Below are 144,179 nucleotides of genomic sequence, written 5' to 3'. Positions count from 1 at the left end.
CCCTCCTCCTCCGTCTCCACATCCAGTCAGTGGCAATCTGCTCCCTTGCTGCTCCCTGAATATTTTTCCTGCTAGCGCCTTCTTTTCCACCCCTATTGGCACTGCCTCAGCTCTTTTGCTGGCATATGCATCTCCTTCTAACTGGTCTCCCTCTGGCCCCGTATTGCTTCTAGTGACCTGACAAGGACACCTGAACATGTGTGTCCCCCGCCTTAATGCCATCCACATCTGTGCATTGGCAATGTGCATACTTCACAGTGTTTCCTAGTGACACGTGCACCTGTATTTCTTGTGTATATATGTGTGCACCCGAGTAGGTGTGTTTTCCATTTCTGAGGCAGGCATAGACAGGGAAAAAGTGTGGTGCAGGCTTGTGTGAGCCGTAGATTTTTCAAAGGCTAAGATAATGTATCTTGAGATACACCTGGGTCTACACTCATTCATGAAAGCATCTTAATGAGTAAATTCAGCAATGATGAAAATCAATGGATAAGAACAATTAATTGACTATCTATTTGCCTACCTGTCCCTAACTCATAAGTTGTAGATTCTGAAAACGTTTAGTGAACAGTCTGAACTCGGTAGGGGACGATCATGGTGTGGCTTTGTTTTTTTAGTTCCTGCCACTAATTGTGCTTTGTCAAACCTTCCTTCAATATTTCACAGCAGTTCCTTTCAGTCTTCTTGACCATGACTACTAGCTTTTAAAAATCCATCCAGTTTTAAACCCCAATCTTATGTCCAGCCCAAAGTTTCTCTCTCCACCATAGATGGCCAGGGTGGTGTTTCGAGGGACCTGAAGTGGGGAAGGGTCTCGTCTGCTCATTCACTGCTTCTCTCTCTCTGCCTCCAGCACTGAGGAGTGGAGGAAGGGACCATGGCCCACTTCTGGGACATCACCTTTCCTTAATCTTTGCAGAGCCTAACTCCTCTGGGTAGGGGTTAAGAGGAGTAATAGATAGGAACTATCGGGTCCATCCTTATTTTACTGCCATGGTGCAATCCTGCCTCTGTTGGCATCGGTCGCTGCTGCCCCCCTGGATAACCCCTACCAGCCGTCCACATCCTCTGCGTGCTGGTGGTACATGTTTGGCTCTCTTGTGGAGTGCACAGGTGCGTTATCTTCGAGTCTAGAAGGTAGATGCCCGTAATGAGGTTAAGTGGGGATCTCAGAACGAATGCTGGGCACAAGCAGAGAGGACAGCTCATCCAGATTTTACAAAGTGTGAAAATCCGAGGGCAAGGCCATGTAGGTCTCGGTATCCACAGCTTCCTTTCTCTCCAGAGTGAACAGGTGGGTTCGGAGAAAGCCAGCAGAGCCATCCCTTTTATTGAGGAGCCTCATGGTGGTGGGGTACCGCTGAGGCTGATGGATGAAACAATCAAGAAGCCAACCTTCTAGCAAGAAGGTTGCACAGGCGAAATTACTCTCTTTTAACTGACATCTTGGCAAAAGCCTCTGAGCCTCCAAGATTGCAATGCAGAGTATCCACAAATGCACCTAAGAGGAGGTCTCCTGTGGGCACACACAGGCTTGTAAATGGATAGAACATCTCTGGGATGACACACCAAAGCTTGTGCCAATCATGAGGCTCCCCGAGGGTTAACCTGGGGCATGGGTCATGGAGAAGACTTAATTGTCACTATTTGCCCTTTTCCTTCATTGAAATTTTGTGCCACATGTGTGCATTGCCTAGTCAACATAAAATGGAAAACATGAGAGAGAGAGAGAGAGAAAACATCATGTAAAAATAGGAGAGATGCCATGTTAGCCAGCTGCTATAATTAAAAAGAAACAAACACTAGAGGATGACATTTGCATCAGAGAAGACATACACTGTGGTTACACGTGTGCAGAGAATCCACAAAGACAGTAATGTCTCAGTTACTGCTATTCTATTTTGCTTGCCTGCAAACATGACAAGTTAAAGGGTATTTAGTGCAAACCCTTTCAGATTATCCATTGAAAAAATTGTGAACAGGGGCTGGCCCAGTGGTGCAGCGGTTAAGTTCGCACATTCTGCTTTGGCGGCCCGGGGTTCACTGGTTCGGATCCCCGGTGTGGACCTACGCACCGCTTGTCAAGCCATACTGTGGCAGGCATCCCACATATGAAGTAGAGGAAGATGGGCACGGATGTTAGCTCAGGGCTAATCTTCCTCAAAAAAAAAAGGTCAACGCCATTCTTTTTCTTCCAATGCATTAAAAAAAAAGACTTTGATTTATGCATAAATAACACGCATTAAGGGAATTTTTTTCCTCTAAGCTTTCCAAATAAAAGTTATCTTTGGCTTGAAAACAGCTAGAGAAATTTTAGACTAATTTTTTTTCAAGAAGTTAAAGTGGCTAAGAGCAAGAGTTTAGCATGAAGTAATTCCTCAACCGTAGCTAATGGTATTCCACAAATCTTTCACGCAATTCAGAAATAAAATGCAGACAGAAAATTAGACTAAAGAACAGCCCAAGGGAGAAAATGGGCCATTTTTAGTACAAAAATGGCTTTCTCATTCTAACCCAATATTTCAGATTTATTTACTGATATATCTAAGTTCACATAAACCTCTTTTTTCCCCAGAAAAGAAATATACTTAAAAAAAAAAGGTGCTCCTAGTAAAAAATTCTAAATATCCCAGAAAAGGTTGTAGTCTCTAGTAAGCAACATTCCCAGATACTCACTTTTTCCCCCCATAATCTTAATAACATGCTTTTTCATGTAATGCTATCGCACAGCGATCTACCAGCTGCCTAATAGTGGGTTTCATTGTATAGACGCACAAAACTTTTCTTAATCAGTCTCTCATGTGAGGCCATTTAAGATGTTTCCAATTTTTGCTGTGATGCATTGCAATGAAACAATTGTATATGCATCTTTGGGCACACTTCTATTAAGGTAAGTGCATTTTTATGTTGGATTATTATTTATCTCCACCTGCTCTCCTGATAAAACTTTTTCCAGTTGTGTTTGCCAGTGTAAAGAACCATATCATACTTCAAGCATGTTACTCAGACTAAATATATTTAAGAGTATATAGACCATACAAATTTAAGAACATTTTAGACTGTACAAATTTAAGAGTACTTGATTTTTTTATTATTGCAAAATACTCCTCAGGCAGCCTATGCCAATTGCAGTTCCTTGCTAATGGATGAGTACTTCCAGAACCACACATTTGGATCCAAAGAAAAGCAAGTAAGCATATAATCCACATTACTTGGATTATGCTCTGTTGTATAAGTATATTGAGGTTTTTTGTACTATAGAAAAGGTGGGACTTACTTATTAATTGGTCTTTTCTTTTAACTAAGCATAACTACTGTTCAAGTCCACATGGTACTCTAAAGCTAAGTCTGTCGCTAGCCCTGCCAGCAGCACAAACCTCAAAACACCACGGAATTCAGACAAAGGTCCCTTTGTTTCAAGGAATAAACAAGATTAGGTGGAGAAGTCTTTCCCTGGGGCCTGATCGATGCTAGTTATGAAAAGAGATTTTTAGAGTTTTGGTCTTGCTGAACCAGCAATAAAAATGGGACCTTGAGTGAAAGAGGCGTCCATGTGTTCTTTGATAAATGTTTGTTTTTATATTATAGTGGACCCTCTAAAAGAGGGCCAGCAAACATTTTCTGTAAAGGGCCAGATAACAAATATTTTAGATTTTGTGGGCCAAGAGGAAAAAGTGAGGATGTTATGCAAGTACTTAATTGTGTTTCAATAAAACTATATTTATGAGCTTTGAAATTCATAAAATTTTCATGTCGTAAAATATTTTTCTCCTTTAGATTTTGAAAAACCATTTAAAATGTGAAAAAAATGCTTAGCTCATAGATTATACAAACACAGACCACAGGCCATATTGGGCCACAATTTGACCTACTCTGCTCTAAATGTGGAACCCAAGGCAAGTTTTCTCTTGATAGAAATATACTCCTGGGTTTGTTTAAAAATCCAGTGTTGGAGTTGTTCCACTCACAATAAACTATGAACAAATTGTTTCCTACAAATACAGTTCTAGTAGAATTTATTCCACCACGTATTTTACATATTTTATGCCTATTAACTTTGTGACTGTGTAGTAGAGAATGTTTTTTAAAATTAGTAACTTTATTTTCTAGAGCAGTTTTCGGTTTATAGAAAGTTTGGGTTTAGCAGAAAGTACCGAGAACTCTCAATACTTCCTCCTCACATCTCCCCGTCTCCAGTCCCATTTTTTCCTATTATTAATGTCTTGCATTAATGTGGTACATTTGTTACAATGAATGAATGAGTATTGATACATTGTTATTAACTAAAGTCCATTAGTTTATATTAAGGTTCAGATTTTCTGTTGTACAGTTTTATGGGTTTTGACAAATGTCATGTCAAAACTGCACCATTGCAGTATATCATACAGAATATTTCTACTACCCTAAACATCCTGAGTGCTCCACTTCTTCATCTCTCCTTCCTTCCTCCATCCCCTGCAAACCACTCATCTTTTTACCGTCTTCATCGTTTTGACTTTTCCAGAGCATCATATAGTCAGAATCATTCAGCACGTAGCTTTTCAGACTGTCTTCTTTCACTTATTAATATGAATTTAAGTTTCCTCCATTTCTTTTTATGGCTTGTTAATTTCTTTTTATTGCTGAATTATATTCCGTTGTGTGGATATACCACAGTTTCTTTATCCATTCACCTCCTGGAAGACATCTTGGTTGATTCCAAGTCTTGACGATTATGAATAAAGCTGCTATGAACGTCCATGTGCAGGTTTTGTGTGGACGTAAGTTTTCAGTTCGGGTAAATACCAAGGAGTGCAATTGCTAGATCCTGTGATAAGAGTATGTTTAGCTTTGTAAGAAACTGCCAAACTGCCTTCCGGAGTACCATCCCGTTTACATTCCCACCAGCAATGCAGGAGACCTCCTCTTGCTCCACATCCACACCGGCACTTGGTGGTGTCAGTATTATGGGTTGTGGTGTCAGTGTTATGGGTTGTGGTGTCAGTGTTATGCGTTTTGGCCATTCTAATTTGGTCACTCGCCCAGTCTGTGGCTTGTCTTTTCAATACCTTAACAGTGGCTTTCACAGAGCCAAAGTTTTTAATTTTAATGAAGTAACACTTTACTAATTATTTCTTTCATAGATCATGCTTTTGGTGCTGTATCTAAAATTCATCATCAAACTCAAGGCCACCCAGTTTTTCTCCTATGTTATCTCCTAAGAGTTTTATAATTTTGTGTTTTACAGTTAGGCCTATGATCCATTTTGAGCTAATTGTTGTGAAATTGTAAGGTCTGTGTCTAGATTCATTTTTTTGCTTGTGGATGTCCAGTTGTTCTAGCACCATTTGTTGAAAAGACTATTGCTTCTCCATTTAATATCCTTTGCTCTTTTTTCAAAGATCAGTTGACTATATTTGTGTGTCTATTTCTGGGCTCTCTATTCTCTTCCATCAATCTATTTGTCTTTTCTTTTACTAATATTCTCTTGCAAATTTTTGATCCATTTGTCTGTCTTAATTGTTGTGGCTTTTCAGTAAGTCTTAAAATTGGTGGTGTCACTTCTCCACCTGTTCTTCAACATGTTCTTGTTGTCAGAATTGTGTTGGCTGTTCTTGGTCTTTTCCCTTTCCCTATATACTTTTGGATTATTTTGTTGAGAACGTTTTTTAAATGAGAACACAAGCATACTAGCATTATGTGGGGAAAATTGATAGATTTGTCCACACTAAAGTTAACGTTTATTTTCAAAAAGGAAGATTATGAACAAAGCTAACAGATGTGTTACAGATATTATAACAGTATTTTCAAAAACTAAACCAATAATGTATTAATATGGAGGGTAGAAAAGCTATTTCTGTAAGAAAAAAATAGGGCAAAATCTCTAAGTAGACAATTCACAGAAGGGAAATCCTGAAGAAATTACTAGTAAATATATTTAGAGATTGTCGACCACACCAGTAATTAAGGAAGTACAAATTAAAACAGCTTTGCGAAAGCACTCTACACCTACAGATTGGGAAAAATGATAACACTTGTCAAGTTATGGTAAGAACATGGGACCTCAAACCTTAAACACAGTTGCTAGGATTGTGATGTCTCTATTTCACGTATGACGAAAATTCAGTTGGCAGCATTTAGTAAAATTACACGTGTGTATACACTAAGAGTAACGTTCTTAGTATACGCAGGTCCATGAGGAGGTGTAGTAGGAGAATCTTTGAAGCACTGCTTGTGCTTGTAGAATCGAGGAGTTAAAACTAACCGGGGTATCCATCTTTAGAGGAATGGACAAGAAACTGTGACATATGCGTCACATGGAATAGTATGCAGCGTTTAGAAAAAAATAAGAGATTTATGTCCAGAAACATATATCATATAAAAACATATAAAAATGTAGTGATAAGTAAACAGGGAGTATGAAAATTAAGTCATTTATCTAAATTAAAAATAAATACATAAAATACGATTCACTTTAAAGGATATATGGCATTCAAACAAGCATAGAGGGCAGACTGGTGGCTTAAAAGACCATGGACTGAATATCCTAGAGCGGGTGCTCACGGCTGGGAAAGGAGCAATTGCTTCTGATAACAGTAAATTGGGAACTTAGACAGTTCTTCTGCTAAGTAAAGTTTAAGAGTATTTTTGAAGTATAAAACCAATCTCCTTATAATTTCCAAATGCTAAGAAGATCACCACGAATTGCAAAGCCCAAATGTAGAAGAGGACTAGAATCCGGACAAGTAAGCCTAACATTCAAATAGTCCAAGTCGTATTTATCGTGACAGTATTTGCTTATGTAAAAGTAGGTACAAAACTGAATTGATTATTTTAATAAACATCTTATTCAAACTAATTTTAGATTTGCAGAAAAGTTGCAAAGATTGTACTGAGAATTTTCAGGTGTTCTCCTCACTCATTTCCCTAATGCTCTCCTCCTACATAACTCTGGTGCGTTTGTCAAATCTAAGAAACCATCTCTAAACTTATTTTGATTTCACCAGTTTTTCTATTAATGTCCTTTATTTATTTTTGTTCCAGGAAAGCATCTAGCACACCACATTACATACCTAATATAAAAAAGAAATTCTAGATTTGAAAAATCAGAGTTTTGTAGATGGTTGTCCATGGGTCTCTCACATTTCTGCACAATCTTTAGCGGGAGAACCAATTGCCTTTATTCTTGGTTATCATTTCAAGCATGTTTGCATGTTAGTAGCCTTGAAAGATAGAGATAGTGTCTTCTATGGAAGAGTGTAGGTTTGCTTACTCTCCAGCATAAAAAAGATAAAGTCTCCTTCTGGAGAAAATATCAGGTAGATTTGCTTATTTCTCATTGTAAAAGATTTGGGTAACTGAAACACAATGTTCTTTAGCTATTATGCAAACCCACTGTATGCAATGCATCCACCTGGGCCTATCTCTGTCATCCTTTTTGGAATTGGGGAGCACCTGGAGCCAATGTAAACATGATGTTCATGCTTCTTGCTGTAGGATGAGTAATAAAGTCCTGTGTCTCTTATCCGGCAGTCTCATGTTTCCTATCCATGGAACAGTATCTGGCTAACTTGTTAGTTTGAAAGTAAGGTAAATCCCAGACACTTCATATTTCTTGACATGAGGTAATCAAAGTTAAGGACTGAATACATAATTAGGTTTAATGGCAGATGAAACCCAGCTAAATAGACAATTGGTGAACCAAATATAGATCGCAGGATATCAAAAATGCAGCATAGAGAAAATAATGGAAAATTATGGATAGATGGCAAGCGATATAGAAAAAGAACATGAAAATATAATATATATTTAAGTAGAGTTCAAGGAGACAGAAATTGGGCAAAGGAACTATTTGAAGAGGTAGTTGAGAAGTTTAAAAATTACGTAAAACACTAACCTGGTTATCAAGTTATCAATAGCAAGTCATCCCATAACTTAGTGGCTGAAAACAACAGCTCTTTTGTTACTTCTCCTAGTCCTCATTTCAGCTCAGTAGTCTGTTCCATAATGTCCCTGGAATTATAGTTATCTGAGGGCTTGATCGTGCTAGAAAGTCCTGGTGGCTGAATCACGTGGTTGGAAGTTCTTTATGGGTATTGACTAGGAGCCCAGTTGGAGCTACAGAGTGGCACACCAGAGCACGGCCTTTCCATGTGCTCACGATTTCACAGCATGGCAGCTAGGTTCTGAGAGGGACGAGCCTGAGAGAGCATTCAAGAGGTTTAAGTGAAGCTTCTTATGTTCTGGCCTTGAAAGTTTCAGAATATTGCTCCAATAGTCTCTTGGTCAAACAGGTCACTAAAGCCAGTCCAGGTGGAAGGAGAAGGAAGGGCAGCACCCATGTGTGGGGGAAGGTATTGGTGGTGGCCTTTGCAGACTATATGCCAAACACACAATCCACAGATTCAAGAAATCTAGAGTATTACAAACAGGATAAATAAAAAGAATTCTACACATAGACACACCAGAGTAAAACTGTTGAAAGACAAAGACAAAAAGAAAACCTTAAACATAGTAAAAAATGAAAGAGGAATTACCTTAAAAGGACTGATATTTATTCTTACAGATGACATTTCTACAACAACGAGGGAAGTTGGAAGATGATGGCATGATGTTTGCAATAACTGGGAAAAAATTGCCAACCTAGAATTATATGTTCAGTGAAAATATCCTTCAAGAAAGAAGACAATATAAATATATTTTCAGATAAAGCAACATGGTGAGAGTTCACCAACATTAATTCTAACTAAAAAAGACAATATAAGAGTTTGCTACAGGAAGAGAGGAAACTTCCAGATGGAAGTTCAGAGATAATGAATAAAAATGTAGAATAAAGAAAGTGGTATATAAGTGCGTAAATAGAATGAAACTTTCACTATATAAAATAATATTTTTGACAACAATGTTTTTTAAGTTACAGACAACTAAATGGAGTTAAAATCCTGAAGATCTTTGCATTGTCTAAAAGGTTGGTAAAAAAAAAAAATTAGTAATAATGGGCAGCCAGCCCAGTGGCACAGTGGTTATGTTTGCACATTCTGCTTCTGCGGCCCAGGGTTTGCCTGTGTGGATCCTGGGTGCGGACCTACATACCACTTGTCAAGCCATCCTGTGGTAGGCATCCCACATATAAAGTAGAGGAAGATGGGCACAGATGTTAGCTCAGGGCCAGTCTTCCTCTGAAAAAAGAAGAGGATTGGTGGCAGATGTTAGCTCAGGGCTAATCTTCCAAAAAAAATTAATAATATAAATAATGTGAATATAATCTCATGATTATAATCTCATAATTCATGTAGCAATTTCTTAGTTATCATTAAAAGTATAGAAACAGAATCCTTAAGTACAGGATTACTTTGACATAATAAAAGATAAAGAAAAAATGGAAGTAAATGTGTTAAAAAGAACATAGAACAAGAGGTTCAAGTAGAAAGAAAAATATAAGACAGTAAAATTAAATGTAAATGCATCAGCAGTGCATTAAATATAAATAAGCTACATGTTTTTGTTAAAAGAAAAAGTTTATCAGTGAGGATAAAAAGACATAACTGTTTGCTCTTCACTAGAGACATAATAATATAAAGAAATAAGAGGGTGGAAAGAAAAAGAAAATATATGAAAATATATAAAACACTAACACCTAAATCCTCTCTTATCTATATTAATATCAGAAAACAGATCTAGGCAAGGAATATCAAGAGAAAAGGAAAACTTCAAATTATATAAGATCCCATTTACAAATTATAAAGTTGTATGTATCCTACAGCATGAACTCTGAATAAAGCAAAATGTGACAAACTACATGGGGAAATAGATAATTCTATAATCACAGTGAAATATTTTAAGATACATTTCTCAGTAAGCAACAGAACAAGCAGATAAAAAGTCAAGGTACAAAATATTTTAACATGACTAATGAAATGGTTTTAATAGAAAAATATAGAATGTTGCACTTAACACCTACAGAAATACACATTATTTTCTATAACACATGAAATTTATACAAAAATTGGCCACCTATTAGGTCATAAGTTAAGTCACGACAAATTTCAGAGAAGTCCTTCATACAGAATGTATTTTCTGATCTTGATTCAATTAGGCTACAGTTAGGAATGAAATGAGAGTGCGGATGAGGATTGAAGGGCAGAAATACGATACAGTGCAATCTAAAATGATCCGCTGATATAATATAGGGGATTTGAACGAACCAATGATGAAAAATCAAAGAGAATAATCAACTACATTTTGAACTTGAAGCCTATGAAAAAAGTGTGGAAGCAAGAGCATTACAGAGGGATCATATACACAAAAGCCTTGCTCATGAATAACGTTGATGCTTTGAACAGGGGTCAATAAGCTTTTTCTGTAAAGCTGCAAATAGTAAATATTTTAGGCTTTGTAAGACAGATGGTCTTCGTCACAACTACTCAACTCTGCTATTGCAGAGTGAAAGCAGCCACAGACAATACGTAAACAAAGGTATGCGGCTATGTCCCAGCTAAACTTTACAAAAACAGACTATAGGCTTGATTGACATTCCTTAACAGCAGCCAGATCATAATGAACCTTGTAGACCACACTAAAAGCTTTTATTTTATTGTCAGTGCAATGTAAAGCCATTTAAGTCCCACCATCTGGCCTTGATTTAAAAACAAAAAACAATTCTGGCTTCTCAGTGAAGAAGATATGCAGAAGAACGTAAACAAAGAGATCAGATAGAATGTCATCAAAACCCAGGGAGAGGGGCCAGCCCCATGGCCCAGTAGTTAAGTTCCCCCTCTCTGCTTCTGTGGCCTGGGGTTTCACTGGTTCGGATTCTGGGTGCGGACCTAGCACCACTCATCAAGCCATGTTGGGGTGGTGTCCCATATAGCAAAACTAAAAGGACCCACAACTAGAATATACAGCTATGTACTGGGGGGCTTTGGGGAGAAGAAGAAAAAAAAGATTGGCAACAGATGTTAGCTCAGGGCCAAACTTTAAAGAAACGAAAACCCCAGGGAGAGTCAATAATGGTTTATACCAGGGGTTGGCAAACAATGGCCCACAGACCAAATCCAGCCCAGTCCTGTTTTTGTATGGCCAGAGACTTACGAATGGTTTTTTACATTTTTTAAAGTTTATAAAACAGAAAAGACTAAGCAACAGAGACCACATGTGACCTGCAAAATCTAAAATATTTACTATCTGGCTCTTTAAAGAAAATGTTTGTGAACATCTGGTAGTGTAGAAGATATTTTGCAAGTAGAGATGACAAGACTCAAAAATATTCCAACTCTGGATATTCAGAGATGAAAGAAAGGGAAGAGCCAGGAGTGACTCCCAGTTTTCTGGCTTTAGCATCTTGTATGACATAGCTCACCACCTTGGTGACCTGCAATCTTGTGGCTTTCAAATCCTTCCTTACTCTGTCAACTCTTAAATGTATTTCTCCAGCCTGGACCTCTGACCTGGATTCCAGACCTACGTATTTACCTTTCTCCTCATCATCTACACTTGGATTTCAAATTTAGGAAGTTGAAAATGGACACTCTTGATATCCTCCCCCAACCGTTTTCTTCTCTGAGTCTCCCACATCTTAATAAATGACAGCTCCGTCCTTCCTTTGATTGGCTCCAAATCTGTGGGGTGACCTTTACTTGTCATCATCCAGTTTATAAGCAAAAGCTGTTGCTGCTATTCCAAAGCATTTCTATTATCTCACCACATCTCAACATCCCCCTCACTACACCCCTGTCCAAGTCAGCATTTATTATCCTCTCGATTAATGCAAAAGCCTCCTCATTGGTATTCCTACTTCTTCCCTTGTATCTTTCATCCCAAATTCTATTTTCAACACAGCAGCCAGATTGTCCTGTTAAGACACAATTCAGGATATGAACAGAAAGAGCAATTTTTAAGAAGAACCACAAAAACAGAGGACTTAAATTGTCAGATACGAAAATTTACTGTGAAGCTACGGTAATTAAAGCAAATAGACCAAAGGAACAGACCGCAAAGTACAGAAATAACTCACTTAAGTAAGGTCATGTGATTTATGACACTGCTTTGCAGTTAGAAAAAGTAGATATTTTGAAAAATATAGATTTGAGATATTTGGCTATCCATATGAATCTAGAAAGTGTGGACCATCTAGCTAAGACTATGTGCAAAAATTAATTTTGAATATATTACAGCCTTAAACAGAGAAGGCAAGACAATAAAGTTTTTAGAAGATAAAATAAGAGAATATCTTCAAGACATTGAAGTAGGAAAAATATCTTAGTTCGAAATAGAACACACACAGATAAAAATACTAACCATAAAGCGAAAAAAGAGAAATCGGACTATATTAAAATTATACGTTATCTTCATCAGAAGACATCATTTAGAGTGTCTATGCAAGGCACAAACTGAGAGGAGTTATTTTCACTGCATATGTTTGAAAAAGGGCTCAGAAATAGCATATTAAAAAGCAAAAGCAAAAAGGCAGAAGACAATAGAAAAATAGGCAAAAGGCTTGAACAGATATTTCACAAGAGAGAACATTGAAAGAGCCAAGAAACACATGAAAAGGTGTTCATCAGGAGAAACAAGTTTAAATACACCTACCGGAATAGGTAAAATGGAAAAGACACTATCTAGTGCTGGTAAGGCACAGAGCGAGTGAAACTTGCATGTTCTTGGTAGAAGTATAAATTGCTACAATTACCTTGAAATCTTTGGAAGACTGGTAGTATCTGCTAAAGTTGACCAAATGCATAGCACTCGGGAGCTACGATGCAGCAATCCACTTCTAGGAATGTTATATTCCAATAGAAATGAGTAAATGCACTCACCAGAAGACACGCATTAGAAAATCACAGTGGCATTGTTCTTAAGAGCCAAGTGGGAAAAAAACTGAAGCATCATCAGCAATGGATAGATATTTAAGTTGCTCTGTGTTCATACAATTGAAGAGTACACAGCAATGATAACGGACAAACCAAAACTACACATGTAGTCGCATGAACAAATCTCATAAAGCAAATGTTGAGCAGAAGAAATCAAGTAAAATTTAGTAGATACAATTGGATTCTATTTTGTAAACTTGAAAAAAAAACCCCAAAATACAGGCAAATGAAACTATGGAGTTAGATGTAAGCATAGGGGTACCCTTGAGTCGGCGGTATTGACTGGAGGGAAGTAAGTGGGTGCTGGTAATGTTCTGTTTCTTCATCTGGCATGGGTTATAAAAGCGTTGTTCATTATGTGAAAATTCATCAAGTTCTACACTTATGATTTAGGCATTTTGCAATGGGTGCATTTAATAATTCAATAAAAGTTTAACTAAAAGAACAAAAAGGTAAATCAGGGATGTCCACTTCCCATCAAGATGGAACTACAGGGTCCAGATTCACCTTCTCATCTGACACAACTAAAACACCAGATCAAACATGCCTTCATATATTTGTTCGGAAGAGGCATTGGCTTCCTAGTATCTGCCCGGGGTGGCTGTATGTGTGGAGGAGAGAGCAGTGAGCAGAACCCACCAGATCCCTCGCCTTAAGGAGCTTTCACTGTAGTGGATGGATAGAGTGAATGAAGGAAATATTTGATAGTGCTCAATCAAGTTCTATCAAGTCGCACCCTGTGTAATGTGACAGAGGATGATTAGTCAAAGTGGCCAGGGAAGGCTTCTCCTAGGAGGACATATTTGTGCTGAAGAACAATGATGAGAAAGATCTAGACACAAGAAAACAATAGGTAGAGAGGGAGCAGGTACATGGCGCTCCAAGAACACCAAGCAGGCCAGGTAGGCTGGAAACTCAGGCAGGATTTCTATGTTAACATCTCAAGGAGAATGTCTTCTTCTCGAAGAAACCTCAGTCTTTGTGATTAAAGCCTTCAACTGATTGGATGAGGCCCACCCATATTAAGCAGGGTAATCTGCTTTACTCAAAGTCAACTGAATGAAAATGTTAGTCACATCTGTAAAATATCTTAACAGCAACATCTAGACTAGTTTTTAACAAAGCTACTGAGCACCATAGCCTAGCCGAGTTGACACATAAAATCAACTGCCACATCCAGGAAAAGACACTTGAGAAGACCAGTGGTTCAGAGCAGTCAAATTAAAGGCCTCGTGCCCAAGCTGCAGATAAGATTTCCTGATTTTCTTCCACTTGGAAGATAAACTAAGCACTTTCCTGGAGCTCTTGTCTCTCCATAGACATTGCCATCATCTCCCTCCTGAGCTGTTCTTTTTTTATTGTATTTTTCTTGGTAACTTGACTGTCTTCTGTGTTGGACATCAATGCAATGATTCTAGAGGTGGAGAAAGTCTGCTTCTGGAGACCTTGGGGAAAGACTGGAGGGAGACCAGACCCTCGTCAGGGTTCTCCAGAGGGAGAGACGAGGTGGTGGATGAGCCGAGACTCTGGTGTCAGACCATCTTGATTTGAGTCCTGCCCTGTGTCAGCTCTTAGCTGAGTGAAGTGGGACAAGTGGCTTAGTCTCACAAAATCTCAGTTTCCCCTGTGGTCAGAGGCAGATAAAACTCGCTTCTCAGGACTGTGGGGAGGGTTAAAAGAAGAATCGTATTCAGAGAGTCCTCCACTTTCTGGAACGTGGCAGGAACTAATTTAATGATGGTTTCCCCTCTCCTTGTGGGGCAAACCCACCTCCTAGTTACTCCAGACTATGAAATGCCCGAGGCTTGATGACATCTCCTCCCCTGCCTGGTACAGTCATCACAACTGCAGCACAAAGGGCAGAGTCCCTCTCTTTGGAAGGCAGGCCCCTGGCACTCGTTGGGAGCTTGGAGTGGGCCCCATCGCATGGTCAGCTCTGACATCGCATCCTGGCCCTTCTGCGGTTCTTGGGTGGATCCCAGAGGTGCAGGCTTATCTTATGTCGTGTAAGACTGGAGTCCATGCCCGGTTGTTATGCACTTGCCTCTTTGCTAGTGGTTGCACAGACTCAACTGCAAAGAGTTACATTATGTGTGAGGAACTCTATGCTGGATTGTTAGCGCCATTGCAATCTGGGCTATTCTCTGCAGTCGGAAGACATGAGGGCATTAACTTCCTATCATGACCTCTTTGAAAGGATTTGGCATGTCCCTGGCTGGTTTCTTTGAAGGAAGTCCCAACACCAGAGCATGCAGCATCTGCCTCCTTGCCCCCACTGGGGCAAACTTGGCCTGATGACCACCCCCTGCCCCATCACTCTGATGAGATTAGGCCCAGTGCATCCTTCCTGCCATCTGTACTTAGGGTGGGTTGCTAAGAATTCTGATTCCAATCAGGACGCGGAAGCTGTCTTTTAAGTATTTTTTTGTCTGAGAAAGATTATCCCTGAGCTAACATCTATGGCAATCTTCCTCCACTTCATCCATAGGTTGCTGCCTCAGCATGGTTGAGTAGTGGTATAGGTCTGGGCCAGGGATCTCTACCTACTAACCTGGGCCACCAAAGTGGAGTGTGCAGGCTTAACCACTACTATGCCATGGGGCTGGTCCCCAAAGTTGTCTTTTTTTTTTTTTTTTTGGTGAGAAAGATTGGGCCTGAGCTAATATCTGTTGTCAATCTTCCTCTTTTTGCTTGAGGAAGAGTGGCCCTGAGCTAACATCCGTGTCAATCTTTCCCTATTTGTATGTGGGATGCTGCCACAGCATGGCTTGATGAGTGGTGTGTAGGTCCATGCCCTGGATCCAAACCCACAAACCCCAGGCCACCAAAGCAGAGTGCACAAACTTAACCGCTATGCCACTGGACTGGACCCTAAGCTGTCCCTTTTTTAGTGGTAGAAAATGGAACTTGAGCTGAATTCTCAAAGTTTTTCTTTTTGTTCTTATTTTTCATGACTTAATGATCAGGGATGGCAGTTTACAGACTGATTATTTGGATGTTTTCAATGTTTCTCGTCATGTGTGAATTATTTTTCACGCTGGTGTGAAACCTCTGCTTATTAAACCCCCTGCAAATTAGTCTGAAAATCATAGACTTCAGTATCAGTCACAACAATGGCTAAATAAGTCCCCATCAATGCTCTCAACAGAAGTTGTGAAATTACGAGTCTTCAGAGACTCAGCCGGCAGTTAGGGTTTGTGGCATTATCGCTTCATATTTTTTCTCTCTCTTTCCAAGTTGCCGGGCTAATGGTAGCTCCAGCAGCACCTGCTAAGAAGGGAAAACACACAGGGCTTCATCTGGGCCGGTCTAGATGCGGGCCTGCCGCTCTCCTGCTGGGGGAGCTCTGGGGGGCATGTTGGGACCCACAGGCTCCGGAACAAATGTTCAGTGTCAGAGGATGATTGAAGTGAAAATCAGTGATGAATTAGGGAGGAACTCATGCTTCACAGCCTCTGATTTTAGCATCCTGTACAGAACCACTGCAGCATGCAGCATTTCCAAATTAAACAGAAGAAACCCACCCGCCTCAACCCCCCGTATACACAAACAAATGGGACACATTTGCTGGAGTGGCATCTGTTCTCCAGTTTCTGAGCATGGTCCACAAGACATGCAAACATAACTTTCCAGATGCAGGAAAATATCTGCCAGCCACGGTCACAGGCTTTCCCTTCCACCGAAACCTCAACACTAACGAACTAAATAAACTGGGAGACTTTATTATTCTTTGTTCTCAAGTGAGCATGCCTCCTTCTTGTTGCTTACTAAACCAGACTATTACAGCAGAAAGAAAAGTTAGAAACGGGAAATAGTGAAGCTTTGACTCGTATTTAATATTTCCCAAGCACTAGCAACATAGACAAAAATTTTAAAGGAAAGTACAGTATAATTGTGGGAAAGGGATCTATTAAAAACTCAGGAAAAGGACTTTTGGAACCTCCCTAAAGCAATAGCATGAAAGTGATTTAACCGTGGCACAGATGAAATTCCCAGGGTCAGAAATTTCATTTCCCATCATTGCACAGAATTACCATCTGGAGGATTCACAGAAAAGCTAAAAGCCCTCTTCTGAATCACTAACAAAACTTTTTTGCCTGCAGACCAGAAAAACATGAAATTCCCAACCCTTTTAGTAATGATTTACTCAAATCCGTCCAAGTCCCCTTAATATGGTAGATATAGAAGGAGAGTGATTTCAGATTTATTTTAATGACAGAAGCAAAACTCTGGTTGAACTCCATGGCATCTTAATGTGCCACCTCCTGCTGCCCGCAATCCACATATTGTCCCTCTAGGAAACACAAGGGGCAGCCACTGTCTGGATGATGGCATCAGGAACACATGAACTTTTGAGACGAGAACTGAACTCTTCATTACCTTCTTCCTCCTCAAACTCCTTTTAGCTGTAGGGCGTAGCCATGTCCTCACGACATGTCTCCCTTTCGGAGAATCACAGACAGATCGGGCCTCGTACGGAAAGACACATCAGGCGAGAACATTCATGGTCCAAAATAGCGCTTTGCTTTCTCACTTCAGATGGGCGTCTACAATGGTGGATTTAAAATTTAAGCTGTAGGAGGTGGTATTTCCGCACACCATTTGTAGGATACTGCGCTAAACCATGGCGTGAGCTTAAATGACTCCCAGGAAGGTTGTGAGGATTAGCCAACTCTGAGACAGCTTCAGAATCCATTTAAACAGAGCTTGGAAGCCTGAGACTCATGTCAGAGACTGCACATTCTTAAGTAGGTGGGCTCCTGAGACGCCCAGACCTGGCCTCAAATCCCAGTCTTGTGCATTAGGTACTTAAATGATCTTGCATGAATCGCCACAGCTTATTCTTCTGTCAAAAAATGGAAATATATTAAAATTCAAGGTTGTTTGAGATTTAAATGTGATAAGGCATATGCAACGTTTCTCACGATGCATGGTAAATACCAAACTCCATAAATGCTATTAACTTTAGGATTCCTTTCGCTGTAGCAGCTCTGGGAGGAAAGGACAATAAGGCAGGCATCATTGTGGAATTAGACAAGCACTGCTGAAGTTCTACCGACTTCCTGCAATCAATATCAGGTAAAGATATTTTCATCAAAATAAGGAATTCCATTCCTTCAAAAGTTAAACTCTGGCTAATGGGGATTTGAAACTGTTTTCTGCCAAAGATGAATAAAATATATTTCTGGGGAGTTTAGAATCCTACGATAGCAAGCCCCCACAGTCTTTCTCTGTGACAAAGTTGGAAATAATTCATAGGCTATAAATATATTCAAAACATCAAAATTGGAGGCTATTTTAGAGCTCCGTCCTTTCAATATACTACTTCTCATCTGAAGAAGGCTTCCATAAACTCAGGCTGCTTAGCTCGAAGGGAAAACATGGTTAATTGCCTTCAGTAATAGATGAGCTGCCCTGTCACATGACAGAATGACACTAGGCTCTGCCAATGCCTCAGTCCCTGGGGACGTGTCCTAGCCACCCCCGGCCTCCTTGAGATGCACCCAGAGCCTATCAAGTGAGTCTCTTCTCTCTGTCTACATATGTATCACAGTTTCTTCATCCATTAGTCAGTTGACTGACACTTGGGTTGTTTCCATCTCTGGTCTATTGTGAATAATGCTGCAAATGCTACAGTGAACATGGGAGCGCAGCTATCTCTTCAAGGCACTGATTTCATGTCCTCTGGATATCTACCCAGAAGGGGAATTGCTAGGTCATGCAGTAGATCTCCTTTTAATTTTTTGAGGAAGCTGCATACCTCAATGGCTGCACCAATTTGCATTCCTGCCAACAGTGAACAAGGGTTCCCTTGTCTCCATATCCTTGTCAACATTTTTTTCTTTTTGTCTTTTTGATAATAGACATCCTAACAGGTATGAGGTGATATCTCGTAGTTTTGATTTGCATTTCAAGATTCTTAATCACATCTTTCCCCATGTAAATTAATATTCTCAGGCTCTGAGGATTAAGAAGTGGCTATGTCCTCTGGGGGTGGGGGGCAATTTCAGCCCAACACATCAACCTACAAAGAGGCTTTGTGCCCCATTGTAGTCACTCACTATTTCCATCCCCAGTCTCAGGCAACCACTCAACTATTTTGTCTCTATATAAATTTTTAGTTTTTAATGATTTAGTACAGAAGAGACATTTTATTGGTAATGATTCTGATATATTATTTAAACACTGAATTGTACCATCTGTATATTTCTGTCTATGGACTTTCATCCATTTAAATGAATTGGTTTGAAATAAGCAACATTACTAGATTGTGAAATTACTATGTGAAATACAAAATTAAAAATGTTTGACTATAATCTCCTAAATCTAAAAATCTCCTAAGGAATAAAAAGTTAGCACACTGCCTTGAAACATCATAAATGAATGAAGTCGAAGTTTCCTAGCTATTTTAAAAGTCTTCAAATATAGGAGTATTTGGGATATAAATGTCAATTTTCACTTAGACTTTAGGACAATATTAAATTGTCTTCTATATGATTATATGTGATTTTATATACTTCCTTTACATTTTCACCTAAAATGTCAAACAATACCAAGGAGATTTCAATCGCAACGACAACTTTGTGTCTTTAATTATGTAAGTAAAAACTTGCAAATTTTGAGTAAAAAACCAAAAAAGATCAAACTTTCAGAAGAGTTCAAGAAAAACATATATTAGACAGAGTGTTTCTACACAATTTATCCAGATTTATTCCATTTTCCAGTAGAATAATTTATATGGAAGAGACAGTCTCTAGTGAATAAAGCCTAAATTTTTACTGTTAATTAATGGATAGAAAGATCTTACATAATACTTTTTATAAGCATATTTATGTTTTCTTTCATGTTACATAATTTAGTCTTCCAAGAGCATTGTTAGCTAAGAATTAAGAGGGCAGGACTTAGATATTATTGCTCATTTTCCATAATTATTTATTTGTTCTTGTTCACTATGAAAAAGCAGAGATACCTCAGATATTGATGGAATTTTACCTACTCTATATTCATGAAGGCTTAGCGCCTAATTAAAATTCTTGGGCGTTGACAGAATGGGCATTGACAGATTACAAACACACAGCATCTAGTTCTATCCAAGTACATTTTTGTTTTCTTAGTAAATCCTGCTCATTTTAAAGTGCAGTCCTTTATTTAAATGTGAATAGCTCCAGTTTCAGGAATCCTACTGTTCAGTATTCTGGGGTGGCCGTAACAAAGCACCACAGACTGAACAGCTTAATCAACACAAGTTTGTTGTCTCGCAGTACTGGAGGCCGAACATGTGAGATCAAGATGTCGGCAGGGCTGGTTCCTTCTGAGGGCTGTGAGGGTCCATGCCTCTCTCCCAGCTTCTGGTGGTTTACTGGCAATCTTTGGTGTTCCTTGGCTTGTAGAAGCATCACTTTGATCTCTGCCTTCATCTTCACGTGGTTTCTCCCTGTGTGTGTGTCTGTCTCCAAATTTCCCATTTTGATAAGAACACCAGTCATATGGGACTAGGAGCCCACCAGTATGACCTCATCATAACTAATCACATCTGCAAAGACCCTATTTCCAAATTAGGTCACAATCTGAGGTACCAGAGAGAAGGGCTTTAACGTTAATTGTGGGGGGACATAATTCAATCCATAACAGCAAGTAACGATGATGCAGCATATCCTGAGAAGTCGCCTCCGTGACCTTCAGTCACAATTGGTCACAAGTGGGAAATCTACTCTACCTGGCAGTGCATGCCCGAAGGGAGGACCAACACTGTGGCAACACACAGCGTCACAGCCCTACGACCACGTCTGTACGTGCACAGAGAAACCTCAGCAGCACCTCATGCTCCCACTTGGAGGAATCCACATACATTCTATTATTTCTTTAGTCATTCCACAGAAACACAAAGTGCCAAGTTCGGTAAGTGCTTCCCCAATTTTCCCAACTTCTTATAAGCTCAGATTGTGCCTGAAACAAATATTCAGGAATTCTATATGCGGCACTTCCAAATGGCATTTGGAATTGAATTGCACAATTACATGCTTGAAAAACCCATGTACGAAAGGTTGCTTTGCGGAAATTAAATTATAACACCACTGTAAATCTCTAATTATATGAAAATATGCTGTTATTATCATCCAGTTTTATGAACTTTTAAATATACTCTGTCTAAAACTTTATGGTAATGCTGTCTGCATCATGAGCCCTTTGGTGACAAGCTTATTTTAGAATGGGAAAATTGTGTGAAAATATATGATCTACAAAATGTATTTGTCACAGGTATAACTACTGTCTCACACCAGTGCTGCGATTCTGGTTAAAGATGCTCAGACCTCAAACACATTGAGGAGAGTACAGATAATTCAGGCAGCTATGCAAAGTTGAGACTATCTCAATGAGAACAGAGATATATAATAATATGTAATAAAATGAATTGACCTGTAACCAGTAACGACAGTATGTGAATCTCTGTAACCATTTTTTTCTGCTATAAAAATCCATGTGATTTTCAAACTTAATAAATTAGAACACATTTTATAGGCAACTGGATAATGTTACTGGTGTGAATCTAGTTAGAATTTCAGGGAGGGAACAGGGAAAAGAATGTTCCTGAATTATTATGATGTGAATGTATATTCAGGGTTCCTTTGATCAGGTGCTTAGGTTGACAGTTCTCACTGTAGACACACTCTCTGCTTTTTTATTCATTCACTGAAATAAATGCAGCAGACATCATTAAGTGCAGGGGATAAAAATATCCGGCTTTGGAAAGTCCAGGCCAAAGGGAGTAAACATTAATTCGTTTAATATTCAGGCAAATTGCTTTGGTGATAAAAGTTATGTCACTTCCCTAGCTTAAGTCAACGGATCAAAATCTCCCGGCTAGCTGAGCTAACTAGAAGTGGGTTCAGAAAAGTGTTTGTTTATTTTCTCCTTGATGACAAACTATTTGAAACAGTACAAGCCAAGACTCTTTTTTTTAGCCAAAAGCACGGATACAAGGTACACATATTTGTAAAAATTTAAATAAATATTTCTTTGTGTGATCTAATGAAATGTAAAAGTGTCTACTCCAACTTCGTAAAATAAGCATGTTTTATCAAGGACTTCAAACCTTTTTCATCAATTTGTATGAGGACAAACTCTTGCAGGCTAATGGCCAGTGTGAATGATAGAAGACAAATGATGATTTATTGGTCCAGTACAAAAAAGCAATGAAAATAGGAGTGTTAGATAGCATTTTTTGTCCTGAGCAAAACTCCACCATATTCAAAGGTATAGAAGATAATGCTTTAGAGACGAAGAAAAATCTAAAGTGTCAAGCATATAATTATGTTGAGAAACTATTAGTTCATGTTGCGTACTGATCCCAGGATTGATTGTTTTTTATTAAATATCAAAGTGGATTTGAACTTTTATTTTTTAATGATTTATTTCCTAAGTGGTATTCATCAATATCACTGTCCCCTTTTCCATCATAAGGAATAGTCAATGGGAAGTAGCTTCTCACCAGGGACTATACCTTGTGGCTGGGTGGGGACGTGTTCCTGTTCCTGCCTGTTGGGAGTGAGTGGAAGTGATGTGGATCACTTCTAGTCCAAGGCAGCACTCTACTCTTCCAACCATCTGCTGAATGGATGCAGAGGACGCAGTGCCCTGCAGGGGACACCAGAGACATAAGATGGAAGGACCACAGACCCCTGAGCCACCGTGTGCGTTGGTGAGCCGCGCACCAACCAGGAGCCCTCACATTGCTGCACGGTTCTGAGTTTACATCCTCGTGTATTGTCGACTCAGCAACACCACTGCCCTTTCTAAGAACTCCTCCAGCAAGGCCAGGAGATACAATGTCCAGAGTCCCTTTCCTGTATGGCTCTGGGTTAGAATTTGCCAGAGAGAAGAATTCAGTTGCAGCTGGACTCCTGGGCAGACAAAAGCCTCCTGAGGCTTCCTGGTGGGCTCTTGGGAGCCGTGCACTTCACTGCCCCTGACCGCTGCAGGTGGAGGAGATCCCCAGAGAATCCCATGTCCTGAGGCAGCTTCCCTGTGGGATTTTGACAACCACCACTTCAGAGCCTTGGGCTAAGACACCAGGGGCAACTTGTCTAGAAATATCAGAGATTTCTAGATCTTCAACAATTGTATAAGACTCAATCCCTTATGAAACCCTTTATACCAGAAATGCTTAGAGTGACTTCTGCTAGCTTTATGTGAATAAATTTCTATGTGTCAAGCTGTTGAAATCTCAGATTTATTGGTAAATGCTCATTCTCACAATGCACAATATATCTTTTGGCTGTGTTCTCTCCTTTTCAAAACACAGCCTTCATTTATATTAACACATATTATTTGAATTTTTCTCTAAGCCATGTCCTTACACTTGCTGTAGTAATCCACATCGTTTATGGAAAACCTACGTCTCCATTCCATAGACACAGTGTTAGTTCTTGAAATACACAGGCCCACTTGGCGTTCTTAGTTTACAATCTCTTTTCATTTCTGAATATTAATGAGATAAAGCGCTATTCTAATCCTCAGTACTTAGGTGGAATCACTCTGTAGCAGACAAAACTAATTTAAGGGAATTATCCATTTAATTCTCACAATGCTCCTTTGAGGTAGACAAGAACAAGGGGAGAAGATAATAGGTTATCCAAGAGTTTCTCTCAAATTCCAATTTTTTAATTTATGTACCACAAAATAAGAGGTAGCCCCACAAACTAATGTATCTATAAAAATATTGGTTGATAGAAAACAAAGAAATTTATGTTGTATACATATCAGAAAGCACGCAAATAAATGATGAGTTTCAGGTTTGAGTATCTGGGGGAGGCAGGACTTCATGTCAATATAAGAGAATGGAGTAAAAACACTTTTAAAATCAATCTCAGAATTCAGGAAGTTGCTGAGTACAAAATAACATAAAAATCAAGTCTAAATAAACACAAATAACAGTTAGTAAATGTGTTAGACTGAATTATCCCATTTATTAGAATAATACTGTCAACAGCTAGATCTTCAGTTAACATGAGGGAAGACATCTCAGGGAAAAGAAGCAATATTGTAACTCTGACTGACTCACTAGTCTCTGTGAACACATTCTAGCCTGCACATGGCCTAGATGATTAAGCACCTCTCGCTTTTACAAAATACATGATCTGTTAGTTCTATGACTCTTGCTTACGTATATCTCCCAGCTGTGATATGACAACTTTGTTCTCCGAGTTCCCCAGGAACATGATGACCTCCAGAAAGAAAAATTCTGCCTTGGTACCCATTCACGAATGACAGAAGAAAAAGATAATGTGGTGCCTTGAAATGCATCACATCCGATGGTGGACTTCCCTAACTCCCCCCTTCCCCGCCCGTTTCCCCTATATAACCTCCTCAAGATTCTGAATGATTTTAAGACGGTTCTTCAGGACACTAGTCTGCCATCTTCCGATTATGCTAGCTAATTGTGTAAATTTTTCTTTCTCAACCACTGGCTTGTTTGCAATCAATTGGCACCAGATTGCAGTGAGCAGAAAGATCCCGTTTTTGCTTGGCTACAATACAAGTAGATAAAATAATTCAATATAAACTTTGCAAAGCAGGTACACAATGGAGAAAAATAAATCTTCAAAATGCTACTGAGGGACACAACAGAAGATAAACAGAAATGCATATCTTACTCTTGGATTGAAAAAAAAAGTTATTGTCAAGAAGCCAGTTTGCATAAATTAGCCGACACATAGTATTCAATGGACAGCAATCAATGCATAAGTAAGATTGGTTGGGCACATACATGAGCTAATTCTAAAGTTCTTTGGGGAAACAAGTGTGCAAGAATATGTAGGACACTTCCAAAAGGGAAGAGTAGTAACGTTGAACTAATTCTACCAGATATTAAAAATATAATAGTGAACATAGTCAACAGTATTGTTTTATATAATTCAAAGTTGCTAAGAAACTAGATCTTAAGTATTCTTATCACAAAAACAAATGATAATTATGTGAGGTGATACAGGTGTTAGCTGATGCTACAGCAGTAATCATGTTGCAATATATAAATGTATCAAATCAGCACACTGTAACCTTAGACTTACACAATGTTATATGTCAATTATATCTCTAGAAAAGAAATAGAAAGCAATACTAATTAAAATACTGTGACACCAGTGCCTGAGGAGAGTGAACAGTCAATAGAATATAACTCCGAATCTAGCAATAAACTGAAAAACATCTAGGTATTTAATAAAAAGAAATAAAAAACAGAGTTGCCCTCTCAAATCAGTGGGGAAAGTATGGATCATTAGATAAATGTGTTCAAAACAATTTCCCAGCTACCTGGAAATAAAAATTCTATCCTTACCTCACTACTTACACTAATATAAATTCTAGCTGTATCAAAACTCACTTGGAATTTAAACAAACATATGATGTAGTTGAAAAATATTTTTGAAATGGGAAAGGACTTTCTAATCATTGATCAGAAGCTTTAAATGAAAGACAGGTGGATTCACCCACATTTAAAAAATCTACACAACAAACAAAAACATAGTAAAAAAAAGGAAAAAAAAAAACAATTGGAGAAGAATGTTTAATATATGAATGCCCAAGAACGAGAGGGAGGTGCTGTCTCCATTTAGTCACTGGAGTAAGTGAATAAAAATAGATACAATCTTTGCAAGACTGAAGAATCCAGGGTAAAGAATGAGCAGTTTCAGATCTCAGTGTTGCAGTGCCAGGACCCAACAGGCCCACAGTGTGAGAAGAGGACTTGGCTGGCACAGGTAAGACCAAAGGGAGGTGGCAGGTACTCAGGAAGTGGAACTACCTACAACAGAACAGATTTGAGGATTCCTAACAATAAAAAATGCTGAAGAATTTGCAAGGGAAGAATTTTTCTCACAGGGTGGGACCAAGGAACATTGGGACTTGTTCATTTCAGGGTACATGTATGTAAACTGTGGAAGGACAACTAGGATCTCTGTCCGCTGGTCAGCGTGTCCTGGGCATGGATGCTTTTGTGGAACTTTATTCCGGGGCTACAGAGCACTTCTAAGAAAGTAGGTTGATGGAAGTGTCCCCATGGCTATCCCCAGCCCTTTGTCAAGATCTTAATTGTTCACTGATTAAGATGTCAGGGCTACCCTGTCTCAGGAGTTGCCCATCACTTCCCAGGTCTCTACTTTTGTTTTGCTGGAACTTTTTTCCCTTTTTAGGTCTTACTGTTTATTAACCTTGTGTGTAACAAGTAAAGTGGGAGGTTTCTTTGACTCTGGTGGTCGCTTGGAAGGAACACTGTCAGTTCGTGATAATATCTGCAAAGGCACTTTATTAGGTTGTTCCATAAAGTAAGATAAAATCTGACTAAGCTGCATTCATGAATACAATTAAACCACGTATTTCCAAAATGTGATTGCACATGAAAAATCAACCTTTCACCATCAGAGAAAAAAGCTAAGCAAAGCATCCCAAGCCAATTGCTTGGTCCCCAGTGAAACCACATCTCTTTGCTCAGCTGGAGGAGCTTCTATTCCAACCAGTCCCTGCAAGTAAACCAATGGAATGCCAGAGACTGAAGGATATCAGTGCTGCAAGAAGCCCAGCAATTGCTGCTCTCAATTCCAAGCGATAATGGCATAATTTTGGAATAATCATAACTAGTTATTAAAAGTATTGCCCCACCCTAATTTTACCTTTATAATGTATAATATAGCAGTTAAAGTAGCAATATACCACCCTTCATTAGACTATAATAACTAAAGTACTGTTACTACACTAATGACTATACTAATAATGACAATATATTAATATGAGAGAGGCATTATGGAATGCTTCTCCATCTGCCCAGAGCTGTAAGAAAGCCACAGCTTCCTAATGAGGCAGGAATGGTGCCTGAATAGCAATTGCTTTTGCATCACATGGATCTTCTCCAACCTCCACTTTCCCTATGTTACAAAAGTTGGAGCCAGTGTAGGAGAAAGGCGATGGAAATAATTAGCAAAGACCACTAGCTCCAAGCAATGCAAGAAATACCACCAGCTGAATTTTGGAGATAAATCATATTCTGACATATTTTGTTATGTCGATTAAAGAGGCAATGATGATGGCTCTTACGTGCATATGGAAATAATCAAATGTTGTGTCAGTTCTGACTGGAGAGGTGGAAAATTACACTAGCGAAAAAATACTGGGAAAAATTTCCACATCTGTAAGCAGAATTTTAATCCAACAGACAGGAAATGATTAAATCCCAATGAATCAGTAGGTAGTGTACACATGATAAGTGAGAAGATAATGTAAAAATTGAGAAAGTCTATGCCCTGATAATTATTGAAATAAGAAGGCGATTTTTTTGGTTTACTTTATTACAATGATATAAAGTGTGTGCACATCTGTACACATAAAAATATGCAAAAGTGAAATTTATTATGTAAGGAGTTTAGGACTTGAGGTATACTTTTTTAAGTCTTTCATGGTTACTTTTATGGTAGCATAATAAAAGATAACGCTAAAATTAGGTTTTCCCATTTTCAAAAGTGTGGTATGGTTTTTATAGGACTTTATTTTATTATCTTTGAAAAGTAGGAAAACTGATTTTAATACATATGCAACAAGCAAGCAGAGACAGAAATGAAAAGATTTTAGAGAGCTGAAAATGGTTCAGCGACTCCCTCAATCCTTTCCAGTGACCTTCCACCATCCACTGAGAAACACCACCAGCCATCAGCCCTGCCAGCCACTTGCCTCAGGCGAAGCACTGCCCTCTCCTCCTGCAAGGTGTGGTGCAAACCTCCCTGATTGCTACGGCATCGTCAACACTGAACAGATAACTTAAGTCCTCTGTGGAGTGGCAGAAAAGCTATCAAAGAACTTTTGGACAATTACAATTATTTGGTTTTTAGAAACTGCTTGTATCTGGATACGTTATCTATCTGACAATACAAAAAAAAATTTAAAAATTAAGCTGGTTTTGGCTTAATTTAGCAACTATCAAACAGTATTCTTGACAACTGAGTGTCATTAACCAACCTGCCCAAGGACACACAGCTGGTGACTAGGCCAGACCCTGGATCTGTAAGAAAAAGTAGCCCATGATCACATCAACACCTCCCACAGTTCTCAAGGTCGGGCAAAGTTATGGGAGTGGCGGCAATGAGGATGATGTCAGGGCACAGCTGGAGGAGCCTCATGTGATGGCAATCGCTTCTCATCAGCCCCGATGAGGCCAGAGGACAGAAAGTGGAAAGAGGAATGACTAAAACTGGATGATAAATTTGAAAATCTCATCACAGTTTAATGAGCTGCCCGTTTTTAATGCCCTCCTCTGTTGCACATTACATTCTGCACAAGGTGAGATTCAGTCGCACACATAACAACATCAGTTCAGGAAAATGTTTAGAAGACGGAGCATCAGGATGAGTGAGCAGAACGCAGGAGCTGGGACGGGCAATTGTGTGCCAGTGATGCGTTAAATGGGGGGACACGTCCTGGTGGGCTCCCTCCCTCCCAGCGTGCTCAAGAGAATTCATGTTATCAGGATGAGCTGAACATCCCAGCTAAATATCCTACAGTAACTCACTTTCGGATTAGAAAACTCCATTCCCAGCAGTGAAAGAGAGTCACCAGTGAGAAGCATTTCTGACTTCATTCTGCTTACATGGGTTATTTATTTACCCCAATTGACTCTATCCTGGGATAGAACTCCAAATTAATTGGGCCTTTTAAGCATCATTCTTCTGGCAAAGGCAAAAGTGCAAAGGAGATTTTACACATTTGGCCTCATTCTGTGTTGACTGGAGGTTGATGCTGCCTGTTGCTTATACATAAATGTTCTCTAGGTCAAGATTATCACGCTAAAGGCAACACACCTAATTTGATGCCACTCAATGCAATCAGGGGTGCACCTGTCTGCTGTTACATTGATTGGAATTTGGCTTGCTTTTTATTGTACTTCATATTTATTTATTTGCTTTTTGAGATTGTTCCCAGTAGGAATGGGACCTTCCTGAGCCTACAGTAAGCTAAAATGCAATGTCGCCATTCACAGAGACCTGAATGAATACAGTCAGAAAAGGTAACTTCAGGAGGAATCAAAGCTCAGATATCCTGGGCCTCAGTTCCTGGGGGGTGGGTGAACTCTCCTGTGGTGGCTCAAGGTAACTGAATTCCCAAGAGGCTGGTGGATAAAGGAGTTGCTGGTGAAGGAGACTCAGGTTTCTCGCCCTCCTCCAAGGCTGGGGCAGTTTTCAGGGCCAGAGCTTTGCACTGGGTCATGGGTCTATGGACATCATTTGATTCTTTCCTGAGATTCAGTTTCGTGGGATGGGCATTAATCTCTCCCCTAAATGGTGGCAGAGGACTTATGGAGGCCAGTCTAAAGGCGAAAGATGGAGGAAGCAGCTCAGCCTGCTCTGGGCTTGCCTCCATCAGGGCACATGGTCTGGTCCAGTTCCCCAGGGGATGGCATTAATAGTATAACCCGTGCTCCCTTACCAGATGTCTCCTCCGTGGGTCCACAACTCTCTGGATCTTCTCCAAGTTGTTGTGAAGAGAAGGTGATAGGATTCAGGAATTGAAGATCTCTGTGACCATCAGCACTCTGAACTTCTCCTTCCCACTTCAGAGCATTCACTGATGATAGGAGGTGCACCTGGACAAAGATGAGCTCAGATGTCCCCCACCTGGACACTCCTTCTAGGGTCAAGGAGCGTAAAAGTCCTACAGTATAATCACAAGGTTAAAACTAATCCCTAAGGATATTCTCAGCAATTACACCTTTATAATGTCAATAGTCCACTCTGAACAAGTTAAACCTTCCTGCCCATTAATTTTCAAGAGGCCTAAGAAATCAGGTGTATGTCTGTTTTCGTTCCATTTTGCTCTGTGCTATCTCAAGCCTCTGCTTCATCTAGGTGGAATTCAAAAGGAGAAAATGAACAGAAAGGCAAACAATGCTCCTTAGAGTCTTCCAGAGACTTTAGACTGAAACTCTATGTTCTATTAACCTGGTTTGAATGGATTGGGGATTTATTTTTTTTTCATAGAAAAGAAGTAAAAGGGAAATCTACTATTATATCAGAAATACATTGCTCTCTCAGCCCTTTTCATGTCTTTGTGATGATCAGATTTTTCTAATCTTTTCAGCAGTGTTCTTAATATATTACAGAATAAATCCAGCAATGGAAAGTTTAAATTTAAAAGCTGACACTAGGAAAGCTAAGCATTCACAAGACAGGTTACAATGAAACTGCCTTGCTGCAAACCTTGCCTGGAGTGGCCAGTCTCCTTTTCATCATGATCCGCTGGCTCAGAAATTGCTCTGCTTGTATGACTTTTCTTCGTATTTGTTACAACAGCTCTAATACAGCAAGCTATGAGAAACAGTGTTGGATCTTGACATTTTAATATCTCTAGGGTACTTCTCTAAAATGTATCTGAATTCAGATTTAATTAATTATGTGAATAACCTAAATGTGAAAGTAATTTCCTGCTCTTGATCTAGTAGGCTCAATGGAAAATCTCAGCAAGAGGCATGGAGGGACATTAGGTCCACATTATTATCTTCAAAAGGCTGGTTTACTTTGACCCTTTTTAGCTCCATCACTGGAATGGAGCTGATATTCACTGAATTGATGTGGCTTTATTCACAACAGCACCGTGCGCCTGGGAAAGGCCTCTTTGGCTAAATTTTCTGTAAATAAGAAAAACGTCTGTTTGTAATGGTTACACTGCTGACTAATTTAAATTTTACTATAATTACAGGTAGAACATATATGTAATATAGTGTGCATACATGTTAATATGTTATATTTATTATAATATATGATTGTAATTTTAAGAAAATTATATATAAGTATATTATATAGTATATTTATAATTATATTTAATGCATAAGTTAGTATATGATTTCACTAGTCAAATGTAAATCATTAATAATCTGATGCTTCTAAAGACAATTTTACCTAAAAAAGTAATTTTAAACCCACAAATAATTTTATATTGTTGGGTGACTATAAGAGAAAGAAATTAAGTAGAATATACTTTTATAAAATTTAACATTTCCAAGACAACAAATTATAAAATATAAATAAATGTAAGTAAATAAATTATATATTATGAATGGACAAAATAAAAATAAATTATTGATTAAATTATGATAACCCCTGTTTTTTGTACTGCAATGGAAAGATCTTTAAAAATACATAACATAAAAATGTTACACAATAAAGTAATAAATGCAGTTTGATAGTATTTATGATAAACAAATTAATGTGATATATTTTGTAATCAGAGGTGTGAATATGGGTGATTGTGGGTTATCCCATGTCTTAGCAGAAGCTTTAAATGTGTTGTCCTGTTTGACCTAGACTTTTGTCCATGTTCTACTTTGCCAGAAATCGGTATGGATCGGACAAAGCTAGAAATCTTACAATCCTGACATTTGCTGACATTATCACCTGTGATAACTGGGAAGCTATATATGTACTTAATGAACCTGAGGCTCTTGTGGGGTTGCCAGATTTAGCAAATAAAAATACAGGACCTTCAGTTAAATTTAAACTTCAAATAAATAATGAACAACGTTTTAGTCTAAGTATGTTCCATGCAGTATTTGGACATACTACTACGAAAAATAGTGGTTTATCTGAAATTCAAAGATAACTGGATATCCTCTGTTTCCTCTGTCAATCCAGGGTCTGGATGACATGCTTTGAAAACTGTAGGGGAGAAAGACTTTTCCTCTACCTAATGTGGGTTCATCTGGCCGGAGAACGAATTAAATTCACATGAGACAGAATAGCAAGAGAAAATTAAACAAAGCTTTATGAGGACCATGGCCTGGGGCCTTTCTCCCCAAAGGAAAAAAGGGCACCGAAGAAGTGGGGTGCACAGAGTGATTATATACCCCCAAATAGGATATTTCACATGATTGAAATGTCCCTCCCACAATAGTCACAAGATTGCCCTGTCGGCACAGCGCTTGATGGACACAGCAGGAGGCAAGTCTATTGTCTTGAGCTGGGTGGTCACAGGTGAGCATAGCAATCAGTTCCTAGCCTAAGGAAAGATGCTTAATCCTTAAAGAAATGCCAACGTTGGGAGGGGGAGTCCATCATGGGAGATTACCACAGAAGTACAGTAAACAAAACGCAGATTTAAGTCCTTGCCTTTGGCATTGATTAAGAGTTTCTAGAGAGAAGGTCATCCCCTTTCTTCTTCCTGGTACAAAGGGGAATATCTTTACAGATGGAGATTTCCTTTACAATGTAAGTGTCTCCTAACAAAGGGCAAGCAAGTTCCACCCCTCAGAGCCTCCTTCCCTGTGCCAGTTTATCAAAAGCAATCAGCCTCAAATAATCCTCATGCCAAAGAGACATATCTTGAGGTGGCCAATTCCAGTCCCCACAAAACTCACATTGCATGTGTTAGTTGGTTGCTCTCAGCTCATTTAATAAAATCCTATAAGAAAGAGATGAACTCAGAAGAACTGGCTGGTTTACAAGTAGAATTGAGAGGGAATAAGAAGAGCATAATATTTGCAAGGTTGGAAAATGAAACTGGTCATTAAAGCAGTCTTGGGGGAAAAGAGAAAATTAAGCCCGTAGCCAGCATGCCTTTTCTTAAAAATAATAATTAGATTAACACAGCTTCCAGTAAAACCTGTCAGTTGTACAAAATGGTTCAGGGAAAAGATAAAAGTGTGCAGTTATTTGAGGATAACTCATAAAGTAGGATGCATTCATTTTGTTAAGATACATTTAAAAGCAAAAATGGAGTTTATTAAATTCTTCTGAACTAATTATTCATATCTGACATTGCTTAAGGTGCAGAATTTGATAATGTCATTTATTGATATCTAAGTATGATATAGAAGTGTGACTTATAAGTGAGCATAATGTACAGAATCAGCTCTTTAATGTTAAAGAGGAGAATTCCTCAAATATTTGAAGACTCAGTGTAGTAGTCAGGGCTTTTCAGAGAAACAGAGCTAATACGATAGATATAGACACAAAGAAGGAGATTTCACAGGAAGGATTGGCTCACACGATTGTGGAGCTTGAGAAGTCCCATGATCTGTTATCTGCAAGCTGGAGGCCCAGGGAAGCCAGTGGTTTAGTTCCAGTCCAAATCTGAAGGCTCGAGAACTGGGGGACCCAATTGTGTGGGTTCCAGCTGGAGTCTGAAGGCCCTGGAACCAGAAGCTCACATGTCCAAGGGCAGGAGAAGACGAGATCTCAGCTCAAGCAGAGAGGGAATTCTCCCCTCCTCCACCTTTCTGTTCCGTTCGGTCCCTCAGTGGACTGGAAGATGCCCACCCACCTTGGTGAGGGTGATCTTTCTCAGTCTGCTGATTCAATTGCTAATTTCCTCTGGAAACGCCCTCACAGGCACACCCAGACGTAGTGTTTTATCAGCTGTTCAGGCTCTCCTTAGCCCAGTGAAGGTGACATATAAAATTAACCCTCACACTCAGATGTGGCTGTCAGTTCTAAGGGAAAGTTCTTAGAACTCGCATGGACTAAAGGAACAACAATACTTATGTTAGTTAAATCAATTTATACAGATTTGTGAGAATAATGTACCATATTTGAGACACACCTGATTCTTACCACGATTTCTCTCTCCTTTGTAGTGCGGACAGTGCTTTGTCACAATCTTGGCCAAATTATGATATGCATTGACTCCAAGATCATGTCTGTACATTCCTACCTCCTCGAATTCGTTCACTTTAGCTTCCCTGTGTAACCAAGAACAAGAATCACTTCGGTCTGCGTCGGTGCTCTCTGCCTCACCTTGTTCAGCCCAGACTTGGCTCAGGAAGTATGTGTTACAGCTGTGAAAGGAGGCATATTTTTCCATGTAATTCTGTGCAATCCTCTCAGGTCGGCTCTGACTCTATTTTACTGATGAGTCATCCAGAAATCATTCCTATTCTCAGGTATCTAAGTGTCCTGTGGCTTTTCATTCATTTTGACTCCAGAATACATGAATAAATTATCCAGTTTCCTACTGGCCCTGGATTTTAATTGAACTGCTGCTTTGCCATCTAACTCATAATCTTTTTTTCTGTTTTCTATTGCATCCCAAATTTCAGTGTATAGGTCAAGGACCAGTTCTTATTAGTTTTGTATCTTACATAATAATTTGTACATATTTAAAGTTCGTTAGTATTGGTTTACTGTGAAAACGTTACATAAGCAGTATCTGAGTAAATATGTTTGTGAATAAATATTTTCTAATTGGCTGATGGTTAAACATGTAGGGATGGGCTGCTGGGCCGCTGATTTCATAGACTATATTTGATTATCTGCAAGACAATCTGTAGTGATGTGACGTCGTTAGCACTAACATAAGAGAAAGTGAGTTGTGAAAAAATACTCAGTAAATATAGATTATGCAAATCCTTCACGGTTTTAAAAGATTCCAAGTTAAAGGCTTTAAGAACAGTAATTTTAGAAAAATGAACTTTTATATGAGTTCAACAATGGCTTATGTATCAATTTCAGAGAAAAAGATGCCATGCTTGCTGCGGTTGACCAACTATTAAGGTGGTCGCTCTTCTTCCTCATCTCCCAGTGGTCACTTCCTATGTGGTCCTCTCTCTTGGAGTTGGGCAAGACTTGTTTGCAACCAATATAATATGAAAAAGATGATGGAATATATATGGTTACATGCATATGATTGCAATTACACTACATAAGGTCGTAACACCTGTCTCCCTATGGCTTTGAAGAAGCAAGCTAGCATGTTGTGAGGTGCCTGTGGTGGAGGGCCCATGGCAAGTAACTGAGGTGGTCCCTAGCGGACAGCCTGAAAGAAACTGAGTGCTGTCAGCAAACAGATGAGCAACAAGCAGATGCTTCCCCAGGCAAGCTTTCAGATGAGAGCACAGTGCCAGCAGATGGACACCTTGATTACAGCCTCATGAGACACTGAAGCAGAGGATCCAGCACTGTCTTGTCCAGACTCTTGATGTACAGAAGCCATGAGATAATAAATGTGTGTTGTTTTGTATCAAAACTAGTATATACAACTTGTAGAGCAGGTCAACAGACCTGGAAATGCAGGCAGGAGCCGACACTGCAGTCTAGTATATACAACTTGTAGAGCAGGTCAACAGACCTGGAAATGCGGGCAGGAGCCGACACTGCAGTCTAGTATATACAACTTGTAGAGCAGGTCAACAGACCTGGAAATGCGGGCAGGAGCCGACACTGCAGTCTAGTATATACAACTTGTAGAGCAGGTCAACAGACCTGGAAATGCGGGCAGGAGCCGACACTGCAGTCTAGTATATACAACTTGTAGAGCAGGTCAGCAGACCTGGAAATGCGGGCAGGAGCCGACACTGCGTCTTGAGGCAGAATTCCTTCTTCCTCAGGAAAACCTCAGTTTTGCTCTTAATGCCTTCTACTGATTGGCTAAGACCCACTCTCATCATTGAGGATAATCTCTTTTACTTAAAGTCAACTGATTGTAGATGTTGACAGATGTACACTTGATGTGTTGTTCACAGCAACATCTAGATAAGTGTTTGATTAAGTACCGAGGTACAGGAGCCTACCCAAGTTGCCCCATAAAACTAACCATTGCATTGATCTTTGCATGGGTTCCTTTGACTACAATTAGGTGTGAGAAGTCCACATAGTGTGTGTGTGTGTGTGTGTGTGTGTGTCTATGTTCTTTAGGAAAGGGCGGGAAGAGTTATTTATTTTAAAATTATCTTTAGGGCCGGCTCAATGGCCGAGCGGTTAAGTTCACGCGCTCCACTGCGGCGGCCCAGGGTTCGGATCCTGGGCACGGACATGGCAATGCTCGTCAGGCCACGTTGAGGTGGTGTCCCACATCCCACAACTAGAAGGACCTGCAGCTAAGATATACAACTGTGTACAGGGTGGGGTTTGGGGAGATAAAGCAGGAAAAAAAAAAAAAAGATTTGTTAGCCCAGGTGCCAATCTTAAAAAAAAAAAAAATTATCTTTAAAACCTTAAAAATCCATGAAAATATAAAGCACCAATCCACTATGATTGCAAAATTCAAAAAAATGGCAGAGCCAGAACTACTTCTGTTACTTTAAGAGGTGAACTTACTTTAGTATTTGATATACATAGAGTAACAGTGATAATTACGTGTTAATGAGGATTCATAGCAGAACAATCAAAGCAAACGCCAGGCTTACATCTTCTGACTTAAGAAGGTCAAGTGACAGCTTTTCTAGAATTAGGAAATTTCAGGGACTACTAGAACTTTTAATAATTTACCTGTGATGAGAGTAGGGGAGGAGGGCACCACGCACGCTTAGCTCTCGCTCTTCCACCAGGAGACATTTATTTCTCTGAGTTTTAAAGGTTAGTCACTCAAAAACAGCATTTTGAATCAGATTTTGCAATTTAGCCACTAACTCAGTCATTTATCATTCATTGGTTCATTTATTTATTGCTTGTATTAAATAAGTTCCTTCTATTTAGTCACTCAAGGCACTGGGCCCAGAGGAGAGAGACAAAATTAGACACATCCCACTTCCACACACACGCTCTTGGGGTTTTAACAGCCCAGGGGGAAGGATGGTTGAAGAAGCATCTGGTACAAGCAGAGTCTGATCAGGGTGAGGCAGGGAGGAGCTTGGGAGGCCAGAAGATAGCAAAGGCACAGTGCTGCACCTCCACCAGGACTCTCGTGGGTGGGCAGAGGGACTTCCCTGGACAAAGCAACTTGTCTATCCGTGTAGCTCTGGCTGTCAGCCTTGCATTCTCCTCTGGAAACTTGTGGCATGAGCTTCAACGGAAGGTTGGGGAGAGTGAGTCATGCTATACATGAACAATCATTACTAGATGCTACGCATTTTTCATCTGCTACATTATTTCTTGGCCCCATAACTATATATTCCAGCCACCAGACAGAATGACAAATCTCTAAGTTCAGAGAGGTCTAAACAGTCTAACACAAATCCCAATTTCCAGTTGATTTGAGGAAATCCCATGAGATGACCATGGGCTTACTCCTATGATCCCAGCTCTGAGTGGTTCTGTCCAAGGCATCATTTAAGTAAAGGACTCTGCAACTCTAATTGCTGTGCATATGGCTATGCATTTCTGACAAAGACACTATTCATTGATATGTGACAATGCAAACAAGAAATTCAGGTTTTAGACAAATGTGCCAATTATGAACTCTCTCATGTTGATATTGTCTTAATCTCTGTGATTGATGTAACAGAAGTAATGCATGGTTCCAAACAAATCTTTTACTCAGTTTTGCTATTTATCTACCATCCAATATGTTTACAAATAAAAACCTGAAATGTATGCAGGACATCAAAAGATAATACTGCATGCTTCAACTGTCTCTCAGCGCTTCTTTCTCCAGGCTCTTTTCTACTTCTCTTCATCAGTTTTTGCTCTACCTGAAAGAATTGAGAGTGAAAAACATATGTCTTTTCTTTTCCTTCGAATGAGGTCAGCCCGGTGGTGTAGTGGTTAAGTTCGTGCACTCTGCTTCAGTAGCCTTGGGTTTGTGTGTTCAGGTTCTGGGCATGGACCTACACACTGCTTATCAAGCCATGCTGTGGCAGCATCCCATATACAAAGTAGAGGAAGATTGACATGGATGTCAGCTCAGTGACCATCTTCCTCAAGCGAAAAAAAAAAAAAAAAATGAGGAAGATTGGCAACAGATATTAGCTCAGGGCCAAACTTCCTCACAAAAAAAAGAGAAAAATAAGCAAGAATTCTAATTAGCAATTGCCCACAATGATAGACTAACAATTTTTCTTTCTCATTAAAATAAAAAGAATTCAATTCATTTGATATAGACAGACGTCTATGCACACATTCTTTTTTACTGTTTTATTTTTCATTATTTAACGCTATTAAACATCCTAGTTTATTTTTGTGCATAACTAAAAATACTGTCAGAAAGGTTTAATGAAACTTCCTGAATATCACTGTCTATGTTTGAGGACTACAACGAGTTATTTCCCCAAACTGGCAAGATGGAAAACAAAATTGTCTGCAGGTTAAATTATGAAAGGATAAAAAGAAAGGTTTGCAAAATGGATGAAAGCAAGGCTTTGTAGAATCATCCTGCAGAGGTAGAATAGTCAACCAGCCTTTGCTGTAGCTGACTGAAGGAAAGGAGGTAGCTAAATATAATATGCAACCATTAGAAAGGGGTTTTCTAAGAGGATGCATGACCACTTGAAGCCCTCTTGGTAGGTGTCCTTCTGGGCTGCCCATGGTGTTGATGAAAACATGAGAAAGTCAAGGATTGCCAGAATCTGATGCTGGTCTAGTGCCTGATCCTGCCCGGTCAGGCATTCCCACTGTCTGCTCTCCACCTGCACTGCAGTGAAGTCTACACGTAAAGGACAATGGAGAATGACAATATCATTTAATCGATATCAGGGCAGTGAATAATCCAATGCAGAACAGTGGCTTAAGCTTGCTGATGAGCTAGGGCATTCTGAATCTCCTTCCCCCACATCTAACTTTGGGAATGTACCACTCTCTGGTTGGCCATTGGGTAGAATTGAGGGGGTGGCTAGTCAATGTTCGTAGGGGTCTCTGGGCCCACTTGTCCCTCAGAGAGAGCAAAGTGCATGGGGCCTGAATGCATACTTTTAACGCTCAGTGATACTCCCATTGGGAATTGTGCCTTATTAAAATTTTGGAATCAAACTAATCAGATTATAGACAATATATCAAAATAAAAATCAAGTTGGAGACTATATGTCATCTGTTTTTGTAAAAATAATACTATCTATGTGGATGTATAACATAGACACAACCATAAGCTATCATATATAACTGCTCTGTACACAGAAAAAATTCTGATGTAAAAGCGTAAAATCTAAACTGTCACGATTTGTTTCCGAACAGAAGACAGTCTTGATGAGAGAATTCCTTTCTTCCTTATACCTCACTGCATTGTTTGATTACTTTAAGATTTATATCTATTAAATTAAGACAAGATAAATAACAAATTGCAACAAAGATCTATAATTTCAAAAAACTCATTACCTGCATTAAAGTGTTTAGAGTACTCTTTCAATTGGATACGTCTAAGGCCTTGGTGGTGATAGCTTCCTGGGTGTGTAGTTATTCCCAAACTCATCGAGCGTATACAGTGAACATGTACAGCTTTTTACATGTCAATTATAACTCAATAAAGTGGTTTTAAAAGTGCTCTCCTCATATCCTCTGATGATGGTAGATGTTTATTATATATATTCATTCACTTATTCATTAGAGAACTTTGTCCTCCAAGGTTTTTGGTAGCATAGAATCATAGATTGTTATGTCTGTGGGTTATGAACTGTCTCTTCAAGCCACAGTGAATTGTTCTACACCGGAAAATAAGCCATAAAGTTGAATACAGATTAATTTAACATTTTCAACTTATCTCTTGTTCTAAAGACAATATGGCAGTGAAAATTCAATAATACAAAACTCTGAAAAGTAAAAATTCCAGGACTTTGCATGACTGATTTCCAGGGTGAATGTATAGGAATTAAGTTAAAGTGCTCACAGGCATTTACCACTTTTTCAGGAATGTATTAATATCACAAATTTCCACTCTATCACTGTGGTCATTATTTATAAATTCTGCCTTATTCTCTGAGCTGTGTGGCTCTATGAAGTGTGGTAAACATCAGACAAGGAGACATCGTCTGTCTACTATATGGCATGTTACTAGAACATTCATTTTATAGCACTAAGAACAGTTGGGACCTTCTCAACAATTTGAAGATATGTCAAACCAAAAATAAACGTAAAAAGTGGTGGCATGGTGTATGGTAACACAGTCTGGACTTGGTATTTTTTTCAAGCAACGTTTACTTATTCTGTGACTTTGGTGAATTACCAAAGTTCTTTGAATTTTACTACTGCTCTAAAACTTGTATGAGCCAGACAAACCTGTGGTAACGGCGTTTAGGCACATTTCAAATCCTCAAGTGTGGGTCAAAAATCTATTGTTTTATTACTATTTACTTTTAAAATTTGTTATGAGTGTCTCTTCTGCTTTTCTTTTCTGAAAATTAATATTTTAACAACATATAATTATAGAAATATACCTAAAATGTAATATAAGAAGAATTGTTTTATATTTTGCTGCTCCAATGAGGCCATCTTAATCAGAAACAAAAATCTGGCCTCCCCTCCCTCCCTTCCTTCCTGTATATTTCTGAAATATTTCGTTCTTCCTACCATGTTTCTGAAACCCTGCATTTCCATGAGTCTCTAGCAGTGACACTAATGAATATTTTTCCTACTTTTCACGGGGTTTTCGTGATAATTGGTGAATGTGATATTTTTTCTTTAAATTGTGCACAGGTCGTTGAGCTGTTCTGTGATATATAAACAGCTTTAGGTGCAGCAATTAAATGGCTGCAATTTGCCATTGCTGACTCTCCAACCCCAACTGGGCGTGTAATGTCTTCTGCCATTGGGGTTAGTATTCTTTCAATTTGTCAACTATTTAGCATTTTTCAGTTTACCTGTGCAGTAATGGCCCTAATATAGCTGGTTTTAACAGCAGCACATTTAAATTTTATGAAATATACTAAAAGGGATAACAAGAGACATAGAGTAAAACTATCATATAAAGTCAAACACAACCAAAGAAACATTACTGGGAAATTTGAATGAAATTTTAAATTTCTTTCAATTCCTTTGAAAAGATAAGTGATCTTTACATATGAAATTAATTTACATGAGTGGAAAAGCTTATATTTTAAGATCAACTACATGTTAATTTAAGAATCTCATATCCTTTCCAGAGACACTCTATCAAATGTAGAGCTATTCTATTAAATACTATATTATATCGTAGAGCTATTCTATTGAATACTATACTGAATTAAATACTCAGAACTCCCTTCAAAACGAAAACAAACGAAATCAAGGGAATTAAAAATAGAGAGAATGTAATCCTGTTATCAATCAGGAGGCAAGATGAATGAAGAGCCTTAAGCTAGAAAAGAGAAGTTTTAAGAATTTTACCAAGAAATATAAAAAGTTGATGGGAATTACTCTTCCCATTGAAACATCTTTATGTTAGAGCTGAATGACAACTGATTATTTAAATGGAGTAGTATTAAAGTTTCTCTAATGAGTATTTAAATATTAATTGTGATTTTAAAGAAATATTGACTAACTTAATGAACATTAATGATATTTGCAGTGATGGGAAATAAGACCCATAAATCAAAGGATGTGGGCAGCAGACTGATTTTCTCAGCGTATTTTGAGTCTTCATTTCTCACTCTTGCGCTCCCGTGATGGCACTCTCTCATTGTGCTGATAGACCACCTGGACCACTCAAATGAATAACAGGTTTTTCTTGTTTATTTCCAAACAGCTTTAGATTCGGCCATGTTTATGCTATTAACTTGATGAACCACTAATGCCATTTATCCAATAAATCCTTTGTCCTTGTTTTCAATTTTATATATCATTTTCCAATGGTATTATCAGGGGAAGTAATCTTAGTAACACCAGAGTAGTGTTTCAGCTGTTAGATAAAGATCGCTGAATTCATGTTTCCCATCATAGACTAGATGTTATGTTAATTTTAAGTCCTCGTTTAATTTAAGAGGAAAAAATTTTAGTACAGTTTTAATTATAAGCATAATTTGAAAAGTTTTTGTCAATTTTCACTAAATATAAGTTTTGGGAACTGACAAGAAATGAGAAGTAGCTGAGTCAGTGAATGTCTTCTCTGAACTGGAAGTCATTTCAGGATTCTCCGTGCTGCTGTTTCTCTTGGCTCTGCCTCCACATAGAAAATTAATATTGAAATATAGTACTCAGCAGATTTATTTTAATTGCATAGGTCATGATTTTTCAGTGAAAATAACTAAAATGTATTGCATTGAGCCAAGGAAAAGCTCAGAAAATGAGCTACTTCTCAGTATAACAAAGTAGTAATAGTCAATTTAAATTATAATACCTGTAAGGGATTCATACAGAATTCTAATTTGATGAAAATTCTGACCCAAATAGAATAGGAAAACTGCATCAACTCTTACCCTACCTTCCCACAAGACTATATGCATCAGTTATTTTTTAAACCACAACTTCCAAAAGACGAGAGTATGATAATTTTCTAAGCTTTTCAACTAAATTCTAATGTGTCTACCAGTAATGATGAAAATAAAGAATTCTAATCAATTTTGGAAAACTTCTTCTATGTAAACAAATGTTTTTCAAAAATAACATAGATTTCCTTTAATATCTAATTCAAAGAAATTCTTCAAAACCTCACATGCACATTAAGTGAAATGAGTGCTGTTGGTTCACTGGATGATTCTGAGACTTACAGAAACAGACAGGATCATCACATTCGAAGATTTCTCTCTAGCCCTCTGACACTGGTCTTATAATCATCCTTAGAGGAGTCTCTAAGTTTCTTGGATGCTTCTGAAAGGTTGTGTGAGTGAAAGATTGCGAACACGAATGGTTGCAGTTTGCCCAAGCAATTAAAGTCAGCTAAAGAAATCAGGCCAAAGGATTCGACTTAAAGCATGCATTCAAGCGTTCAAAACAGTGGTCAAAGTACAAGCTCACACAAAGAATTCTTGTGAGGTTGCCGGACAACAGTAGTTTGTCGATGTTGATGATGACCGTTATAATAATTTGGCATTTACTGGGAGGCTGTTCTACTCCAAGGGCTATGACTTGTGATTTATAAACATTATCTCGTTGAATCCTTACTTTAACTCTTTACGAACAAAATTGATTTCCACACTGAAGAGCACATATCACTTGCTGGAAAACTGCCAAGTCAGTTGCCAACTTCAGATTCTGTGACTTTGCATTCCACAGTTCCCACCCTGGGAGATAACTTGCATTGCAGCTCTCCTTCAAACAGGTCACCCGGGCTGAAGGTTTTCACAAATGACTAATCTGAAAGTCAAAGTTCGTAGAAGCACAGATTTGGCACTGGTTCAATCCACAACTATTTTACTCATTATTTTTGATGGAAAAAAATTATTTTCTTTCATTACTCCCTGTATCACTAGATCAGACTAAGAGAACATACATTTTCTTTCCAAAAGTAAATACTCTCTGAGTTTAACTCTAGTGATTTCTATTAAAAGCATACAAAAATAATGGCAAAATATTTGAAACTACTCAAACTTCCAGTAATAGGGAACTGGCTGAATAAGATACAGTTCAGCCACAAAATAAAGTACTATGTTGCAATAAAAACATATAAAGAATAGCATTTATGTAATACCGTGGAATGATTTCCAGGTTGTATAGTAAAAATATATACAATCTGCTGCTATTTCCCTTTTTCTTAATGTATATTTATCTCATATATATTAATATATATAAACACATACACATATACTTATATACATACATATATAATATATACATATCCACATGCACAAATACATACATATATACACAGATATCCTTATGTCTTTTTTTTCCCCCTTTCTTTTCTTTTTCTTTAAGGTATGCTTTTTTTGGTAAGGAAGATTGGCCCTGAGCTAACATCTGTTGCCAATCTTCCTTTTTTTTTCCTTCTTCCCAAAGCCCCAATACATAGTTGTATATCCTAGTTGTAAATCATACTAGTTCTTCCATGTGGGACACTGCCACGGCATGGCTTCATGAGTGGTGTGTTGGTCCGCACCCAGGATCTAAACTGGTGAACCCCAGGTTGCCGAAGTGGAGTGCACAAACTTAACCACTTGGCCACAGGGCCAGCCCCCAGACACCCTTATTTCTTTATGTTAGAAAAAACAAAGGAAGTATATGCTGCAAAATTTAAAAAAGAATGGTCACCAATAGAAGGGTGGAGGGAACTACATATTAAATTACATATTAAATTACTTAGATTATACATAAATGTATAATTATATAATAACATCTATTGAGTGCCTAGGAGGGTGTCTGGCTCACAGCAGTCCCTCTATAAATAGAAGTCCCAATTCCCTTATTTATTCCTCCAATGAAGAAGCCAAGCAGCAATGGCCGCACATCTATCCAGTATGCACTTCAGCATGTGAGAAGAACTGGGATGTGCAAACACAAATCACCTTGGACGCATTAGGTCCTGAGGAAGGTCATGGTCTTCTGGGAGAGTACCAGGTCAGTTAAAGTTAATTATGAGATCCCACTTAACGACTCCTAAAATTTCCATTCCAGGAAAAGATCACCTCTCCACGTCAACTTATGTGCTTTAGATTTTATTTATACTACTACCTTACAATGATTGATTATTGTATCTCATTTAATCCTGCCCCAAATTATAAAAGGAATTACTTTATCCATTATGGAGTTGGAAAAATAACCTTTATCTGGTAAGGGATTCGATCAAAATTCATTCCTGTGATCCTGGTCCCATTCCTGGGTCCATGTTTCCCCCGTTGAGTCTGACTCATCCAGGAACGTGGAGTTGGTTCGGCTGAGCGGACATTAAGGCTTGTCTCTCATCCCCAGTGGTCCAGGGGCTGTGTCTCTACTGCCCATGGCTGGACTTTAATTGGTTGTGAGATTACATGATCTAACATATTTCTCAGGCCACTACCCCCTAAATTCAGCGTTCAGCTACATAGTCAATGTATTAGGTATCTTCAAGCGTTCGTCTCCTATTCCTTCTGTTCTTAATTGATTCTTACTGTTTTAAACCCTTTTTGCTCTTTTCTGATATGTTTAATTTCACAGAAATCTCAAATAAATTTTTTTAAGAATTGTGAGTATAAGTCTAAAAAAATCCCCTAGATATTTCTTTTCATATCCTGTATGTGTCCCTTTGAAGTGAGGAGAAATTATGGGATAAAAATGCCTATATTTGAAGAAAAAATAGCAATATAAAATCTTCATATTTATACTATATATATGCATATGTATGTATATATTTTAGTGATATCCTTTTCCATCTTTTCTACTGGCAAGAGTTTATACTCCCAAGTTCTTTAGTGAGAATTTAAATTTAAACTCATTTCAACTACTGAAATAGGGAATATTGGTTAACACCATGGCACTAATAAAATACGCATTTACCATGGATTCATGCTATTTAATTATAACACATCCTTGTTTTATAATTCCCTAGGTGTAATACAGTGAATGCATTAGTGTCTAGTGCCTAGGCTGGGCTGTAACTCTGGGTACACCAGGAGCCCACAGGATGGAGCATCTGAGAGGTTGTCCAGGCAGGCACAGGCAGAGCGCTGCTGCTGAACTCAGCCCTGGCACAATGCTGGGTGGGCGCCAGCCCTGCCAGGGCCAAGGACAGACTCTCCTCTCAGGTGAACCAGATGGCTGAGGGCTCGGGGACTTCAGAGTGCTAATGTCAATCCAGATCTGAGCTAAACAAATTTTAGATGTGACTGAATATTTATTCCCAGATAAGAGTGTTTTTACATCTGAATGCCTGGAAAAGTTAGTGGATCAGTCTTGTTTTATTACTCAATAAACTTTTGTTTCCCCATTGTGGGGTGGAAATAGAACCCTGTCAGAGAAAAGTATGTGAAGTTCTAACAATAAAGTGAACCTCGTGATTGATCGTATATGACTGGAGTCTGATAAATTATATCTGGGACATGTGTAACATGAGAAGAAGGCAGACATTAAACATACCTCTTGTTCTTTTTTTTCTTTTTAATCTTTTATCCAGAGGTTACGTGTCTTTCCATAGGGGGGCACTCCTTTCTTTGCAAAGTTTGCATTCCCACTTTCCCACAGTCCTATCTCCTCATATTACGCTGACTGTCACAGACGACTCTGTGGATCAATGCCATGTGACTGAAATTTCCTAGTAAGGGGTCTCCTCAGTTCCCCAGAAATCAAATTTAAAGCAGACAGCATAGTTTAATTCACACTTAATACCTCTTCTAATTGTTCATTTTCACTTTGATTAGCTGTCTTTCAGCATTTCAGGCTAGATGTGTTCTTTATGTTTTAGGAAATTTGAGTGGTTGCAAATAGATTTTTTCAGGTGTGTGACAGATTATCAAATCTCAGCATATAGAATGATATAGCAAAACACAGATTGTGTCATTTTTGAGACACCTCAGAGTTTCCTCAGCACAATTAATTTATATTCAAGCAATTCCACGCTTTATTATAAATACAAGAAGGGAATCTCTGCTTTCAGTAAACATAACTGTTATACTATGGCTCTTAAAAGCATAACAATAATAATATCTGACCACAGATAGAAACTATATGAAAGTTATTAATGGCCTAGCTCATCACTGGTCATCTCTGTCATAGGAGATAATTGACTTGTCACAGTCTTTATTTTGGGGTTGCTTTGTGCTGTGCTTATTTCTTGGAACTGTAAGGTCAATGTTGCTCATCGTATGTAAACACATACTGGAGCAGTGGACACCTTTTGATGCTGGTATTTTGTCATCCTTACAGGAGATAAAAGAATACCTCCAATCTCAAATTCCATTGACAAGCCCAAAGCCTTCGTAATTTCCTCAGACTCCCAGGCTCCTCCATTTCCATGGCCCCCTGGTTTGAGGTTCTGCTCTTGCACCTTTGAGGTCTGGAGGCTGCGCCACAGTGACTCAGACTTGCCTCAACACTCTCTGAGTAGGCCACCAAGAGCCCCCTCAAATAGACAGCTCTGCTAACCAGGTGGACCTCAGCCATGGCTGTGTGGGGAATCTGGAGGAGAGATTTTCCAACAAACTCCACAGAAAATGACCATCGGTCCCACCTGGACATTTCTGTACTGGATAAATCTATCATGAGTGTCCATGTGGAAGCATGTATGTTGAAATGTTATCCTGATGTACATGCATTTAAACCTTAAGATATTGTCATCTCTTCTTGGGAAAAGTGAAAAAATAGACTGGAAAATTCATTCCACCTTACATGTTAATGGTACGATTGCCTTTTCTGATGCTGACTGCACGGTTTAACCTAGAAACGTTTACGCTGATACAGAGTCAGGAGGTGTTCTATTCAGTCCTTGTCAGGCCTTTCAAATTCACTCAGGCCTTTTAATATGGCAAACAAAATGTCAGGCATTTGAAAAATCTGTTACTAAAACGGACTGTCCAATTGCTACTTTTTTACTTTTTATGTTATTCTAGAGAAGTTTAAAGAAAGATATTGAAAGAAATAAAGAGCTTACATATATAGTTATCTCAATAAAATATTATTTTTCTAAATACAAGCCTCTTTGGGCATAAGAAATTCATGTAAAATGTTGACTAAAATACGTATGATTTTAAAATAATCTGCCTTAGATACTATATGTTGTATATGGTTTTTGGCTTTTATGTGTTCTTTTAGATTTATTTTCTCTCTTAGCAAATGCAATAAGATGGAAGTTTCTGTGTGATTCCAATATATGAGCAATATATTACTGTTGAAACCCAATTTTGCATTTAAAATTTTTTCTTTAGATCACGTATGTTTTTCATGTTAGAAATCCAAGGGAAAGTACAAATTTGAGCATGAATTTACAGAAAGAAAGCATGTATCCACATTTGATTCACTTCTTGTTTGTTTTCTTTAACTTGCTTGCTCATATCACTGTCTAAGAAACTATACAATTATCACAAAACAAAATTCCCTCCAAGAATAGGGGAACAAATGGGCATAAAACACCATATATTTCATATATTATGAAAGGTCATTTTTATGTGGGCAGTGTAGAGAGTGACAGGCTAACTTCAGTAGACGCGTGTCAGAGCCAGTGCTGGAGAAAAGATGTGCCCGGCCAGCCTGGGGAAGCCTTGGGCAGGAGGTGGTAAACATCCGGCAATCTGTGCTGTCTGTGGGATAACGTGGAATGAAGGTGGGGCCTCATTTTAGAAGTTGTTAAATTCCAAGTTTAGGAATTTGAAATTAATCTGCTGATCTGTTGGAAAATTATTAGATATTTGGAGCAGGAAAGTGATATCATTAAGGCGAACTCTTGGAAAGACTAGGCAGAGTGTATGGTGTGTTGCAGCAGGAGCGGAGGTGGAGCAGAGGGCTGGCATGGGGGGATTGCAATGCTTAGTCTAGGCAACAGTTTCCAAGTGAGGTGCATGGGCCAATCCATCAAGGTGGGGAATGTTTTCCAACTTATCTGTACATTTATTTTCAAATCATGCTTTTAAGCGTCATCCTTTGTACCTGTTCCATAATGTACGTAATACATTTCCAGTAGCATTTGTGCATAATTACAGGTAAATCAATATAGATGCATTGTGAGGGGTTCCCAACAACTGTTTACTAGTGAGGAGCATGATCTGAAGGCCCAGATTAGGTCAGTGGTAGAGACAATGCAGAAGAAAGCATAGATGCAAGGATCACTCTCCAGGTGGAGGGAGAAGCTTGCCTAATGATGATTTTGACAACTAGCTGTGGAATGAGATGAGAACAATGAAGTCTGGAATTAATAGCTTCTTAATGTGCAGGTTATTAGGACTCCTTGATCAAGAAATCAGATAGTTTTTCTATTTCCTTCTTTTAACAAATTGTTACCATGAGTCTAGTGAATGAATACAAATGGGCACACCTTTATTTGCACAAGACAATTAGGACACATTAATTAGCTTCATCTAGTGCCTAAAGCTGAATTTAAGTATTTTTCTGGTACATTCCAAAACTAAGTCAGATGCGTTAAACTCTAGGAAAATTCAGTTAGTCTGAACTTGTTCCTTACAGGACAACAAACACCAAAGGTAGTTTAAAAACAGCCAATTCTTCACTTTAAGAAAAGTTTTTACTTTGACTTCATTCACATAGTGAACTTCCCTACTACATTACAATATGATTCAACTTAAAATATTGTAATTTGCATGAAACTCTTCAGAGGCAGATTCTGACAGATCCTTCACTATAGAATCTCAAGGTATGAATAAATTTAGGATTCTAGTTTAACTGGAATCAGAGGATACCAAAAACTATGCTCACTAGGGACACCAGTTGAAGTCACCTGTTTCTCTTCCAAGGTATGACATACATATATTGCAAAACATGGCTTATAAAAGAAAAGCTAACAGAATATTTAAACTGTCAGTTGAAAGAACTAGGTGGCCATGGTACCAGAAAATAAAGTGCATTAATTCTAGGAACAACATAGAATGTTTTTGACAACAGGAGAAAAAGCCTATGTATGTACAAAGCCTGCTTCAATGGTTTTTCACTGAATATCAGAATAAAATTTAAGAAATCTGCCTTGTTTCTTACTTCCTCCATAATCTGAGTCTGATTCCATCCAAAACATGAAATGTTACGTTAAAATTAACACATAGCCCTAAATATCTGCTTCTTAGTACCTCATACTCCTCACCCCATGCAATTATGGGTTTTCGTCACCAGTGCCTGAGAGTACTGCCTTGGGCTCAAACAGTTGCATGGTTTCAGCACATGAAACAGCTTAGACTCTTGGAAGCCTGCACGTGACCTCTTTGCATGGAGACACATCAATTCCCTGCAGCTAACACTGCAAGTCCATCCATAAGATGCTTCATAGGACGCTCCTCCAGAGCTATTTTGAGGATTTTCCAATTAGGCTTTAAAGTCACTGTTGCTCAAGGTACTGGAGTCCACCTCTTCTGTCTTTCTTATCACAACGTCAAAGAAGAGTTTGTAATGTTGTCATATTTTAGAATGACTCTTCTCTCCAGGCTTTTAAAAATCAATTACAAAAGGCTCTAATGAAGTGTCATTGCAAAGGAAAAGTAAGAGATCAAGACACATTCACCCTTAATTTTGTCCAAGAATTATGCCTGTAGCAACAATATTAACATTGTTTTCTACCTGATGTCTTTGACTTTCTTTGAGAAAGCTGGGATCGAAGCTGGGGTTAGTCTACTTTTGAGGCTCAATGGAAAGGGAAGAGTACAAAACAGTGGAAAAAACCTTAATGTGATAGCAATTTGCCCTCTTGTAGTCTATTTATTGAGTTCTCATATGGCTGTGCCGCACCACATCTGAAATGAATCTGGAAAGGGAAAGAGAGGGTATTTCTTATCCCTCCAGACTTTCTTATCCTTGAAACAGGTAGGAAAAGAGGGAATTTTCTTCTGTCTTTCTTAGAGATATAATATCTTGACCACTGGTAAACAAACACAATCTGGTTAACACTCCCTTCTTTTTATTTTAGGAAACAAATAACAAAGCGTAGGAAGAAAAACTAGATGGATCCATTCCAGTACCGCTATTCCTAGAGCACTGAGTAGAAGCCAATCTCCTCTACATGAGAAAAGAGGAAGAAATTTCCCCCTCAATATATTACATGAGCAAAATTATATCAAATCATACATTGAAGAAAATAATATATCATGATTAAACTGGGATAAATTCCAGGAATGTGTGAGTGGGTCAATATGAAGAAATCTATTAATATAACTGATCATATTAATAAAGATAAAGAGAAAACCCTTGATCATCTTCATAGATGCAGAAAATGTATTTGATGATTTTCAACTTTTAACACATATTTATATCAAAACACTCAGCAAAACACATACCAACACACATATAAAGTTAAACAGAAAAAGTAATTAAAGGCATGAGATTTAGAATAAAATAGGTAAAACTATATATATTTGCAGTTAATATGAGTTTACATTTAAAACATTTACAAGAATTAATTGAACATTGCTAAAAATAATAAAATAATTTAGTAAAATAGCAAGTTACATAATCAATAATCAATAACTATACATATACATATGAAGCAAATGGAAAATATAATAGACCTATTTATAATCTCACAAATTAATATAATACATAAGAAAGTAAAACAACTAGGCATAAAATTGAACTTTAAAATCTAAGATCTCTTGAAATATGTGAATTAGACCTAAACACAAATGAAGATATTGCACGTCTATTTTCCCACTAGACTACTTTTGAGAATATGGCCCACTTCTCATACACCTCTACCCACTGGGTCTGGACACAGCCGGCTTGAGAACACCATAAGTGCTTCATAAATGTTGTTGGATAAATGAATGACTGGATGTTTACGTGTAAATACTTCAGCATTGAATTATGTGAAAAATGTCAAGTGATTAAAGTTTTATATACCATAGGAAAGCCTGACCTGTGTCATTGGGTTTTCCTCGAGACACGGAATTAGTTCTTTCCAATCTGCACAAATATATCACACTTGGAAAAAAAAATGGAGTTTTACAAATTATACATATTTTGCATAATTATATATTAATTGAGCATGTTACTCAATAAGTTCTCCCCTTATATAAAGGTTTTACTGTAAATTTCTTTCAAATAGTGAGTAGCTCTAGTAACCCACTCTAGTAACTTTTAAATAGTGAGTACCTCTAGTAAGAATAAAATATTTCTCAATTGAATAATAAAATTAAACCTGGTTTACACCCACCTTTCTGGTTCGATGATAGAAGGATGCACGCTCACTGAGACAGATGCAACTCTAAGACATCGAGACCTAATTTTTCAGGTTGCCCTGGTCAAAACTTCATAAGAGAATTGTGATCTGGCTGTGGTTCATTGTCAATGAATTTCAAGCTTCTTTAGTGGTTATTTAAGGAGGTAATTAAGGTTAAATGAGGTCACAAGGATGGGCCCTAATTAGATAGGCCTGGTGTTCTTAAAAGAAGAGACAGCAGGGATCTCTCCCTGGCATGCACAAAGAAATGTGAGGATACAGCAAGCAGGCAGCACCTGCAAGCCAAGAAGAGGACTCTCACCAGAAACAAACATTGTAGACACCTTGATCTTGGACTTCCAGCCTCCAGAACTGTGAGCTGTTTAAGCCACCCAGTCTGTGGTATTTTGTTATGGCAAGCCAAGCAGAATAATACAGATTTTGTCCCCATATTACCAGAAAACCCCTCTTACTATAAGATTAATTTTGATCTTTTTCATATTTCACAAATATTTGTGATCAAAGCTTTAGTTTCACATTCCAGAAATACAAAGCTGAATGATGTCTCTGCCTTAGAGTGTATACCTAGACCAAAGATAACAGATACAGGGATCTTAGCAGCTTCCACCTGCTCCCATGTCCTAACTGCTATTGATGACAATGATATCTCCCAATGAAACTTAAACATCAGAATCCTACTAAACACAGAATAACTACCAAAGAATCAGCTTTAAGAATGCTCCAGGAGAAACTTGTTAGGTAGCCTTGGTCCAGTGCTGTAAGCAGAGAAGCCTGGAAAGTGAAATGGCTTGCTACACTAACCACACACTCAAACTGAAAGGAAAAAAAATCACGAAAATCATAAAAGAAAATCTGTATGTGCATTTGTGTGCACAGAACAATAAAGAAGCTAGGTAGCTCTTGAGAATAGAATTCTAACTTTTTGTATATTTATAGTTACCATATAATTTCTAAAATTTCAACAGCTGTCAGATTTTACTTTGTTTTCAAACTGTGAGACAGTTTCAGAGGCTTATTTCATGAGCTTGCTGATTTCACAGTCACTCAACATTTACCTTCATTTATCCACGTTTAACTCAACAGGGCAAATTCAAATGTGGCCAGATAACATGCATTAAATTTAACTTTCACCACTCACTCACCCATCTATTCTTTTCCCAGAAAGTTGCTGAAAATCCAAGAGAACAGAAAACATTCAGCCTTATGTTTATTTAACTCAATTCAGAATATTTGTAATTCTTTCACTAATTACTCTTGCTTCTCATTTCTAAGTGGCTAAAAATGGCTTCTTTGTCATTTCTTCTGTGTTTTTCAAAAAGAAATTTCTGGCTTTTTCTCAACGAGAAAAATTTTACCTTATGAAACATGCATGAGATCAACAAAAGACAATTAAAAATATAAAGACTATTCCCATCTTTTTTACTACTATCAATAGCAATATGTCATAGATCTACCTGAACCCAACAATGGATATAAATTATTACATTTTTCTGGCATCTTGCTTTGAACAATGAAAGCTAATATGAAAATATTATAATAAATTGCTTTATCTGGATTTAGTGTAAACCCTGACAATTTTTTTTTTCTTTTTTGTAATGCAAGTGCCTGACTTAAGCTTTGATTGCAGAGACATCCATTTCAAAGAGGCATTCACTTCAAAGAGGGCTTTCTCAAATGAACACTTCGGCAGCCAAACTGGATAGAGACCCAGGCTGCCTCCCACACTGAGGCTCCTTTGTTTTGGAGATCTTGGTTGACTTCAGTAACTGACCATTCAGGCTACTTTTTTTCCTCTTCCCTCACTTTAAATTCATGCTCTTCTGTTTTAAATTCACCAATAAAGAGTAAGCCCTCAAAATCCTAGGCCCCCACCCCCATAAAAGCAGGACCCAGGCCTGTGCACTCTCTCTCTATCCTCACGGCCTTGCTATGTGGCCCCCGGTGTGCTGTGCAACTTCCAGGTCTGGTGAGTAATAAACTTTTACATCTTCTAAGTTTCCTGATGGTTATTGCTGAAGGGCATCTTGCAATCGTAATAAGAACAGCAAGAGCTGGTCCAACCGCAATATGGGTTATTGATAGGCTGAGACTGGCACAAAACACTGGACAATTAGGAGTTATTTTTCTTTCTCATCAGACTATTATAAATAACTCCACAGGACTGGCTAGGATGCTTCTACAGCAAAAAAGGAATGAAAACAAAATCTTGAATACATTGCTTCACTTTATTTCACAGGTTCATTTTTTTAAATTTTCAATTTATGTTGGCAATTATTGATTTATGTTTACTATTTTATATTGATGAAAATAGTAGAATGACAAAATTCTACATATGCTACGTAAACAAAGGACAAAAATAAAGGATCAACAAGAAGCAAATAACAAGTGAAAGAAAACAAATCTAGTAATGTTAATATCAGGCAGACTCTAATTCAAAATCTAAAAGAAAAAGCATAACATTTTATATTGATTAAAATAGCAATATTCCAAGAAGTTACAGTAGTCCCTCCTTATCTGGGAGGATGTGGTCCAAGGCCCCCAGTAGATGCCTGAAACCGTGCATAGCACTGAGCCCTATACATACCATGTTTTCTCCTATACATCCATAACTATGATTGTTTAATTTATAGACTATGCTCAATAAGAGATTAACAACAATAACTATTAATAAAAGAGAACAATTATACAATGTGCTGTAATAAAAGTTACCATCTATCTTAGCAACCTCAGGATATGAGTTTTTTTCTTTTCTTATTAAGTCGAGAACTTTCACCTTTTCACTTAAAGGAAGCACTTTACGGTCTCTCTTTGGCACATCCAAATTGCCAGCATCATGACTCTTGCACTTTGGAGCCATGATTAAGTAAAACAAGGATGGCTTGAACACAAGCACTGCGATACCCTGACAGTCCATCTGATAACCTAGTGCCTTACGGGTGGGTAGTGTACACAGTGTGGATCCACAGGACAAAGGGATGATTCATGTACCCAGTGGGATGGAGCAGGATGGCTCTAGATGTCATCGTGCTACTCAGAACAGTGTGCACCTTAAAACATATGAATTGTTTATTTCTGTCTTTCTGGAATTTTCCATTTAGTATTTTTGGACCGAAGTTGACTGTGGGTAACTGAAACTGCAGAAAGTGAAACAGTGGTTAAGGGAGGACCACTGTATATTGGTTATAACCTTTAATCAGTTAACAATGTAAGATTAAAATATTGAAGACAAAATTTGAGAGAAATGCAAGGAGAATTTGAAAAAAGCACAACATTCTATCTTGGAAACTTAGGAATAAACTAAGCAAATATGTGTGAGAATATTGAGGATTTGAAAAATGCTTCTACATAGGTAAGTAAATATCACATATATCATTTTATATTCAGTAACTTGAGAACAAAGTCCACTCATATACACACAGATTATTGAGAAAATGATCACTTATCGTTCCTGAAACCCAAAAAAAGCAGAAAATTACACAGGCTGCCATCGCTGGGTCATATGCAATAAAGCTTGAATATAATAAAAAAGCAGGAAAATAATATTCCAAAATTTATAAACACACATTTCTAAATAGCTTTTTTTAACAAATTCAATTGAGATATTAAAAGTTATTTATAAATAAACGAAAAGTAGAACACTACATCTCCAAATCCACAGAATGTTGTCAAAGCAGCGCCTAGTGGAAGCATTATAATTACAGATGCTCTTATTACAAAACAAAAAGAATGAAAGGAACTAAGACAACATAAAAAGCTAGAACATAACATTAATAAACAAAAGAAATAGTATTTTTTTGTAGAAATTGATTTTAATTTTATGTGGAAATTCCATGGGCCTGGGAAACCTAAGATGTCTTTGAACAAACAAAAATAAAATTGCAATACTTAGCAAATATCAAGACTTATTAAAAGGCAAGTCCAAATAAAACAATATGGCCTTGATTCAAACATAGACAAATAGTTAACAGAATAGAATAGAAATCAAGATATCGCATACACACACAGGATTTATGACAAAGGTGACACTTGAGTGCAATCAGTGAAGGATGATCTTTTCAATACACCGATCCTTTCCATTGCATGTCCATATGGGTAAGACAAAGAAACAAAAAAGAATCTTGGTCTCTATCCCAAATCATAAAAAAAAATCGATTCCAAGTGAATTACAGATCTGAAAGTGAAACGTAAAACAATGAGTCTTCCAGAAGATAACACAGGAGAATATCTTCGTGATTTGGGGCAGCCAAAACTTCCTTAAAGAGGTCGTGAAAACCAGTAACCATAGAATAAAAAGATGGATAACATTCAAATTAAGAAGGTCTATTATTAAAATACACCATTAAGAGTGTAAAACAGCAAGTACAGGCTAGAGAAGAGATTTGTCATGCGCATGACCGAAAAAGACATAGTACCCAAAATGTATACTGTGGATCTCACACACATCAATTAGGGAATATATTGCAATGCATCTACAACATTTGGAAAACCACTCTTCCATTTCATTTTGCATATTAAGATCACAAAAGCAAATCAAAACTCATAACCAGGAGGTGTGTCCTTGGGTCATCATTGGCTAAAAAGCCAATAGCTCTCCCAGATGCTTTTTTGTAAAAATTTCACATGAGAGCTGTAAGTCACCAGTTGACTTAAAGAAGACATTGTTTGCAAGTTTGCAGATAAAATCTAATTTATGTTCTTTAAAGCTTGCTCTGTCTAGCTGCTCTGTAGGGAGAGGATCTCAGGGGTCAAGGGCAGGAGCAGGGAGAGCAGGTGGGGCCATGCAGTGAGAGATGATGGTTCCCGGAGAGGGAGTAGTGGAGGGGGAGGTGGGGAGCAGTGGTCAGATTTGGTCAATACATTTAGGAAGAGTGGACAGGATTGATGAGATGCTGGATGTCGGGGAAAACAAGGCTATTTAACACAGCACAGGCATTAGGGACACGTTGGCTGTCTCCTCCCTGCATTTTATTTTGAAAATTTTCAAATTGTCATCAAAGTTGAATTAATTTTCCAGTGAATCCCCATAGAATCTAAACCTAGCTTCTGCCATTAACATTTTGCTATATTTGTTTATTAAATACTCATACACATATCCACCTGTATGCTTCCATCAAACCATTTTTATGCATTTCAAAGCAAATTGCAGACGTTAGTACATATCTTACTAAATACTTGTGTATGAATACCATTAACTGGATTTCAATATTTGTTTATAGTTTTATATGCAATCTACATGCAATGAAATGCATAAATTGTAAGTGCATATTTGCTGAATTTTGGCAAATACTTACATCTGGGAAAACATTAATTTTATCCAAAAGGATGTTGAGATGCTGCATTCACTATGAGGGCAACAACTCATATTAAGTCTCAAAGCTTGTATTAACTGCTCAAAGCCATGTTGTCGACACGCCGACAGGGCCAGCTGGAATCAATGTGTGAGGAAAGCGTATCTAAAATTCAGTAGTTTAAACAGCCATCTGACGGCGCTGTTTTTATTAGAACAACAGATGCAATGGCTTTTTTAAAAGTAGGATTCCATATGGAAAAGATAAGTTTGTTAATTTGTTTTACCTATTGTTTCTCAATATGCTTAGCCTGTACAAGTATTATTAAAACACAGGTTAATGAGACATGCCTTAAGACTTTAAAGAAAGTCAGTAGTTTTGGCTAAACTTAATTCCGTAAATCATAATGTTATAATATTTGCACAATAAAATCATTGCCTGCATATAGGTAACATATAACTACACTATGCCAAAAGATATAAATAAATCTCAGAATGCTAACACGGTTAAAGGATTAGTCAATTATATTATACAATATAGGTTTATTTTTTGGGTGCCCCACTTAATTTTGAAAGTATACCTAATTAAAGTAGCACTATAAAAAAAGCCCAATGCAGTTTCTCCTCAATAAGCAAGCACCTTAAAAATTATTTATGTAACTTAAATGCAATCGCTGGTAACTCTCTTTGCAGCAGGCCGCAATACACAGCTCATTGTTTTTACACATGCTAGTAAATAGATATCTAAGAACAAAAGCCTCTTTTAAAAAAATTAAAAATAATTTGGTCTCCATTTGCCATCAAATCACAGAGAAAGAGAGACTTCATGTTACTTCTTGAAAAAATAATTTTTTTGGCCTCAGCTCTAATAGAAGCAGTTTGTTATAAATGGGGTTATTGATTCCAAGTTCAGAGGCTCATCTGAGAAGTTTGTCATCAGCAAGTATTTAAAAAACAAACAAACAAACAAACAAAATAAGTTTTTACTTTTCCTCCTGTTTGGTGCAGAGAACTGTTTGATTTGACCCAGCTACCCTTAAAGTTCTCCTTTCTGCATCTGTTCAGGCCTAATGGGCTGAGTCCACCCAGTTACAACTAGATAAAGGGGATCCAGGGGTAATCTGACTGTAATTCACCCGTGCATTACTACTGCTAAATCTTTAGTGTTCTGCTTCCTGTTTCTTTTTGTGGATATTTTTAATCTATTTTACTGTCTAGACTTGAGATTTATAAAAAGCATGGTTTTAAATTTTGTAGGACTGCCATGGTGTTGTGATCCTGTAATAGAAAGTATTAACTCAATTAGCTGCCACTAGTGGTATTTTTTGGATGGCTAGGTTATTTACTTATTTTTTTAAGATTTTATTTTTTTCCTTTTTCTCCCCAAAGCCCCCCGGTACATAGTTGCATATTCTTCGTTGTGGGTCCTTCCAGTTGTAGCATGTGGGACGCCACCTCAGTGTGGCTCAATGAGCAGCACCATGTCCATGCCCAGGATTCGAACCAATGAAACACTGGGCCGCCTGCAGCGGAGCACGTGAACTCAACCACTCAGCCACCGGCCCAGCCCTGATGGCTAGGCTATTTTTGATTCTATATTTTAGATGTATAAAATGATGTTTAATATTATGGCAAGAAAATCCATATCCTTTTGTTAGGAAAAATGATGCTGGAAATTTTCAGCGGAGACAGCATTCCCTTCCCAAAGCTGAGAAGCAGAGATTGTTACAACTTTCCCACAATGTTTTACTTAAACGTATAAACACACACAACTTGAGTAAAGAACAATCCCAGGAGGCTTGTGGAAAGGAGGTCAAAGTTAAGTTTTTCGTATTTCAACAGCCCAGAACAAACAAAACACCCACATCATCATCTTCATCCTAATCGCTAAAATTCAGAGCCGTTAATTATGTTTGGGATTTGGAGAGAAGTCCTGGGGGTTTTGTCATGAGGTCATTTTAAATGTCATCCTGGAAGAATTAAGAGTCTGTCTTATCAGCATCTGCAAGCATGAGACAATCAGGAAAGGATGAGGAAAGATAAAAGCCAAGAACTGAAGACATACAGACACAGCGTGCAAGCATCTTCTGAAAGAGGAAGGGACATACACGATGTGAAGAAGTACGAACAAGATTCCCACAGACCATCCAGCAATTATATCGTCTAGTTAGATTTCAAGATTGTAATTTAGTTTCCCGCTTTTTTGTTCCCACACTTTTTCCTGCACATTCTTTTCACAGCTTAGAATAGCTATTTTTTTCAACTTTACTGAAGTATAGCTGATAAATAAAACCGTAAGATATTTAAACTGTGCATGATGGTGATACGATCTATGTATACGTTGTGAAGGTGTTCCCCCATCTAGTTCATTAACACATCCATCGCCTCACATATTTACCTTTTTTTTTTGGTGAGAACATTTAAGTAAGTTCTCTTGTCTTAATAAATTTCAATTATATAATACAGTGTTATTAATTATAGTCACCATGTTTTACATGAGATGCTCAGAACTTATTCATCTCATAGCTCAAAATTTGTACCCTTTACCAACCTCTCCTTATTTCCCCTACACCCCAACCCTTGGCAACCACTTTTCTACTCTGTGTTTCTGTGAGATTGCTCTTTTTTTTCTAAGATCCCAGATATAAGTGATACCATGCAGTATTTGTCTTTCTCTGTCTGGCTTATCTCCCTCAGCATAATGCTTTCAAGTTCTATCCATGTTGTCGCAAATGGCAGGATTTCCTTCTTTCTCGTGGCTGAATAATATGCCATTGCATCTACATACGACACCTTCTCTATGATTCACCCACTGGCAGACACTCGGGTTGTTTCTCTTTCTTGACTATTGTGAGTAATGCTGCAGTGAATATGGCAGTGCGGGTATCTCTTCCATATCCTGTTTTCATTTCCTTCAGATGTTTACCCAGAAGTGGGATTGCTGGATCATATGGTAGTTCTATCTGTAATCTTTTGAGGAAGCTCCCTACTGTTTTCCATAGTGGCTGCACCAAATTACATTCCCACTGAGAGTAGTTATTTTTTGACATTTTGACTTCAAACAATGGGTCAGCGAAAAATCCCCAGAAAGTCCCCCACGTGGCTTACTTTACTTCTCCAGCTGTGGGGACTCCATTTTGGGTCTCCTCTACCTTTCCAGTCACCTTCACCTGAGTGCCCCTGTCAGTTGCCCCCTCCCTGGCCACGCCCCTCCACGCTCGGTGACCGACTTCTAGGGGAGCAGTGGGTAGACGCCCTGGAGTCCTGGTCTGTTGCCCTCGTTAGCTCAGTCTTGTTCTCCTGGCTCCACCTCTTCCCAGCACCTCTTCACTCCCGACGTTACCATCATTAACCGTGCTACCCCTGAAACATTGACTTCATGTCACCCGACTCTGATATCACCTCCTTTCATTCGGGGCCACTTCCTCTTATACTCCTACTTCCAGAATTCCCTGAGCTTAATGAGACCTCTCCCCAAAGTGACCTTTATACTACCTCACTTCCTGATTTACCCGGTTCAGATCCTCAGCACTCGACACCCCTGTGAGGGTCTAATACTGGCCCAATAAATTTGGCATCTCAAGAGAAATCGGTGAACTCACACTCGTGAAAAGCAGGACTTTGCAACTTGGTCTCAGGGTGGGAGAGTGTCGGCATGTCAATGTGACGGGTGACAAAGATGCCAAAGATGCAGACAGGCTGGATGCTTCCCAGCTGAGTGGCCGTCAGGTAGATGTGCCAACACACAGACATTGATGGGAAAGGAATCACACAGAAGACTCCAAATACCCTGGGTTGATTTAATACTGCCACTTTGTTGTGAATAACGAAGGCATTCATTTGAGAGAGAAAGAACTATTGCCAAATCTTCAAAAGGAAGAAAATGGCTTGAAAAATGAAAGCAATGTTATAGTAGGGTTTAGTTCCCTGGAATCCTGCTTCAGAACCTGTGACAGTTAATGAGTTGGATAATGAGTTTTGTATTCTAATATAAAATAAAAATTGATTGTAACATTTCAACAAAAAACAATAACTGGTTATTTAAAATAACTATTTTCAAAAATTTTGCCAACACTGTTTTCATAAAACAGTCAGTTAAGCTCCCTAAACCACATTTCCCTGGAAACCACTCTTCCCTGAAGGATTTATTGAGAAGATAAACACAATGTTTACCATCTCCATTTTTTAGAACGCTCTTAAATACTGAATTTTTCATTTCCAATGAAAAAAAATTGTTTGACTTTTAAGTAATACTCCTATCTACTCTTTCCTGTAATATCAGAAGGGAAAAGCTTTTGCTATGATAACACTGACATTAGTAGGCACTGGTTGTGAAGTTTCAATGGAATTATCATGCTCTAGAGCCTTTATTTTTCAAGGTAAACTAGTTTTAAGTGTTGCAAATGCCGTTTACCCTCCACACAAACCCTCCCTGCCCGAACAACAGCAAACACCCATGCACACCAGTGCTTACCTTTCACTGTCCAGCAAAACCGTGTTTAACATACTCTCGGCCATCAGTAGGCATTTTCTCACATGTCCATGAAGAAACAGGTCCTAATTTGTCATTTTTAAGTGTAATTAAGCAAGGGAGAAGCTCTGTAAGACGTATTGCTTTGTCTCCAGGTTCCTGTTAGATCCACTGGGTTTAAAATCCGGGCTCAGCAAGATTAAATGCCCAGACCGAGAGGAGACGGCAGAAGCATGTTTATGCGTTCACTTAACCTTAAATTAAGATGACCTCTTACTTTAGCTGAAACTCCATTCGAATAAAACGGAGAGCGGTATTTTTTCAGGTTAAGATACAAAACTATATGTTGAATGTAATCGTGAATAGATTGTATCAATCTCAGAACCTTAATAAGGATTTTACGCAGAGTACTGACATTTAATGTGAGACACGGCAGATTATCTCAGCAGGAAGAGTCAGAAGTAGATATTAATAGTAGTTAAATGCTTTCAAAATTTTTTTCTCACAAAATCATCCCTATACTAAAAATAAGCTTGCTTGATGGGTTCATGGAGCTAGTATAGAAACTTAAGAATCTTTTAATGAATAGTTTTTACATACAGTAATACGATGAGACTTTTTCATTCAAGACTCACGGCATTTGGGGAGAATAGTGTAAGACTAGTAAACAGCAGGTGCTCTGGACTTGCATTAATTGTTTTAGCTGTGATATACTTTTTAGGCCAAATAAGTAAAAAAGCTTTGATACCTAGAATTTATTGGAAAAATGAAGGGTACCACCTAATGGTATATTCATGCTGCCTCCTAGTGCCCCTAGAAGCCTTTAGCACATATTTTGTTTTCTGTTAGTCAAAATATCATTCAGGAATCCAAAGCTGGAAGACTCTTGAAGACCAGAGAGCAGAAAAGCTGGTCCTGGAGATTAGGAGGCACAGAGAGGGAAGAGTGATGATGGAGTCCCACCATCTAATTGGAAGGCTAATATTGAAGAGTAATTTCCCCAGCAAGAATGCCCGCAAGCCCCCTAAATGCGGTCTGACAGATTGCCAACATCCACTCCCGCCTTGAGCACAGAGCTGGACCACTTTTCCCTGCAACTGGGTGTTATCATGTAACTGGGGCCTCCAGATGGGATGTTGACAGTGACGATCTGGGTCTGCCTCTTTTAAGGAAACCTCCGGTGCCAGATTCTCCATCCTATTCCTCTTTCCTGCTGACTGGCATGGTGAGCCCACACCCCCTTGGAAACCCTGTGTTTAAAATGGCAGAGCAGCTGGAAGAGCCTTAGACAGTTGAGGACGCAAGGGATAAACCTCTCTCGTTCTAGCCTTTGCATTTTGGGACCCTTATTGTAACGACAGTTTAGAACACCTTCATGACCGCAGCAGACAACAAAGTTACTTCAAAAACGAACTCTAACAGGTCATATTTGGTTTTGTTTAAAAGTATTTGCTGGGGCTGGCCCCCATGGCCAAGTGGTTAAAGTTCCATGTGCTCCGCTTCAGTGGCCAGGGTTTGCAGGTTAGGATCCTGGGTGCAGACCTACACCACTCATCAGCCATGCTGTGGAGGAGTCCCACATACAAAATAGAGGAAGATTGGCATAGATGTTAGCTCAGGGCCAATCTTCCTCACCAAAAAAAAAAAAAAAAAAAAAAGAAACCTTCTTACATAGGAAAGAAGTGATCTTTCAGCTCTTGAAAGTGCATGCCTAAATTTGGCAAAGTGAAGATGATAACTTCCTAATGGGCATCTTCCAGGCCACTCATGGCTCCACCAGATGCCCCTACAAACAGCATTGTGAGTGAGTCTTCCAAAATGGTTTCCCATTAATATTAAAATCAAGTCCAAAAGTACTTAGCCCAGCAGTGTTGTCCAGGTCTCCAGCTTCTCCTGGTGTCCCTGTTTCCCGTCACATGGATGCTGTTTGACTTGGGTGAACCTGCTAAATTTCTTCCTCTTCCAAGACCTGTTCAGATTGCTTTTTCCTCCCTTTCTCTTTGCCTAGCCACCTCTCACTGATGGTTCCTCTCCTGAATTTCAGTTTCTCTAGGACCCTTTCCTTGTCTCCCAGACTAGCTGGCATCACCCAGATCTCCTCGTTGTACCATCACAGCAGTAACTGGCTCTGTATTTGTGGAATTATTTAATATTGACCTTTTCTCCTTGGGCTTGAAGCTCTGCAAAGGCAATGATTATGTTTACCTTCTAATTCCCTGCACCCCAAATGCTAATAACAGACCCTGGAGGTGATGGGGCCCCCAAAAGTCCTCTTTAAAATCATCAGAGTCCAGGCCCCATGGCCTTGTGAAGATCAGCCTTTTGCTCTCCGGGAAGCCACTGGGATCAACACCCCTCGGGAAGGGTGGAGATCTGGGCTGTAAGCACTCTGTCCTGGTGGCCAGTTCCCCAGCCCCAGAGAGCATGTTTTGACACAACCTGTACAGAGAGCAGACATTACTACTTCCTCCCAGGGAAACTCTTCCTCCAGAGGGTCTTCATGACTCCACGGGCTCCAGGGCAAAGGGGGAACATGGATTCCAAGCTCACACGCTCCCTGCTGGTCTGAGCACTCCAAGAGCTTGCCATTGGGGTTGGACACTTTGCTTTATTCTGCTTAATTCTTTCTCAATATTCCCTTTCTTCCTTGCCCTCATCATAAACTTGCTGTCTACATGAGGCGCTTGACAACAGAAAATGAAGGCAAAAGCAATCTTTTCTGGAATTTTGATTTTCAATATCTTACACTATGGGGGAGGAGGAAAGGACTCCTGGAACAGACTCAATAATGGGAGAAAACACCAGACTAGACTGGAAAACTCTTTCCCATGCTGAGGGCAAGGAGAAGCGAGGTGGAAAATGTGATAAAGGAATGGTCACTGGGGACCTGGGGCCAGGGTTTGAGTTAGGAAAGGACAACACAGAGAGGAATACTTTTAACAAAGGCAGGTTCCCTTGGTCCCCAACTTAACTAGAGTAAATGCCAGCTCCTGAGCACAAGGATTACACTAGCTGTCCTTTCATGGTATCAGAAGAGCTCCTTCTTGTCAGAAGCTAGTGTGATGTCACTTCATGGACCATCATGAGTAAAATCTGAGCCTATGCACAAATTCACCCGGGGGTTGGGTAATGTCCCAAGACACCTGTAACCATGCTGAGAAGGAGAGTGGAACTCTACACAGCTGGCAGGGCTGTAGTGGTGCCAGAGGTGAAGTGTGAACCAGATCAGTACTAGCTTGAGTGAGGGTTCCCTATGCACTTACAAGCATTTCCAACTGGGCCATGGCAGCCAAGGGCTGAGCTTCAGCACAGGGCTCCTCGGTCAAGAATCCAGCCACGCTTCCAACTTCAGCTTCACACACTCCCATAGCTTGTTTAGGTGAAGATTGATGTTCTTTTTCTTCTACATCCATGTCACTATTCGAATTTCCTGTACTATTAGCATGCAAATTTTATAAGCCAAGAAACAGGCAAATTGAAAAGGGAAAGACAACTTCTCGAAAAGGTGATAAAATAGCTCTTGTGTCAGGGAATTTTTATGAATTTTTAAGATGGTTCCTGAAAAACTTTTTCACTGAATGTCAAGTTTTATCATTTTACGTCCGCTTGGAGTTCTGAGCTAACTCAGGGGAAAAAAACATTGGAAATCTGTGGGACAGCGTACCCTCCTGCTGTATGTGGTGTGCGCCTCCTACAGGAAGCCACAGCATATCCCCAGCGTCCAGCAGATACTTAAAAAACTGCTGCTAATTGGGTAAGTCCTATTATTCCCTCAGAATCGCAAACATATGTGGTAAAGAAACACGAAAACTTAAAACTCTGTGTCTTTTGAAATACTATGATCCCTGAGACAAGTCAGATGTTTTAAATTGTCTTCTCTCAACTTGATCCTAAAAAGAGTGAGTTTCTGAAGAGTAAATACAAATGAAAAGCCTCAGAGTTTTAAAAAGTTAAATTTAATGACCTCCAAACTCAAATCGGCACTAAAAATATGTGTTTTTGCTCATGCATAGAATTGCCTGACAGCTTTTCTGAGGAAGATAAAGTGGTTTCTTTTTTTATTCAAAATGTTTTTCTCATTGAAATCCTTAAGATTTAATTTCCATGTGGGGGAAGAGGGAGCTACTGTTAATAGGAGAGAAGACTCATCATTTACTAAGTTTGTGTATTTAGCAGAAATACTCCAAAGACCTAACATTATGGGAAGGCATATGGCCTATTATTCTATGTCTGTATTGTTTTGTTTTGTTCTGTTTTTCCGTCCCAAGGCAACAGTTTATATTTTCTTATCATTTCTTTTTCTCACTTCTCTATAAGTTATGCCCAGGACCTATAAATGACCAAATGCAAAATTGCATCCTTGCTGAATACAGGTTTCAAAAGGGAAATATATTCCTTCCTTAAAATGTGATGAAACACCTCGAACGAGACTGCATTATTAGAACTCTTGGGTATTTATTTTGACATGTAATTGTTTGAACCAATTGGAACCTGTAAATTGTTGCCTGAAATAACTAAATAGCTGAAAATGTTTGGATGTTTTGTTTGGTTTCTGACATTATCTCCTAGGTTTTGATGAGGGTTTTTCAGGTTCTCAGGTTATAGGAAGCTTTTAGATCAGAATCCTCCTGGTAGTGGATTCCCCAGTGAAGACAACAGGTCTTTAGAAAGGAGGGCCAGTCCTCAGCTGTGTGCTGAGAATCCACGTAATCCTAAGAGGCGTCGCAGAGCCCATCCTCCCCTTCCGGAAATGGTGTATGAACTCCGGCAGGGAAGACACAGATGGCACAACGAGAAAGCACACAAAATCCTGAAAAAAATCGCAAAAGCTATAGTATTGCATTAGGTTGAATGTGTGCACTAGAACAACACTGTACAATAGAGATATGACACAATTTGAAACCTTCTAGAACAACTAAAAAAAACCAAGTGGAGTTAATTTTAATGATATAATTTATTTAGCCCTATGTATTCAGAATATTATCATTTCAACATGTAATAATTTAAGAAATTATAAATGAGATATTCTACTTTTTTTTCTGACAAAGTCTTTGGAATCCATTGTGTAGTTTACACTTATACCTCATCTTGGTTTGGAGCAGTCGCACTTGAAATGCCCAAGAGCTACCCCTGAATAGTGGATGTTGAATTGGAGAGAGTAGATCCAGACATTCGAAAATAGGGGCGTGGTTGGGGCTGGAACAATGAGAAAAGGCTTTTGGGAGGAGAGTCTATCTCCACTGTTGATTTAGACTAGCAAGAATGGGCAGAACATTTTCAGGGAACTGGTTTGGGGTATAGCAGTGGCTGAGCAAAGCCCTAGAAGTGATTGCAACCTCAGCATGGAGGTGGGGAGGCAGAGTCACTGGAGGGAGTTGGAAAGGAAAAAGGGGGTCCAGGAAATAAAGCTGCAGGGGATTGTTGCCTAAGGGAGTTACTCAAAATATGTTTCATTTATGTCTACTGGATACTTGTAATGATATCTGCTTCTTAAACAACCTTTTTATTTGAGAATAGTTTATATCGATACAGAAGTTGCAAAGGTGTTAGAGTTCCCAGACACCCCTCCCCTCACAATTGCCCTTTATTAACATTTTATGTTGACTATTTGGGTCAAAAATTATGAACCAATATTGATAAAATGATAAAAACTAAAGCCTATGCTTTATTCAGATTTCCTTAGTTTTTGCTTCATGTCCTCTTCTGGTCCAGGACCCCAAAATGACGTTTAGTTGCATTGTCTCGTATTGAAGGATCTTGGTTGCTTCCAGTTTTGGGCGACTGTGAATAACACTGCTATACACATGCATGTAGAGATTTTATGTAGACATAAGTTTTCAATCAATCCAATTGCTAGATTGTATAATACGACTATGTTTAACTTTGTCAGAAACTCGCAAACTCTCCCAAAATGATTGTATCATTTTGCATTACCACAAGCTGTATCCTTGCAAACAATTGTTATTGTCATTAAAAAAAATTTTTTTAGCCATTCTAATAGATGTGTTGTGGTATCTCACTGTTTCAATTTTCACTTTACTGTTAAGAAATGATTTTAAGCATCTTTTCCTCTGCTTATTTGATGTTTGTTGTTGTTATTTGTTTGGTCGTTGATGAGGTGTCTATTCAGATCTTTTGCCCGTTTTTTCATTGGGTTATTTGCTTTCCAATTTTTGAGTTTTGTTTTTTTTTGTTTTTAGGAAGATTAGCCCTGAGCTAACATCTGCTGCCAATCCTCCTCTTTATTTTTCGCTGAGGAAGACTGGCCCTGAGCTAACATCATGCCCATCTTCCTCTTCTTTATACGTGGGACACCTACCACAGCCTGGCTTGACAAGTGGTGCGTAGGTCTGCACCCGGGATCGGAACCACTAAACCCCTGGCCACTGAGGCAAAACGTGCACACTTAACCACTGTGCCACTGGGCCGGCCCCCCAATTCTTGAGTTTTAAGAGTTGTTTGTATATTTTGGATATCAGTTGTTATCAGATACGTGTTTTGCAAATATTTTATCCCAGTCTGTGGCTTGTCTTTTCATTCTCTTACCAGTGTCTTTGCAGAGCAGAAGTTTTTAATTTTAATATAGTCCAGCTTACTTTTTTGTTTGTTTCATAAATTTTGCTTTGGTGTGGTTTTTAAGAACTGCTAAAAAAATCTAAGATCATGTAGCCTTTCTGCTAGAAATTGTGTATTATTGCATTTTACATTTAGATCTGTGTTCCATTTTGAGTTAATTTTTGTGAAAGGTATAAGGTCTTTATCTAGATTCTTTTTTTTCGCATATGGATAACCAATTGTTCCAGCACCATTTATTGAAAAAACCATTCTTTGCCAATAGCTTTGCCCTTGTGCATCTAAAAACAATCAGTTGACTGTACATAGGTGGATCTATATCTCATCTCTGCTGTGCTCCATCGGTGCATCCAGTGTTTCTTACACAGCAGGCTGTCTTAATTACTGTAGCTTTAAAGTCAGTCTCACTGTGATTCCTCCAACTTTATAGTTGTAATAATGTTTGAAAACAGGAAGTTTAGGGCAAGTTTCTTTTAATAAATTAGGAGGATGTAGAAAATGACTCTAAAATTCCTTAAGTTCCTAGTTCCATAATTGTTTTCATAGTGAATTACAGAAAGAAAATGAGAGCACTCATTTTTATAGATGAAAGCAAATTAATCAGGCTTATTTTGCTTGTTTTTTGCATGTCTGAAGTATAAATATCTGCAAAAATATTTAAACTAATTCGTGGAACATGGGTTTATTAACATTTATAGAAGGAAGCAGTGGTATTTGGTCAAAAAGGAAGTACACAGTGGCTGTAAATGCCAACACACTAATCCATAACATTCCAGAAAAAGTAATACAATAAGTAATAGAAATTGAGATGCTATTTGCATTAACAGTAGTCTATAACCTACCCAGGATTAATTAGGGATAGAACTACTTATATATGAATTGTAGAAGTCAACTAAATTACACAAGAGTGTGAATAAATGGGGGACATAACATTGTAATATGTCCATATTCCTCAAATTAATAAAAACTTTAATAAAACCATTAATAACCCAGTGATATTTTGGGGATATTGGACAAAATATTTCTAAAATATATACGAAAATAAGAAGGTCTCCAAATTTCTGAGACAATTCTTAAAAAGATAACAAGAGAGACTCAACCAACCTTGTAGAAAGAAATATTCCATAACTGTAGTAATAGGGACAGAATGATAGTCTTTAGATTAGTGGCTTTCAACCAGATATGATTTTGTCCTTCAGGGGACATTTGGCAGTTTGAAGTCATTTCTGGTGTCACAATTGAGGGTTGTGCTACTGGCTTAGAGAGGTAGAGACTATGGATGCTGCTAAATACCCTGCAACACACAGGGCAAACCCCACAACAAAGAATTACCCAGCTCAAGTGTCAGTGGTGCTGGGGTCAAGAAATTCTGTCTTAAAAGAATAGCGAGATGGGGCCTGGCCCAGTGGTGCAGCAGTTAAGTGTGCATGTTCTGCTTCAGTGGCCCAGGGTTCACTGGTTCGGATCCCCGGTGGGGACATGGCACTGCTTGGCAAGCCATGCTGTGGCAGGCATCTCATATAGAACGTACAGGAAGATGGGCACGGATGTTAGCTCAGGGCCAGTCTTCCTCAGCAAAAACAGGATTGACAGCAGATGTTAGCTCAGGGTTAATCTCCCTCAATAAAGAAAAAAAAAAGAATACAGAGATGGACCCAGATCACGAACAGATAATTAAATATTTGGCTCATCCTATAGAGAAAATAAAATTATATCGCCACTCAGATTAAGTTAAAAAATGCTCCTGATGGATTACAGACCTGAACATCTATGGCAGAAATATGACACTATTCTAGAAAAACATAGCAGATATTTTTCTGAAATTCATTCTCAAAATGATGTCAGAACAAGTCCCATAATAATGATTTGATAACAGAAATATTAGTATTTATATGGTGCTTCTTTGATTAAAATTGATCAGAAGTATCTCAATGACTACCAGATGGAGTTTAAAACTTCAGCTTATTTTTCCCTCATGAATTATAGTCGCACTTTCTAAATAAGACCCTTTTCTTTGCCTCTCTTGGTCCCTGGGGTGGAGTCAGTTGCTCTGATCCAGGTGTGTTTTATACACCCCAAGCTATCACTGCACTTATAATCCCTAATTAACTTTCTTCTAAAGTCTTCCTTTGCTGGTGGACGAAGAGCTTCTCTCGGACTGACTGACTGTGCCCTCCACATTTTACCCCTGCACTGAGCACAACGCCCAAGGCAACACAGCCAGACACTTTTTATTTTTTATTGTAAGTTTTTTTTTTTTTAATGCTTTTTTGGTGAGGAAGGTTGACCCTGAGCTAACATCTGTTGCCAATCTTCCTCGTTTTTTTTTTCTCTCCTCAAATCCCAGTACATAGTTGTATATCCTAGTTGTAGGTCATTACAACTCTTCTGTGTGGGACGCCACCTCAGCATGGCCTGATGTGTGGCGCTAGGTCCGTGCCCAGGATCTGAATCTGAGAACCTCTCATTGCCAAAGTGGAACATGCGAACTTAACCACTCAGCCACCAGAGTGGCCCCCAGACTCATGTTTTGATTAACCTCTACTATGGGCAAGTAATCATTGTTCCTCACTCCCAGTCTGCCAAGGATGAACTATGACATTACACAACCACGAACTCAGATGTATTAAATAAAAGTTCATCTCTGCTTCTCTATCAGAGACTACGAAGAGCCTCACTAAAAAGAACAAGCGAAACATTCTTTAATAAATGCAATTTAATAATGCGACTTAGAAACCAATACTCCTATAACAAATGGATCTCATAAGATATATATCATTAAAAATCTTACAAAATAGTTAAAATCATGACACATCCCTACTTGGAAAGCATTTTGGTTTCTTTTGTTCTCACATGGATCGATCACATAGATTTCTTTATCTTGAGTATTGTACCTCAATCCCCACACTCATTTTTACTTTAATCAGAGATGATTTTTCAGACTCTTTCCTACTTTGAAACAAAGTAGATCTTAGTGGTCCTGTTTACACTTTAGATAATATACATAGCAAAATAAGAATGCATTCGAAGTACAAATTAGGAGGTGCAAGTCAGCTTTACATTTAGAATCTTCAGCAGTTCTTACAAACAAAGACAATTTCCAGTGCGAAGAGCCTTAAACAGCTCACCGTCGCCATGCGATAAGGCTCCTCTGATGACCTGCAGGCAATCTTCGGCTCAACATTAAGATTGCAACATTACCTGTACATTGTGCCTACACAATGATTGGTGTCACTGGATAATGAGAAAAACTCAAAGGGAGTTGGGAGTTATCCACCAAGTCTTGTTATTTTCAGAATACCCGGTTTCTTTCCTGTAGCAGCTCACTTAGAGGAGGTGGATGAGAGAAGTCCATTTGTTCAGGGAGCTTCAGAACACATTTTACTGAACTATTGTTCAGTAAAACAACAGTTTTACTGTGAAAAGCAATGTGACAAGTCATAAGAGTAGGCCTTAATGGTGCGGATGGGATGAAAATCACAACCAAGCCTCTAATTCCCTTTCCAGGCCAATTTCCTGTAAAGGTTTTCTTTCCAACTGAGATTCCCAGGAAGTTAACCTCGAGGATTGCATTAGGATTTTCTCAAGGAAGCTTGTCCCGGCCCCTTAACTGGGATGTACTGGACTACAGGGCCAGGCTGATGGGTTGGAAGGTCATTTTAGCCAGTATGAGTCATGGGGGCTTTTCTCAGCAAACTGTGGTCAATAATTCAGCTGTAGCACGTAGAGGAGCTTGTGGAAAGTTACAGCAGATGGGACAGAGAAAGTTAAGAGGACTCAGAATAGATATAAGACTCCCAAAGCTCACATGGAATTTTCCCAGAAAGAAAACCCTCAGGTACCCAGCTGACGGCCTATTGCAGGACTGAAATTACTGCCAATTTCACCAGTGAGTGAGATTAAAGGCAGTACAAATTCCATGTTGCTAGACACCAAAAGGTCAGACTTTACGCTGTGGTTTATGTCAGAAAATGTGCTACGGGATGCCACCTGGGCCAAATTTCACACCCCACTTATTCTCAATTTTAAGGCAAAGTGTTAACCACAACAATGTCTGACATATCCCACCATGCATTTATATTGGAATTAGTTTTTCCTGAGTAAAGCAGGAAACACAAGGCTCTGAGCTCTCATATGCTAAGTTGGATCAACATTACCTTTATATCAGCGGATTATTCCAAACATTAGTTCTCATGTTCCTATTAACTACAATTTATTATTTTTTTACCACAGCTTTGCGCTAAACTGTAATTAAAAATGAAGTCAATTGAATCTCTGTGAAAACAAATTATTCCTGAGATTTAAAAACTAGAAATTTTATCAGCCTTAGAAGATTGCACCTACAGAAGCAATGACAATCCTACAGATCGCACACTAAGAATTAGTTGATTGGTGGATAAATATGATGGAATTTTGATGGCAACTTTCAGTCAGTAGGGTCATTCTGATGTTGTAAGATTGGTGTGCAAGCGAGAATGCAGTTCAGCTACAAAGAACTAAGACTTTTTTAATCTGAGGGTGTGGGGGAGGTGAGTCCTTTCTAACTGCCTTCTGGGGATGGGAAGAAGGAACTAGAGAGAGCTCAGCACTCTGTGGCAGTAGACCGCTTGTGCTGGTTAGCAATGAGGTCTCAACCCCTGTCCCAGCCATGAGAAGGATCTGTCACGTCCAGCATCGGAGCAGTGCACACTCGGCCCTCCCCCCAGGAATGAAGCCTGTCTGCAAAGTCTGATGTGGACAACTATTCACCTTAAGGACTGCCAACCTAATTGAATATCAAACACCTTTTAGGTGACAATCTCTCTATAAAGTAACTCCCTGCTCAAAAGGTTTTTCCAAAATAAGGAAGACCATGGACAATCTGCAGGAGGTGAGCCTCACCCCTACTAATCAAGACAGGCAGTCCACAGATGCTGCACTGGGGGCACATCCAGACCCCCATCCTTGACAAAAAGCCACTGGCCCTCTGGTCTCACGTTTGCTTTTCTCTCATTTACAACTCGTCCTGCATCTAGGACCACTTCTTTAAAATCCAAAATGTGCTGAGCTCTTTCAGGCGAGAGAGTCTACACAACACACTTGGCAAAGCTAACCTTGTGGATGGTAGACCCCCTCATATCACGTCTAATCTTCATGGGTGAAAGCAAATTTGAGAAAATAACCCACAGGTGTGATTCTTCTCTCCTATGACCGCCTCAATGTGGGTGAGAGACAGACTGACATTCACCCCCTGCCTAGGAGTGAACTCAGCTCAAATTAGTGTCCATCATCCAGTTGGGACAGAAGGATCTGAGAGGGAATGCATGCAGATAGAACAGGACTACTCCTGCTTGAATGGAATTTCAGGTTTAGAGAGAAATAGAGAAGCTTGGAGAAGATAAAAATTAGATCTAAATGAACTTGTCCTCTAGCCCAGCTGCCCTCTGCAGAGGGGCTCTGTGTAGTCTCTGCTCCAGCCCTCACCTCCCAGCTCAGCTCCCCTACAAGAGATTATGTAGAAGACATCTGGGCTGTTACTATGACTCCTCCCCATTCCCAGCAATTCTCAGACTTTCATGTGCACAGGAACCAGCCAAGAACCCCATACAACTCAGAGTGTGACTCAGGCCATTGGGATTTCCATCAAGCCCCTCAGCGATGCCCATGCTGGTCCGAGGGCCACACTGTGAGTGCCACAGTACTCCACCCCTTGGGGCAGGAAGATCGTCTCTCACATCTGGCCTGTGCTGGAGCCTGCAGTGGGAGGCCTCCTGGGACAGCCCACACAGGGTGACCGACAGAGAAAATTCTTCCTCATGTTGAATTGAATGGTGTACAGTCACTGGCTTTGCAGCCTTGCCAATACAATTAGTGGGGAGAGACGTCCGTGCTTCTCTCAGGCTGTGAGAAGGCCAGCAGCTGGGGATCCGTGTTGTGTTTGAACTTGTTAATTTGATGAGCTGACATGGCAGGTAGTGGAAACTCTTCCCTCAAAGTTGAAGAAGCCCAAGAGTTGTGTTCCCCGTACTTAGATGGCCTGGGCATCCCTGGGAATGAGGCCTCCCCATGGAATCAAGCTTCCTTGATCTTCTGAAGATTCCATAAGATTCTGTCTGGAAGGAACAGACATTCTACCCTCATCCTTATCAACCCTGGGGAATGTGGGCTGGGGTGAAGCTTCAGGATCATCCCTTCCAATCAGCTCATTTAAAGATGGGGAATGGGAGACTTAGAGAGACTAAGGAGTTTCTCTTGATTGACATGTTGAATTCAGGGGTGTGGTGCTCAGAGATGTGACTCCGTGTCCAGTGCTCTTTTCCTCCATCACACCTGGTCTTGGACCTTAAAGTTGATGTTCCACTCTGGAGTTGGAAAGATGCCTTCAAGTCATCAGAGAGACCGTAAAAACAGAATCATTTTTATAAATTATAATGTAAAGGCAAGATTTATTCTTACAAAAAATAAGTATTGTGTCCACAGGCTTAGGAATTAAAAAACAAACAGATGTGCCAAGAAATGAAAGAAGTTACCATAGTCTGACCACAGTATAACAATTGCGGCTGAAAAGGAAGCCAAGCATCATGGTGGCCAAACCCTCCCCTACTCTGAGCCCATGCTCCCCTACAGGGCAGATGGCAATCAACACCCCTCTCCCATCGCACTCCGCACTTACCTGAAGCAAATCAAGTCACCTGATCACATCCAGATGCGGTGGCTCTGAAGAGACTAGTTCTCTCCTTGTGACACTCACCCCACCTGAAGTGTGATGTGAACTCATGAGGCACCATTCCATCCCATAGTACCCACCTGTGTGGATAAGCAGCATCCGCTTACTGATGGGAAAATCCACTGAAAGTGTTCAAGACTTGCCCCCATCTCAGAAGGAATGAGCTCACACCAGTCAAGAAACTTTGAGCCGAGAAGCATCATTTTCTTTATTCCCTGGACCATCTGCTCATTTCTTAGCTGAAACATCCTGTGAGTGGTTGTCAAGAACGAAGATTTGTTAATATTGTTTATTTTTGCTTTCTCTTAACTCAAATTAGAAACATATGTTCATCACCTCTGCATGTGAATGATTCAGCGTGAACTGTTTTCTTCATTTTAGTCACAGGAGATCAGTCAAAACAGTTATCATTTCAAAGCTGACCTGCAAAAAAATGACATGCACGGCTTCTTTTATTAATTGTGTTTCTTTGCAAACTAGCAAATGAACTCAATTAACTGAAACACGGCCATGCATCTTAGTGCCATAATGAGTGCTGTCTTCAGGTAGGAGGTGCGAGCAGCATCATTAAGCTGAGGAAGCCACACGAAGAGCCTTCAAGTCCCAGAGTTCACGTTTGAAGTAGGGACCGATAATAGGATTGAGGACTTTTCATCTCTAGAGTTCCATCGTTAATGGGGCCAGGGCTGCAACTGAGAATAATTACCATCTGAAGTCGGTTCCCAGCATGGGTCCCGGAGGTCTGGAGAAACTGGTGCAAAAATCCCTCGTGGGTGAGCGCAGCTGCGCAGGGTCCTTTCTTGCAGGGGCTGTGGATCAGGAGCAGTGAAGGTTGTCAGAACCTCCGACATCGTTTAGGGCTATTTAGGAAGGCAGATGGCTACAACCTGGTCCCAAATTGACACTGTAGGTTGGGAGGAGTCTGTAAAGAAAGCAGGGATTCAGATGACAAGCTGGATAAACATTGGTTCTCTCTGCATTATAGTTCAGGAGCTGAGAAGAAAGGGAGGGCAAATTTATTATCTACCATGTGCAAAGTGCTCTCCCTCTCTGTCTCTCTCTTTGTGTGTGTGTGTGTGTGTATACATACACTCACATATTTTATATATGTGTATATATGATTACTTAGTTCTCAGAGAAACCTTATGAGTTAGGCATTAAATAACTTAATTTTATCCAGAAACTGAGGCTGAGTGTTGTTATAGCTTGTGCAAAATTCTGCAGACGTTAAGTGGCAGAATGAGAATGAAGTCTATCTACGTATTCATCTATCTACCTATCATTATCTATTATTCAGTTGTTATTATCTGTCTCGTTTCCACAATCTAGAACAGCACCTGACACACATTAGGCCCTCCATAAACTGTCTTTACCAAACCATACTTTGACAACCCAATGCCCGCATTCTTTCCACTACATCCATGTGCCTCACCAGGAAGGGCTGCTCTCATCGTTTCTGCCCCAGGTTTCTCATTCTAGCGAGAGAGTTTCCACCTAAAGATGAAAGGTGATGAGTTTGCCATATGCCTGCCCCAAAAAAGGCAGGAATCTGCATAAATAAATTCCTATTTATGACACTGCCGATCTAGACCTTGAAGGGGTGGGACTAGTGAGAAAAATGGGCAACAGGAGAAGAATATAATAGAGAAGTGCGTGATACATTGGTGACTGAAGATATGTGGGCCACAGAAGAAGGTGTGATACAGATGTCAAGGATGGGCATAAATTAACTCCTGTGTGACTAGTGCTTTATTTGACCTTGGAGAATCAGGGACGAGTGTGGAAGATGGAGTACAAAAGAATTGAATAATACAGTGACTACTTTCAAAAAACATTTTCTCATTCACTCCATACACTTATTGACTACATACCATGTGGCAGCCATCCTACTGGGTGCTGGTGACGGGAGAGTGAAAAATATCCTCTCTTCCTTTAAGAAGCTTCCATCCTAGTGGCGCCTGTATCCAGCCATTTCAGCGTAGCTGGCTCTCCCATGTGCTACACTTGGGTGACACCAGTAAAAGTCAAATATTTTTGGAACTTTCCTAAGATGTGCCCCAGCTGACTCTTGATCTGCATCTCTTCATTCTGATATTAATATCAGTGAATAATACTGTAGCAGCTTTCCACATGCTGGTGTCTTTACAGGCATTATCTCACAACAATCAGTATCTTGAATATAGTAACTGTGTTGGGTTGAATGGTGGCCCCTCAAAAGATATGTGCAAGTCCTAACCGCTGGAATTTGTGGAGGCGACTTTATTTGGAAAAGGGTCTTTACAGATGTAATTAAGTTAAGGATCTCAAGATCATCTCGGATTTAGGGTGGGCCCCAGATCTCATCATAGGTGTCCTTGTAAGAAGACAGAGCACACACACAAGGAGAAGGCCATGTGAATATGGAGGTGGAGACTGGAATGATGCAGCTACAAGCTAAGGACCACCGAGGCTTGCCCGGAGGCCTCGAACAGATTCTCCCTCAGAGCCTCCAGAAGGAACCAGCTCTGCTGACATACGGATTGCAGACTTCTGCCTCTAGAACTGTGAGAGAATAAAGTTCTGTTGTTTGAAGTCTCCAAGTTTGTGGTCATTTATTAAGGCACCCCGAAGAATCTAATATGGTAATTAACACACACACTTCTCTTTCGTCAAGTTATATAGCAGGAGAGGCCCGCTGAGGTCTCTGCTTCTGTCATCTAAATTCAAATCCTTAGTCACCTGGCTCTTCGATCCTCACTGACTCCCCAGTTTCTGGTTTTGCAGCCAGCTTTGATCCCTCCTCTTGACCCTTCTTCTTTCTGTATCTGACTGAGCTTGGCTTCCCACTTGGGGTTCCATTTTCTGTGTACCTCTGCTTTGAATTTTCCCCACAAGCTTCAGGGGAAAGACACACCTTTGCCAGACACTTCTCTTGCAGAACCTCCCCACTGTGTTGGCTCCTCACAGGAGCAGGAGACTCAGCCATTCAGAGCATGAGTTTCAAGACCTGCACTTAATGCACAATTGCCGAGTAGTTGAAGTGGCTTGTAAGTAGAAGCCAGACTGAATAGAATGTAGGGTGGAGGCAGCATATACAGCATTTGCTGCAGTGATTGCACAGAGCATTAGGAGGAGGAGAACATTACGATGTGCAGGGAAGAGCAAGAACCTAATGAACTCAGGCAACACCCCACAGCCCAAGGCCAGAGGACACATTACAGTGAAGTAACAAGTCATCTAAGACAGATGAGGCTGCGAGGGATTCCCAGGCAGCGAGTCTTCACAAAATATGAGTCAAGTGGGGAGAAAGTCCAATTTCCTGTACTGGTAAAGTTTATGAAACATCTACGTCTAGCATCCTTCCTTTGATCTCCTACTTCAAGCCAACATGTTAAACATGAGGAATAATTTAAAGAAAAAAGTCCTACATATTATTTATATAGAAATCAATGTTTTTAAAGTTTAAACATTTCAGGAAAGCATTTTCCTCTGATTTATCAGCGTGTAAAACACAGAAAGCATTAAAGAGAATTAGTTCCCAAATTCCCACTCATGACAAAGAAGGCAGGCACAAATAATCCTGATGTGACAACTGATCCCTGACTTTCTGGTTTAGTTATTCAATTTACAGAGCAGTTGAGGAGGTGAGAGGAGAGCGAGGCTATGGAGAGCCCTTGCTATTTCCTCTGAGTGTGACAGATAGGGCAAGTGGGGACCCTGGCCCAGTTCACTACAAGAAATGTTATAAGAAAACCTTCTGGCAAAAAAAAAAAAAAAAAGGAAAAGAAAAATGGTATCAGGCAGATGGGTCTACCAAAGGAATGAAGAAAGTTGAAATGGTAAACACATGCATAAATACATAAAACCATTTAAAAATGTTATTTACATCTCTTTAAAAGATAATGAATTGTTAAAACAAAAAGTACCAAAAATTCAGCATGGAGTTTGTAATGTAGATAAAATTAAAGCATATAACAAAAAAGAGATAAAGCCTAGGAGGAAAGAAATAGAAGTATACTGTTATGAGATTTTATACTATATGAAGGGGTAAAATATCACCTGAAGGGTGTCTGATCTCTACTAAATATCCATTAAAATAACAAACAAAGAGGGTAGTAAAGGAGGGGAAGGAAGAACAATAATAGATTGGACAAATTGAAAACAAAGAGCAAGATGACAGATATAAACTATATCAATAATTACATTAAATGTAAATAGTCTAAACATCCAAGCTAAAGGGGAAAGATTATTGGATTGAATGAAAAAGTAAGACCCTACTATATGCTGCCTGCAGTTCATTTAAATAAAATGACCCAAAGAGAGCAAAAGGATAAGAAAAAGGATATATCAGGCTAACATGAATCAAAGGGTGGCCGGAATGGCTATATTGATTTCAGACCAACTAGGTTTCAGAGAAAATAATATTACGAGGAATAAAGGAAGTCTATCCTCAACAATAGTGGGGTCACTTCATCAAGCAGGCGTGATGATGTTAACCATTTTGATAATGTTGTGCTTCAGTGACCCTCCCCCCTTGTGTATATTTGGTCAGAGGTCACAGAGTCGATTCCTCCAGTCCCCTTCCCAGAGGGTGCATTTTGTGTGACTGCAGAACTTTGAGGGCTGAATAGAAAAGGGAGACTGGTGAACTCAGCATTCAGTTCGTATATTTTAAAATTATTCTCCTGCTTCTAGAAATATACCTTGCCTTCAAACGTTCCTGAAATTCCCCAGTCCACAGTCCCACTATTTTGCCTTTTAAAGAGCATGAACCTCCATTATTTTGCCACGATTAAGAAGGGCTGCCTCACAATGCATGGATTTGGAGACAGGTATCCAGGGATCTATATTCTTCCCAAACAGCTTTCAATTAGTCTTCCTGATTTGAGTCCTGTTATCACAGTCAGTGTTTAACTAGGAGACTGGAAACACTATGAGTTATGGAATAAGGGGTTTATTATTGAAATCAGCTTTGACACAATTATGACAGAATCTGGAGAAGTGAAGCTTTAACAAAGCATAAGAGAAGGCACCGACCTGTCAATTTGAGAAGCCAAGCTCATCCAGCTGCTGAGACCAGGCTTCTAAGGGGTACTGGTGGAGCAGTTCATGTCAGGAGTCTGTGCATCATTCAGAAAGAGCAAAGCTGGCACTATTAGTCTGCACTTGGTGTTGCTACAAGCTGGTCTGGCACCCACTGCTAGGCCTTGATGTTCTCCTGTTGGACATAAACGACTTCATAGAACATCAACATGTCACAAGGCCACTGTGTGACTGTGATAGATCAAGACAAACAAACAAAAAGACCACTCTTTATGTAATCAGGTCTAAACACAGACAAAACGTGAATATCGTCTGAGCCACAAAATACCAAACATCGCCCCCTCCCAGCTAATATGAGTGCCTGTTCTTTATCAGTTACAGCTTTAGCTTCATTTTAGTCTGACCTCCCTGTAAATAAGTTTTATCGAGATATTAATCATACAATTAATCTCACTTGCTGACTGCTTCCAATACAAAGCAAAGCCTCACATCATTAAACTCTCCCCAAATCACCAACCAAGCCCAAATCCTATAACAGCTTCTTTCTAAAACCTTCTCACTGGGACACCCTGAGATTCACTCGTGATGTGTATGCTCTCTCATTGTAACAAGTAACCAAACTCAACCTGTTCAAGTGCAGGTGAGTTCTTGGTGGCCTTTGACTGGAGGACATTGACAGCCCACAGCCAAGCATGTGATGGTAAGTCTAGGGCCACGGTGTTCACTGGGGTCAACAGTCAGTAAGAAGAACTAGATGGGAACAGAAGAAGGTGAGGTACAAGCTAGTGCCTTCTGGCAACGCTGGAAATGTCTGCCCCTCAACCACCTCAGCTTTCAGAGATCAATGGTTGCTGCTTAACTTTTGCCTCCCTAAATCTCAGGAAAGCATCCTTTTGGTCAGTCTTACTCAGAACCATATGGGGAAGTTCCAGCTCAACCAAGTCATATGAGCACTCCCACATACACCCTTTTATCGTACTTCGAGAGGAAGCTGATCCCTGCTTTGTTCGAGGAAAACTCTGTGTTCCTACTACAGGGTTAAAATTTGGTTTCCTCATGTTTTTAGACCAGTTATCATTTAACAAATCTATTCCTCAGCTTCCATATTTTTGTTGGTTTGTTTTGTCTCTCATTTTCACTGTTTTTGTATGTTTACTGTTACAGTCATCTATCTCTTAATGATGAGGGTACGTTCTGAGAAATGTGTCATTAAACAATTTTGTCATTGTGAAAAGATCATAGAGTATACTTACACAAACCTAGATGGTACAGCTTACTATGCATCTAGGCTATGTGGTACTAATCTTATGGGACCACCATTGTATATGCAGTCCATCACTGACGGAAATGTCGTTACGTGGAGCGTGACTGTATTATTGTTTTTAATGTCTTAATTGGAGGTTTCAATGGAGTGCTGGGATGGGGTGAAAGCACATGTGTTTTCAATCCAGTATCTTCACTCCAAAGTCTGGCTTTTTGTTTACCAATGCAGACAGTCAAGACCTCTAGATGCCCACCTGATGTTCATGAGCTCCCATCTGTACTGAAGAGCTCCCTCTAGTGGTCCACCCAAGGACTCTATTTACTAGCCCTATCACAGTCAAATGTGGTCAGGTGACTAGTTCTTGTCAATACTATGTGGGAGGAAGGGAAGTGTGTCACTTTTGGATAGGAGTGTTTAAGAAATGACTTTGCCTTTTCTACTCTCTCTTTCCCTTTCTTTCAACTGGAAGTTGAGGACACAGAGACCCTATGGATGGCTACTTCAAAGATAGAAACCCGGGTCCCTGTACCACCAAATGGTCAACCAGAAGCACATCCACTGGCTGCTATGTGAGGGAAGAAAATACACTTCTGTTGTGTTAACCTACCAAAATTGAGGATTCATTCCAATTGAGTTATTCCAATTATGTTATTAGCATTCCTCTAACTAATAATATGAATATGCCATTCCTTTTTGAAAGAAATATTTCACTCAATGACTGACAATGTTAGGATTGTTGATTTTGCTTTGGAATTACCACAAAGGCAAGAATTTAATTAGCACATGCTCTGTGGGAAAAGGGTGAGGTCAGAAGAAGTGATAAAGCAGGAAATCTAATCCTCTCAGTCAGGGGTCAGGAAATTTTTACCGTAAAAGTTAAGACAGTAAGTATGTTCAGCTTTGTGGGCCACATGGATCTCTGTTGCATAGTCTTTTGTTTTTTTAACAACTCTTTAAAAATGTAAAAATCTTTCCTAGCTCATAAGCTACAAGATAACAGACCTTGGACAAGATCTGGCCCATGGGCCCAAGATTACCAATGTCTACTCTAAGTGACTGGAGGATGTAGGACTTGAATCTCATGCTGATGAGTAAGACCCCTCTAGGGGACATGAATGGATGCATTCTACTTTAAGGCTATGAATTCCTTGAAGATTGTTGGAGAAGGTCATGGAGAAGATGTGACCAATAGTTGACCCAAGAGGTGGACCTGGGCAATTGGAGGTTCCTCCTCTCCTCTTCTGTCTTTGGAATGTACATTCTTCCCACAGTTCCCACAGTTGGATCCATTTTCAAGGACACAGCCTTGAGAGAGCAATGCATTATTGAGACTATCTGAGTGGCATATGTAACTGAACCCCCATTGAGGCTTCTACATAAATTTTCAAGATTCTGGTGGGTGGGTGCTAAGATCTACTCATCATCTTGAGGCTGCCCAAGACAAGCCTCGTGTGCAAGTTCCCTTGATTATTAAAACTGCCACCTACCAATCTGGAGGGGACTGCTTCTTTCTTTGGTCTCTCCTTGCCCTCTGTGTATGCAGACCAGTTCTGGATTTCACTTGAGAAGCTCTCGAGTTCAAGAACCAACAAAGGCAAGAATCATGTTTTATGCTTTCATCTTAACCATTATTCCGCTTGATATAGGGCTTTCAATTTCATTCAATTTTGACTCTTCTACTGCCGTGTGCAAAGCTCTGTGTTAGGCACTCTAGACTTAAGCATAAAATTTATGCCTCTCTCCAAAATAAAATTAAGTTGAATTGAAATAAAATTTATCTAATTGAATTATACTGGCAGAATTGCAATAATAATTCCAGAACAGAATGCTAAGCATTTTGTAATATACAACTATGTCATATTCCTCTTCCTAGGAGCAATAGCCTTTGCTATCGTGGAATGTCTATGTCGCTTTCAATTGTTAATATTTATATGTGGAAGCTTCATTGAGAAAAAAAAGTGCTTGCTTTTTCCTTTGACCCGATACATAAAGAAACAGAGTAAAATATTTACAAATTTTATGTAAGGCTTCTATCTGAATAGAAATAAAAATCATAGAAATTTTGTCTGAGATTTGGTGATTTCGCCTAGGGGTTTGATATCATAGGATATTATCTTCTCAAGCTCATTCTAAGACTTATTTGTATATTTAATTATCCTGCACATAGAAATCTCTTCACAAACTTCAACAGTTGGGCGATTTTGGGTTCCCAGAGAAAGTTGGGGGCTAAGAAGAAGGAGTCCTGGTTTCCTTTGTCCCTTCAGTTCTAATTAAGTTCTTTCCACCTAATATGTGAATATCCCTGCCGGAATGAACACAGTGGAATTACATTCTATGAGCAAAACCAGAGGCGTCTGGTGTGTGCCTGCTGAAATGCGTGACACAAAAAGCCATCTTGAAAATGCAATCAATGCTCATGCCAACATCCTTCAGTTAGATTAGCAACTGGGAACCCAAAATACTCACACGGATTTGTGACACCGTAATGGATTTTGAGTCTGTATTATTAATGAATGAACCCCTAGCAGATATGTTTGCTGAATTAAATGTGCATGTTATTTTTCTGTTTTAATCTATGCATCATCTGTCAGATTTTTTCAGCTCTGGCTCTGGCAATAGCTGTCTTTGAATTGCTACATCCTCCCCTAAGGAGCTTACCTCCCTGTACTAAAGCTCCATGAAACTGAATCCAGATTTTCACTTGAATAAGTGCAATTGGATAGACGCACAGTGAAGAAAAATTATGATCTTGGCAAAGAAACCCAGTGTAAGGAACCAGCAGCAGCTCTGTAACATCTCTGTTGTTCAGGACCCTTAGTGATAACAGAAGAGACCGAGAGCACACAAAGCTCTGCGAGAGTGAGGACCCGCCTCCAGAACTGGACTTCCTTTGCATCTATTGTGTCCATGATGCTCATCTTTTCCTTTGGAATTTTTCTTTCTAGCCTCTATAGCTGATTCTCATAAGACGTAATTTTCATTGAACACATAGTGGTGGGACAGAATTTTCTTCATCCCACTGAGATACCTGAGGTTATTATCAGTACGTAGAAGAAAACATTCTGAGTTCAAAGACAGACTCTTAGCGATCCTGGCAGCTTCCGCCCAGAGACATCACTATAGACAAACAAAGCATTTTTTTAAGAGAAATCTTGTTTGTTAAGAGCTCCAATAATAGGGTGATAATCACAAGTCTAATTAGCATTAATCATTGGGATGATTCTACAAATACAACTCCACCAAAATCTTGAAGATTCCCTCTATAATGAAAATGTATGCTAAAACATCATGTTTCAAATGGCAACTGAATTGGATAAATTATTGTAGACAAATAGCTAATGTTATTGCTAATCTTTTAAACCTCATTGGTTAAGATGTAATTTAGATGTGTCTATTTTGAGTGAAAAATATGGCCCAGATAGGAGACAAACATACACAAATACATGTAAATATATTAAGTGACTAAGCTCAAATAAATAAGTCTATCCATAGACAACAGCTAAAATTTATTCTCCTCTTGATTAAACCAGGTATTCCTTCTGACATTCCTTAGTATGGAAATGCCACACACTTTTCTCAGGTACTCACATCCAGGTTCCAACCACTGAATCATCTTTTGGCCCATCTCCAGTCTACTTTATGCAATTTTGGTAATTCTCTCTTTCCCTCCATTTCACCGCCACTGCTGTGGTTAGATTATTATTATCTTTCACACATACGTTATTACCAGAGCCCCTTCAGCAATCTTTACTCTCCAGGCCTACCAGATGTAAATCCAAAGAGCGCTCTGCCGTGGATGAAGCTCCTCCGTGCACCGGTCTGATAATGTCCATATCCTACTCCAAACCTTAATGTTTATTTTTAAACATTTTTGGAAAGTTGTCTAATTACAAGGCACCATCCTTCTCAGGCACAATAGACGGGCCAGGCAATGTGCTTGCTGTTTATATCTTTCCCTCCTGCGAACCCTGGGAATGCCCAACTTGTCCCTAAACTGTTAAGGGACTCCCAACATAGAGATCTCTGCACTCATCAGTGGCCTCGCTCTCCCTCCAGCCACAGGTCAAACAAAGGTACTTTGTCTTGGAGAAAGGCTGACCATGCCAACCTGGGTGATGTCACTTCTGAGGGGATGAAAACCGGTGGGAAGCAAAACCACTCCTTTTATGTATCAGGCACTGATAGATGATAGATGATAGATAGATAGATAGATAGATAGACAGATGTACATAGAACATGGACAAATATCTCCATATGTAAGGAGATGAGGGACGATTAGAGAAAAAAGTATCTGAAATGTCTTTTTAGGGGGATGATAATGAAAACAGTGTTGAGGAACATGGCTGTAATGCTCCCTCATTCTGATGAGACTGACAAGCATGGGCTTCCGTAACCAGTGGCAGTGAGCATTGCACCATCAGGGCCAGCCACATCCCCTCAGAAGTGAGACACTCATTCCCATTCCCAGCTGCTGACTTCTGGCCCCTGACAGGAGAAATTATATCATCCTATATCACTACATTATACATCAGGATGCCCAACAGTTTCTTTTAAAATTTTTATTGGTAAATAGCTAGAAGGATTGAAAAGCAGTGCTCTCATCAAAATGAGCAATAATTTCAAGTGTCCCGTCTGAGTTCTTCCTTCTTCATATTCCTAATATTAGGAAGTAATATTAATTAATACATAATTAATGGGGTAATTAATAAGTAAAGGAATGATTAACGAGGTAGTATTAAATATAGTTACTGTTTGAACATCAATTATGAATCTGTCATCAGGATGAAATTCTTAATTCCATTTTTCCTTTTGACGTGCAAAATAACATTAGAAGTGTCTAGTATTGTCACCATTTTGCAGTTGAAGAAACTAAAACTTGGAAAGCCCAAGTGATTTATCAACGGTCAAAGAGTTAGTGTGTGAAAGTTAAGATTCAAACCCTGGCCTCTTTGATTCAAAATCTTATAATTTCATCCACTAGAATACCCTAAAGGGAACCCATTAGGACCCACTATAAGCAGAGGACAGGAAGTGATGCTCCATATAAAGGTAAGTGCATCCCTGGACAACTGGAGTTGGGACCACAAGGTAAGGGGCATGGAGGGGTAGCTTCCAAAAGTGGGTGCTGCACATAAGGGCACATCTAGCCTGAACGTCAGAATCATGGGTAGGACACTCTGTTTTCACACAGTCTATCCTTACATTCTAATCCTATAGACAAGCAGAAATTTGTTTTCAGGGGCAAAAATGTACACAAACTACCCAACCATACACATCCGTGGTGCCAAACATTTATGTTGAATCAACAATGTTTTGTTTAACAGATAAAGATTCACGAAGCAAATGCTGTTCGTTAGCTCCTGTTAGCTCAGTGGACGCTAAAAAGCCATCACACTTCTACACAGGCTAGTCCTATACAGGCTAGGCTGTGCTCAGGGTGAGGCACCCACGCAGCCGCATACAAAGGTGGCCCAGAAGCGCAGGACCCAGGGCAGCTGAAGAGGAGTCACTGTGATCACCTGTCTCCCACCATTTGGTTCAGCTGCATTTATACCATCATAGCCGCCCATTACGCGATGGCACAATGGGGTGTGGGCTAGTTTACTGCACATTTTTACATCGCTTAGTCTGCATGCTGTGCCAGCATATTCTTCCTTAAGAGGTCTACACACAAGGAGGGGCTGGGATGAGTCTTCAGGGTCAGAAATCAAGGTGAAAACACATCTTGAGGAGTTTCTGGATTTCATAGGGGCTCTACCACTAAGCCATTATGATAAATTACTTTACCTCCTCACTTTGACGCTGACTTGAGTTGTGACCCATTCAGAGGGTCGTTATTTAGAAAAATCTACAAATACAACAACACATTTCTGTGTAATGTTCATATACTGTTTAAATTATTTTTTCTCCTCTTTGGAATCAGGAGAGCACACTTTATACTTGTCCTGATTGCTCAGGGATATTTGAAACATACTCAGGACTTTGAATCTAACTACTAGTCTATAGTCCTAACTAAAAATACTATTATTTTAAGGAGTCACAAAGATGGCTAATTAAAAAATATAAAAAATATACTTGGCTGAAAGTCACATGTAGGCTTCTTAGCAAAACAAGAGGGAGGAAGCTGATGTTATTGCTGCAGGAATGTTTATCCACGAGTCTTTCTCTTCCTTCTTGTTCTAATTTCATCTTTCAACATCAATGTCTAGTATTTGATTAAGTGAATGAATGAATGAATTAAATATGAGTAAATGATTACATACCTTTCTTTTTGGTTTTGAGTTTATACAGTATCTCCATTAAAATAAACTAGGCTGATGTTTTAAAGGGTTAAACAAAACTTCTGATAAAATAATCTTAGTGATTAAAATATATACACACGACTGTGAGGATGCTCTTTTATTCTTGAGTCCATTTTTTCACTTTTTTCAAATTAACTTCGGGTAAATTAATTAAGTCTGCGTCCTGCTGGGCCAAGTCTTTTCCTCATTACTCTCTTTCTGGTCCCCTCTCTTCCTATTGACACTGATAGACTTCAAGACTGAAAATAGATACTAATTATTTTCCACCTTTACCCCTCACTGTTCAAAGCAGTGCATGGTGTTTTGACTGTGACATTAACACAGAGCTCATTAAAGCCACACAGAATGAATGAACTCTCAAGAACAAAGATTTTTTTGAATTAAAGGTAAAAATAACACAAGGCACAAACCAGAAAACAAATATTATATAGGAAATGTTACCCACTCTATTTTTAATTATGGAAGAGGGGAAAAAACTTGATGCTGCTCCAAATCGTGCAGAGGGTAATACGTGACCTGGTGGTTACAGGAGTGACTATCCTTTGCTGCCTTTTTGTATAAATCAGCACCATTAGCAATTGCTCAACTCTTGGCCCTCATGCCCACTATTCTGAAAGAAACTAAACTTATTGGAGAAATTACATGAAAAATAGGTGCTAGATTCAATGCGTTCCTGTGTTGATGGAACCTCCTGAGGATTTGAGGCTCCAGAACCATCTACTATCCAAATTGCATCCAAGAACAACCTCCTTCCTCTAAACTAAGAAGTTTAGGAGTAGCAATCTATAGTCATTGAGTGAAAAATTAGTTCCTATGGAAATAAATATTCTTCATCCTGTAAAAGAAAGAGAAAATAAGAGCCATCAAAGCAAGCTAATTACCAGCAATACGTAAAAACAGAAATCAGTGACTGACTTGCAGCGAGGAATGTTTCTTGGTCTAAAAACACAACAAAACTATCCTGTGTACACGGCATTAACATGCAGATTGTGAACTTGTTAGCATATGTCTTGAAGGACCAATCTGTCATTATTATTTTTTTTTTAAAGATTGGCACCTGAGCTAACAATTGTTGCCAATCTTCTTTTTTTCCTGCTTTTTCTTTCCAAATCCCTCCAGTACATAGTTGTATATTTTAGTTGTGGGTCCTTCTAGTCGTGGCATGTGGGACGCTGCCTCAGCATGGCCTGATGAGCAGTGCCATGTCCATGCCCAGGATCCGAACCAGCGAAACCCTGGGCTGCTGAAGTGGAGCTCGCGAACTTAACCACTTGACCACAGAGCTGGCCCCCTGTCATTATTTTTATAATAGAATTTTACAAAGAAATTTTGGATTTACCCCCAACTTCTATGTAACGCCCCTACAGAGTAGAAACGACAAATATTTTCTTCTTTTTATAGATGAAGAAACCAAGTCCACTGGCTGATAAATGACAGAACTGGAACCAGACCTCAAGTCTCCTAATGTTTATTCAGTGCCTCTACTGATGCTTGGTGATAAAAATGTATCAATGTATAATGTAGTTAGTATGATGCTTCATTTCATGTGTTAACTTGACTGGGCCATGGAAAAATCAGATATTTCCTCAAACATTGTGTTGGTGTTTCTGTGAGAGTGTTTTTTGGATGAGATTAGCATTTAAATTGGTAGATTGAATAGAGCAGTCTCTGTGTGTGTATATGTATGTACACACACGTGTATGTATACATATATGTATATGTAGATAGGTATATCCTACTGGTTCTGTTTCTTCTCTGGAGAACTCTGGCTAATACAGTTAGCCTCTCTGAATTAACACAGGTGGCATTAAAGTTTCATTTGGGGTTTTACAAAGCTTAAAACCAGGTGAACAAAGTTAAAGGCACAAATGACTGACTTTAATGCACACAGAAGAATAACGTATAATTTATTGTATGGCCTCTGTCGTTTATAAAGAAATTGTATTATCTTCTAAACTAGAGTCATTCCACGTTTTTGTTGCATAGCCTCTAAACTAATTTTGAAAAACTATTGCCCACTCAAATATTTTTATATAAATATCTAAAACTGGCTAACATACTTTTAAATATTTGCAAAGGATATATATTTGTTGTATCATGTACTGTGTATGAGGATTAAATCTATTTTCATCAAACTGCTGGAGCTGCAGGTTTACCTCATTCCTTAAAGGAAAATGTCCACTGCACAGACAGATCGACATGGAGTCTTCCTTCCCATGTTTACCAAATCAAACTTATGTCCTTTCAGAAAATAGTCTGAATTCATGTTTTATTTCAAATAAACATGATGATAGATATCCACATAACAGTTTTATCACATCTGAATTCTATTTCCAAGACAGATAGATAGATAGATGGATAGATAGATGATAGATAGACAGATGATAGATAGATGGATGATAGATAGGTAGATAGATAGATGATAGATAGATAGATGATAGGTAGGTTGATAGGTAGTAGGTAGGTAGATAGATAAATAGACAGATAGACACATAGAACTTTAGTGTGACTTTTTGCCTGATCAAATAAAGTTTGACACTTCAGTATTTCTTGCTGAATTTTCTCTTTGTTGTTCTCATAGACTCTTCCTCAGAAGTGGAAATTCTAGATCACACCCAGGTTTGGTGCCTGGAGTTTTGCACACTCAAAGCCGTGTACCATAAGAAAATAGGATGAGTGAGAGGTTTGCCTTCCTTCTGTAGACTGGGGGAAGTACCATCATGAAAGGGGAGGAGAGAAAGGAGAAGCAGCTAACCACAGTTTACTCAGACACATCAAGTTTAGGAAAGAGGGTCTGGAAATCAATGCCCTTAAAGAGTCAGTCAGTCAGTCATAGCTCTGCATGGCCAAGAAATTGTATCAACTGCAGAGGTAATGTATACACCCTGGAACAACAGCTCTTCTTACCAGTGTCAGCAACGTTTGTACTCCTGAAATCTGTGAGGTGCTCTACAAAATAAGGGTTCCAGGGCCAATATCAATGGTATGTTGCAAATAAGTAAATGAGTTTCTGTTATATCATGCAGGAAGTACAAAAGAAGGCTTTTAGAATACTGATGCTAAACCAAAAGAGACAGTGTTAGAAATAAAACCACAGGTCAATCTCTTTTATGTAAATCAATACCCAAATCCTAAGGAAAATATTAACAAACTGAAGTTGGCAAGTTAAAAAGAAAAAGTATAAAGCCTCTCGACCAAATTAAGTTCATGGCAGGAATTCAAGTTCGGTTTAACAATCAAAATTTAAAAATATAACTATTAAACAACAGATTAAAGGAGTAATATAATAAGAGTATCTCTTATGCTAGATGCTAGATGAAAAGTTAGCATCTCATACATACTCATCTTCATAAAAGTCTTTGCACACTGGGAATAAAAAGAGAAGTTTCACAGAAAAGTTCATACAATTCAGAGGATATATAATCCTTCTATTACATACACAATATAAAGAAAAAATAGAGAGCATTACCAAACTCATTCTATAAGGTATTGCTATAATCTTAATAATAAGAATAAAATAAGAAAATATGGGCCAATTTCATGTATAAACAAAGAGGCAAAAATCCTGAATAAAATATTAGTAAAATATTAGTAAATTGAATCTAGAAATGCATATAAAATTAATCATTATGATTAGTTAGGACTTGTTCCAGGAACTGTAGAATGTTTTAACATTAAAAATGCTATTTTTCACATCAACCAATTAAATGAGAAAACGTATGTAATCATCTGAAAATATGTCGAAAAATAAGATTCGGCAACCATTCAGCATGGTTGAAAAAATGGTAGTGTTAACCTAGCCTGGGATAAAAGGGTGATTATGCATAGTTGGAGCTGCCCATCTTAGATGAGAATGAATTTTGATCCCTTTTGTTGATGGAGATTGAAAAGAATGCACTTGTGTATCAGATATTATTTCTTGCATAACAAGCCAACCCAAAATGTAGTGGCTGAAGAGAACTGTGTATTTAACTCATGATTCTGTGGATTAGTGATTTTGGCTGAGGTTCCTTGAAGGATTCTTTTGATCTTTCTGGGGCACGCCCGTGCATCTGTGGTCAGCTGCTGGGTCAGTGGGGGCCTGATGGTCTACAGTGGCCTTGTCTGGACGGCTCATCTCTGCTCCACATTGTGTCTCATCATACTGCGGGCTAGCTCGTGTAGTAGCGGAGAAACCCAGGGCAGAAGACAAGAGATGCACAGGGCAATGCAGACAAGGAGCTGCTAGACCACCAGGTGAGGCAGCGGCCAGGAGAGGGTGGAGCACGAAAGATAACCTGCCCAATGGCTAGAGAGCTGATGGCGCTCCTACAGCTTGAAATAATGCTTCATTTTGAGCTACATCAATAGTCATATTTTCTTTTTTTAAAATTTTTCAGTCTCTAACTGATTTACAGTTTTCATTTGAAAATAAAAATTGACAAAATTAGACAAGAAACACAGAACATGTATATGCTATCCTTAATAAAAAAATGTCAGGAAGAAGCATTAAAAAATTTACAAATATAAACCCCCAATAATATAGTATGATTACAATCCAGAATGTTTGTGTCACCAGTGGAGGCGCAGTGATGTAATGCACAACTCCCACCTCTCGGGTTTAACACAATAGATTCACTTCTCCCCTGCGGAGTCCCCCACTGTGGTTGTTGGGTTGGTGCTCTTCCTCACTGTGATTCAGGGGCCCAGACCTTCCCCCAAGGCCTCCAGGTCCTCTGTTGGGTCCTCTGCAACTTGGGAGCAGAAGAGGGAGGAGAATGAGTGGAGAAGCACAAGGGAATTATCACGAGGCAAACCTGGCACTGGTTTCCATCGTTTCTGTACGTGAACCGTTGGGCAGCTCTCAGACACCAGACTGACACAAAATGTGTATAAAGTTCGAAAAGAGGCAAAGTTAGAGTATGGTCTCAGCAGACAGCCTGGTGGTTACCTACGGGAAGAAGAAAGAAGCTACTGGCCTGAGAGGGCGCATGGGGACAATTGGTGCGCTGGTACAGCTCTATTCCTAATCTGGGGAATGGGTGTGATTGCCTCATGGTAATGCATTGAGTGGCACAATTATGAATCATGTAATTTTCTGTATATATGCAACTCTTCAATTTTAAAAGTTTAAAATAATTTAAGGTGTTTAAGAGAATGAAAAGACAGGCCATGGACCAAGAGAAAATATTTGGAAATCACGTGATTGACAAAGGAACTCTAAAGAACTCTGAAAAATCAACAATAAGAAAGCAAATCATCCAAGGAGATAGTGTGCAAAACATCTGAACTGATCCTTCACTGAAGGAAATATGAGGATGGTAAAGAAAAGATGCTCAACATCATTAGTCATTAGAACCACAACGCAATACCACTGCACACTTCTTAGAAGGACTAAAAGCAAACCAGTCAGCTAGACCTGTTCTTACTTTTTAACTTTGAGTTTGATGTTCAGACTGCTTTTGGATATAGAGACAGAGACGGTGACAGATTTTCTGGGACCTTAGGTTTATCCTTGTTTAAATCCTATCATTGTGGAGCTAAGTGTTTATATGGAATTATTTTCATGCCCATAGATTGGCTTCTAAGATCTGTGTTTTTGCATACATTAAAGACCATATTAAGAAAAAGCCAGTAAAATGCATAATTTTATTTGCCATACGGAAGCTATTGGGAACTTTGTCCACTCCACTTCTAAGGGAAAACTTCTCACGGATCTGAGTCTGTGTGTCTTGGGTGGCACCTTTTTTCCTGGGAGCAGAGTGGCTGGGTTAGCCTGAAGACAGAGCCAGAGCAGTGGCAGGGGGTGTCCCCAGGAAGAGCGGTGACATGCTGCATGTCCATAGCTAACAGTCAGAATCCAATTGTATCTTGAGAAGATCCTTTTTCTTTGTGGTGGCATTGCCCCTTTAACTGGGTGCCAACTCGATTTAACCTCATTCCCATTTTGAGACGTGGGGCAGCTGTTGGATGTCAGACTGTGGCCTCTATTATCTTCACGTTTCTCATCTCTCTTCTATGATTTCTGCACAAATAAAATCAAGACAAAATAAAATAAATGCAAAAGGCATTTTCTTCTTCCCTCTTCCCTCCACTAACAGAAAAATACCCCATTCTATTTCAACACTGGGGCTGAAAACAAACAAAAGAATGAATTTGGGAAAAGGGTGGTCCTCAGTCTCACCCAGAGCATCCAGGACCATAGACAAGAGTTCTGTCTCCCTCTCTCTCTGGGTCTCACTCATCCTTGCTCTTTCCTCTTCTTTCAATCTATGTCTCTTTCACGTGTACACATATAAATACATATCCACACATACACATTTATATGAATATTAAAAAGCATATGGGTCAAACAGCTGATTCTACCAGTATAGATTCTAGAAAACATTTGGGCTTATCTAGAAAACTAATGGCTTATTTATGACAAAGATTTAGATACTGCTTAAGGGGAGCTTACATTTCAAATAAAGGTGGTGTAATTACATTCCAAATCTTCCCAGAGATCTGTGCACCCACGTAATGAGGCCAGGAGAGAGACGAGGCATCAGGTATCTTAGTAACTAAACCTCTCTCTTGTCTCCATTCTAATAGCTGAAATTAATAAATGCCAGGCAGTGCTGTGGGATAATTAATGTTCTAGAGATGGAACTGTTTTTATTCAACAGAAAAAGAGCATAAAGAAATGTCCTTAGCTACAGTGAGCAACTCACAAAAAAGGCAGATTCTATGATAATCATCTTACATCTAGTGTACCTTTCTCTAAGGAATAAAGGACTTTGTCTAGTGGATAGCCAAGAAGGGGCAGAGTTTATATCAGTGAAATGAGAGGTATGAAGGACCCAGTGTGTGTGTATATATATATATATATATCTCTGAATATCTATCTATGTATCTATCTATCTATATATCATCCATCCATCCATCTACCCATCCATCCATCTATCAATCCCTATCATCGCTCTCTTTCTCTCTGTCTCCATAAAGAGAGGAATAACTCTTCTCTTTGGGAATTTAATTACTGACTTTGTAAGGGCTTCATAGGCACTATGTGAACAAAATTTCTCAGGGACCCAGGGATCTAGAAAAGCTAGACCTTGTAGTTATGCACAAAGCCATCACTCAGGAGGTTGTGCCGTACCCTGAGGTGCCCAGGACTTGGGGTCTATCAAAGCTCTTCCTTCTTGTAAGTTCCCTCCATCCCTGACAGAGCAACTGGCAGACTTGCTCCAACATCTCAGCTCTCCTCTGCAGCCCACGAAAAGACAAACCATCTGCAGCAGCAAACCCTTAGTGGAGGGGCTGTGCAAGAAATAAGGGACTTGATCAAGCACTTAGGGAGACAAGAGGTGGGTCAGAGGTCGTATTAGAGCTAGGAGCACAGAGAGCCGGCCCTGATGACCTAGTGGTTAAAGTTCGGTCCACTCCACTTTGGTGGCCTGGGTTCAGTTCCTGGGGGCAGAACCACACCACCCATCTGTCAGTTGCCATGCTGTGGTGGTGGCTCACATAGAAGAACTGGAAGGACTTACAACTAGAATATACAACTATGTACTGGGGCTTTGGGAAGGAAAAAAGAAAGAGAGTAAGACTGGCAACAGAAGTTAGCTGAGGGCAAATCTTCCCCCTCTCCCCCCCCCCCCCAAAATGCTATAAAGAGCTGGGAACATTGAGATGAGAGCTGAGGATGAGATGAGGGTGACCAAGAAAGGCAGTCGGGGTCACTTCAAATGAGGGACCCAAGTCCTGTAAAATAAATAAGCAAATAGTCGATGTTAAAATTTTCCTGCATGCTGCCCTTCCCTCTGCCACGAAGCACAGGTGTCCTGGGCCTCTGATCTGCTGTGCTCCTTCTCCTGCCTCAGCGGGCAGCTCAGGTGAGGGTCATTGATGATCATGGCTCCATCACGGTATGGATGCTGCAGACCAGGGGTCTGCAGGGCACAGGCGGCTGGGTCCCTGGACTGTGCATGGGCTGCGGACACAGGCTGTGCAGGAACAGGTCATAGATGATGATGATCCAGCCCAGGTGCGTGACCGCCCAGGGATGGTCAGTTCCAAGCAGACAGCTTCCTAGGGTCTGCACACCTGGAGGGACCATCCCCAAGGGTCTTTCCAGCTGTCCTCCTGAGAGAGACTCCTTGACTACAATCCTGGTCTTGTTGGAAGGTGCAGCACAGTCTCGACTGAGTAATAACAAAAAGCCTATCAGGGGCTTTGGATATCAGATGTCCAAAATTTGAATGTGCTGTGAAGCTAAAATGCTTGTCCTCAGCTGGGGCCAGTGCAAGTGGGAAGCAGAGGTCCCAGCCCTAAGTGTCCACCATCTTCCCACACCTTTCCAACCGCTGTATTCCAGCCCTGTGGGTCAACTCTTTCTTAACTGGTTTCTTCTCACAATTTCTTACTGTGGCTTTAGCCTTCAGTCTGAATAATATTTAAAGCTGGTTTTCATTTTGGAGCTTTTTGTGGTCCTTTTGAGGACATGCACCAGTAGCCTGATCTCACCCATCTGCCATCACCAGGTGTCTCCACCCGGGGTCCTCTTGTTAGAGGGGGAGCATCCCCTCCTTGCTCTGTCTGCATACTTGGGAGTGATGCACTGGGCTTCTCCCTCTGGGCAACTGCCCACTTTAGACAGAGTCCAAGACCACACCTCTTCTTTCTCTTCTGAGACCCTTGGCTGCTCCTTAGGAAACTCTCAAGCATCCTTTGCTCTGGCCCTGCTTGGGAACACAGCTGATCCCAAGACACAGGGCATAGGCTCCCACTGGGGAGGGGGCATCCAGCCAGCCCATCCCCCAGAGACTTGTGCAGCTGGAGTTGTGCACCAGCTCACTGGTCCCTTCCCTGCAGGGCATGCCCCGCAAGCTCCCCACAGAGATTCACCCCAGCAGACATCTCCAGATGGGTGTCAGGGTGGAGGCATTCCACTCTTCCCAAGTGGGGAGCAACCATCATTATCAAAATCCCTCTTTATTCTCCACCTCCCAAAGTTGCCCTATAAAAACACCCCCAGAGTGAGTTTAAGTGTCTTCTAAGCAGTTTCCAGTCCTTCACTTTGAAGATGAGCATCTGGGTTTGGTATTTACAACTGATAAATTAGTCTTTAATTCCATTCAGAACACTTTTCCACACTAGGATTCTACAACTGTAGGAAATAGCCTATCAAGAAATTAATTTTGTCTTCTTAATTTCCTCACTGTTGTATCCTTCCACTGAGGTAAATGATACCACGTTTGGGACAAGACCCCTCATTGAACTAAGTCTATTTTTAATTCTAGGCATGCCCTAAAGCAATAACGGAAATAAAATCTACAAAAGAGACAGGGGTGTTGGCAAAATGGAGGCCAATAGAATGTGCTAGAAATGGAAGAGGAAAATCCTAATAAAGCGGTTGACGTCATGCTTTCCTGTGTTCATAGCTCAGCTCTCATTGTCTGGAATGGTATTAGTTGCAAAAGAAAGATGGTCCCAAATACTGAGTAAGTGGAACCAGTAATTATTCCAAGTAAAAGATAAAGACATTTCTTGGGTACCAGGAGCAGGAGTCCAAGCCGCGAGAAGGGAGTATGGGAACCTAATGACAACCAAGGCTGGTGAATCTCCTGCCTTCAGTTTCTTGCTCCCATCAAGGACATGCAGCACAGATGTGACGAAGGGATCAATCTCCAACAAGGGAACTAGAAGATCAACTAAGTGTGTCTGAAAACAACACTCTCCCTGTTTGTCATCAACTCAAGCAAATTGGACACACACGCTTGTCTCCACACAAACTGAAACGGAAAATGAGCCTGCGGCCAGGCAGAAAGGCCGGGAGAGCCAACGCTGTAGGCACTCTGAACGAAATCTGCTCCAAAAATTGGGACAGCTCTCAGACAACTGGAATCTGTGTCTGCTGCTTCTGCTTTCCTTCCAAAGCTGGAGATTTAGTTGTTTTGTGGGAAAGGGCAATGCTGAGGAAACCTCCAGGAGGGTGGGGAGGAGCCAGGGTCCTGGTGGCGGGAAATGGGAGCCTGTGTTCTTGGGTACAGATTGACGCCTCCAGCATCTCAGCAGGCTCTCTGTCCCAGTGGGAAACCTGGCCCTCATGGTGCTAAAAGATAAGAAAAAAGGAAAAATCCTGAGGGATCCTCCTCCCCAAAACCAGAGCGGCATGGGGTGCCCACTCTCAAGTCCTGTTAGGGGCTTCTGGTCATATTGGGGTCTCCGTTTCCACAGAGATCCCCCATCACATGCATGCAAACTTGGGAATTCTCAGGGGAGGATAGAGTCTTTATGTACATTTAAGAGTTTTGTAAATAAAGTCTGTGAACATTTCTGATTGATGGATGGATTGATTAAGAGGGATTTTAACAAATGCTGGTGGCAGAGAAACATCTTTAGGGCGTCCCACGCCCTCTCTTGCTGTTCCCAGCACATCTGCCGTATGTCCCACAGCTGTAAGTGCCAGGGACAGTGCAAATCCACCTCACGCCCTTTCTCTGAATGATAACGTCCAATGATTGAATGTTGCTCTACTCTAGACTCCCAGGAGGTGAAAGAGACCCTGGCCTTGAATGAGCTGTAGATCCATTTCCTTTTTTCCCCCAGAGCTGAAAGAGGCAGGTCCTGTTTGCTATGGCTATGTCACCAGCCACCAAGTGACTGGTTTTGAATTGTGGGATGAATTTGACTGTTGTAATGCTAGCTTCCTTGTGGTCCTTTGACCCAAGATGATGCTTATACCAGGTAAAGTGTAGAGAAGGACAACTTCCTTTCCTGTATGATCATTTCTAATGTTCACTGTTCACCTCTGACCGATGCCAGGAGACGGGTCTGTGACCTGTGTTTGCAAAGTTGCTGTCACGTTTGGAAAACACTGAACATTCGAGCATGCAGCTCAATGGCCTTCTTCAGTTCTCCCTGCCAGGATCACTGTCTCTGCAATCGCTTCTCCAAAGTTGGCTTTCTTTCGTCCCCAGCTGGAGAAAGCAGGAACACACCTGAGCTCCAGAGGGAAGCACACTGCCTTGGAAATGTTTTTATAAAATTTGTAGAAAGCAGAAGTTCCATTCATATGCACTGAGACACAGCTGGGATCTCACAGGGGAAAATTTACCATCACAAAGCCATTTATCTTTTACAATCATCAGAGAGTAAGAACCGGAGTAGATTTATTTTCTGTACCACAAAACATATTCTTTGTTTACAAAGGGTGAGATATCTGTTTTTGATCAAAATTAGAGTTATTTCTTTCTCTTCTGTGTAATTTGTGATCATTATTGGTGATCTTTCTGAAATAAAGTACTGTAGTGCTGTGGAATAGTTCAACATGAAAAAATCAACTTCAAAGGAGTCTGGCTAATTTTGTGTTTTGATCTAAGGTTGAAGCCTGGTCTTTTCTCAGTCCTTTCACTCACTGCATCCTTGCAAAGAATGTGTGTGTGTGGTGTGTGTGTGTGTGTGTGTGTGTATGTGTGTGTCTGTGTGTGTGGCATGTTTGTGTGTGTTGCAGGGGCACTAGCCTACATGCCCTATCTTTGCCATGTGTTCTTCTGGCGCCCTTCTGGGTGGGATGCCAACCATCGGCATTGGAACTGTTTCTTACAAAGAACATCACGTTCTGAGGGAGCGCAGAGCCCTTCCACCTGAGCTTCTGATCTTTGGAATGCTGGCCATGCAGGGACAGTCCCTCTTGGCAAGCATGGAGCCTTTCGATCCCCTGCCTGTATACGCAACCCCCTCCCAGTTCATGGTGGCAAGTGCAGGTGCGCAACTCCATCTAGCCGGCTGCTCCTGAACATTCCCTGTGAGTACGACCCAGAAGCCTTTGTGTCTCCTACACCATCTGCACGTTTTCTTCGGTCTCTCTGCAACCTATGACGCACTGCTTGCACAACTGGGCATGTGGCCAGACAGTGTGTGGTAGGTTTGTGTGTGTGGTGTGCGTATGCGTGGCATGTATGTTTGTAGTGTGGGTATGTGTCATGTGTGGTGTTGGTAGCATGTGTGTGTGTGTGTGCAGATGCTTTGCCTTCTAGTCTAGATCAGCGGGCATCAGGAAAATTTTCCCCCGAATCTAAAGGAGAGGCTGCAAAGTCTTCTAGGCCCCAGGGCAGCTCACGCACATTCCTAGGAACTTACAGCAGGCTGTCCCTGCCAGGAGAGTTCAGAAGACCTGTCTCTGAGGCGTGGAAACACGCGAAAACGGGAAACACACAGTGTTTGTTGGTCCAACCGTGTGCCATGCAGTGCAGGCTGGATCGTCGGGCACTGTCTCACTCACATGCTTGTCTGGGGCGCAGAAGGACCAGCTGTAAAGCCCTGGCCGCAGGTGGGCAGCCTTCCCAGCAGAGGGCAGGTGGCTAATTTTGCAGCTCTGTATGCTGCAATGAGAATGAGGTATGTCATTGCTGTTTTCGTTTGTTTGCTTGTTAGTTTTTAAACCTCTTTTGAGAGAAAAGATGCACTGCTGGGGCAGACAGACTGCTGGGGCGGAGATACCCAGAGGAAAATGAGGACCAGCGGCGTGAGGGGAGGAAATGCTTTTGCCACCAGGAGAAAATTTCCGAAAGTGAATCTGGTTCCGTACAAGCCAACTTCTACTGGCTGTGCAGCCACGCTCGCCTGCCATATCCTGCCTTTTAAAATGGGTTCTCTGACCTTTACCACGTCATCGTCATAAAGTCGGTTAAGAGGCAGGGCACACCATTTTCTACCCTGCACAGGCGGTCAGTCCTGGAAGCAGTGGTGCCTGGAACAGCTGGAGAGCTTTGAAGGTTGGTGAAGGTTACCTTTTCCTAATGCAATACCTTTATTTTATTAGAAAATGGCAGGATCTGTGTATTTTCCAGTAGAGAAGTAATGCTGGTGACATCTCTCATTCTGAAAATGTGTAAAGCCACCTCACGTTAATTGCCATTTTCCATGCTGTTTGTCATATAAGATGCCCCAAACCCTGCTACATTTTGACACTTAACGAGTAACAAAATGCCAGTGTGGTGTCTATATTATTTCTATTTCAAGAAACAAATTCTAATTCACACAGAACTTGGTGCTGTTTCCGCCATAGTCTTCCCAACTAGGAACCACTCTCTACTCTGCATGGTTTATGAGAGGTGATCACCCAGCTCTGAAGATACAAACAATATCCCTCTCTTAGACTACGCTGTCATATCTCAGAGAAGTTAGTAGTTGGTAAAGTAGGAGACAATATTCCAGAACAGAGGGTTATATAGCCAGGATGGTGGGAAGATCTGATACGACTGCTCACCATATGGTTTGATGGAGACAAAGAAAATTGTACTCATCTCATGACAAAAGCTTCTGCCTGAATTTAGGGGCCTTCTGCTTTCTTCCTGGGTCCTGACCTGGTCTTGTAAGCCTGTCCTATGTACCCACTGACTGTGGTAGAAAGGATAACAGCCCCCAGAGGTGCCCAAATCCTGACCCCAAGAACCTGGGACTATGTTACATGACAGGGAGAGGGGAATTAAAGTTACAGATGTAATTATGGCTGTTAGTTATCTGACTTAAGACAGACAGGCTATCCTCGCTTATCTGAGTGGACTTGGAACTGAGGACAAAGAGGTTAAAAAATCTTCCCTGGGGCGCAGCCCCCTGCCCCAGTGGTTAAGTTCAGCTCACTCCACTTTGGAAGCCCTGATTCTGTTCCTGGCCATGGACCTACACCACTTGTTGGCAGCCATGCTGTGGCAGCAACCCACACGCAAAATAGAGGAAGATTGGCACAGATGTTAGCTCATGGTGAATCTTCTTCAGAAAAAAAAAAAAAAATCTTCCCTGGGCTAAAAGAAGAGGAAAAAGAAATTGAGATAAGCTTTGCTAACTGCAGCTGTGTGAACTCAGCATAATCAACTGTTATTCAAAACTAACCAGGTCTTCCTGTTCCTCTTTAGTATATGAGTGAGCTGTCTTTCCCAGGAGGTTAAGGTCCAAACATCAAGATTCAGCCTCACGAGGCCAAACGCAAGCTGAAGGTGAAAACTAACCAGAAAAGTCAAGACGGTCAAGGGAAAAGTCAGTCTTCAAGGCCAAACGCAGGCTGGTGGGAAGGTGCCAACCAGCAAGGTTACATGCTCCCCTTCCCCGAGCAAAACCCCAGATAAAAACCCCTAACATTTTCCTTTCTAGGAGATGGGTCTGAGTTCTATCTTCCCTCTGCTCATCTGGCTGCCTTTCCATAATAAACCGCTTTCCTTGCCATAAGCCTGGTGTTTCCAGTTTTTGGCCGTCCTATGTGACCAGTAAATGAACCTGTCTTTGTGTTTGGTAATAGGGTCAAGTAATTATGAGGGTCAATAAAAGTGGAAGGTGGGGACACAAGAGACTGGAGAAGGTGACTATAGAAGAAAGTCGAAGTAAGATGATACGAAAAGGATTCAACAAGCCATTGCTGGCTTTCAGGATGAAGGAAGGGACCATGAGCCAAGGAATGCAGTGGCCTCTAGAAGCTAGAAAATGCCATGAAATGGATCATATCTGAAATCTACAGAAGGGGTCACAGCCTTGCGGTGCCTTGATTTCAGCCCTGTGAGACTGTGTCAGGCCTCTGACATCCAGAACTGGAAGATACGTTTGTGTTGCTTAAGCCACTAAGCTTGTGGTAATCTGTTAGAGCAGCGATAAGAAACGAATACTCTGTTCTTACTGTCCTGGGAGAGTATGCATGTTTCTTTGCTTTTGCTTTTGTTTTTCACAAGAATGAGCCTGGAGTCCTTTGCCTCCCTTGTCTTCAGTGCCCTGGTCTGCTCTCCTCACCCCAGCCCCACTCCTCCTGTTGTCACAAGTCTTGAGCTAGCCACACTGTCATCTGCCCCTCTTGAATCCAGGGATTTGCATTTACGGGCGGGTGACTGGAACTCTCACTCTCAGAATAACGGTTACTGTTTGCAGTGGGGGCACATTCTGAGCCAGGAGGTCTCCCTGGCCTCGTGCTCCCCTCAGATGGAAGAAGCAAGTGTGTTTGGCACCTCCCTCCCTACTTGCTGTTCACCTGGCCGGGGAGGAGGTGGTTTCACTCGCTTTCCACTGTGATGGAAGGGGGTATAAACACAAAAAAACACATCAAACTTGCGTTTTATGAAATATACCTTTTGTATGCTCATTTCTTCATTCAGAAGTAGTTATTGCACTTCTGTTATGTTTTGGGCATGTGGAAATAAATAGGAGAGGAAGGCACAGCTCTAATCTCAAAAGGCGACATCCCTAGGGGTTTATGAAGGGCTTGGACTCCCGCGGGCTAGGACCTTTCAGAAACCAATTAATAAAAGCATGTGTTTTTGATTGTTGAAGGTAAAGATTTCCTTAATAAGACTGAATTCTGTGAATAGGGCAGGATTTTCAAATAATTTCAAAGGAGGAAGTTTGCTCGGTGCATCTCAACAGAGAACCAGATTTATTTGGCCTGGGGTAGGGTCTGGGAATCAGTTTTTTAATTTTTTTTTTTTTTAAGTTCTCTAGGTGATTCTAATGAGTGACCTGAAGTGGGAAGCATTTGGGCTGATTTAGCAATTTTAGCCTTCGGTTGAAAAAGAGGTCAACTCCACAAAGAAAGAACAGTGAAGTGAATGAATCGATTAGGGAAGTGCCGCAGGGACACTGAGTCACTGAGAGCGAAAGAAAGGGGGAAGGGTGGGGATCTGATTGACTCTACCGAGCTCATGGCACCTGGAGCCAGAGGACCAACGTGTGCTATCAGGAGACATCGGCTATCAACGAGACATCAGGAGACATGGAGGCGAGAGTCCTCTGCTCAGCGGCTCAGCCTCGGGACCTTGCTGTAGGTCCTAACCATCCCTCATGCCCTGGCTGCCAGGACTGGTCTCTTGTTGCAAGGCCACTGTCTGACCTGTTTTCCTAACTGTGCCACAGAATGCTATACCCCTCCCTTCCTGTGCCCTCCACAGTGTCCATGTACCCCACCACCACCCCACCTAAAACTCTGCCTCAGGTCTTGACTTCAGCTCCTCTATGAGGAAGCTCCACTTGACCCAAGATGCTCTCTTCCTAGAGATGGGAGTTGTGACCCTGAGACTTAGTTTGTTTTGGTAGATCTTTCTCCAACTTTTGGTCTGGACTACTGTCCAAGGACCCTAGACACTGCACACACTCTCCTTGTCCCCACTGTTAGACTCAGACACACTTTCTCCTTTGCCAGAGGCATCTCTCTGGCTCCCGAGTAGCCTCCCCCATTGCCTGCTCCCAGGACCTCCCTGGCTGCCCATCTTGCCCCTGACCAGCCTGAGTTTGTGCTAAGTCACAGCCGTCTCTGATCTGACCTCCCCCACCTTGACCAGGCCCCCACTGGGGTGACAAATCTACGTCTTCAATAAGAACGAAATTTATTAAGACAAAGGGGCAGCTCTGTGAACAGGTTGTTGTGCGGGGTAAGGGGGTGTGGGCAGGCAGAAAGTGTAACTAAGAAATATTGATGCTAAGGATAGAAAATATGCCAGTACACACATTGCTTTCCATTCTTTGGAAGAGCAGTAATTCAGCTCTACAATAGAAATCTTCAGGAGGACTGATTTAAACACAAGGAAAATCACTGGTACTTATGACATACGCTTTATAAAGCTAGCATGGAATAGAAGAAAGAACTTTCTAGAAGGAAAAATGATACAATGATAATTCAGGTCCTCCAGAGCCAATTGTGTGAATCCTATGATTCTAGACCATCAGACGGAGGTTGAACTGGTCCTTCTCTATCTCCCAGCACATAGCCCGTTGTTCTCAGGGGTCACCCAGGCCTGGTGCAAACTAATTCAAGTGTAACTTGTATTTAGCTTCCTAAAAGATGCCAGAGGCCTCTGCTTTGTGTATAATCAGGCAAGTTTAATAATAGGCAGACCTATATTTCCAGTGAGCTAACACACCAGAGATGTGCTATATTCATTTCCAGGGGCTGCTCTAACAAAAGTATCACAAAGCTGATGACTTGAAAAACAGAAACTTCTCATCTCATGGTTCTGGAGACCAGAAGTCCAAGACCAAGGTGTCCACAGTGGTCCTTCCGAGGCTGTGAGAGAGAATCTGGTCCAGGCCTCTCTCCTGGCTTCTGGACGTTTGCTGGCAATCTTTGGGGTTCCTTGGCTTGTAGAAGCATCACCCCAATCTCTGCCTCCATGATCACGTGTCATTTCCCTGTGAGTGTGTCTGTCTCTGTGTCCAAATTTCCCTTTTTCATAAGGACACCAGTCGTATCAGGTTAGGGACCATCCTAATGATTTTATCTTAACTAATTACATCTGCAACGACCCTATCTCCAAACAAGGCCACTTTCTGAGGTACTGGGGATTAGGACTTCAACATGTGCACTTTGAGGGGACACAATTCAACCTATAACATGCACCGTCCTGCCACGCTGATGCCCTAGACAAAGGCCTTCTTCTAGGGAAGCGAGTGAGGAGCTCCTGTCCCATCCTAGTGGCCAGACGTCCACAGTGTTGTGTACAAACCTCAGGACGTTCCCATGTATCTGCTGAAGATGTTCCCAAAGTAGACAAAACCAGGGGTGACTTTGGGTGCCCCAGATTCCCACAGGCATACAAACTCAGGTTTAATGAACATTTCATCTGTGACAGCATGCCATTTAGTATAATAAAACCTTTACTGCTTCTTTATGTTAATACAGACATCTCCCCTAACAAAAGATTCTTAATATTTATTATTCAAAATATGTTCTCAAATGTCTCCTCAACTCAGCCTCAAAGCTTAATTGCCACACCATTATCAAAGGATTCCTTGAAATGAGTTTACCACACCCAGCTGAAGTGATGCTCACAAACGTGTCTGCCTGCGACGATGTAAGTTACTACCTGCCAAGATCTACCCAGCAGACGCTCCACTGTGGAGCTCTCACTTTTATTACTAAAGCCTGTGTGAGGCACGACAGAAGTCTGGGTAAATATGTACAGAAATGTGTCCCGTCTCATAAATACCTGCAATATTGTTTAGCATATTTTGATTCTGCATCTGCTTAACAAAGAATTATGCAGGTGGCAGAAATATCCTGAATGGAATGAAAATTTGGCTAAGTTAATAGAAATATTTACAATAGAGGGCAATTAAAAAAAACATATCCCAAATTTATTGAAATCTAATATTTCCCTTGAAGCCAATTATAGGATACTCTATCCTGGAGAGTTTTTGTTTATGGAGTTATTCAAACAGATACTGGCCTTTAGGCATTATGCTGGGTCCAATTTATGTTCACAACAAAAATACACAATCTATGAAGTGGCTGAAACTGGAAATTCTTTAGACCTGTAATTTAGTACAGACTGGTTACATGTGGTTTTGTAAAAACTAAAAAAAGCTCACACTCTCATAATTACAGAATCTAATCAGTATCTAGAAACAAAAGCATTTTTCCAACCAGAAATTCCTGAGCACGCAGTAGCATTTCAGTGCAACCTGCAGCATTGAGGCAGACTGAGCTCACCAGCGTGTCTCCTGGACTGGGATCCTTCTCAGGGGCTCCTCCCCACAGCTCTGTCTCTGATCCCCATGCCCCTTCCTGAGCCACATTACCCTGGGCAAGGAGCCCAATTCTTCAGAATTCCTCCTTCCACGTCTATCACATGGAGATGATGAAACCCCGTAACTTGTGGGATTGTCTTGAAGGACAAATATGAAAACTCGGAGCAAGCTCTTTGTAAACCCAAAAGTTGCCCCCTTGAATTTCAGACCCCGTGTTTGTCCTCTGATTCAGCACCCCCTCTCTGGACCGATTTTAGGTCTCAGCAGCAGGAATATTCACATTTTTACTTATTTTATTTTTTTATTGAGATAACATGGGTTTATAACATTATATAGGTTTCCCGTGTACATCATATTTCAGCTTCTATGTAGACTACATCATGTTCACCACCCAAAGACTAATTACCATCCGTCACCATACACCTGTGCCCAGCCACCTCTTTCGCCCTCCTCCCTCCCCACATCCCCTCTGGTAACCATCAGTCTAATCCTGTATCTATGTCTGTCTTTATTGTTGTTGTTTTCATCTTCTATTTACGAGTGATAGCATACAGTATTTGAGTTTCTCCTTCTGACTTATTTCGCTTAGTATAAGACTCTCAAGGTCCACTCATGTTGTTGCAAATGGCAAGTTTTCATCTTTTTATGGCTGACTAGTACTCCATTGTGTATATATAGCACATCTTCTTTATCTATTCATCCCTTCATGGGCACCCAGTTTGCTTCCAAGTTTTGGCTATTGTGAATAATGCTGCAATGAACATAGGGGTGCATGTATCTTTACAGATTCATGTTTTCACATTTTTTGGATAAATATCCAGCAGTGGAATAGCTGGATGATATGGTAGTTCTGTTCTTAATTTTTTGAGGAATCTCCATAGTGTTTTCCATAGTGGCTGCACCAGTTTGCATTCCCACCAGCAGTGTGTGAGAGGTCCTGTTTCTCCACATCCTCTCCAACACTTGTTATTTCCCGTCTTGTTAATTATAGCCATTCTGACCGGCGTGAGCTGATATATCATTGTAGTTTTTATTTGAGTTTCCCTGATAATTAGTGATGTTGAACATCTTTTCATGTGCCTCATGGCCATCTGTATATCTTCTTTGGAAATATGTCAGTATAGATCTTTTGCCCATTGTTTAATTGGGTTGTTAATTTTTTGTTGTTGTTGTGATGTATGAGTTCTTTATATATTTTGGATATTAACCCCTGATCAGATATATGGTTTGCAAATATCATCTTCAAATTGTTAGGTTGTCTTTTTCTTTTGTTGATGGTTTCCTTTGCTGTAGAGAAGGTTTTCAGTTTGATGTAGTACCATTTGTTTACTTTTTCTATTATTTCCCTTGCCTGATCAGACATGGTATTTGAAAACATGCTGCTAAGACTGACGCTGAAGAGAGTACTGCCTACTTTTTCTTCTAGAAATTTTATGGTTTCAGGTCTTACATTCAAGTCTTGAATCAATTTCGAGTTAACTTTTGTGTCTGGTGTAAGATAATGGTTTAGTTTTATTGTTTTACCTGTGGCTGCCCAGTTTTCCCAACACCATTTATTGAAGAGATTTTCGTTTCTCCATTGTATGTTCTGGCTCCCTTGTCGCAGATTAGCTCTTCATAGGTGTGTGGGTTTATTTCTGGGCTCTTGATTCTATTCCATTGGTCAGTGTGTCTGTTTTTGTGCCAGTACCATGCTGTTTTGATTGCTATAGCTTTGTAGTATATTTTGAAATCAGGGAGTGTGATACTTCCAGCTTTGTTCTTTTTTCTCAGGAATCCTTTGGCTATTTTGGGTCTTTTCCTGTTCCACATAAATTTTAGGATTCTTTGTTTTATTTCTGTGAAAAATGTTGTTGGAAATTTGATAGGGATTGCACTGAATCTAGATTGCGTTAGGATGTATGGACATTTTAACGATGTTAATTATTCCAATGCAAGAGCATGGAATATCTTTCCATTTCTTTCAATCTTCTTCTATTTCTTTCAACAATATTTTATAGTTTTCAGTGTACAGGTCTTTCATCTTTTTGGTTAAATTTATTCCTAGGTATTTTATTCTTTTTGTTGCAATTGTAAATGGGATTGTATTTTTAATTTCTCTTTCTGCAACTTTGTTGTTAATGTACAGAAACACAACTGATTTTTGTATGTTGATTTTGTATCCTGCAACTTTACTGTATTCATTTATTATTTCTAAAATTTTTTCATGAACTCTTTAGGGTTTTCTCAATATAAAATCATGTCATCAGCAAATAGTGATAGTTTCATTTCTTCCTTTCCAATTCGGATGCCTTTTTTTTCTATTTCTTGCCTGATTGCTCTGGCTAGGACTTCCAATACTATGTTAAATAAGAGTGGTGAAAGCAGGCATCCTTGTCTGGTTCCTGTTCTTAGAGGGATAGCTTTCAGTTTTTCTCCATTGAGAATGATATTAACTGTGGGTTTGTCATATATGGCCTTTATTATGTTGAGGTACTTTCCTTCTATACCCATTTTATTCAGAGTTTTTATTATAAATGGATGCTGTATCTTGTCAAATGCTTTCTCTGCACCTAATGAGATGATCATGTGATTTTTATTTTTCATTTTGTTAATACAGTGTATCACATTGATTGATTTGTGGATTTTGAACCCTCCCTGCATCTCTGGAATACATCCTACTTGATCAAGGTGGATGATATTTTTAATGTATTGTTGTCTTAGATTTGCTAGTATTTTGTTGAGTATTTTTGCATCAATGTTCATCAGTGATATTGGCCTATAATTTTCTTTTTTGTGTTGTCCTTGTCTGGTTTTGGTATCAGGATAATGTTGGCCTCATAGAATGAGTTAGGAAGCTTCCCCTCATCTTCAATTTTTTTGGAAGAGTTTGAGAAGGATAGGTATTAAGTCTTCTTTGAATGTTTGGTGGAATTCACCAGGGAAGCCATCTGGTCGTGGACTTTTATTTTGGGGGAGATTTCTGATTACTGTTTCAATCTCCGTACTAGTGACTGGTCTATTCAAATTCTCTATTTCACCTTGGTTCAGTTTGGGAAGTTTGTATGCTTCTAAGAGTTTATACATTTCTTCTAGTTTATCCAATTTGTTGGCATACATCTTTTCATAGTATTCTCTTATAATCTTTTGTGTTTTTGAGGTGTCCATTGTAATTTCTGCTCTTTCATTTTTGACTTTATTTATTTGAGGCTTCTCTCTTTTTTTCTTGGTGAGTCTAGCTAAAAATTTGTGAATTTTGTCTCTCTTTTCAGAGAACCAGCTCTTAGTTTCATTGTTTTTTTTTCTTTTGTTCTTTAGTCTGTATTTCATTTTTTCTCCTTTGATTTTTATTATTTCCTTCCTTATGCTGACTTTGGGCTTTGTTTGTTTCTCTTTTTCCAGTTCCTGTAGGTGTACTGTTAGCTCGCTTATTTGAGATTTTTCTTGTTTGTTGAGGTAGTCCTGTATTGCTATAACCTTCTCTCTTAGAACCACTTTTGCTGTAGCCCATAAATTTTGGCATGTTGTGTTTTCATATTCCTTTCCCTCCAGGTATTTTTTTATTTCTCCTTTCATTTATTCATTTACCCAATCATTGTTCAGTAGCATTGTGTTTAATCTCCACATGTTAGTGGATTTTCTAATTTTCTTCCTTTAGCTGATTTCTAGTTTCATACCTTTGTGGTCAGAAAAGATACCTGGTATTATTTCAATCTTCTTAAATTTATTGAGACTTGTTTTGTGGCCTAATATGTGATATATCCTACATGTTCCATGTGCATTCAAAAAGAATATGTATTCTGCAGTTTTTGGAGGGAATGTTCTGTATATAGCTACTAAGTCCTTGTGGTCCAATGTGTCATTTAAGGCCAATGTTTTCTTATTGATCTTGTGTTTGGATAATCTATCCATTGGTGTAAGTGGGGTGTTAAAGTCTCCTACTATTATTGTATTGTGGTCTGTTTATCCTTTATGTCTGTTAATAATTGCTTTATATATTTAGGTGCTCCTATATTGGGTGTGTAGATATTTACAAGTGTTATATCCTCTTGTTGGACTGTTTCCTTTATCATTGTGTAGTGACCTTCTTTGTCTCTTATTACAGTTTTTGTGTTAAAGTCTATTTTGTCTGATATAAGTATTGCTACCCCAGCTTTCTTTTCACTACCATTTGCATGGAGTATCTTTTTCTGCCCCTTCACTTTCAATTTGTGAGTGTTTTTATTTCAGAAGTGTGTCTCTTGTATGCAGTACATACAAGGCTTTTGGTTTTTTTATCCAATCAGTTACCCTATGTCTTTTGATTGGAGCACTTAGTCCATTGACACTTAAACTGGCTATTGATAAGAATGTGCTTGTTCCCATTTTGTTATTTTTCTTCTGGGTATTTTAGTAGTTCTTCTCTGTTCTTTTCTTCTTCTTTCACTCTCTTCCCTTGTTGTTTGATGGTTTTCTTTAAGATTATGTTTGGGTTCCTCTCTCTTAATTTTTTGCATATTTATTGTAGGTTTTTGGTTTGTGATTACCATGGGGTTCATATATAATAACCCATGTATATAGCAATCTATGTTATGTTGATGGTCTCTTTAGTTTGACCTTTGCTAAAAGCTCTACTCTTTTACTCCTCTCCTCCCACATCTTATGTTTTGATCCCATATTTAATCTCTCTTTTTGTGCATGTATATTGATTACCCTCTTATCATAGAAATAGGTATTTTTAGTACTTTCACCTTTTGATTTTCATATTAGCTTCATAGGTGGTCAGTTTGCTACCTTAACTGTATATTTAGCTTTACCAGTCAATTTTTTTTTTTTTTGGATAATTTTCTTATTCCCTATTTATGGTCTTTTATTTTCCACTTCAGTAATTCCCTTTAGCATTTCTTGTAAGGCTGGTTGGTTGGTGATAAACTCATTTAGATTTTGCTTGTCTGGAAAACTCTTATCTCTGTTTCCATTCTGAATGATGAATTTGCCAGGTAGAGTATTCTTGGCTGTAGGTTTTTTCCTTTCAACACTTTAAATATATGGTGCCACTCCTTTCCAGCCTGTAAGGTTTCTGCTGAGAAGTCAGCTGATATCCTTATGGGGTTTCCTTTGTATGTAATTCTTGCCTTTCTCTTGTGGCTTTTAGGATTCTCTCTTTGTCTTTAGTTCTTGACATTTTAATTATGTGTGTTGGTATGGACCTCTTTGGGTCCATCTTGTTTGGTGCTCTCTATGCTTCCTGTACCTGGATGCCTGTTTCCTTCCTTAGGTTAAAAAAGTTTTCAACTATTATTTCTTCGAATAGATTCTTTGCCCCTTTGCCTCTCTCTTCTTCCGGGACTCCTATAATATGGCTGTTAGTGCACTTGATGTTGTCCCAGAGGTCTCTTAGACTGTCCTTATTCTTTTTCTGTTTCTTTTTTCTGCTCAGCTTGGGTGCTTTCCTCTAGTCTTGTTTAGCTTGCTGATTTGTTCTTCTTTGTCATCTATTCTGCTATTGATTCCCTCTAGTGAATTTTTCATTTCCATTATTATATTCTTTAGTTCTTATTGATTCTTTTTCATATTTTCCAATTCTTTATTGAAACTTTCACTGTGTTCATCCATTCTTCTTCCAAGATGAGCAAGCATCCTATGACTATTAGTTTGTACTCTTTATCAGGTAAATTGTTTATCTTTGTTTCATTTAGTTCTATTTCTGAGGATTTGTCCTTTTCCCTTATTTGGAACATATTCCTTTGCCTCTTTCTTTATGCTTATATATATGTATTGGATAGATCAGATACATTTCCTGATCTTGGAGAGGTGGCCTTATGTAAGAGATAATTTATGAGGTTCAGCAATGTGCTTCCCTGTTGTCACCAGTTCCAAATGTTCCAAGAGAGTCCCCTGTGTGGGCTGCATGTATCCTTCTGTTGTGGTAAGGTTGCTCTTGCTGCAGGTGCCCAGGAAGGCTAGGCTGTCCACCTGGCCAGCTGGTTATAATGCTCAGCTGCATGTACTGCTACAATCCCTTTGGTCACTTTATTGGGTGTGGGGAGCCCTAGGACAGTTAGCTGCAAGGCCTAATAGCACATTCCTGCTGCAGTCTTCCTGTTAAGTGAGTTGGCACCCAGCATGGCTGGTTGCTAGGCTCAGGGGCTTACAATTGCTGTAGCCTTCCAGCCTACAAAGTTTTTGGCTCTCTCAGTAGTGCAGCTGGGTGGGTCTGGCCCCAGCCATGGCAGCACACTATTGTTTCAGGTGTTGGAAGGTGGGACAGGTCCCTTCTGTGGCTTAGGATTGCTCCTGGCCATGAAGTGCCATGGCTAGAATGTGGCTTTTTCCTCTCCAGGAAGGAATTTCTGCTTCTTCCACCTCAGTCAGCACTGTCCCCTGTGGTGGGGGTTCTTTTTATCCAGTTTCTGGTTCTCTCTCAGGGGTAATTGTTCCAAGGTAGTTGTAAATTTGCTGTGTCTATGGGAGGCATTGAGTTCAGAGTCCTCCTATGCTGCCATCTTCCCAGCAATCCCCCACTATTTGCATTTTTAAAAGCACTGTGACCTCTTTCTGACCCACGTCTCTTAATAGCTTTGAATTTCACTTCTTCCATAGCAGCACAGTAGAAACAAAAGAATTATTTAAGATTGAGGGGAAAATTCAGCACTTCCTCTGATAATTTTTCTTTTCTTTAGTATCTTCCTCTGGGAATTGGCACTGACCTCTGCTCTAGGATCTATGGCTGAGAAAATGATCAAATAGCTTTACCACCAGCTTTCAAACTTACACCGTGGGAAAGAGTCCACTATATGAACATCAGTTAAATTTCTGCAGTTTATCTGACATTTAATGAAAATCAGAATGAACTCAGTAGGCTATGGGGGGCAACATGTGCATTTGTGTGTCATGTTCCATCTTCACTGATGACTGGCTGCCTGAACCTGGAAAGTCACCAGCCCCTCTCTACTTTTCATCATTTGTAAGACAAAGGCAGGAGGGACATCTGTCCAGGGGCCCTCGTGCAGACTGAATACTTCATCCCATGTGGAGCATTGGGGACAGGGCAGCCTACGGAATGTACAGGGCACTTACTTGCTGTTGTCGGGATGAGCTCCTGGCGAGCCCATCCCACCACCTTGTGCTCCTATTTGTGTCTCCTATTAACCCTTAAAACAGGGAACTTTCCTTATTGGTTCACCTTCCTGTTTCCTTTTTGAGATTCAGAGTTTCATGATGGCAGGAACTACGACATTCTCCTCTTTCTCTCCACTGTGTTTTGCTGGAGAAATGTTCAGCAAAGAGTTGTTGAAGGAATGAATAAGGTTCTACCAATCAAAACTTTCAGTAGTTCCAAAATTGAGAAGAAACTCACCGACCAAACGAGGAAATCCTCATGGTCTGTCTGAGGCCCACTTTACAGGCCACTTCCTCTAGTGATGCCTACTGGTTTGTTCAGTCTTAAGACCAACTAAACTGCTCCTGGCTCCTTAAATGTGCCTCGTATTTTCCTATTTTTGATTATTCTTTCTTCTCCATCACTATTTACCTTCATCCAAAGCCATCACTTAAATTTAGTAAAACACATGGAGCGAGAATAACTTAAGACTGATTAAGTATATTTTCAAGAATTTATTTAAAACAATTCTTTACACACAGTGTTAGCAACTGTAAATTAACACATATTCATAATCATAATGAACCAAATATGGTTAAATCCTATTCATAAGATTTATAAATAAGTGCTCTAAATTTTGATTTCATCTTTTTTTTTTTTTTTTTTTTGAGGAAGATTAGCCCTGAGTTAACTGCTGCCAATCCCCCTCTTTTTGCTGAGGAAGACTGGCCCTGAGCTAACTGCTGCCAATCCTCCTCTTTTCGCTGAGGAGAACTGACCCTGAGCTAACGTCCATGCCCATCTTCCTCTACTTTATACGTGGGACGCCTACCACAGCATGGCTTGCCAAGTGGTGCCATGTACACACCTCGGATCCGAACAGGTGAACCCTGGGCCACTGAAGTGGAACGTATGCACTTAACTGCTGCACCACCGGACCAGCCCCTGCATCTTGTTTAAAACTAGTTGAAAAACTTTAAACACAATATTCACAGAATGGAGAACCAGAAAGATTTAGGTTTTAAAGCTTTTACTTTAATTGTGCTTATTGAAAGCAAAACTTGCAAACAGGATGCCCCTGGAATTTATTCCTACAAAAGCTAGTAACAACTATTATTATTTTAATTCTATAACTGCATTTTAAATATAAAAAATTATGTGACGAAGGTTTGAGTAGAGTTTCAATTTTTAATTGATAAATTTATATTTTATGCTTGAATATATTAAAACTTATATGTTTGAGGCTTCTGGTCATCAAGAATGAATAAATTCCCAAATAAGTTTACAGGAAGAACATACTTCAAAGATGCACACGCACACCTGCATATAGAATCTCTACATCTACGTCATTTGGAGATCAGAGCAAAAGCTTAATTTCAAGGCCATTGCACAGGTGTAATTCATGTCAAGGGGCCTCTTTGCTGTCCCAGCCCCTCAACTGCTGCGTGCTCTGGGCTCTTGTCATCTCCTAGTGACAGAGGTGGCAGCAGCTCATTGTAGGAGAAGCGATGGTTTAATCAAATGCTCGCCTCTTCCAGGTGTCTTTAGCTTCCTCGTTTTCTCAGGAAACATTAAACTGGCTGATGACCATCATAAGTATTTACACATATGAAGCACACTGCACCACAAAAAGTCAGGGAAGAAATAGATTATGCAATTGGACCTGGTGACATGGATGGGGTAGCGCACAAACCAGTGAAAAGAAAAAGGAAGCAAGCAAGACCTTGAGAGTCGAAGAAGGGGACCCTGGGCTCCTGGGGCTCTTCCAGCTTTTTCTCTCTCACTCGCTCTCTCTCCCTCTCCCTCTCTGACATTCAATTTTTTTCCTCCAAGCACGGAAGGAAGTTTGCTAGGTTCAAGTGATAAATAGTAGCTACAGGAAAAATAAAATATGTATAGATGATGAATAATGGCAGGGCAGACCCAGATAAGGCAGAAAAAAATGTTGGAGATAAAGAATTTCAAGTTAAAATTAGATCTATTTAATTAGAAAAAAACTCTCTTGCCAGAACTAGAAAAATAGGCATACCAAACAATAGCAAAAACATTTGTTACATTTGTTACATTTATTGGCAAAATAAAATATAGCCAGTGTCTCCTTGAGTGCGATTTATTCCACTGAGGAGAAAGGAAGAAGGCAGTTGCTAGTGTCTTTCTTTTGCTCACCATCTTCCTCTCACCTCCCTTTACTTTATTCTTCCAAACTGAACTATAAAGGTGAAGAAGAAGCAAAAGGAAAATTTCTCAATGAAAAGCAAGGACGTTAATTTATTGTTAATAAATGCAACATTTTACTTAAAACTAAATCTTTTAGAGTCATTGTCCCTTCTTCCTGGGTCCCACAAGGGCTGATGCTGGACCTGCTTGTGTGCAGAAAACCCATCATGGTCCCACCCTGACAGCTTCACCAGCTTCTCCTGAGGAAGACAGAAAACGGCTTATTACAGCCTGGGTTTGTCACAGCAGCAGGAGAAGGAATCTTTTCCAAGGCTGGTGAGGAATATTTCAACCTGTGAAGTCAGAGGTCCTGACTTCCCTCGAAGACACTCGTAACTGCTCCCATCTGTTTCCCCATCTGAAAATGGAAAGAACAGTAAGATCCGCTCCGCATCTGTTCCTGGAGTCACATAAGACAATGTAAATGGGAAAAAAAATTGTGAGATGTGTTATGGGCTGAATTGCAGCATCCAAATTTCATAAATTAAAGCCCCGGTACTGTATTTGGAGACCGGCCACTTTAAGGGGTGATTAAGTTAACTTAAAATGAGACTGTTGAGTGGATCCTAACCCAATCTGACTGATGTCCTTCCAAGAAGAGAAAATCTGGACAGAGACACCAGGGATGGGTGCAGAGAAGAAAGACCATGGGAGGACACAGTGAGAAGATGGCATCTATAAACCAGGGAGAGAGGCCTTGGGAAACCCCAAACCTGCCCACACCTGGATCTCAGACTTCAGCCTCCAGAACCGTGAGAAATAAACGTCTGTCGTTTCAGTGGCCAGGTCTGTGGTGTTTTGTTATGGCGGCCCAGGCAAACAAATACAAGATGCAAGTCATTGCACAAATATAGTTGTTGGTTTGAAAACTATACACATCTGATATGTAATACAACTGCAGGAGCATCAGCAAGGCCTCCCACCTCCTCCTCAGCATTGTTTCCCAGGGAAACACGCCATGCTGTTGCTAAGGCAGCCTGACTTCAGAGGAGCGAAATTTGCTTTGAAGAGAAACATCATTTCCCACCTTCCATTTCCTGTCCTGCCCACCTCGCCCACTGGTAGCATTATCTGGTCTCTAATTATCTAAAACTGACTTTGTATCCTCCGGCCCTGTGAAAGCAAGCACAAATAACATTAAGAGGAAATAAATATTTATAAAAGAAAAGGGCAGAGGTTAAGTGTGCAATACAGTATAATTAAATATCTTTTTTATTAGAGCATTAAATATCTTGTGGGTATTTTATACTTTGTGAAACTGTTTAAAAATATGCTATGTAATGCTAGCAGAATACAAAATTTATGATTTTTCACCACACAATATTAATTTTAAAAACATGGCAAAGTAAATTCATAATTATGTGGATATCAAAATGTCTTTGCCCCTTGAACTCCCTAAACCACCAAAATATGATTTATTTTTCACTTTTCTTGCTGCTTTAAGACCTTTTAAAATGTAATCTCTATTGTTTTTCATAAGATGGATTACCTGGGCAGTGAATTTGAATCAGGAAAACGAGCCCCTCACTTCTCTTATCTATATTTCATTTCTACCTGGATTGCCACTGACACCGGCCCCTTTCAATAACCACTGAGGATTAATTATTGGGTCCCCTAAATCGTAGGTTTGAGTTTAAATTCTGAGCTGAGAGCAAAAACTCTCTAAAGATTCCCTTCAACCTGAGAACTCCCACCGTGCCCAAAAGCAAGTGATTTATTTTTACCCTCTTTTCACATCACCCTTCAAACGATGCCTTCAGAAATTAATCTAAACTCTATTTCAGAGCCCATTGTTAAAATGCTGACTATCTCAGGTGTCCAGGAATCCCTGGTCAGTGGTTTGGGAATTAAAATAAAACGATACAAAACAAAAACCTAGATTGGTGCAAGGAGATAATGGTTACTATAATTCTTTAGCTGGGGTTATTTTTCCTTCTTTCAGGTCCTCATTGCGCTAGCCTGTGTTGACTCAGGGCTACTTGTGAAAATTCTGTCTCTGTTTTGGGATGCTGAGATCCTGGAGAGCATGGACCACCACACTTATGCCTGGAGTTCCCCACCACCACCATGCTCAGGACATCTGAAGCAGCGTTTCCCACAGACAAGGGCTCATTGAGTGCTGCTGAACTCAAGTGTTGGAAGTGCAGTGGGTCAGATGGGCAGATGGAGATGGAGAGATATGCACCTCACAAAGAGAGTAGGATTTTGGGTCCATCCTCACAAAACGAAACTGCTCTTACTCATGATTTTAATTCCCCATGCTCTATGGTACACATCTAAGTTGGCACAAAGGAGTTATTACAAAAAAGGTAGGTGCCCACCAGCCATCAATCAGGAGGTCCCCACATCCTCCATTCTGCCTGTGCCTTGCTCTGTGGTTCTGCTTCAAAGAATGAATGCCATCCCTCATCTCATTCCCCAGAGAAGAATTTGTTTGACTCAAAGCAGTAGTGTGCAAGGGAGCTGTGACTGAAGGATGGAGACTATGAGAAATTTGCTGCATATTCCTTTGAGAATCCTCAGGAGATACATTTATTTTCTCACCAACTAAGTTCTCTGGAAACAGATGCTGAGTGGGACTAAGGTTAGCAAGATGCTTACTGGAGATCAACACCTGTAAAAGAAGGAAGAGAAAGCAGGATAGCAGAAGGAGTCAAACTTCTGATGCATAAGCGACAAAGCTCCTCTAACCCGGAGGCAACTCTGGAGCAAGGCGTGCCCATCAGAATATTCTGAGTCAGGCTGGCAGGACAGGGGCTCCCTTTGTCTCTAACTGTAGGTGCCAGGCCAGGGTGTGCCCTGGGGGGAGGTGACTATCTGCACACCCCGAAGGACGCCATCTCAGGCGCCTTCTACCCGCCACATTCCCCGTCATCGGATGTTGAGTTTGCTTTGAAGGGGACCTGAATGGCAATCACATACTCCCTCTTCCACAGCCCCATACCAGACTCCCTGTCTGTCCTCGCTTTCACAGAGTGTACAGTGACTCTGCCTTCCTTCTCTACTGTGCCCAAAAATGCCACTCTGTCTCAATGCCCAGTGGTTGACAACTGATGGCACCCACCCTCCTAAGAAGGCAGTGCCAGGATCAGACTAGCACATTCCCTTTGGGGTCTCACTCCCACACCCAACTGGCTTATCAAAATATTCCTTCCAAATACATACACTACATAGAGCATTCTGATAAATACAACGCTCCTCATATTCTTAGAATTGTATGTAATAAAACATGTCAGTAAGCGAAACAAAGAACCTCACTTGATGAGTATAAGCCTGTGACAAACATCATGGTCAAGTGTGTTGCAAGGATTCCAGAGAAGGGACTGGGTGACCTGGAGGTGTTCGGAATGGCCTGCAGTTTTAGGGCACCTGTTTAAGCCAGCGCATAGAGCAGGGGACCCACTCCACCCTCGGCAGGTCCTGAAGACTTGATGGAGCAGGGGTGTGATAGCTCTCAACAGCCACTTTGGAGTGTCACATGACTTCTAGCATCTTCTGAGAAAAAAATAGTTTAGACTTGTTTGGATTCTAAACATCAAAAATCAGTCCTAACACCTGAAGTCCTTTTCACCAAAGGCCAATGCAAATCTCAGATAGACTTCTCGTTTGTGTTCAAGGGCTTCCTCTCCTCTGCACCATCCTGAGCACTATGTTGTCCCTGACTCCCATATCTTGCTTGGGGCCACCAGGCATTTTTTTTTAAAGGCGTATGCACTGAAGTCAATTAACGGTCTAAGGAAATAGTAAGAAGCGTTAGGTCAAAGAACATCCTCATTTTAGAAAAAGGAAACAAAAAGGAAAACATTATCTCACATCATTTAAAATGGTTGATAAATCAATAATTCATAAGTTCTATCATATATAAAGGTTAAACTTCAGTTTCACATTGGGATAGCTTTGATCTGTTTTTGTTCTGAATATGTCTATTTAGAGAATTTGAGGACTTAAGGAGACAATCACAAATAAATAGAATTAGCAATCAAGTATTTTAAAACATTAACTTTTGAAGTTACTCACTTTTCTAAGTTTTATATGTGGGTGTGTGTATATATATATATATATATATATATAATCTATCTATGTATCTATCTATCTCATATATAAAAACTCATATATATATAACTCATATATAAAACATTTAAAATAATATGGAGGCATAGGCATAATATATCTTATAGCATATGGCATACAGCATGTGGTCACGAAGATTTGCCCCATCAATTAATTTTGACAAGGGTGCCAAGAGCATTCAAGGAAGGAAAGAACAGTCTTTTCAACAAATGTTCCTGGACAACCAGATAGCCACATGCAAAAGAATGTGGTTGGAACCTTACCTCACATCATATACAAAAATTAACCCCAAATGAATCAATGATCTAAACCTAAAAGCTAACACTACAAACTCTTGGAATAAAACATAGGGATAAACCTTTGTGACTTTTTTTTATACTTTCTTAGGTATAACACTAAAAGCATCAGTAATAAAGGAAACACATGATAGATTGTACTTCATCAAAATTAAAAACATTTCTACTTGAAAGAACATCATCAAGAAAGTGAAAAGGCCATCCATAGAATGGGAGAAAATACCTGATAAGAGACTTATATCTAGAATATATAAAGAACTCTTGAAACTCAATAATATAAAGACAAATAATCCAATTAAAAAATGTGCAAAGCTCTGAATAGACATGTCTCCACAGAAAATATACAACTGGTCAATAAACACACGAAAAGATGCTTTACATCATTAATCACTATGAAAATGCAAATCAAAAGAACAACGAGATACCATTGCAAGCCCAGGAAGATGGCTATGACCGAAAATCAGGCTCTGACAAGTGTTGGTGAGGATGTAGAAAAATCAGAACCCTCGCACAGTGCTTGTGGGAATGTAAAATACTGCAGTTGCTATGGAGAAAAGTGTGGTAGTTCCTCAGTTGGTTAAACATACAGTTATCATATGATCTAGCAATTCTACTCCGAGGTATATACCCAAGAGAAATGAAACATAGCCACACAAAAACTTGTACATGGATGTTTATAGCAGTATTATTCACAATAGCCAAAAGATGAGAAAACAAACAAAACGCCCATCAATTGATGAGTGGATAAATAAAAGTGCAAAAGTGAGGCTGGCCCAGTGGTGTAGTGGTTAAGTTTGCACTTTGCTTTGGCAGCCTTGGGTTCATGGGTTCAGAGCCCGGGTGCAGACCTATACACCACTCATCAAGCCATGCCATGGCAGCATCCCACATATAAAATAGAGGAAGATGGGCACCAATGTTAGCTCAGTGATAATCTTCCTCAAGCAAAAAGAGAAACATTGGCAACAGATGTTAGCTCAGGGCAGATCTTCCTCACCAAAAAAAAAAAAAAGGAAAAAGTTAAATCCTTACAGTGAAATATTATTTGGCCATAAAAAGGAATGAAATACCAGTACATGTTACAATGTGGATTAACCTTAAGAAACACTATATTATGTGGAACAAGCCAGTCACAAAGTATATTATATGATTCTGTTTGTATAAAGTGCATGGAGTTGTTGGATCTATAGAGAAAGAAGGGAGATTGGAGGTCGCTTAGGACTGGAAGAAATGGGGGAGCTATGAGCGGCAATAACTGTGAGGGTGGGTATGGTTTCTTTTCGAGGTAATGAAAGATTAGACTAGGATGATGGTTGAACTTGTCTGTGAGCACTGAAAAACCTTGAACTGTGCACTTTAAGTGGGTGAATTGTAGGGTATATGAATTATATCTTTAAAAAGCGGTTAAAAAATTAAAGTTAAGAATGATAACAATTATCATTGTTCAACTAGTGAGAAAGTTATTATTTCTTCAAAAGTAACAGAACAAAGGGAAACAGTTCAGGATTTATTTGTAGGCTTTCCTGGGCATTTACTGGATTTTTTGAAAATACTGAACTGATTAATGGAAACGTGAAATTTCAAGCAAGATCACACTTTCAAAAGTATCTCTGGAGTAGGATCTTAGCACAAATCATAGGAAGAGGAAACAAAAAAGATATCCCTGAGATATCGCGACATAGTGTGGTCATGGGTGTCTGCAACAGGGTACGTGCTGCTGTGTGGTCCAGGAACCCTTGAGTTGAATTTGGGTTTGGGTTGACCTAGGCTTGGGCTGCTCCCAGCTTGTGCATGGAATCAAGCACCATTCCACTCTGGAGGAAGGAACCTTCATACCAGGTCTCAGGCATTCCTCACAAGTAAGTTTTCAAAGATATTAATCAGTAACATGGAAAGATGGTACCTTGAGTGAGAACCCAAAGAAACAAGAAACAGACACAGCTCTACGGAGCCGTCATCCATTGAGTTCACCAAGTGCAATGTGTAAAACAACATTGCCTACCTTAACAAAGTGAAAGGAAGGTTTGAAAACATCTGCAGCAAGTCTAAAACAATAGAAATTATTTCAAAAGAAAATTGTAAAAGAACCAAATAGAATTTCTAGGGAAAAAAAATGTTAAAATGAACGTAATCAGGGAAATAGTTGAAGAACACATGTAAAAAGAGCATTGGGTGGAAAATAGTTTATAGGAAATCAGAACAAACATAGAAATCATAACAAAATGCATAGAGGGATTAAATAAATGAAGTGAATGAGAGATTAAGCAACACATACAGAAGTCTGATACATTTCTGTGAGTTTTAGAGTTTCAGAAAGAGAAGACACAATGGAACAGAGGCAATATTTGAAGAGGTGAAATAGAACTGGATTTTTAATCTTTCTGAACTGGGAAGAACAGTTTGCTTGCAATAGGACTCTTTCTCTCCTGGGCTTTGAAAAATTGATGTGCTAGTGCCTGTAAAGAGCTTGCATTTAAAGCAACAATGTGGCCAGTTAGCAGGTCCTTGATTCCCACTCATATAATCAACTGTAGCCCGAAGGAAGAGAAACTGATCAGTGGAGTGGACCCCGTATGCATGGGTCCAGCTCCATAAATCAACCGTCTTGAAGGTCAGAGGCCCAAAGTATTCAACCTTGTTAGCAGGATCATCTCCTATTTCTATTACACTGAGTAGCATAACTCGAGTCTTCTCCAAATTGCAACACTTAGAGGAGTTGGGGGTGGGGGTGGTGAGCAGGGAGTGTGAAGGTAGACTGTTAGAGGACACAGGCATCCAGGAAGGAGAAAAGGAGAAAGAGCTGCTTGCTTTCTTGGTTTGCAGCTGCCTATGTTAATATGCATGCTGATTCGGCAGGTACCTTGGGCTGCCGGTAGCCTTGGCTATATTAAATGTTGTTTTTGTTAGATCAATCTCTTGAACAGAATGAGGAAAAACACAGCAACAGCAGAATCAGATATGCAATGCTATCGCAAAACAGAAGCTTTTATTGTTATTTAAAATATGACTCCCAAGAGAGTTTCCTCTTTTAAAAATTTTACTAGTGTTCCAATATGAAGCGGAAAAAATGGATCATAGCAAGATTTTTAGTTAGCCACAAGGGTTGAATTCATTCACATCAATAGAAGTGATCCTATTAGAAAATATTGAGGTATCTTTCCTTAAAGTTAATTATGTTTACATACCCCATTAAGCATCCTTAATACATGAAGGTGAATATTAATTACTAGGTCCTTTTGGGATTTTGTTCCTATGCACGTGACAAATAAAAATGGCAAGTAATAGGATATATTGGAATATATGAGGAAGCCATTTGGTGTAAACCTAATTTGGCCTGACTTTGTTTGCTTTTTTTTTTTTTCCCAAAAGGGCCTGACTGGCTATTGAGCATTGCATATCTGCTTAGACATTTCCTATGGCCAGAACAAAGGCCCTTGAGATAAAGGTGCAACTTCCCCCCACATTAGCATTTCCTTAAGGATAAGCATTTTTCCTTAGGCTAGGAACTGATTGCTGCACTCACCTTTGACCACCCAGCTCACTCAGCTGGAGACAACAGACTGCCACCCTGCTGCATTCACTGAGACAGAAGACCTACCTGCTATTTCCATCAATCGCTGTGCCGACAGAGCAGTCTCGGGACTATTGTAAAAGGGACATTTCAGTCCTATGTGAAACATCCTCTCTGGGGGTATATAACCAGTCTGTGCACCCCACTTCCTTGGTGCCCTTTCTTCCTTCGGGAAGAAAGGCCCCGGGTTATAATCCTCAGATTTAAGATCAGAATAAACTCACCCAAATTTTCATTTATAGATTGGTTATGGATTATCTTCATCGACACATGAGAGGTGAGAGTGTAAACAATCTTTTATCCTTGCCCTTGAGTAAGACAAAGGCAAGAGCATCTGAATTATTTCTACAAGGTACCACACTAGGGAATCATATGCAGGAATTTCCTTTTCCTTACCATCATTAATGTGTAAAATTAGGTCCTATATGGCAAGGTTTTTTTGGTATTTTTGGAATATTTGATTGTCATTTTAGAACCCCTTGGGTTGGATTGAATGTTGCTAAAGTCATATATTACAATATATTCTTCCTTAAAAAAAATTATTACCTAATACAGTGTGTAATGATATAATGATATTTGAAAGTAAGGGAAATGATTTTCTATATAACTCAGGAAAAAGTCTGCAATAACTTCAGCTACAAAGCGATTGACCAAACGGCTGTAAATTGTTTTCCTTGACCAAATCAGGAGACAGTCAATGAGACTGAAATAGATGGGGAAAAACTGAGGGATTAGTAGAGAATGAAAACTATAGAAAAAGTAAAGGCTGTGAAATTGAGTCCAGCAAAGGCAGAATGGATGTGCTTCTCGGTGGGGCTGCGTCCACTGCAGGAAGAACGAGTAATTTCCCTTTGGGGTCACTCAGCAGAGCCTGATCCAGGAACTTACTGGCAAAATGAGCCAGACTAACTCACTCTGAGGTGAGGGGTTAGTTTACCAGTAAGACGAAAACAAACGCAAAAAATGTAATAAGAAGAAAAACAAGGAATCAAATTTAAGAAAACGTTTTATATCCTGAGAAATGCTAAGGGTAATAATTTTCTGGATTTTTTCCTGCTGTTCTAAAGTTCCTGTCTCCACGAAAGCCCAGGGGAGGGACCCATGTAGGTTTATCAGATGCAGTGCAGACGTTAACAAAAGGAAGGAATCTCATCCACACCTTCCTGAAGTTTCCTGCAGCCCTTTCTGTTCCTTTTAAGAAGCAGAAAGGAAAAAAAACAACATTTACAAAGATTTTCTCATGTGCCAAAACAGAGCCAGGTACCTTGCATTAACTATCCTTTATCCATTTGAACGAGACCCTGTTATCTTCAATTTACAATTCCGGAAACAGAGACTCAGAGAAGAAATGCAACCCTGTTGAGGACTCAAGGCAACTAATGCTCACAGCCCAGAACTAAGTCCAGGACTGTTGGCTTTTTAGGTCTGAGCTTATATTGAACTTCAAAGCAAAGAAACCTGAGCAGGGGCATGACTTTGCTTTGGGAGTCCCTGGAGATCCATGCCCCACAAAGATTGCCCCCCATGCCCTCCATCACTGTCCGCATCTTCTCCTTCACTCTGTGGCTACAAGTATGTGTGAAAGCTATAGATTAAGAAGCTACAGGTGAGGTCCCTTTTGCTGGCTCAGCCAGGCTTGCTGTGACAGATGGTACCAGTTGATGTATGAATTATCACCACTTGTCCCCAGCTTTGGAGATCCCATTCCTTCAGCCCAGCCCAGCTTCCCTGCAAATGTCAGGCAAGGATCTGATCTCAGTTCAAGAACCCCTCTCTGGGGTCCAGCTGGCCTGGAGTGCTCTCACTCTGAGACACGGCATTTTACTGGTGGGGTCTTCACACTAATGGAAATGTGTGTGTTTTGGAGAATTTAAGTAAGTCTACTGAATCAAACTCTCTTCATCTACACCCAAATCACACTCAAAAATATCTCAACTAAAATTAAAGCAAAACTCCTATTGCATGGAAACAGAACCAACTTTTCTGGATTCTCAGTGTGTTACAGAGTCCCAACCTCACTTTTTGCTCCTGGATGAACTGTTCCCATTCTGTGCATTTGGAGTGTTTAACCAGTGGCTATGCTGGGGCTTTGCACACTTTCCATCATCAATGTGTGAGGGTAAGCACCGGCCCAAAGTGACACCACTGGGCAGTGGGGGACTGGGCCATCAGCCTCTCGAACACTACGCTACTGAACCTCATTTATTTATTTGCCTGTTTCTTATCTAACTATTCTCCACTACTTGAAGGTCAGGTTTGGCAAATGTTTTTAATTTAGTTTCAACTATCAGAGTGTTTAATTTCCACCGAACAAACAACATAATGGACAGAGTCCATCTCAATCACCCATTCGTGAAGGTAGAAAACTTTCTGTACTGGGATGAAGATGGAGTGAGGTGGGGGTATTGGGGAGGGGATAATGGAAAAAGAATGGATGCTTACACGGCAGCAATGCAAAGAAACCACACGTTCACAGTGAGGCCTCTCCTTTTCCAATGTGTCATCCTATCACAGGCGACTTCCCTCTCCCCTCTGCCCACATAATGATCCAATCTCAACTCAACTGGAGGGAATTCTTCCCTCTCAGGTTGCTTAGGAACCCCACATCCACCTCCCTTTCATCAACCAGGTTTGCTAAACAGTTAATCTCTTCTCATCTTTTCTTCACAACTTTACTGGTCCAAACACACCAAGATGCTCAGCAGAACAAAGGGAGAGTCCTTTTATCGGGACATACCATCCTTCTCTTGGTAATAGAACATATTTGCTGTTGTTATCCGTATAATGTGGTGAGTAACCTAAGCTAGATGTCTTTAACTTCTGCGCTCCCCCAGACATGCTTCTTCAGAGAATTCTTAGCCACCCTTCAACTACCGAGTGCACGACATCTGAACAAGACATTCAGTGGCCATTCCAGGAGCAGTGCTGGCTTTCTCCAGTGGCACAGTTTGCCCAGCAGCTGAAAGACTAAGATGGAGCTGTGGGCATACTCCCAAACGGAGAGGAGGGGGCAGGATTCCTGGCCCACAGCCCTGCCCTCGGGTTGCTCTGCTAGAAACCTAATCACAAAGACATCCCTAGGGATTTAGAGGAGAAAGATGCTTTCAAGTGTAGTCTTCAGGATCAGTGCTTAATCAAAGAACAATTGTATTTAAGTTTAACAAAATGGTTGTGACATATTGGATTCCAAATACACCCAAGTGGTTTTGTCACAGCTCCTATTGAGGAAATACCGGTTTTCTCATACCACTGTATAATTATTCTAAGCTTTGCATTTCAAGTTGTAAAAGACAAACTGATCTGCTAGGAAGGCAATTCAGCCAATAGAATTCTAATTTTCTATGAAATTGAATTTCAAAACACTCATTGACTTTTATCTTGTACTGAACGAAAATGTGGGAAGAACAATGTTACTGTCCACCGTGAAAGCTCTTACCCATGATGGCATCTGGTCACCCGGAGCGCTGGGTTGGTGGTTACACTTAGAAGTTGTACCCTTGATTTCTTTACTCTAAAGAGACCCCATTTGTTTGAGTTGGACTCTGTTTTATTGAGGCTCATCCCCTTAGTTTTAAACAGTCTTTGCCATTCGTGTCTCTAGTGCCAGCAATTCTCACATTGCCTGGTCTGTAACAGGCGCCCAAGAAATGCTTGCTGGGAAGTTTGTGGATCCATCACCTAGATTAAGACTTTATGTAGTAAGTTAATCTTCATTATATACCAAGTACCTGGAGGTAGTTTTCCATGGAATAGGGATGAGTTCTCTACTTTGTGGTCTGATAACTCCATAAACAAAAATGAAAAGGAAACACACCTAGCATTTTCTTGATAACTTGGCTATGCGTTCTGCCCAGCGAATTTTTAAACCAATCAACCAGCATGTATTGAGTAACTTCTCTATCTAAGTTTTGGTGCTTTGAAGACACTTCTCCTGCCTAACAAGGAAACTTGGAGAAATGAGATATCAGTCACTCAAATCAACATGGTTGTTTTATTACTATAAGATATCACATGGGATTATACATTTCTCAGATGGTAGGACACAACACAAAGACACTCAGATAGATGAAACGCAGGACTCTTTGTCACTTGCAGCTCCAAATAAGAGAAGGTTGCCATGTAGGGGGCACTCCTGGGGACAGGGTAACAGCAAGCTGGAGCCACAGGCAGCACTTGGTAAGGCAAGCAGGGTGGCCTTAGCTAGACTTCACAGCTCCCTGTGACTTGGCTAATTTGAATGATTCCTTGGGCACAGGGATGTAGGACTGATCCAAGTGGTGTGGTACCTGATGGGGCGGTGAGGGTGGCTGCACTGTGGCAGGGAGTATGAGGGCCCCACAAGGCAAGTGGTTGGCATGTGGACCTAATCAGGAAAGAGGAACTGACGGGCCTCTAGCCAGAACCTCAAAACTCGGTCAAGACTGCCTTTCCAACAAAACTCTATATTACAGTGATGTACTATGTGTCTTCACATGAATGTCAAATGGCACCAATGCCAGTCCTTTCCAACCAGAGCTTTAACAAATCTCCTTAACACCATAAAGTCCTTATGTCTTTTTTTGTCATGCATGAATTTGGTGAAAATGCATGAATTGCAATCTTTTAATGACTGGGTTGAGAGAGAACATAATCACTGGTGATTTTTGAAGACATTTTAAACATTGTTATTGGGATCAAAACTAAAGTCATGTTCAGAGTTGGGACCAGACAAACAAAATACACTGAGTCCTGCATATTCCAAAGGCGTCTGTTGACAAATTGCTGTTGTGACCTAGTCATAGTTTGAAGAAGGGAGAATTTAAAGGGCTCTTCCAAAGTCACTGACTGAGAGTGCCACAGTCATCAAATGCCACAGAGGACAAGGCAGAATTTATCAGTCCATGTGCTCAGGGCAGATGGTGTTTTGCAAGGGAATTATGGGGGCAAGATTATCACTCTATTTGGCAAGTGCAGCCTGATACCTTCCCTGACGCCAAGGCAGAACTCTGTAGGGAGCAGCTGTCTGCAAACTCACCAGGACTTTGTGCCAAGGTTGGCTTGGTTATTAGGAGACTAATGGCACCAAAGATCTGATACTATTTAGTTAATGTCAAATACTATTCACTGTTTTAAAGTGTGCATTTAACTAGAGACATGAAAATATTATTTTTTTCTTATAGAAATCTAAAATAAGTTTTCTCCTATTAATCCTTAGGAAACCGTATATCACCTTCCAGATTTCATTATACTTGATATCATGCGTCACACCAAATAAATGTAGAATTATATAGGAAGGAGTGATGCTGTCAGTTTATGTGTATATATGTGTGTGTGTGTGTATATATATATATGTAAAACACACATGCGTATATATATGGTATATATTTGGCAGATACACACATATAAATGTATACCTATAGATATATAAATGGTACACACACACACACGTTCTGTCATTGGAAGAAAGTGACTTTAACTCCTCTGAACCTTTTTCTTTTTTTCTTTTCCTAATGGAAGGGGTTGGGCAAGACGATCTTTAAGATTTTATTTAGGTTCTACAGCCTTAGTTATGTTAAAAGGAAAAAAGAAAAAGAGGAAGGGAGTTTAATACCTGATGGCTACAGAACATTTCTACTTATTACATTTTAATTTGTTCAAAGAAAGAGACAGCTGTTGATCTCATGTCCTTGTTAATTTTTTTCAGAGCTCATAATCTAATATATTTGCATAAAATGAGGTGGGGAAGCTGCCTAATCTACTTTACTTGTAATATACCTTAAGGAAATTTTTGATTAATCTACAAGACCCCAGGGCAGATGTTAATAATGAATAGTGAGAGCATATGGTAGAATGACTGATTCATTCGTGGTCAACCAGTCCTAAGCCCCTTGTGGAAAAAATGAAAAAGAATTCATGCAGTAATTTTTCTAAAATCCCTAATGGTGTCAGAATATCTTAAGCCTTACACTACTTGATTTATCTTTAAAATCTCTTTCCAATTAACCATTCTGATAGTTGGAATTCAATAAAAGCCTCAGAAGGTAGGTGGCAGTTTTGCTTTTAACATAATTTAAAATGCAGACATTTCAGATTAGCATTGGCAACTGAACAATTCCTAAAATCAAATACTCATATATTTGAAAGAAAGAGATGTAATTTCTTAAAGCTTCTCTGCAAGAACAATTACCACCAAGTTCTTAACAAAAAGACAAGAGATAACAAGTGTTGGCAAGGATGTGGAGAAAAGGGTACCCTTATACACTGTTGGTAGAAATGTAAATTGGTACAGCCACTAAGAAAAAACATAGAGGTTCCTCAAAAAATTGAAAATTGAATTACCGTGTGATCCAGTAGTCCCACTTCTAGATATATATCCGAAGGAACTGAAATCAGTGTCTCAAAGAGATATCTACACTCTCATGTTCATTGCAGCATTATTTACAATAGCCAAGATATGGAAGCTAGTTAGAAGTCCTTCCAAGGATTAATGGATAGAGAAAATGTGATACATATACACATGTATATGCAGTGGAATATTGTTCAGCCATAAAAAGAAAGAATTCCTGCTATTTGCATCAACATGAATGAACCTGGATGGCTCTATGCTAGGTGAAATAAGCCAAACAGAGAAAGACAAATATTGTATGGTATTGCTTCTATGTAGAATCTAAAAGAGAAAAAAACAATTTCATAGAAACAGAGAATAAAATGGTGCTTGTCAGGAGCTGGGGGAAGGAGGAAATGGGAGGACGTATGTGAAAGAGTATAAATCTTCAGTTATAAGAAGAATACATTCTGAAGATCTAATGTACAACACAGTGACTAGTTACTAATATGGTATTGTATATTTCAAAGTTGCTAAAAGTAGATCTCAAGTATTATTACCATAAAAAATTATCATCAAGAAATACAGACTTGAGACCAGACAGCAGTTAAGTACACAGAAGATTTTTCTCCTTGGAGACCTACAGGGGATTTCAAAGTAGCATATATAGAAGCAATGATTTACGATTGCCATCCTTAGTCTTCTAGGCTAGAGAAACGGTTCCTTAACAAATATAGGAGCTTAAACTACAGTCTGCGTAGCAGTCTCTTACTAGCTTTTATCATTATAAATCTACATCTCTGTGAAATACTCTTTAGTGCTCAGAAGAGGTTTACAATTCAAACATTATTTTGAAGCATACCATTCTGACAGGCAAGCAAGATCATACCTTTTAGGAGCTCTACTGTCAAATCTAGCTCTGCCAGAACATCCAAATATTATATCCCATACATGTTTCTCCAAAAAAAGAAGCCACATTTTATTTGCCTTTGCATCTCCAGAAATAACCCAGTGCCTGACACAGAGCTGGGTGGGTGATCCACAAATCTGGATAATGGTGGTCCTGGAAGATACAGCATTGTGTTTCATACTTTGGTTGTGTCTCCTTTGCACCCAGTAATATGCTGAATACTTACATGACTCACAAAAAATGTGCTGGCTAATTGCTGGATTTGTACCGTCTTCTTAAATTATGATTTTCCTTCACTGAAGTGCAGAAAAAACATAGCATGTGTCATGCGCATTCCGGCTGTTCATCAAACCTGCTCCTTCTATTTGTGCATTCAGATAGAGAGAAGTCTGGAGCTCCTGCCTTGGTTTCTCGGGAGTTACATATGCAAAGTGTCATCACATATCCTGAAGCAAAAATGGGGACAACTATACAACAAACCAACATTTTGTCGTTTCCAGGTGCAACGGATGTCCGTAAGATGTGTTTTGAAGGCTGCTCATTGGAATAGCTTATTAACTTTGTTGATTAATATCTGATAAATTTTCACAAAATGAAAGAAAAATGCAAATTGGAACATCTCCTGAAAATTTTGGATGTGCATGGCTTTAGGATTCAGAATATAATGATTATAAAATATAGATATCTATTCTGCAACAATTTTGAAGCCTCAGAATTAGGCTAAACCAAACCAAACCAAACCAGACAAAAAAAAAAAAAAAACAGTCCAGACTTAAAACAAAAATGAGTAACTTCTCTTAAGTTCTAGCTCATCTGTTCCCAAACCACCTCTTCAAAGTTAACTTTTGAGGGAGGATTTTTTTCTTCTGTGACATCATTAACATGATGTTCATTGGATGGAAGTCAGATTTGACTTTTGGCAAATCTGAGATTCCAGAAGTCTACCTTGTGACTACTTTGGCTGTGCATATTTAAAGATAAGTTTGCTAATGAAGCAGGATATAGAAGTAAGGAAGGATTCTAGTGAAATGTGAAGTTGGTATAGCATTAAGTATTAGTCACTTGTTCATTTTATTCATGGTGTAGAAATTACGTTCAGTTACACAACATATGTATGGAACGTTCCCCATATTGAGAGATGGTACTAAAGAGAATGAGAGGTGGCAGATTTTCAATGACTCATGGAACTCTTTCCTCTGGACTCCTGGAGACTTGCTGGAGGGAGATTTGCAGATGGTGGGAGGTGCAGACTGTGGCCATGAAACTCAGCAAAGTTAATTGATTCCAAGGGAAACTGGTTGCATGACCGGGGCCACTTGATTTTGTGCTTCTCAGAGACCTGGTCTAGGTCTTGGTCATATTTGCAACTCCAGGGCACTTTTTGCACCTGGTATAAAGTAAATGCCCATTTAGAGCTTGAATAACCTGAATCTGATAGCAACATAATGTGGTCAGCATGGGACATGTGCATACCATCCTCCGAACCCCTGCTTTAGAAGGAAATTGGTTTTGGAATCAGAGGAAATCAGAGAGGAAGACCAAGGAAAGATCAGAGTGAAGAGTCACCCTGTCTCTGTTATCACAGTGAAAACGCACCCTCCACCTTGCAGAGGTGAGCACAGTGTGATGGCCTTCCTGCGTAACTAATAATCCCCTGCATATACAGAAGCTGGGGGCTTCCTGGACAAAGATGGCAAACCAAGTCCACACATTAGACTGCTCCTTTTCCAGGTTTCCCAATCGCCAGTAGAATTCAGAAAATTATATACCACCACCTGAACCATAAGAGGGCTATGTCATGGGTACTTATTGTTTTTGTCCAGCCTAGTTTTCATTCTGCCCTTGTCTGGTAATAATGCCTGAGTTTTCCTTTGAGGAGCAAGCCCTCCTTCAGGTGAATGACTGTCCCCACTTTTCATGGGACTGAGGGGGTTCCTAGGAGGCAAGACTGTTATTGTTACAATTAAGTAAAACCTGGATAAATCAAGAAGAATCAGTAACCCTACTTACCCCAGGTGATGTATAATAAGAACATTCATGAAATTTCTCCTTCCTCCCTGGCTCAGAGGGTGGCATGTGACCCAAACTAGGTCAATCAGAATCTCTGTTTTCTGGAAACTGAATGTTGATTGGGAGAAAGACTCAAGGGTAAAAGTACTTTAAACTCTGCATCTTGAAGGGATTGTCCACGTGTCTCACCTCCCAGGGCCCCTGTGGTCTCCGGTTCTTGTCCTCTCAGTCACCTGCTTCAGTTCAACTTATTTCTCCTTCGCTTGAAGTAACCAGAGTGGAAGTACATCGTTGCATCCAGAAAACTCTGACTGGTCCAGAGAATGGCACCTGGAATTGAGGTGGGACAAATGAGAGATGCTAACTGTGGGACTGGCTGAGGCAAGATTAAGTGGCGGTAGCGAAAGTTACTTTTCATTCCAGGCATATTCCAAGGACAGAGAAACCTACTATGGGGTAGCATTTTGTTGAATTATTTTCTGTTGTATCCTGGAACTCACACCAATACCTTTAGTGACTGAACCTTAAAAGGATGTGTTAGAAAAATGTCAAAGTGTTGGGGTCTCTAAAATCAACAAGGGAGGAAAATACAGCTTTGCCAAGACAGGAGCTTTCTCCCTAAAGCCAGTTATCTAGGATGACCACTGGGACCACAGTATTTACTGTTGAAAAAGCCCAACTCCTACACCTAAGCTAGAATTGGGGCCAGTAGAGGCCCAGGGGCAGGAAATACAGCTGAAGAGAAGAAGGGCTGGACTGTCGTGCTGGTTCCCTCAGGCCCCAGTGCCTGTTTGACAAATATGGAAATTGTACCTGGCCTCCCCTAGGATTCCACCTCCAGGAATCCTGGAGAGAGTGCAGGCTCTCTGTTGTTTTGAACTGCTCTAAGGCAGAAAGCAAGATACATATTAATTTGAACTGTCTGGAGCTGAGCCCGTATTCAGGTCTATTTATCCCAGAATAGCCCAGACTTGACCTCGATCTAGGAACAGTGTTTCCTCATTGGTCCCTAATTAATTGGGTTGACCAAATGCAATCAACAGAAAGTCAACTCCACCTTCACAGGAGGTGTGTTCTCAAAACCCCTGGGCTCCACTGCAAAGAATTGGAGTTGCTTAAACCCTATCCTGACCCTGAGGCTCTGGTTCCAGGGGAGGCAGGTATCTAAGTGGTGCTTTTCCAGAAGGGACAGCCTCCCACTGCATCCTTCCAATGTGTCCTTGGGGAGCAACAGACAAGAGAGGAGATTCCAGTGGGCAGAGTCATGCCTTGAAGCCCACTCTTCTGCCGGGGCACTGAGTCCTGCTCTTCTGACGCATCGGCACATAGACATTGCTCAGGACTCATCACTGTCACCTTGGTCTGCAGGCTGCATCTTTCTCCCCTTTTCAAGTGACACCAGCAACTACACACAAGTTTCATGATAGCTGTTGCCTCTGGGGAGGACGAGGCGAGGAGGAAACTGAGACAGAGTCCCAAGGTCCTTCAACAAAATATCAACATTTGTTCAGTATTTGTGGTGGATGCATGGGGGTGGGGGGATACTATTCTCCGTACTTTCTTTTATTTTAAAAAATTTCTGAAAGTTAGCTCAATTAACGCACTGTTACTCCTACATTAGAAGCTATACATTATAGTTCTCTAAATTATCGGTAATCCATTCTTTCAGTCTGGAGTAATCACTCCAATTAAAGAGAAGGCTTTAGTTGCCCTTATCATTCATAAAACAGCAAGCATTATTTATAATTTATAACAGTAATATATATTAATTATTAGTCCAAGATGTACATATGCATGTCATCATTTATATGTATCACCATTATTTTATATATATATCTCATCATGATTTATATACATATGTATATATATTTAATCCAAACATTCGGGGACAAGAATTAGAACAAGGAAAACCCAGGCCACTCTTCCTGGTCCTGTCCTCTCTTCTCCTTTCCGGGGTGACTGAGGCAGGATGACAAAGTCGATGACAGTTTGCTTCTTATCTTTTCCTAACTGAAGATGGTAATTTCCCCTTGCTCCCTCCTTTTAAGCTTCTAGAGAGATTTTTGGTGTGTTTTTAGTGATAAGACTCAGAAATCAATTAGCAAACAATGCAAATCAATTATAAAATAATACAACATAACCCACTGCTAACTTGTGGGTGACAGCAAAAGGCAGAGGCGTCAGAGCAGGCAGAGATCCGGGTGCAGGAAAGGCACAGACAGGGCAGTCAGGAAGCATTTAATTAGAAGGAAGCAGCTAAAGGATTTGAATATGCATTTCCACTGCATGGACTGCTGAGGCGCCCTAGACTGAGTGAGTGGGAAGCACTTATTCGTTTATCTCACAGGAAAGCATTGGCTAGGTGAACTTGGGTTCTCAGGTAGTAACTGCAGTTACTCTCTGAGTACAAAATTGCCTGCTTGTCTGGAAACAGGATGGGCGAAAATTGCTACCCAAGTGTCCGGTTTGTTGTGTCGTCGAGGGCAGCTCCTCCTTCCAACCCTACACCTGCTCTTGAAGAGTGTGGAAGTGGACGAAGAGCACTCAGAAAATGAGAAGCAGAGGCTTGCTTAGCGAGACAGTCAGCCACCATCACTCGTGTTTGGCAGAGGCTTCAAGGCAGACAGGAGAGAGTAAAGTCTCCATAGAGAAAAATGGACAGCTCAGGTGCACCCTCATTGGAGGCTGTTGGTGTGGGGAAGCTGGAGACGGACTAACTAGAAGCCGGGCATCCCACGTGGTTGGTTTGGGGAGCATATTTGGCTTCCTCTGGTTGGTCCTGAGTTGCGAGGGGGAAGGCAAAAATTAGGGGAGACGTCAGTTATTGATTAAGTCTTTATGGTTCTGGGCTGTTTGCTGCAGAGGTCTCAGTCAGAGTTCTGTGTTCACATACGGTCTGGCTAATGTCCATTGTACATGCAGTCTTTCAACAGTAATCAATTTGTCACCATCCTTTCATAAAATATGAATAATGTCCAAAGGACTACCCAGCACATTGCACACACGGAATTTCCCGTAGGAGTATGCAGGCTGATTCCAGCCCCGTCAGTCTGGGAGAGCAGCCAGGACAGTCCCCTAGCAGCTCCCAGCCTAGGAAGAGGACCTGGGTTCAGTCCCAGCTCTGCCCCTGCTGGCTTAGACAGACGGTCGCCTCCTTCTCTCAGGTGCTCAGGCGCCTCACCTGTAAGCTGAGAATTGTAATACTTGTTGAATATAGTTGTGTTATTATCAATAGTTATATTATTAGCAAGTGTTTGTATTATTACGCAAATGTAGAAACGGAAGCTTAAAGGAGTTAAAGGATTTGCTGGAGGACCTGCAACTGGAAAGAAGCAGCCTGGGAACCAGGTCTCCTTGCAGCCAGGGCTGTTCCTCCCACCAGACCATAAATTAAGAGCAGAGGAAGGAGCGAGCTCTGGGGAGCTGAAGGCCCTGAGCCCAAACGCTCACTGCTACTGGACAGTTCAGTCAATGGTGCAGCACAGTGTTAAGGAGAAAACAAAGTTTATAGAACACTTATGTGACTCAAAAATAAAATAAAATTTGTGGATCTATGCTGAGAGCTGCCCTGTGCTAAGTGAGGGAATAAAATTCAAAAAGATTTGCAGTTAAGAAGAGGTTTTGACCCCATTCAAACTTCTGTGGTTGGCTCCTTTTTCCTTCTGCAGGTTTGATCTATGTTCAAGAGTTTTACTTGCTTTCAAAGCCGTAGTAAATATCACTGAAGTGTGGAGGCTAAATTTCTTTGAAGAAAACCATTTTAATCTAGAAAAAGAGACTTAAGACACACTATATAACTCCAGTAAGCTGCTGGAGGAATGCTGAGAGTCAAAATTTTCAAAACCCAGAACAGAAATTGTTCTCTTGGGCTGACCCCCTGCAAGGCTCCTAGGATGAAGCTCCACCCCTTCCGTGGGTGGGGGTGGTGTTTTGGAAGTGGGGGGTGCCTGGCCTCAGGTGATCTGCCTGGGCATGCTCAGTGCCCAGTGGAGCAAACCTGGGCATGGCCAGATCGTAGTTCCAGGGCAGGAAACAAAATGACCCTGGGTCAAACCAGGTTGAGGATAGGAGTGACCATGTCCTGATTATCCCAGAGCCTGTTCCACAGAAGAGAGACAGAAAAGAGGGCCCATGTCTGTCCATTACAGCCACTGCACACTGCCAGCACCCAGACGACCTTGGGGTGGTCACCATAGGAAAGATGCTGCATAGAGAGCCCTCTCAGGGCTACAACTGGCCAGAGCCCAAGAGGAAAGACGTTGACTTGGCAGTTACCTCCAATTTGTTGCAGGCAGGGCACTGTGCCAAGCATTTCATGTGCAACAAGTCTCAACCACCTTAGAGGGCAGGCGTTACCAATCCCATTTTACAAAAGAGGACGCTGAGGATCAGTGAGATTATGTAGATTTCCCTGAGTCAATGGTTACTGCAAAAGAGAGAAAATAATACCATCAAAAATTATAAGAACAATATAATAGCAACATAGTTTTAGAGAATAAAATTTAGCACTTTTGGAAATGAATTTGAAAATCTCTAAGAAACGAATTTTATACAGATATAAATATATATTAAATTACATACACATACTCACCTATATCACACATGTGAGTGTGTCCGTGTACACGTGCGTGCGCACGCGCGCGCATGCGCGCACACACACACACACTCATTCAATTGTGTGAAAATCGGAATGACTTCCTAATAGCCGTGGAAGGACTTTAAAAGGTTATCAATATCACTTGTGAATATAGATTCACAATTCATAAATAAAATACTGGCATATCTAATTAGAGAGCATAATAAAATAAATGAGAATGATATGCTTATGATGCAGAGCTTTTTCACAATTGGAAAAATTCATTAATATAATTCATCTAGTTTTTTTCTCCAATGGTTCCTTAAAAGAACACTTGATATATACAAGGCTGTTTTAACATCCAATTTATAGACAGTTCGTATTCTTATTTTTTCCTCACTTAACCTTTGCTTAGATTTGTGTGTTTACTCCCATCCTCAGTTCTGAAAGAGAGAAGTTGCTCATGGATTCTTCTTTGCCAGGATTACACTCCAGTGTCCTTCACAATGAGAACTTCTGGTTACTGAATTTCCCAAATAGTAGATTGGGCATGCTTTCTTTATTTCAGAATGTCATAAAGAGAAAAGTAAAAATTACCCTAATTCCATCTCCTGGAGATAAGCAATTCTAATATTTTTTCTATGCAGTAATGCTCACATTATTTCAAGTGGGATAACACTACTTGTGCTTGTACTTTTCATCTGATAACCAACACCTATCCATGCCAATTATTAGAGAAATACATCTACACATATGCTCAATGTATAGATGCCTCTCCTCTGGAGTGAACTGGTTAAGTAATTTGAAAAATGTGCCTTTAAAGGAATGAACTCCCTAGGGAAATATATGTCTTGGTTGAAAAACTATTAATTATTTGATATGGTGTCAGAGAGGAGAATGCCAGAGTTTTGAAAGCACTGACAATTGAAAATTAAGCTGGTCGACGGCATATTTTGAAATACACCTATCCCAGAATGGAAGAGAAGCAACACAAAATTGGAATTCCCGTGCAGGCACAGTATTGGTGCTTTAAACACAGTTTTTAAATAATTTAGTGCAATGAGGTGGTGTTTACCCAGCAAGAACACTGAATAGCACTATAAACTGAAGTGGACATGGGCTATGGTCAGGAATCCGGCATGGGAGTCTGGACATCCAATTCTACACTAAGACCTTGAGACACTGGAGCTCCAGCTACTTTCCCCAGACACTGAAATGGAATGAGAGAAACATAAGCTAGCAATGGAGATAAAGTATATGAAGTACTTGGCACAAACAGGATGCTTAATAAGTGGTAGATCCAACCAAAATTATTATCAGAGGTTGTAATGAAATTTCTACCAGACAATACTGTACTGATGAAATGGAACTGATGCCCACTATAAAATAAGGGATTTTATTAGAAATTCCATTTAATGGTTATGACCACTAACAACTAACCTCTGAACTGAAAATGATATTATAACTGAAGAGGAAAAAACATGAAATATGTCTGCTACATTTTCAAATACAGTAAGACCTGAAAATCTTACTTGGAAATACTCCTTGTGATTCTATTTAGTCTTTCACTCTCTCTTGACAATGAATTCAGCAAGGCTCTGAGTGCATTTTTAATCTCATAGAAAAGTTAAGCAAAGAATAAAAAGTACAGTGTGTACAGAAATAATTTTCTTTCAAGTAGTCATAGGAATAGAACAATAAAATGTAATTATGTGAAACGGGGCGTGTAACTTTAAAGAGAGCCTGTGGAAGACATTATGTGACATAATGTGATTTTTCTGTGGTGTACAAATACTACCTTGAGTCCTCTTACTCACACCTAAGTTCAGAACAAATGATGCAGAAACGTAAGTCACTGGCATTAGAACCAAGCAATTTCAAAGACAAAAGTCAAGCCCTTTCATTTTGCCTAGAAATACTTAGAGAGGTGTTACATGAATACAATATCACAATCCAGAGTTCTGAAATGCCAAGTTTCAGTTTTCACCCCCCTTCACCACTCTATGTCTTCAAAGAGTGATTAAAGTGAGCTCCTGGTTTATTCTATGAACTTGGTGAAGATTTCAATGTGCACATAGTCCAGCATCAAGATTTTAGTTTCCAAATAGCGTTCTGTGCTGAAAGGAACCAGGACTCCTTGTAAAGATAGCTGATTCCAGAGCTGGGCCAGGAAAAGCACAAGATGAGTCTGGAACGTCTTATTGCACCAGAAAGTAAACAAGTCCTTGAAGAGTCATAGGAACATATCAAAGGGAGACAGGAACCAGCTGGAAGAGCTGCCTTGGATCCAATCTGTGAAAATTTGAGCATCAAAATAGATACTTACTGTAATAGACAATAACTCATTGGATAAAATAAAAATACATGAGTTTACCTTGATATAAATGAACATATAAATAGGAGTAAGGAAAGTTGCCTCTTACAATACGATGCCAACTAATAAATATAGAAAGAAAGATGGAGTTAGAAAATCATCAATGGATGATAAAACTAGTAAGTAGATGAAAGTTTGATGAGGTCCCAGAGGTCTCCCCCAAGGTAGGCAGCCCTTAGGGGGAAGAGGTCTGGGCTGGTTGTCTACTTACAAGAGGGAATGGCCCTAAAGAAGAAGCTTGGAGAAAGAAGTTATACATTCAAAACCGCTGTATTTCTCCATGTGGGCAACTCATTCACTATCTTTAGTTTCAGCTTTTTTATCTGATAAATATGGGAGTAGACGGATTTCGCAGGTCTCTTTCCACTATAGAATTATAGAATCTAAGGGTTAGGTCATAAATGGAACTCTGATAGTCTAGAAAATCAACTATTTTAAAGTCAGAATATGAAATGGTCTCTAGAATTTTGGTGCCCATAAAAAACAGGGGGGTGAGAAGAGGGAGGAGCTGATTGGCCGGTCCCATGAAGTGGAAAAAGGAAATTATAGGGTCTGATTTACTGGTTTTAAGGCCAAAGTTATTTAGACAAAATTGGGACAAATATTATAGTCTAATAAATACAAGGGTGTGCTTTGGTAGAAACACTAATGTTCGCCTATGTCCTTTGGTGGAGAAATTGTTATATGGCAGAGATTTGACACATTTCGATAGTGGAAATTTGGCTGCTCCTAAACAGGAAGATTCTTTTCTGTATATTTACGGTGACCTTACATTTCCTGATAACGAATTTAAATTACAAAATGCCTTTTGCCAAGAAAGGAAGTCTATTTGCTCTCCATAAATACGTACTTAATATTTGTCAGATAGCCTCTTGGGAGCAAATAAAAATAGATCCAGGTAATCCAAGTCATCTCCTATATTTCCATTATATAATTGCAGCGGGTGTGCTGTAGATTAGAATTAGGCAGCAGACGAGCAGAAATATTAAGTTATTATGCTGATTCAATTTTATCTAATACTCACTTTTTTATGCGCAGTAGCAGAAATCTCAAAATAAATCAGCATGGCTGGGATACGATATATAGATATATATAGATATATATAGAAATATATATAGAAATAAAGATTTTCATTCTTATTATTCCCATTTAAATATATATTAGATTAAATTTCCAGTTGACCTGCTCTATCAATAAATGCATAAATCTGGAGAGAGATTTCCCATGGGCAGGCATTGGGAAATTTGTCTAATGTGAAGCATATGCAGAAATGAGGTCGAGAGGGCAAGAAGGAAAAAGAAGAACTGGGATTTTCCTCAAAGGGGCAGGTAGACACATACGGTAAGAAAGTCCCAGTGAAAGGCTGGCCAGCCAAGGCTATGTTGCCATGTTATCCTGTGTTCAGGCCAGAGCACATGGGTCTTGCCCTGGGTAGCAGGCAAATTTTAAGTTTCACTCTCAAATTCCTTTGTCTTTGCCATGAGGACAATCTCGGTCCATATCCTCAAATACACACAGCTCAAACCACCTGGCTGCTTAAAGATGGCCCCAGTGGAAACCTAGTAAATTGGTTACTGGGTGAATAAAATACTTGCTGACCAAGTAACTGATTGATATTTGGTCAAACAACATATGAAAGGAACCAAACATACCAAAGAATCATTCAACTATTTACTTCTAAACACTCAATTCGATGGACTTTAGAGACACAGACAAAGAAACTAGAAAGGAGCTAGACTGGAGATCCTTTCTGTGTTAGACACCCACTATGATGATATTTGGTGCTATCTAACATTCCCATATAATCATTTGTTAGTCATCGGTCATTCTATACCATAAGTTTAATATTATGTCATTTACAAGGCCAGTTCAGGGCTGTGAATTGTGCTTCAGTGACTTTGAAGAATTAGTGATTCTTTAAGCATCTAGCCTATGTTAAAAGAGGAGTTCCATCCTGGGAAGCTTTGAGTTCACTGAGTTGGTGGAGAGATCCCTTGGTTTATCTGGAAACAGACTATATCTAAGAGCCAATACATAAAAATAAAGTTCCCAGTTTTGTCACTAAACAGTTGTGTGATCTTAGAAAAGCCACTTAAAAGTGTCATGTCTCAGTTCTCCCATCCATAAAAGGCAAATCATATGTGCATTTTCCTAGTATTAGTAATTCCCAGATGAATTTTAACTGTGAGTGGACTTGTGAACCGAAGAGCCAGGCTGAGGAAGTTGGCGATGGGAGACGAGGAAGGGGTCTCGAGAAGCAAAGGGAACAGACAGTACAAGATGTGGAGGAGGTTGAAAATGGGCAGGAGACAGGCAGAAGCCAAGAAATTTCTGGAAGAGAAATAAAAACATTTGTAAGTATAAGTTACCTGCCCTCTACCTCCCCCTCCCACACCAGTCCCTGGCCACCACATGCACACCCAGACATTGAGTATGAAATGGAGCAGGTAGAGAGAAAAAGGAATAATTGTTACCTGAATGGAGAAGAAAGTCTTGTCCAGTTGGTGTAGAGGGGCCAATCAATTTGAAGCCAATTATCTGAAACCAATTCTGTTATAACAAGGTGAACCAAATTATTGCACACAGAACAGATAAGAACTTTCATAAACTTCCTCATTTAAAGCAAACACTTGTAACTACCTGTAAGAGCACTGGGTAAAAACAAATGCGGACTTCATTTACCACAAAGTCTGCGGGAGTTAACACACATCACACACACTATAAAACCTGTACCCCTGCTTTGACCAGAGGACTAGGGAAGCAGAGAAACAACAGGCAGAGTAGACGTGGGATGGGAGAAAGAGGAGCCGAGGCAGGATGATGGAGAGGAAAGCAGATCCTGCTGTTCTGGGGCTGTGTCCATTAGCAAACATTATGGAAGGTGGCTCCAGGCTATTTCAGTATCTACCACTTCACGGAAATGAAGGAAGGAAGGAAAGAAGAAGGAAAAGGAAAGGAAAATCCAGAAGGAGGGAACACAAGGCTGGTCTGTGCCCAGTGCAGCACTGGGTGTTTCTGCGTGTGTTATGTTTTAATTCATCACAAACACCTCTGGAGAAAAGTGTCATAATCCACCACTTATAGCTGAGAAAACAGACTCCACAGCAGAGAGCAAAGAATCGATAATTTGTAAAAGTCTCGTGTCCTATCTTTAAATGCTCTAGACAGTAATTATTAACATTTAAAAAAAAGACAATTACGCCTTCCACTACATAAGTGATTAATATTCAGATAAGGGTATTGTAATAAAAAATTCCATGTAGGTTCAGAAACATCAGAAAAGTAACTTTACTGTTTAAACCTATTGAACTCTTGTTCCTAAAATGATGAAAAATTTGAAAGACGAAGATGTTTAATTTATGCTGATGAGCTCATCTTGCCTTTGCATGGAATGTGGGATCAGATATTTGTGATGTTTTCAAATTATGGATTGTTTAGATCTTTTTTGATTATTTTAATATAGGAATAAAAAACAAATTAAAAATTTCCTACAGAGACTAGAAATCATTGTATTCCCAGACTAAATTCACTACTTTCTGCTATCCTTGTTTATCTTTGCATGCTTTAGACAGGAATCACTTGACCCTGAAAATATGTGATAAAGAACAATTCTGATTTCTGCCACATGAAAGATCAATAGTAGGATTCCACATCGTATGATCAAAACTCCATAAGTTCTCAAAACACGGGCAGGAGTAACCTCCCTCTGTAATCTTTGAACACTTGATCCTAAAATGATGAAAAACTCCTGGGAGACAGATAAAGATGATTACTTTATGCTGATGAAACTCATCTCACCTTTGCAAAGAACACAGAATCTCAATATTAGCTGATCTCTTTAAATTGTAGATTTAGACTTTTAGAGTATTTGATATGGGCTGAGTTTTGTATGAAAATTAGAAATCATCAGGCATGTATTGTGTTCACAGGCTATATATATATATTTTTTTTTAAATAATCTTTTTCTTTTTTTAAAGTTTGGCACCTGAGCTAACAACTGTTGCCAATCTTCATTTTCCCCCCCTGCTTTTTCTCCCCAAATTCCCCTAGTACACAGCTGCATATCTTAGCTGTAAGTCTCTCTAGTTGTGGCATGTGGGATGCCACCTCAACATGGCCTAATGAGTGGTGCTATGTCGCACCCAGGATCCGAACCAGTAAAACCCTGGGCCGCTGAAGCTGAGTGCGCGAACTTAACTACTCAGCCATGGGGCCGGCCCTAAATTTTTCAGGTAATAAAAAACACAATCGTGGGAGAAGAGAGAGGTCACATTTCCACCACACCATTTTCCCTCTCTGAAAGCCCATCTCCCAGCCCAGGAGCTGCAGATGCCAGCATAGCCACCTGCCTGGGTCACCTCACCTGAGAAGGGGCACCAGCAGGCTCACAGCTGCATTTACATCGGCTTCATGATACCAGGCAGTGGCAGGACCCCCACCCACCTCCTTCCCATCACTGTCCTAGCAATGCGGAGTCCATATTTGAAGGGCCACAGATTAATCAATGAGTCTGGGGCAGAGATTAGGTGGAGGGGAGAGTTAAGAAGAAAGATGGACGTAATACTATAAAGGGTCTTAATCCCTTGATGGTAAATGTCGGGATTTTCTGGAGGAAATAAAGAGTCCTTAACATTTGGGAACGGGGGAGCACGTGGTGATCAAAGTGGAATTCTGAACTGGCTGCAGCAGGTCGGACAGAGGTGACTTAGGGAGCGGGAGGCAGAGAGAGGGAGGTTGGGGGAGGGAAACTGAGGAATAATAACGGAGACCCGGTGAGGTAAGGAACACTTGCAATGATCCCAGTATGGGGTAAGTGACAGGTTGCCGTGAGAGAAGCAGAAATTACAAAAGGAAAGAAAAAGTGAAGAATTCTCTGGATGTGGAGTGAGGATGGGAGGGAAACGCTGAATCAAAAGTGACTCCAGTGAAGGCAAACCCTGGTAATGTGCAAAATCTTGACACAGAGAGGCGAAATGATCCCACAATCGACAGCCAGGGCTGGTGGGAGGAGCTGGGTTCAGCCTCAGACACGTGATGTGAGGCAGGGAAGAGGGTCTGGCTGGTTAGCCCCACAGGACTGAGCTGGTCCACGCCGGGGTCAGGAACCTGCTAGAACCCCTGATGCTGTGGATGTGGATGAACTGGCCCAGGGGAGAAACAGAACCAATGCGGCTGGGGGCAGGGGTCTAGTCTCAACCACAGAGACGTGCAACTGTACATTGCAAGGGTTCGATAAATATTTATAGAATGATTACATAAATGCAGTTATTTCTAAATTCAGTCTTTCAGGATATTGGGTTTGCATAAGCCCACCTTGGTTGAGACTATTGGGTTTCCCTCTTTACACAGTTATGGTAACAAACACCATTAGAAACAGGTATGTTTCTACTACCTGACTTCCAAGTGATGTTGGTTATCCATGGTGCGAAGTAACACATTCCCCCTGTGTGTCATTCAACCCAGAAGCCCAAGGATTAGTGACAGGCCTGGGACATGGGGCAGCCAGACCCCTGCCACTGTTGAACCCTTCCAC

General features: G+C 40.0%; 1 long non-coding RNA gene across 1 annotated transcript; it reads left to right on the top strand.

Moving 5' to 3' along the window:
* The first annotated feature begins 53,003 nt into the window (after positions 1-53,003).
* LOC103546538 (uncharacterized) lies at positions 53,004-89,341 on the top strand. Its single transcript, XR_543710.2, has 3 exons — positions 53,004-53,136; positions 85,475-85,542; positions 88,197-89,341. It is a non-coding gene; the product is annotated as an uncharacterized lncRNA (long non-coding RNA).
* The last annotated feature ends 54,838 nt before the right edge of the window (positions 89,342-144,179 follow it).

This window comes from Equus przewalskii, chromosome 20 (assembly GCF_037783145.1).
Source record: "Equus przewalskii isolate Varuska chromosome 20, EquPr2, whole genome shotgun sequence".
Classification (NCBI taxonomy): Eukaryota; Metazoa; Chordata; class Mammalia; order Perissodactyla; family Equidae; genus Equus; species Equus przewalskii.
Note: the sequence above shows the minus strand (reverse complement) of the source record. Positions and strands in the feature narration are given on the sequence as shown.